General features: G+C 44.9%; 4 protein-coding genes across 4 annotated transcripts; all 4 read left to right on the forward strand.

Moving 5' to 3' along the window:
- Positions 1-42,238: 42,238 nt before the first annotated feature.
- Positions 42,239-42,949, forward strand: LOC139444452 (uncharacterized). The gene has a single exon (XM_071225416.1). The coding sequence runs from the start codon at positions 42,239-42,241 to the stop codon at positions 42,947-42,949; it is 711 nt and encodes a 236-aa protein (XP_071081517.1).
- A 4,865-nt stretch (positions 42,950-47,814) lies between these two features.
- On the forward strand, positions 47,815-49,288 carry LOC139444453 (variant surface antigen F-like). The gene is made up of 3 exons (XM_071225417.1): positions 47,815-47,914; positions 48,657-48,812; positions 49,167-49,288. Exons 1-3 carry the CDS (start codon positions 47,815-47,817, stop codon positions 49,286-49,288), a joined length of 378 nt encoding a protein of 125 aa, XP_071081518.1.
- A 4,640-nt stretch (positions 49,289-53,928) lies between these two features.
- On the forward strand, positions 53,929-55,530 carry LOC139444454 (S-antigen protein-like). The gene has a single exon (XM_071225418.1). It carries the CDS (start codon positions 53,929-53,931, stop codon positions 55,528-55,530), a length of 1,602 nt encoding a protein of 533 aa, XP_071081519.1.
- Positions 55,531-55,691: 161 nt separating this feature from the next.
- LOC139444455 (circumsporozoite protein-like) lies at positions 55,692-117,126 on the forward strand. The gene is made up of 3 exons (XM_071225419.1): positions 55,692-55,980; positions 114,624-114,899; positions 116,792-117,126. Exons 1-3 carry the CDS (start codon positions 55,692-55,694, stop codon positions 117,124-117,126), a joined length of 900 nt encoding a protein of 299 aa, XP_071081520.1.
- Positions 117,127-144,179: the final 27,053 nt, after the last annotated feature.

Raw genomic sequence — 144,179 nt, forward strand, 5'->3', positions numbered from 1 at the left:
CCCTAGTCTATGAGATGTTACGGCCTCGGTCGTTGTTGACAGTCGGTCTGTCCTGTCATAACGTTAAGAAGTGTAGTCAGATGTACACACAGCGATAAGACAATACAAGGTAACAATTCAAACATATCGGCCAAATCCAACTATCTTAATTTGTGGAAAGAAAGCCGCAGAGGTCTACAATCACAGATATGGCTACTGATCCCGCTTGGCCGGGCTGAGTGCCTTCGCAAAAATTGTTTTGAAATTTATATCTTCAAAGTTGCCAAAACTTATAAAATGCCTTAGCTACGTCACAGCTAGACACTGATTTTCAGTACAATAGACTGTACTTTTGATGATAAGAGCAATTATCCCTGTAGTTTATCCAGATTCCTGATGGTTAATTCTGACTTGATCGCTGAATGACAAGGGCAACGCCATATTTGTTTATAAACACTGAAAGTAGTCCCTACTTGACCTTTCTGAAACTGTTCTCCAGGTTCTGTCCCCATATGCTTATTATGCAGGACCATTTGATTTGTCAAGTGCTTGTTATGCAGGACCATTTGATTTGTCAAGTGTTCGTTATGCAGGACCATTTGATTTGTCAAGTGTTCGTTATGCAGGACCATTTGATTTGTCAAGTGTTGGTTATGCAGGACCATTTGATTTGTCAAGTGTTCGTTATGCAGGACCATTTGATTTGTCAAGTGTTCGTTATGCAGGACCATTTGATTTGTCAAGTGTTCGTTATGCAGGACCATTTGATTTGTCAAGTGCTTGTTATGCAGGACCATTTGATTTGTCAAGTGTTCGTTATGCAGGACCATTTGATTTGTCAAGTGTTCGTTATGCAGGACTATTTGATTTGTCAAGTGTTGGTTATGCAGGACCATTTGATTTGTCAAGTGTTCGTTATGCAGGACCATTTGATTTGTCAAGTGTTCGTTATGCAGGACTATTTGATTTGTCAAGTGTTCGTTATGCAGGACCATTTGATTTGTCAAGTGTTCGTTATGCAGGACCATTTGATTTGTCAAGTGTTCGTTATGCAGGACCATTTGATTTGTCAAGTGTTCGTTATGCAGGACCATTTGATTTGTCAAGTGTTTACAGGGTGTCTTCAGGGTGTTTTGTGTTGTCTCTGGTTAAAGCCCCCCTCTTGAGATGGGTCAAGTGGTCAAATAGACTGTCTGTACTGACCAGATACATTAATCATGGGCAGATTTAGATTACAGGGTGTCTTCAGGGTGTTTTGTGTTCTCTCTGGTTAAAGCCCCCCTCTTGATATGGGTCAAGTGGTCAAATAGACTATGAATACTGACCAGATACGTCATAGCATGGGCAGATTCAGATTACAGGGTGTCTTCAAGGTGTTTTGTGCTTTTTCTTGTTAAAGCCCCCCTCTTTATATGGGTCAAGTTGTCAAATTGACTGCGTATACTGACCAGATACATCAGGGCATTGGCATATTAAGATTACAGGGTGTCTTCAGGGTGTTTTGTATTGTCTCTGGTTAAAGCCCCCCTCTTGAGATGGGTCAAGTGGTCAAATAGACTGTGTTTTCTGACCAGATACATCGGGGCATGGGCAGATTTAGATTACAGGGTGTCTTTAGGGTGTTTTGTATTGTGTCTGGTTAAAGCCCCCCTCTTGAGATGGGTCAAGTGGTCAAATAGACTGTGTTTTCTGACCAGATACATCGGGGCATGGGCAGATTTAGATTACAGGGTGTCTTTAGGGTGTTTTGTATTGTGTCTGGTTAAAGCCCCCCTCTTGAAATGGGTCAAGTGGTCAAATTGACTGTGAATACTGACCAGATACGTCATAGCATGGGCAGATTTAGATTACAGGGTGTCTTCAGGGTGTTTTGTGTTGTTTCTGGTTAAAGCCCCACTCTTGAAATGGGTCAAGTTGTCAAATTGACTGTGTATACTGACCAGATACCTCATAGCATGGGCAGATTTAGATTACAGGGTGTCTTCAGGGTGTTTTTGTTGTTTCTGGTTAAAGCCCCCATCTTGAGATGGGTCAAGTGGTCAAATAGACTGTGTATACTGACCAGATACATCGTGGCATGGGCAGATTGAGATTACAGGGTGTCTTCAGGGTGTTTTGTATTGTCTTTGGTTAAAGCCCCCCTCTTGAGATGGGCCAAGTGGTCAAACTGACTGTGTATACTGACCAGATACATCGGGGCATTGGCAGATTAAGATTACAGGGTGTCTTCAGGGTGTTTTGTATTGTCTTTGGTTAAAGCCCCCCTCTTGAGATGGGTCAAGTGGTCAAACTGACTGTGTATACTGACCAGATACATCGAGGCATTGGCAGATTGAGATTACAGGGTGTCTTCAGGGTGTTTTGTATTGTCTTTGGTTAAAGCCCCCCCTCTTGAGATGGGTCAAGTGGTCAAACTGACTGTGTATACTGACAAGATACATCGGGGCATGGACAGATTTAGATTACAGGGTGTCTTCAGGGTGTCTTCAGGGTGTTTTGTAATGTCTCTGGTTAAAGCCCCCCTCTGGAAATGGGTCAAGTGGTCAAAAAGACTGTGTATACTGACCAGATACCTCATAGCATGGGCAGATTTAGATAACAGGGTGTCTTCAGGGTGTTTTGTATTGTCTCTGGTTAAAGCCCCACTCTTGAGATGGGTCAAGTTGTCAAATAGATTGTGTTTTCTGACCAGATACCTCATAGCATCGGCAGATTAAGATTACAGGGTGTCTTCAGTGTGTTTTGTATTGTCTCTGGTAAAAGCCCCCCTCTTGAGATGGGTCAACCGGTCAAATAGACTGTCTCTACTGACCAGATGCCTCATAGCATTGGCAGATTTAGATTACTTGGTGTCTTCAGGGTGTTTTGTATTGTTTCTGGTTAAAGCCCCCAACTTGAGATGAGTCAAGTGGTCAAATAGTCTGTCTGTACTGACGAGATACCTCATAGCATTGGCAGATTTAGATTACAGGGTGTCTTCAGGGTGTTTTGTATTGTTTCTGGTTAAAGCCCCCAACTTGAGATGAGTCAAGTGGTCAAATAGTCTGTCTGTACTGACGAGATACCTCATAGCATTGGCAGATTTAGATTACAGGGTATCTTCAGGGTGTTTTGTATTGTCTCTGGTTAAAGCCCCCCTCTTGAGATGGGTCAAGTGGTCAAATAGACTTTGAATACTGACCAGATACATCATAGCATGGGCAGATTTAGATTACAGGGTGTCTTCAGGATGTTTTGTATTGTCTCTGGTAAAAGCCCCCCTCTTGAGATGGGTCAAGTGGTCAAATAGACTGTGTATACTGACCAGATACATTGTGGCATGGTCAGATTTAGATTACAGGGTGTCTTCAGGGTGTTTTGTATTGTTTGTGGTTAAAGCCCCCCTCTTGAGATGGGTCAAGTGGTCAAATAGATTGTGTTTTCTAACCAGATACCTCATAGCATGGGCAGATTTAGATTACAGGGTGTCTTCAGGGTGTTTTGTATTGTCTCTGGTAAAAGCCCCCCTCTTGAGATGGGTCAAGTTGTCAAATTGACTTTCTATACTGACCAGATACATCTGGGCATGGTCAGATTTAGATTACAGGGTGTCTTCAGGGTGTTTTGTATTGTTTCTGGTTAAAGCCTTCCTTTGAGATAGGTCAAGTGGTGAAAAAGATTGTGTTTTCTGACCAGATGCATCTGGGCATGGGCAGATTTAGATTACAGGGTGTCTTCAGGGTGTTTTGTGTTGTTTCTGGTTAAAGCCCCCAACTTGAGATGAGTCAAGTGGTCAAATAGACTGTCTGTACTGACAAGACACCTCATAGCATGGGCAGATTTAGATTACAGGGTGTCTTCAAGGTGTTTTGTGTTGTTTCTGGTTAAAGCCCCCAACTTGAGATGAGTCAAGTGGTCAAATAGATTGTGTTTTCTGACCAGATACTTCATAGCATTGGCAGATTTAGATTACAGGGTGTCTTCAGGGTGTTTTGTGTTGTTTCTGGTTAAAGCCCCCCTCTTGATATGGGTCTAGTGGTCAAAAAGACTGTGTTTTCTGACCAGTTACTCATAGCATGGGCATATTTAGATAACAGGGTGTCTTCAGGGTGTTTTGTATTGTCTCTGGTTAACGCCCCCCTCTTGAGATGATTCAAGTGGCAAAATAGACTGTGTATACTGACCAGATACATCGGGGCATGGGCAGATTTAGATTACAGGGTGTCTTCAGGGTGTTTAGTGTATCTTCTGGTTAAAGCCCCCCTCTTGAGATGGGTCAAGTGGTCAAATAGACTGTGTATACTCACCAGATACATTTGGGCATGGTCAGATTGAGATTACAGGGTCTCTTCAGGGTGTTTTGTGTTGTCTCTGGTTAACGCCCCCTTCTTGAGATGAGTCAAGTGGTCAAATAGATTGTGTTTTCTGACCAGATACGTCGGGGCATGGTCAGATTTAGATAACAGGGTGTCTTCAGGGTGTTTTGTGTTGTTTTTGGTTAAAGCCCCCCTCTTGAGATGGGTCAAGTGGTTAAGTAGACTGTGTATACTGACCAGATACATCATAGTTTAGGCAGATTTAGATTACAGGATGTCTTCAGGGTGTTTTGTGTTGTCTCTGGTTAAAGCCCCCTTCTTGAGATGAGTCAAGTGGTCAAATTGACTGTATTATATACTGACCAGATACATCGGGGCATGGTCAGATTTAGATTACACGGTGTCTTCAGGGTGTTTTGTATTGTTTCTGGTTAAAGCCCCCCTCTTGAGATGGGTCAACTGGTCAAATAGATTGTGTTTTCTGACCAGATACCTCATAGCATGGGCAGATTGAGATTACAGGGTGTCGTCAGGGTGTTTTGTGTTGTTTTTGGTTAAAGCCCCCCCTCTTGAGATGGGTCAAGTGGTCAAGTAGACTGTGTATACTGACCAGATACATTGGGGCATGGTCAGATTTAGATTACAGGGTGTCTTCAGGGTGTTTTGTATTGTTTCTTGTTAAAGTGAGATGAGTCAAGTGGTCAAATAGATTGTGTTTTCTGACCAAATAGCTCATAGCATGGGCAGATTGAGATTACAGGGTGTCTTCAGGGTGTTTTGTGTTGTTTCTGGTTAAAGCCCCCCTCTTGAGATTGGTCCAGTTGTCAAATTGACTGTGTATACTGACCAGATACATCACAGTTTAGGCAGATTTAGATTACAGGGTGTCTTCAGGGTGTTTTTGTTGTTTCTGGTTAAAGCCCTCCTCTTGAGCTGAGTCAAGTGGTCAAATTGACTGTTTATACTGACCAGATACATCGGGGCAATGTCAGATTGAGATTACAGGGTGTCTTCAGGGTGTTTTGTATTGTTTGTGTTTAAAGTCCCTCTCTTGAGATGGGTCAAGTGGTCAAATAGACTGTCTGTACTGACAAGACATCTCATAGCATGGGCAGATTTAGATTACTTGGCGTCTTCATGGTGTTTTGTATTGTCTCTGGTTAAAGCCCCCCTCTTGAGATGTGTCAAGTGGTCAAATAACCTGTCTGTACTGACAAGACACCTCATAGCATGGCCAGGTTTAGATTACAGGGTGTTTTGTGTTGTCTCTGGTTAAAGCCCCTTCTTGAGATGAGTCAAGTGGTCAAATAGACTGTGAATACTGACCAGATACATCGGGGCATGGGCAGATTTAGATTACAGGGTATCTTCAGGGTGTTTTGTATTGTTTCTGGTTAAAGCCCCCCTCTTGAGATTGGTCAAGTGGTCAAATAGATTGTGTTTTCTGACCAGATACCTCATAGCATGGGCAGATTTAGATTACAGGGTGTCTTCAGGGTGTTTTGTATTGTCTCTGGTTAAAGCCCCCCTCTTGATATCGTTCAAGTTGTCAAATTGACTGTGTATACCGACCAAATACATCGGAGCATGGGCAGATTTAGATTACAGGGTGTCTTCAGGGTGTTTTGTATTGTTTCTGGTTAAAGCCCCCCTCTTGAGATTGTTCAAGTGGTCAAATAGACTGTGAATACTGACCAGATACATCATAGCATGGGCAGATTGAGAATACAGGGTGTTTTGTATTGTCTCTGGTTAAAACCCCTGTAATGTACAAGCCTTTTGTATATTTCAGTCAGTAGACAGTGAGATGAATCATATTGTATATGTTGTATGTGACACAGCATACTACTGTAAAGATACACGTTATTGCTACATGAATTAACGTATATCACCACTGATCTTACTGACTGTTTGTTTAATGTGCAAAAACAAAATGTGAACATATTCTAAATCACTTGTTTCGATTTGGCAACGTGATAGTTTGTGTGACATCACCTATATTTGTGAGTCTGTTCCACGACTACTTCTTGTAGCATAATGGCTGAAATCTGCCTTGTATGGCTACAATATTGCATCTAGTCCATCTAAGTGCTTTGTATATTATTACATAGCCGTGACACGAAGTAAAATAACTTCTGTCACTGGTGGAATACAATTTCCCCACGTTCCACCGACCGTATCCTCGTGCGAGAGACTACTTCCGGTATGATGTCACTTTGTTGACAGTTTTATCAGTTGTAAAAAATATCTCAGGCGAGAGAGAGAAAGCCGGTTTCGATCCGAGAGATGAGAGTTGTCATTCACGCATTTTATATTTCTTGTATATTTTCTTAACTGAATGAAATACTGAAAAGAATAATTATATTCTTGTAATGTAATAAATGTTATTGTGTATTTCTTAATTGTGAAATTGTTCTTGATAAGTTAAATAATTGAAACTGTGTGGTTGGTGTTATTGGGAGTGATCCACGATTCGCTACCAAAAGCTGTACCCCAATACCCACCCCCTGGACTGTTACAGTTTTATGGTGGCAGCGCTGGGAACCGTTACACACCATGTTACACCATCGTATACACCATGTTACACCATCATATTTCACTACCCAAAGCTGTACCCAAATACCCACCCCCCTGAACTGTTACACACCATGTTACACCATGGTACACACCATGTTACACCATCGTAATTCGCTACCCAAAGCTGTACCCTAATACCCACCCCCTGAACCGTTACACACCATGTTACACCATGGTACACACCATGTTACACCATCGTATTTCACTACCCAAAGCTGTACCCCAATACCCACCCCCTGAACCGTTACACACCATGTTACACCATCGTATACACCATGTTACACCATCGTATACACCATGTTACACCATCGTATTTAGCTACCCAAAGCTGTACCCCAATACCCACCCCCTGAACCGTTACACACCATGTTACACCATCGTATACACCATGTTACACCATTGTATTTCGCTACCCAAACCTGTACCCAATACCCACCCCCTGAACCGTTACACACCATGTTACACCATTGTATACACCATGTGACACCATGTTACACCATCGTATTTTGCTACCCAAAGCTGTACCCCAATACCCACCCCCTGAACCGTTACAGTCTTATGGTGGCAGCGCTGGGTCAGTGAATACTTGCCATCCAGGTCACACAGTGAAGTCCTCTTCTGGTATTGGGAATGATCCAGGATTGGTTACCCAAAGCTCCACCCCAATACCTACCCCCTGAACCGTTACAGTTTTATGGTGGCAGCGCTGGGATCCGTTGTGGATCTCATATATAAATAAAGTAAGAATAATATTTCACAAATATTCCAAATTGATAAGATTCAATGATTAATTTGTTACAAAAAAAAACAAAAAAAATGATAAAATGGAAAATAATTCATCTATCAAGTCCCTGTCAAGGACAGTGGATCATGTTAATGGTCCGCCTGGAAACTTACGCTCCCACAATGTGTCCAATAGTTCGGAGCTCAGTTCTGGTGAAAACACTAGTACTCGGTTTCCAGGTGTGGACTTTGGTCAACCATCCAGACATGAACTGTTTGAGCAACTCAGTGCTGGAAGTCCAGCAAATTCACCTGCTGTTAGTTCAGTAGGTAGAGTTCAAAATGATCTGCAGGTAACGAGACGACCAGAATATTCTGACCCTAAGGTCAGTGAATACTTGCCATCCAGGTCACACAGTGAAGATTGTTTGCCAAATGTTCCTAGTGTGTACCCTGTGAATCAGTTTTCACAGATTAGTCATGATTACCCATACACTGGTCAGACCGGGTACCCAGTACTTGCTCCACCACCAATAGTGAGTTCAGACCAAAATCTAATTGGTCTCGTGTCACAATTGTCTAATAGTGTGTCTAATAGTGGGTCTTGCACAAAGGATTGACACTCTGGACAGATACCCCCCAAGGGGAGATCATTCAGTTGGAAGAATATCTCTCCAATTGCCTAAATTTAATGGCCAAGAAGATTATCGTGCTTTCGAAGCACAGTTCAAGAATCTGGCTGCCCAGTCCTGCTGGGATAATACCCAGGCAGCCCAAATGTTGGGATGTGCTCTGGAGGGTGTAGCCCAGCGGTTTTATGCAGGCCTTCCTGAGCAGGAGCGACTGGATTACCAGTGGCTTTCACACACTCTGCGCAGGCGGTATGGAACCAGTCTTCCAGATGTTAAACGTGAAGAGTTGATGAGGCGAAGCCGTAAGTCTGGTGAGAAAATTGCCGACTTACGTGATGACCTGTGGCCTCTTGCTCAAGGTGCATACCCTGATCTTCCTTATGAACTTCAGGAGAGGTTGGCCTTGGACGCATTGAAGAGGGCTGTGGATCAAGACTTGAGACCCCGGTTCATGGACCGAGGTGTACGTACCTTACAGGAGGCGGTGATCTTCCTTATGAACTTCAGGAGAGGTTGGCCTTGGACGCATTGAAGAGGGCTGTGGATCAAGACTTGAGACCCTGGTTCATGGACCGAGGTGTACGTACCTTACAGGAGGTGGTACTTCCTTATGAACTTCAGGAGAGGTTGGCCCTGGACGCATTGAAGAGGGCTGTGGATCAAGGCTTGAGACCCTGGTTCATGGACCGAGGTGTACGTACCTTACAGGAGGCGGTACTTCCTTATGAACTTCAGGAGAGGTTGGCCTTGGACGCATTGAAGAGGGCTGTGGATCAAGACTTGAGACCCCGGTTCATGGACCGAGGTGTACGTACCTTACAGGAGGCGGTACTTCCTCATGAACTTATGAGGTTGGCCCTGGACGCATTGAAGAGGTCTGTGGATCAAGGCTTGAGACCCCGGTTCATGGACCGAGGTGTACGTACCTTACAGGAGGCGGTACTTCCTTATGAACTTCAGGAGAGGTTGGCCCTGGACGCATTGAAGAGGGCTGTGGATCAAGGCTTGAGACCCTGGTTCATGGACCGAGGTGTACGTACCTTACAGGAGGCGGTACTTCCTTATGAACTTCAGGAGAGGTTGGCCTTGGACGCATTGAAGAGGGCTGTGGATCAAGGCTTGAGACCCCGGTTCATGGACTGAGGTGTACGTACCTTACAGGAGGCGGTACTTCCTTATGAACTTCAGGAGAGGTTGGCCTTGGACGCATTGAAGAGGGCTGTGGATCAAGACTTGAGACCCTGGTTCATGGACCGAGGTGTACGTACCTTACAGGAGGCGGTACTTCCTTATGAACTTCAGGAGAGGTTGGCCCTGGACGCATTGAGAGGGCTGTGGATCAAGGCTTGAGACTCCGGTTCATGGACCGAGGTGTACGTACCTTACAGGAGGCGGTACTTCCTTATGAACTTCAGGAGAGGTTGGCTCTGGATGCATTGACGAGGGCTGTGGATCAAGACTTGAGACCCCGGTTCATGGACCGAGGTGTACATACCTTACAGGAGGCAGTGGATGTAGCTGAGCTGTACGAGTCAGTTGTAGGCAAACCTGGTCAACAGAGGTCGGTGCGGGCACTGAGTCCTTACCCTTCACAAGGAAGGAGAGTTCATTTTGACTCAGAGTTGGAGGAGAAATCTGTCAACCAGAGACTTACTACTCTGACCAGTCAGCTGGCTGATCTTCAAAAGACAGTAGAGAAGCTTGCATCAATGCAGGTACAGCCATCTCCCTCACGAAGTCGGATTGCTAGAGGAAGAGCTGTTGAGAACAATAAGAGCAACACATTTCAGAAGAATTCCAAGACAAATAGTTGTCAGGGAAATGGTACCCCACCGACCCGGACTTAGGTTGGGCTTCGGTGGAGAGTTCTGAAATAGAAACCACATATCCTAAGGAAGTGAGAGCTAATAAAGCAAGTGGTCAGATGAAGGGAGAGATGTGTCTGGTTTCTGGTCAAGGGGAGATAACCCCTGATTCCTCCCTTAATCCATCTGACCAAAAGGTGAAGGCAAATTTCCAGGCTTGTTTTAAAGTAGGAGATAAGGGCCAATTAGTGAATGTCAAGATTGGCAACATTTACTTCACTTTGCTTGTTGACACAGGTAGTCAGGTGACCTTACTTTCCCCAGCTGCAAACAAGCGCTTGCCGTCTTCAGTAGCTGTCAACTCAATTGACATGGATCTGGAGGCTGTTAATGGGAGCTTATTCCAAGCACATGGAATATTCAAAGAACCTGTTCACATCAGTGATGACATGAACCCCACTATGTAGGAATTCCTGGTTGCAGAGGTTGATAATTCCCATGATTGTGATGGCATTCTGGGTATAGATGTACTGGATAGACTGGAGGGTCTGATCGACATCCCTGGGTCAAGGATCCGGTTGATGGGCAGGTGGTTACCAACTGTGAGAGCTGAAACCACTGTCATCGTTGCAGATGATGTCTCTTTGCCGCCCCAGTCTGGATCTTTTATCCAAGTGAGCTTGCCTCAACTTCATCGGGAACGGTCCTCGATCCTGATAGAACCCTGCAGGGAGATTATATTCACACATGGTATAATCATGGGCAATTCAGTAGTCACAAATAGTAATAAGGCAGCTACAGTTAAGGTTATCAATGTTCCTGATACCAAATACACTTTAGCTAAAGGAAGAATTATTGGTCAGTGTCAGTGTGTCAATGTATTACCAGATAGGCAAATAAAGAAAGTATCACGAGTTAGTGTTAAAAAGTCTAAGGTGCCTGATCATTTTACAGATTTATTTGATCGCAGTAAAACAAACCTCAGCTCCGAGCAGCAGGATGAGCTGAGAGATCTCCTGTACTCATACAGAGATACATTCGCAAAAGATGAGATGATCTTGGTCGAACTAACCTTGTTAAACACCGCATCAATACTGGTGATGCGAGACCTATTAAACAGGCTCCACGTCGTCAGATGCTGGCGAAGCAAGAGGCGGAGGAGAAAGAAGTGGCTCGAATGTTAGAGCAAGGTGTAATCAGTCCCTCGAATAGTCCTTGGGCTTCCCCGACAGTTCTTGTGCAATGCACATTGTTGTGATTTTAGGCTTGTAAATGAGGTTTCTCGGAAAGATTCCTACCCCCAACCTTGCATTGCAGACTGTATTGACAGTCTGGGTGGTGCCAAAATGTTCTGCACAATGGATTTGCAAGCAGGATACTGGCAGGTAGAAATGGATCCTCGTGATCGAGAGAAAACAGCCTTTGTCACACGTAATGGACTGTTTGAGTGGAATGTCATGCCCTTCGGCCTATGTAACGCCCCAAGTGTGTTCGAGAGACGTGGAAATGGTGCTTAGAGGTCTCCAGTGGAATGACTGTCTGTTTCCTGGATGACATCATTGTCTTCGGAACTACATTGGAAGAATCAATGTTCTGGCTTCAATCAGTTTTGGATCGTCTGACCTCAGCTGGCCTGAAATTAAAGCCCCAAAAATGTCACCTTTTTAAAGATAGAGTCGATTTCTTAGGCCATGTTATTTCGCCTGATGGTGTTCACACCCAGCCAGAGAAAATAGAGGCAGTGAGATGTTGGTCTTCCCCAAAGTCCCGAAAGGAGATACTACAGTTTGTGGGTCTAGCAAACTACTACCGTAAATTCATAAAAGATTTCTCTAAAATTGCCAGGCCACTGACCAAACTTACCAATCCATTGGTTGATTTTCTTTGGACTGAGGAAACTGATCGAGCTTTCATCAGCCTGAAGGAACACTTACCTCAGCACCAGTTCTCGGATTTCCAAGGCGTGAAGGCGAGATAACTGTTGACACAGATGCATCCGGTGAAGGTATAGGTGCAGTCCTGTCACAAAATCAAGATGGCAGAGGAGTCGTTCTTGGCTACTACAGCCAAAGTCTCACACCGGCAGAAAAGAATTACTGTGTCACCCGTCGAGAATTGCTGGCAGTAATAACTGCATGTCGCCATTGGCATCCATATGTCTTTGGTAGGCCTGTCACTATCAGAACTGACAACTCTGCAGTGGTCTGGGCAAAAAGAATTAAGAGGCCTGTCAACCAGATGGCTCGCTGGCTACAAGAGCTAAGCAACTATCATTTGACCAAGGTAAACCGGCCAGGCCGAGAGCATTGGAATGCTGACGCACTAAGTCGCAGACCTCAGGCACCCTGTCCCCAATGTAAAAGGGAGAGTGGACCTTGCAGCAGAGGGTTGGTAGAGTCGAATCCTAGTTGTTATGGCATCACCAGATCACAAACTGCCAAACAGGATAAAGATACCTCCTGTTCCAGCTTAAACCAATTGGGTAGTGTTGAGGAAAATTCCTTCAGTCCTGAGGAGATTCACGACCTACAGCTTCAAGATCCCGATATCAGCCTAATATACAAGGCTAGAGATCAAAATACCCGACCTGAATGGGAAACTGTTTCAGGATATTCTGAGGCATGCAAAGCGCTGTGGGGTTAGTTTCTTCGACTGTCAATAAGGCAGGGTGTCTTACGCAGAAGATGGGAGGGTCAGGATGGTAAAGATTGGCATTGGCAGATAGTTGTACCATCCATCAAGCGGCGAATTATCCTCAAAGCGTGTCATGACTCACCTTTAGGAGGCCATCTTGGGGTTTCCAAGACTTTTGCCAGGCTTAAACAGTCTTACTTCTGGATTGGTATGAAAACTGATGTGCGTCGGCACTGCATTAGTTGTGACAAGTGTGTTGCCAGGAAGAGTCCTAGGAAACAGAAAGCACCCATGATAGAGTATACAACAGGCTCACCCATGGAGAGACTCACCACCGACACCCTGGGCCCTTTGGACATACTTGTTGTCACTGATTTGTTCACTAAGCGGACCGAGGCCTTTGCGATTTCAAATATCGAGGCAAAAACAGTGGCAAAGAAGATTGACGAGGAGTGGGTCTGTCACTATGGTACCCCAGCTCTTATACATAGTGATCAAGGTAGACAGTATGAAGCTAACCTGTTCCAGGAACTATGTAAATAACTGGGAGTTGTTGAAACTAGGACAACTTCTCTCTGACCACAGGCCAATGGCCAGGTCGAGCGGTTTAACCGAACATTAGCAGCCATGCTTAGCATTTATTCTGAAGGGCGACCAAGGTCCTTGGACAAACATCTCCCCTTTGTAATGGCTGTTTATAGAAGCTCAAAGCATGAGTCGACAGGTTACACACCAAACAGGTTGGTGCTCGGTAGGCAAGTGCGAAGGCCTTACCACCTGGTCACAGGAAATCCTAACGAGAATCCTAACGAGAATCCTGTGACAAGAGATGACCTTGTCGACGAGGTCAAACAACATTTTGAACATGCTTTTGAGTCTGCTCGGAGAAATCTCAGACATTCTTCCGAAGTGTGTAAGAAACGATATGACCTGGGTAGCAAGGAATCACGACTTAAAGTCAGACAGCCAGTATGGTTGTTAAACCCCCACAAAGGCTCAAAACTGAGTTACAAATTCATTTCGAAGTGTTGTAAAGGTTGGGTTGTCACTAAGCAAATTGATGACATCACATGGAGTATTCAAAATGGTCCAAATGGATCCTCCAGGGTTGTTCATGTTGACCGGTTGTTACCGTACGAGGGTAAGGACCCACCAACATGGTGGACTCTTGAGTATAAAGATTGAGTGAATACCTCCCAGTCAGCCATCCTGAAACATTCAGAGATGAGAATTAGTTTGTGTAAAAAAATTAAAAAAACAAAACCAAATAAAACAATTCAAATGCAGTTACAATAGCCTATGTCAAGTTGTAAACATTGATGAGATATGGTATGTTCTCTTAATTGGTTCTTATTGATTTATTTATCCTGGATGCTATTTAAAATTTGGGCATGTTGGACGCTTTCCGGTAGATATTCCAGAGAATGACCATTTAGAGCGCATGAGACTTAATGTCTTATTTTACCTAATGGTAGATGTTGGATCAACCGTTAGTATTAACGAGACTTATATGACATGTTATTGTTGTAATAACATAGGAAACGGATATCTCTGATTTACACCTATGCCAATTATATCGAAATGTAAACATTCATTATTAACTCAACAAATTCAAACTTATAAATTTTCCCAGGGCTACCAATGTTCCAGACGAGGATATCCTTGACCTTGGTGATGAGGGTATGAGCTTTGATCAAGATGCTCCGTCTCAGTCGCCAACATCCCTGGAAGTTGTTACTTTCAGGAGTGGAATGGAGTGCCCGGCATGCCCTGACAAGGAGATCTTTGTAAATGTACAGGCTCCGTCTCAGTCGCCAACATCCCTGGAAGTTGTTACTTTCAGGAGTGGAATGGAGTGCCCGGCATGCCCTGACAAGGAGATCTTTGTAAATGTACAGGCTCCGTCTCAGTCGCCAACATCCCTGGAAGTTGTTACTTTCAGATGTGGAATGGAGTGCCCGGCATGCCCTGACAAGGAGATCTTTGTAAATGTACAGGCTCCGTCTCAGTCGCCAACACCCCTGGAAGTTGTTACTTTCAGATGTGGAATGGAGTGCCCGGCATGCCCTGACAAGGAGATCTTTGTAAATGTACAGGCTCCGTCTCAGTCGCCAACATCCCTGGAAGTTGTTACTTTCAGGAGTGGAATGGAGTGCCCGGCATGCCCTGACAAGGAGATCTTTGTAAATGTACAGGCTCCGTCTCAGTCGCCAACATCCCTGGAAGTTGTTACTTTCAGATGTGGAATGGAGTGCCCGGCATGCCCTGACAAGGAGATCTTTGTAAATGTACAGGCTCCGTCTCAGTCGCCAACATCCCTGGAAGTTGTTACTTTCAGGAGTGGAATGGAGTGCCCGGCATGCCCTGACAAGGAGATCTTTGTAAATGTACAGGCTCCGTCTCAGTCGCCAACATCCCTGGAAGTTGTTACTTTCAGGAGTGGAATGGAGTGCCCGGCATGCCCTGACAAGGAGATCTTTGTAAATGTACAGGCTCCGTCTCAGTCGCCAACATCCCTGGAAGTTGTTACTTTCAGGAGTGGAATGGAGTGCCCGGCATGCCATGACAAGGAGATCTTTGTAAATGTACAGGCTTTTGCAGGCACTGGTTGATGCGCCATACTCAGCACCTGACTACATTCTTCTGCCCCGTAAGGGAGTGCCGATCAGTTTATAACAGGTTTACTGACCTGACCTGACCCGTCACTATGGGGTGGTGCACGCCGGACGTAAAGGGAATCCGGCCAACCCCATGCAGGTCTGCAGAAGAGCTAAGACGAAGGTGATGGTGAATCAATGCTTTGTCGACCCAGGCAATCTTGTCTTTCCAACTAACTCAGCAAAGAAGAGCACAACGAAGATTGTAACTGGGAAGAAGACACGACCACCTGCAGCCGTGAAACCTGGAGACTATATACCCAAAGCTGAGCAGAAGTTCAGCACTGGAGAGGCAGTTCCGGCCACAGAGCCGAGATCCGACCAGATGGCGGACCAGTCCACGCAGTGGGAGGTGGCCTATGACAGGGCCCAACTGGATATTCAGATACTCAGGCAGGAAGTGGAGCATCTGCAACGACGTCTGACCAAAGCAAGGCCCTCATGGCCTACTGCAGCTGACATCCCGTGGTCACGACCAGGTCTGGCCATCTTCATCAATTCTGGCAGGGAGGCCCTGTCAGTTCTTCACATGGCCGAAGACCAGAGGTTCATGGAACAGCTGAACCTGCGACATCAAGCTGATGCGTACATCCTGAGCATGCAGAAGTGAGACAGTGTATCTGTTGAACTCTGGGATTGTCTCTCAGACTGTGATATTGGACTTGTAAAATGTTTAATTCTGCTGTATTTTAATTCATGGATGTTCTTGTGGAAATGTAGGTGAATAAGGCAGTATACTGGTATGTAACAGGTATATACTAAGATTTATGTTTCACTATGTCCAGTAGGAAAGGTATTAGACCAATATTCTGTGATATTATATTGTTGTGGAATATCATTTGTATTGACATATATCCACTATCATTAGATTGTTGTTTAACTCGCAGTTGAGTTACATTTTAAAACTGGGAATATTGTAATGTACAAGCCTTTTGTATATTTCAGTCAGTAGACAGTGAGATGAATCATATTGTATATGTTGTATGTGATACAGCATACTACTGTAAAGATACACGTTATTGCTACATGAATTAACGTATATCACCACTGATCTTACTGACTGTTTGTTTAATGTGCAAAAACAAAATGTGAACACGTTCGAAATCACCTGTTTCGATTTGGCAACGTGATAGTTCGTGTGACGTCACCTATATTTGTGAGTCAGTTCCACGAAACTACTTCTTGTAGCATAATGGCTGAAATCTGCCTTGTATGGCTACAATATTGCATCTAGTCCATCTAAATGCTTTGTATATTATTACATAGCCGTGACACGAAGTAAAATAACTTCTGTCACTCGTGGAATACAATTTCCCCACGTTCCACCGACTGTATCCTCATGCGAGAGACTACTTCCGGTATGATGTCACTTTGTTGACAGTTTTTATCAGTTGTAAAAAATATCTCAGGCGAGAGAGAGAAAGCCGGTTCGATCCGAGAGATGAGAGTTGTCATTCACGCATTTCTTGTATATTTTCTTAACCTAATGAAATACTGAAAAGAATAATTATATTCTTGTAATGTAATAAATGTTATTGTGTATTTCTTAATTGTGAAATTGTTAAATAATTGAAACTGTGTTGTTGGTGGTATTGGGAGTGATCCACAATTCGCTACCAAAAGCTGTACCCCAATACCCACCCCCTGAACCGTTACACACCATGTTACACCATCGTACACACCATGTCACACCATCGTATTTCGCTACCCAAAGCTGTACTCCAATACCCACCCCCTGAACCGTTACACACTATGTTACACCATCGTACACACCATGTTACACCATCGTATTTCGCTACCCAAACCTGTACCCCAATACCCTGCCCCTGAACCGTTACACACCATGTTACACCATCGTATTTCGCTACCCAAACCTGTACCCCAATACCCTGCCCCTGAACCGTTACACACCATGTTACACCATCGTATTTCGCTACCCAAAGCTGTACCCCAATACCCTGCCCCTGAACCGTTCCACACCATTTTACACCATCGTACACACCATGTTACACCATCGTATACACCATGTTACACCATCATATTTCGCTACCCAAAGCTTTACCCCAATACCCACCCCCTGAACCGTTACACACCATGTTACACCATTGTATACACCATGTTACACCATCGTATTTCGCTAACCAAAGCTGTACCCCAATACCCACCCCCTGAACCGTTACACACCGTGTTACACCATCGTACACACCATGTTACACCATCGTATACACCATGTTACACCATCATATTTCGCTACCCAAAGCTTTACCCCAATACCCACCCCCTGAACCGTTACACACCATGTTACACCATTGTATACACCATGTTACACCATCGTATTTCGCTACCCAAAGCTTTACCCCAATACCCACCCCCTGAACCGTTACACACCGTGTTACACCATTGTATACAACATGTTACACCATCGTATTTCGCTAACCAAAGCTGTACCCCAATACCCACCCCCTGAACCGTTACACACCATGTTACACCATCGTACACACCATGTTACACCATCGTATTTCGCTACCCAAACCTGTACCCCAATACCCACCCCCTGAACCGTTACACACCATGTTACACCATCGTACACACCATGTTACACCATCGTATACACCATGTTACACCATCATATTTCGCTACCCAAAGCTGTACCCCAATACCCACCCCCTGAACCGTTGAAGCCCCCCTCTTGAGATGGGTTAAGTGGTCAAATAGACTGTGTATACTGACCAGATAGATCGGGGCATGGGCAGATTTAGATTACAGGGTGTCTTCAGTGTGTTTTGTATTGATTCTGGTTAAAGCCCCCCTCTTGAGAGGGTTCAAGTGGTCAAATAGACTGTGTATACTGACCAGATACATCGGGGCATGGGCAGATTTAGATTACAGGGTGTCTTCAGGGTGTATTGTATTGTCTCTGGTTAAAGCCCCCCTCTTGGGATGGGTCAAGTGGTCAAATAGACTGTGTTTTCTGACCAGATACATCATAGCATGGGCAGATTTAGATTACAGGGTGTCTTCAGGGTGTTTTGTATTGTCTCTGGTTCAAGCCCCTCTCTTGAGATGGGTCAAGTGGTCAAATAGACTGTGTATACTGACCAGATACATCGGGGCATGGGCAGATTTAGATTACAGGATTTCTTCAAGGTGTTTTGTATTGTCTCTGGTTAAAGCCCCCCCCCCCCCCCCCCCCCCTCTTGATATGGGTCAAGTGGTCAAATAGACTGTGTATACTGACCAGATTCATCGGGGAATGGGCAGATTTAGATTACAGGGTGACTTCAGGGTGTTTTGTATTGTCTCTGGTTAAAGCCCCCCTCTTGAGATGGGTCAAGTGGTCAAATAGACTGTGAATACTGACCAGATACATCGGGGCATGGGCAGATTTAGATTACAGGATTTCTTCAAGGTGTTTTGTATTGTCTCTGGTTAAAGCCCCCCCCCCCCTCTTGATATGGGTCAAGTGGTCAAAGAGACTGTGTATACTGACCAGATTCATCGGAAAATGGGCGGATTTAGATTACAGGGTGTCTTCAGGGTGTTTTGTGTTGTTTCTGGTGAAAACCCCCCTCTTGAGATGGGTCAAGTGGTCAAATTGACTGTGTATACTGACCAGATAGATCGGGGCATGGGCAGATTTGATTACAGGGTGTCTTCAGTGTGTTTTTTGTTGTTTCTGGTTAAAGCCCCCAGTTTGAGATGGGTCAAGTGGTCAAATTGACTGTGTATACTGACCAGATTCATTGGGGAATGGGCAGATTTAGATTACAGGGTGTCTTCAGGGTGTTTTGTATTCTCTCTGGTTAAAGCCCCCCTCTTGAGATGGGTTAAGTGGTCAAATAGACTGTGTATGCTGACCAGATACATCGGGAAATGGGCGGATTTAGATTACAGGGTGTCTTCAGGGTGTTTTGTGTTGTTTATGGTGAAAACCCCCCTCTTGAGATGGGTCAAGTGGTCAAAGAGACTGTATACTGACCAGATTCATCGGGAAATGGGCGGATTTAGATTACAGGGTGTCTTCAGGGTGTTTTATGTTGTTTCTGGTGAAAACCCCCCTCTTGAGATGGGTTAAGTGGTCAAATAGACTGTGTATACTGACCAGATAGATCGGGGCATGGGCAGATTTAGATTACAGGGTGTCTTCAGTGTGTTTTGTATTGATTCTGGTTAAAGCCCCCCTCTTGAGAGGGGTCAAGTGGTCAAATAGACTGTGTATACTGACCAGATACATCGGGGCATGGGCAGATTTAGATTACAGGGTGTCTTCAGGGTGTATTGTATTGTCTCTGGTTAAAGCCCCCCTCTTGGGATGGGTCAAGTGGTCAAATAGACTGTGTTTTCTGACCAGATACATCATAGCATAAGCAGATTTAGATTACAGGGTTTCTTCAAGGTGTCTTGTATTGTTTCTTGTTAAAGCCCCCCTCTTGAGATGGGTCAAGTGGTCAAATAGACTGTGTATACTGACCAGATACATCGGGGCATGGTCAGATTTAGATTACAGGGTGTCTTCAGGGTGTTTTGTATTGTCTCTGGTTAAAGCCCCCCTCTTGAGATGGGTCAAGTGGTCAAACTGACTGTGTATACTGACCAGATACATCATAGCATGGGCAGATTTAGATTACAGGGTATCTTCAGGGTGTTTTGTATTGTCTCTGGTTAAAGCCCCCCTCTTGAGATGGGTCAAGTGGTCAAATTGACTGTGTATACTGACCAGATATATCGGGGCATGGGCAGATTTGATTACAGGGTGTCTTCAGTGTGTTTTTTGTTGTTTCTGGTTAAAGCCCCCAGTTTGAGATGGGTCAAGTGGTCAAATTGACTGTGTATACTGACCAGATTCATCGGGGAATGGGCAGATTTAGATTACAGGGTGACTTCAGGGTGTTTTGTATTGTCTCTGGTTAAAGCCCCCCTCTTGAGATGGGTTAAGTGGTCAAATAGACTGTGTATGCTGACCAGATACATCGGGAAATGGGCGGATTTAGATTACAGGGTGTCTTCAGGGTGTTTTGTGTTGTTTATGGTGAAAACCCCCCTCTTGAGATGGGTCAAGTGGTCAAAGAGACTGTATACTGACCAGATTCATCGGGAAATGGGCGAATTTAGATTACAGGGTGTCTTCAGGGTGTTTTATGTTGTTTCTGGTGAAAACCCCCCTCTTGAGATGGGTTAAGTGGTCAAATAGACTGTGTATACTGACCAGATAGATCGGGGCATGGGCAGATTTAGATTACAGGGTGTCTTCAGTGTGTTTTGTATTGATTCTGGTTAAAGCCCCCCTCTTGAGAGGGGTCAAGGGGTCAAATAGACTGTGTATACTGACCAGATACATCGGGGCATGGGCAGATTTAGATTACAGGGTGTCTTCAGGGTGTATTGTATTGTCTCTGGTTAAAGCCCCCCTCTTGGGATGGGTCAAGTGGTTAAATAGACTGTGTTTTCTGACCAGATACATCATAGCATAAGCAGATTTAGATTACAGGATTTCTTCAGGGTGTTTTGTATTGTCTCTGGTTAAAGCCCCTCCTTTTGATATGGGTCAAGTGGTCAAATAGACTGTGTATACTGACCAGATACATCGGGGCATCGTCAGATTTAGATGACAGGGTTTCTTCAAGGTGTTTTGTATTGTTTCTTGTTAAAGCCCCCCTCTTGAGATCGGTCAAGTGGTCAAATAGATTGTGTTTTCTGACCAGATACATCGGGGCATGGGCAGATTTAGATTACAGGGTGTCTTCAGGGTGTTTTGTATTGTTTCTGGTTAAAGCCCCCCTCTTGAGATTGGTGCAGTGGTCAAATAGACTGTCTGTACTGACCAGATACCTCATAGCATGGGCAGATTTAGATTACAGGGTGTCTTCAAGGTGTTTTGTATTGTCTTTGGTTAAAGCCCCCCTCTTGAGATGGGTCAAGTGGTCAAATAGATTGTGTATACTGACCAGATACATCGGGGCATGGCCAGATTTAGATTACAGGGTGTCTTCAGGGTGTTTTGTATTTTCTTCTGGTTAAAGCCCCCCTTTTGAGACGGGTCAAGTGGTCAAATAGACTGTGTATACTGACCAGATACATCATAGCATGGTCAGATTTAGATTACAGGGTGTCTTCAGGGTGTTTTGTATTGTCTCTGGTTAAAGCCCCCCTCTTGAGATGGGTCAAGTGGTCAAATAGACTGTGTATACTGACCAGATAGCTCATAGCATGGGCAGATTTAGATTACAGGATTTCTTCAAGGTGTTTTTTATTGTCTCTGGTTAAAGCCCCCCCTCTTGATATGGGTCAAGAGGTCAAATAGACTGTGTATACTGACCAGATACATAGGGGCATGGTCAGATTTAGATTACAGGGTGTCTTCAGGGTGTTTTGTATTGTTTCTTGTTAAAGCCCCCCTCTTGATATGGGTCAAGTGGTCAAATAGACTGTGAATACTGACCAGATACCTCATAGCATGGGGAGATTTAGATGACAGGGTTTCTTCAAGGTGTTTTATATTGTTTCTGGTTAAAGCCCCCCTCTTGAGATGGGTCAAGTGGTCAAATAGACTGTGAATACTGACCAGATACCTCATAGCATGGGGAGATTTAGATGACAGGGTTTCTTCAAGGTGTTTTATATTGTTTCTGGTTAAAGCCCCCCTCTTGATATGGGTCAAGTGGTCAAATAGACTGTGAATACTGACCAGATACCTCATAGCATGGGGAGATTTAGATGATAGGGTTTCTTCAAGGTGTTTTATATTGTTTCTGGTTAAAGCCCCCCTCTTGATATGGGTCAAGTGGTCAAAGAGACTGTGTATACTGACCAGATTCATCGGGAAATGGGCGAATTTAGATTACAGGGTGTTTTGTGTTGTTTCTGGTGAAAACCCCCCTCTTGAGATGGGTCAAGTTGTCAAATAGACTGTGTATACTGACCAGATACATCGGGGCATGGTCAGATTTGATTACAGGGTGTCTTCAGTGTGTTTTTTGTTGTTTCTGGTTAAAGCCCCCAGTCTGAGATGGGTCAAGTGGTCAAATTGACTGTGTATACTGACCAGATTCATTGGGGAATGGGCAGATTTAGATTACAGGGTGTCTTCAAGGTGTTTTGTATTGTCTCTGGTTAAAGCCCCCCACTTGAGATGGGTCAAGTGGTCAAATAGACTGTGTTTTCTGACCAGATACATCATAGCATGGGCAGATTTAGATTACAGGGTGTCTTCAAGGTGTTTTGTATTGTCTCTGGTTAAAGCCCCCCTCTTTAGATTGGTCCAGTGGTCAAATTGACTGTGTATACTGACCAGATACGTCATAGCATGGGCAGATTTAGATTACAGGGTGTCTTCAGGGTGTTTTGTATTGTCTCTGGTTAAAGCCCCCCTCTTGAGATGGGTCAAGTGGTCAAATAGACTGTGTATACTGATCAGATACATCGGGGCATGGTCAGATTTAGATGACAGTGTTTCTTCAAGGTGTTTTGTATTGTTTCTTGTTAAAGGCCCCCTCTTGTGATGGGTCAAGTGGTCAAATAGACTGTGTATACTGACCAGATACATCGGGGCATGGTCAGATTTAGATTACAGGGTATCTTCAGGGTGTTTTGTATTGTCTCTGGTTAAAGCCCCCCTCTTGAGATGGGTCAAGTGGTCAAATTGACTGTGTATACTGACCAGATTCATCGGGAAATCGGCGGATTTAGATTACAGGGTGTTTTGTGTTGTTTATGGTGAAAACCCCCCTCTTGAGATGGGTCAAGTGGTCAAAGAGACTGTATACTGACCAGATTCATCGGGAAATGGGCGGATTTAGATTACAGGGTGTCTTCAGGGTGTTTTATGTTGTTTCTGGTGAAAACCCCCCTCTTGAGATGGGTTAAGTGGTCAAATAGACTGTGTATACTGACCAGATAGATCGGGGCATGGGCAGATTTAGATTACAGGGTGTCTTCAGTGTGTTTTGTATTGATTCTGGTTAAAGCCCCCCTCTTGAGAGGGGTCAAGTGGTCAAATAGACTGTGTATACTGACCAGATACATCGGGGCATGGGCAGATTTAGATTACAGGGTGTCTTCAGGGTGTATTGTATTGTCTCTGGTTAAAGCCCCCCTCTTGGGATGGGTCAAGTGGTCAAATAGACTGTGTTTTCTGACCAGATACATCATAGCATAAGCAGATTTAGATTACAGGGTTTCTTCAAGGTGTCTTGTATTGTTTCTTGTTAAAGCCCCCCTCTTGAGATGGGTCAAGTGGTCAAATAGACTGTGTATACTGACCAGATACATCGGGGCATGGTCAGATTTAGATTACAGGGTGTCTTCAGGGTGTTTTGTATTGTCTCTGGTTAAAGCCCCCCTCTTGAGAGGGGTCAAGTGGTCAAACTGACTGTGTATACTGACCAGATACATCATAGCATGGGCAGATTTAGATTACAGGGTATCTTCAGGGTGTTTTGTATTGTCTCTGGTTAAAGCCCCCCTCTTGAGATGGGTCAAGTGGTCAAATTGACTGTGTATACTGACCAGATATATCGGGGCATGGGCAGATTTGATTACAGGGTGTCTTCAGTGTGTTTTTTGTTGTTTCTGGTTAAAGCCCCCAGTTTGAGATGGGTCAAGTGGTCAAATTGACTGTGTATACTGACCAGATTCATCGGGGAATGGGCAGATTTAGATTACAGGGTGACTTCAGGGTGTTTTGTATTGTCTCTGGTTAAAGCCCCCCTCTTGAGATGGGTTAAGTGGTCAAATAGACTGTGTATGCTGACCAGATACATCGGGAAATGGGCGGATTTAGATTACAGGGTGTCTTCAGGGTGTTTTGTGTTGTTTATGGTGAAAACCCCCCTCTTGAGATGGGTCAAGTGGTCAAAGAGACTGTATACTGACCAGATTCATCGGGAAATGGGCGGATTTAGATTACAGGGTGTCTTCAGGGTGTTTTATGTTGTTTCTGGTGAAAACCCCCCTCTTGAGATGGGTTAAGTGGTCAAATAGACTGTGTATACTGACCAGATAGATCGGGGCATGGGCAGATTTAGATTACAGGGTGTCTTCAGTGTGTTTTGTATTGATTCTGGTTAAAGCCCCCCTCTTGAGAGGGGTCAAGTGGTCAAATAGACTGTGTATACTGACCAGATACATCGGGGCATGGGCAGATTTAGATTACAGGGTGTCTTCAGGGTGTATTGTATTGTCTCTGGTTAAAGCCCCCCTCTTGGGATGGGTCAAGTGGTCAAATAGACTGTGTTTTCTGACCAGATACCTCATAGCATGGGCAGATTTAGATTACAGGATTTCTTCAGGGTGTTTTGTATTGTCTCTGGTTAAAGCCCCTCCTTTTGATATGGGTCAAGTGGTCAAATAGACTGTGTATACTGACCAGATACATCGGGGCATGGTCAGATTTAGATGACAGGGTTTCTTCAAGGTGTTTTGTATTGTTTCTTGTTAAAGCCCCCCTCTTGAGATCGGTCAAGTGGTCAAATAGATTGTGTTTTCTGACCAGATACATCGGGGCATGGGCAGATTTAGATTACAGGGTGTCTTCAGGGTGTTTTGTATTGTTTCTGGTTAAAGCCCCCCTCTTGAGATTGGTGCAGTGGTCAAATAGACTGTCTGTACTGACCAGATACCTCATAGCATGGGCAGATTTAGATTACAGGATTTCTTCAGGGTGTTTTGTATTGTCTCTGGTTAAAGCCCCTCCTTTTGATATGGGTCAAGTGGTCAAATAGACTGTGTATACTGACCAGATACATCGGGGCATGGGCAGATTTAGATTACAGGGTGTCTTCAGTGTGTTTTGTATTGTCTTTGGTTAAAGCCCCCCTCTTGAGATGGGTCAAGTGGTCAAATAGATTGTGTATACTGACCAGATACATCGGGGCATGGCCAGATTTAGATTACAGGGTGTCTTCAGGGTGTTTTGTATTTTCTTCTGGTTAAAGCCCCCCTTTTGAGACGGGTCAAGTGGTCAAATAGACTGTGTATACTGACCAGATACATCATAGCATGGTCAGATTTAGATTACAGGGTGTCTTCAGGGTGTTTTGTATTGTCTCTGGTTAAAGCCCCCCTCTTGAGATGGGTCAAGTGGTCAAATAGACTGTGTATACTGACCAGATAGCTCATAGCATGGGCAGATTTAGATTACAGGATTTCTTCAAGGTGTTTTTTATTGTCTCTGGTTAAAGCCCCCCCTCTTGATATGGGTCAAGAGGTCAAATAGACTGTGTATACTGACCAGATACATAGGGGCATGGTCAGATTTAGATTACAGGGTGTCTTCAGGGTGTTTTGTATTGTTTCTTGTTAAAGCCCCCCTCTTGATATGGGTCAAGTGGTCAAATAGACTGTGAATACTGACCAGATACCTCATAGCATGGGGAGATTTAGATGACAGGGTTTCTTCAAGGTGTTTTATATTGTTTCTGGTTAAAGCCCCCCTCTTGAGATGGGTCAAGTGGTCAAATAGACTGTGAATACTGACCAGATACCTCATAGCATGGGGAGATTTAGATGACAGGGTTTCTTCAAGGTGTTTTATATTGTTTCTGGTTAAAGCCCCCCTCTTGATATGGGTCAAGTGGTCAAATAGACTGTGAATACTGACCAGATACCTCATAGCATGGGGAGATTTAGATGACAGGGTTTCTTCAAGGTGTTTTATATTGTTTCTGGTTAAAGCCCCCCTCTTGATATGGGTCAAGTGGTCAAATAGACTGTGAATACTGACCAGATACCTCATAGCATGGGGAGATTTAGATGATAGGGTTTCTTCAAGGTGTTTTATATTGTTTCTGGTTAAAGCCCCCCTCTTGATATGGGTCAAGTGGTCAAAGAGACTGTGTATACTGACCAGATTCATCGGGAAATGGGCGAATTTAGATTACAGGGTGTTTTGTGTTGTTTCTGGTGAAAACCCCCCTCTTAAGATGGGTCAAGTTGTCAAATAGACTGTGTATACTGACCAGATACATCGGGGCATGGTCAGATTTGATTACAGGGTGTCTTTAGTGTGTTTTTTGTTGTTTCTGGTTAAAGCCCCCAGTCTGAGATGGGTCAAGTGGTCAAATTGACTGTGTATACTGACCAGATTCATTGGGGAATGGGCAGATTTAGATTATAGGGTGTCTTCAAGGTGTTTTGTATTGTCTCTGGTTAAAGCCCCCCACTTGAGATTGTTCAAGTGGTCAAATAGATTGTGTATACTGACCAGATACATCGGGGCATGGTCAGATTTAGATTACAGGGTGTCTTCAGGGTGTTTTGTATTTTCTTCTGGTTAAAGCCCCCCTTTTGAGACGGGTCAAGTGGTCAAATAGACTGTGTATACTGACCAGATACATCATAGCATGGTCAGATTTAGATTACAGGGTGTCTTCAGGGTGTTTTGTATTGTTTCTGGTTAAAGCCCCCCTCTTGAGATGGGTCAAGTGGTCAAATAGACTGTGTTTTCTGACCAGATACATCATAGCATGGGCAGATTTAGATTACAGGGTGTCTTCAAGGTGTTTTGTATTGTCTCTGGTTAAAGCCCCCCTCTTTAGATTGGTCCAGTGGTCAAATTGACTGTGTATACTGACCAGATACGTCATAGCATGGGCAGATTTAGATTACAGGGTGTCTTCAGGGTGTTTTGTATTGTCTCTGGTTAAAGCCCCCCTCTTGAGATGGGTCAAGTGGTCAAATAGACTGTGTATACTGATCAGATACATCGGGGCATGGTCAGATTTAGATGACAGTGTTTCTTCAAGGTGTTTTGTATTGTCTCTGGTTAAAGCCCCCCTCTTGAGATGGGTCAAGTGGTCAAATTGACTGTGTATACTGACCAGATTCATCGGGAAATCGGCAGATTTAGATTACAGGGTGTTTTGTGTTGTTTATGGTGAAAACCCCCCTCTTGAGATGGGTCAAGTGGTCAAACTGACTGTGTATACTGACCAGATACCTCACAGCATGGGCAGATTTAGATTACAAGGTGTCTTCAGGGTGTTTTGTATTGTTTCTGGTTAAAGCCCCCCTCTTGAGATGGGTCAAGTGGTCAAATAGACTGTGTATACTGACCAGATACATCGGGAAATGGGCGGATTTAGATTACAGGGTGTCTTTAGGGTGTTTTGTATTGTTTCTGGTTAAAACCCCCCTCTTGAGATGGGTCAAGTGGTCAAATAGATTGTGTTTTCTGACCAGATACATAGGGGCATTGGCAGATTTAGATTACAGGGTGTCTTCAGGTTGTTTTGTATTGTCTCTGGTTAAAGCCCCCCTCTTGAGATGAGTCAAGTGGTCAAATAGATTGAGTATACTGACCAGATACATCGGGGCATGGTCTGATTTAGATTACAGGGTGTCTTTAGGGTGTTTTGTATTGTGTCTGGTTAAAGCCCCCCTCTTGAGATGGGTCAAGTGGTCAAATAGACTGTGTATACTGACCAGATACATCATAGCATGGGCAGATTTAGATTACAGGGTGTCTTCAGGGTGTTTTGTATTGTCTCTGGTTAAAGCCGCCCTCTTAAGATGGGTCAAGTGGTCAAATAGACTGTGTATACTGACCAGATACATCGGGGCATGGGCAGATTTGATTACAGGGTGTCTTTAGTGTGTTTTTTGTTGTTTCTGGTTAAAGCCCCCTGTTTGAGATGGGTCTAGTAATCAAATTGACTGTGTATACTGACCAGATTCATCGGGGAATGGGCAGATTTAGATTACAGGGTGTCTTCAGGGTGTTTTGTATTGTCTCTGGTTAAAGCCCCCCTCTTGAGATGGGTCAAGTGGTCAAATAGACTGTGTATACTGACCAGATACATCGGGGCATGGTCAGATTTAGATTACAGGGTGTCTTCAGGGTGTTTTGTGTTGTTTCTGGTTAAAGCCCCCCTCTTTAGATTGGTCCAGTGGTCAAAGTGACTGTGTATACTGACCAGATACCTCATAGCATGGGCAGATTTAGATTACAGGGTGTCTTCAGGGTGTTTTGTATTGTCTCTGGTTAAAGCCCCCCTCTTGAGATGGGTCAAGTGGTCAAATAAAATGCGTATACTGACCAGGTACATCGGGCATGGTCAGATTTAGATTACAGGGTGTCTTCAAGGTGTTTTGTATTGTCTCTGGTTAAAGCCCCCCTCTTGAGATGCGTCAAGTGGTCAAATAGACTGTGAATACTGACCAGATAGCTCATAGCATGGGCAGATTTAGATTACAGGATTTCTTCAAGGTGTTTTGTATTGTCTCTGGTTAAAGCCCCCCCTCTTGATATGGGTCAAGTGGTCAAATAGACTGTGTATACTGACCAGATACATCAGGGCATGGGCAGATTTAGATTACAGGGTATCTTCAGGGTGTTTTGTATTGTCTCTGGTTAAAGCCCCCCTCTTGATATGGGTCAAGTGGTCAAAGAGACTGTGTATACTGACCAGATTCATCGGGAAATGGGTGGATTTAGATTACAGGGTGTCTTCAGGGTGTTTTGTATTGTTTCTGTTTAAAGCCCCCCTCTTGAGATGGGTCAAGTGGTCAAATAGACTGTGTATACTGACCAGATACCTCATAGCATGGGCAGATTAAGATTACAGGGTGTCTTCGGGGTATTTTGTATTGTCTCTGGTAAAAGCCCTCCTCTTGAGATGGGTCAAGTGGTCAAATAGACTGTGAATACTGACCAGATACCTCATAGCATGGGCAGATTTAGATTACAGGATTTCTTCAAGGTGTTTTGTATTGTCTCTGGTTAAAGCCCCCCCTCTTGATATGGGTCAAGTGGTCAAATAGACTGTGTATACTGACCAGATACATCAGGGCATGGTCAGATTTAGATGATAGGGTTTCTTCAAGGTGTTTTGTATTGTTTCTTGTTAAAGCCCCCCTCTTGAGATGGGTCAAGTTGTCAAATAGACTGTGTATACTGACCAGATACATCGGGGCATGGTCAGATTTAGATTACAGGGTGTCTTCAGGTGTTTTGTATTGTCTCTGGTTAAAGCCCCCCTCTTGAGATGGGTCAAGTTGTCAAATAGACTATGTATACTGACCAGATACCTCATAGCATGGTCAGATTTAGATTACAGGGTGTCTTCAGGGTGTTTTGTATTGTTTGTGGTTAAAGCCCTCCTCTTGAGATGAGTCAAGTGGTCAAATAGACTGTGTATACTGACCAGATACATCGGGGCATGGGCAGATTTAGATTACAGGGTGTCTTCAGGGTGTTTTGTGTTATCTCTGGTTAAAGCCCTCCTCTTGAGATGGGTCAAGTGGTCAAATAGACTGTGTATACTGACCAGATACATCGGGGCAGGGGTAGATTTAGATTTCAGGGTATCTTCAGGGTGTTTTATATTGTGTCTGGTTAAACTGCATTTGATAGTCTTGGAATTTGTGTGCACTTTAAGGATGCCTGCATGGTGTGGACAATTCAGGTTGCAGGTTCTCAAATCAAAGTTAAAGACCTTTGGCCCCAGATCGTAAAGAGTTGCTGTCGCTTCTTTGTGGAACTCACTCACTCTCACACTGAAACCAACACTTCACTCCCCGAAGTCTGGGTGTAAAACACACATCTTCCAGGACAATACCCATTGAGACTGCAGATCTGGTTGATAAGCACTTTCAGAGTAAACTGTAATTGATAGTCTTGCAATTTGTGTGCACTTTGTGCATGCACGCCTGTTGTGGACAAATAGTGCAACATACATGGCCTACTTATTATTATTTTTGACAAAGCTCACCTAAAACTAAGCCAAGTTTGGAACAAGAACAAACCATTATTAAAGAAATATATCTATTAAATCAGTTTGTTTTGAATACGTAATTATCAATAAAACATAATACGGAACGTAACCCTTTGGGACAACTATCACACACGGATCTATTTATATATAGAACATTGTATTCTAACATAACATTTAACTCTATTATCTGCAGAATTGCCTGACTAATGGCCACTAATGGGTTTTGCAATACAGTTACCCCAGTATGTTAATTAACAATTGCATTTCTGATTGCAACAAAGTCTGAAAATGTTTCAGGTTAACAGCTGCAGAAATTTTCAATAAACAAGTGTCTCACTCAAGCAGTGAGTGAGTGAGTGAGTGAGTGAGTGAGTTTGGTTTTAAGCCGCTTTTCCACTCCAGCAAAAGTTCACACACAATAAACACAATATGATACAAGGCATAAACTGCAGACCAGCTGAGACACTTAGATACAATACAATGACACATACATGCATACAATACCCACATGCATACAATACAATGACACCTACATGCATACAATACCCACGTACATACAATACAATGACATCTACATACATACAATACCAACATACATACAATACAATGACACCTACATACATACAATACAATGACACCTACATACATACAATACCCACATACATACAATACAATGACACCTACATGTATACAATACCCACATACATACAATACAATGACACCTACATACATACAATACAATGACACCTACATGTATACAATACCCACATGCATACAATACAATGACACCTACATGTATACAATACCCACATACATACAATACAATGACACCTACATACATACAATACAATGACACCTACATACATACAATACCCACATACATACAATACAATGACACCTACATGTATACAATACCCACATGCATACAATACAATGACACCTACATGCATACAATACCCACGTACATACAATACAATGACATCTACATACATACAATACCAACATACATACAATACAATGACACCTACATACATACAATACAATGACACCTACATACATACAATACCCACATACATACAATACAATGACACCTACATGCATACAATACCCACGTACATACAATACAATGACACCTACATGCATACAATACCCACATACATACAATACAATGACACCTACATACATACAATACCCACGTACATACAATACAATGACACCTACATACATACAATACCCACATACATACAATACAATGACACCTACATACATACAATACCCACGTACATACAATACAATGACACCTACATGCATACAATTTCCACATACATACAATACAATGACACCTACATGCATACAATACCCACGTACATACAATACAATGACACCTACATACATACAATACCCACGTACATACAATACAATGACACCTACATACATACAATACCCACGTACATACAATACAATGACACCTACATGCATACAATACCCACATACATACAATACAATGACACCTACATGTATACAATACCCACGTACATACAATACAATGACACCTACATGCATACAATACCCACGTACATACAATACAATGACACCTACATGCATACAATACCCACATACATACAATACAATGACACCTACATACATACAATACCCACGTACATACAATACAATGACACCTACATACATACAATACCCACATACATACAATACAATGACACCTACATACATACAATACCAACATACGTACAATACAATGACACCTACATGTATACAATACCCACGTACATACAATACAATGACACCTACATGCATACAATACCCACGTACATACAATACAATGACACCTACATGCATACAATACCCACGTACATACAATACAATGACACCTACATGCATACAATACCCACGTACATACAATACAATGACACCTACATACATACAATACCCACATACATACAATACAATGACACCTACATGTATACAATACCCACGTACATACAATACAATGACACCTACATGCATACAATACCCACGTACATACAATACAATGACACCTACATGCATACAATACCCACATACATACAATACAATGACACCTACATACATACAATACCCACGTACATACAATACAATGACACCTACATACATACAATACCCACGTACATACAATACAATGACACCTACATACATACAATACCCACATACATACAATACAATGACACCTACATACATACAATACCAACATACGTACAATACAATGACACCTACATGTATACAATACCCACGTACATACAATACAATGACACCTACATGCATACAATACCCACGTACATACAATACAATGACACCTACATGCATACAATACCCACATACATACAATACAATGACACCTACATACATACAATACCCACGTACATACAATACAATGACACCTACATGCATACAATACCCACATACATACAATACAATGACACCTACATGTATACAATACCCACGTACATACAATACAATGACACCTACATGCATACAATACCCACGTACATACAATACAATGACACCTACATGCATACAATACCCACATACATACAATACAATGACACCTACATACATACAATACCCACGTACATACAATACAATGACACCTACATACATACAATACCCACATACATACAATACAATGACACCTACATACATACAATACCCACGTACATACAATACAATGACACCTACATGTATACAATACCCACGTACATACAATACAATGACACCTACATACATACAATACCCACGTACATACAATACAATGACACCTACATGTATACAATACCCACATACATACAATACAATGACACCTACATGCATACAATACCAACATACATACAATACAATGACACCTACATACATACAATACCCACATACATACAATACAATGACACCTACATACATACAATACCCACGTACATACAATACAATGACACCTACATACATACAATACCCACGTACATACAATACAATGACACCTACATACATACAATACCCACATACATACAATACAATGACACCTACATGTATTCAATACCCACGTACATACAATACAATGACACCTACATGCATACAATACCCACATACATACAATACAATGACACCTACATGCATACAATACCCACGTACATACAATACAATGACACCTACATGCATACAATACCCACATACATACAATACAATGACACCTACATGTATACAATACCCACGTACATACAATACAATGACACCTACATGCATACAATACCCACGTACATACAATACAATGACACCTACATGCATACAATACCCACGTACATACAATACAATGACACCTACATGCATACAATACCCACATACATACAATACAATGACACCTACATACATACAATACCAACATACATACAATACAATGACACCTACATACATACAATACCCACGTACATACAATACAATGACACCTACATACATACAATACCCACGTACATACAATACAATGACACCTACATGCATACAATACCCACATACATACAATACAATGACACATACATAGATACAATACCCACGTACATACAATACAATGACACCTACATGCATACAATACCCACATACATACAATACAATGACACCTACATACATACAATACCCACATACATACAATACAATGACACCTACATGCATACAATACCCACATACATACAATACAATGACACCTACATACATACAATACCCACATACATACAATACAATGACACCTACATACATACAATACCCACGTACATACAATACAATGACACCTACATGCATACAATACCCACATACATACAATACAATGACACCTACATACATACAATACCAACATACATACAATACAATGACACCTACATACATACAATACCCACGTACATACAATACAATGACACCTACATACATACAATACCCATGTACATACAATACAATGACACCTACATACATACAATACCCATGTACATACAATACAATGACACCTACATACATACAATACCCACATACATACAATACAATGACACCTACATGCATACAATACCCACGTACATACAATACAATGACACCTACATACATACAATACCCATGTACATACAATACAATGACACCTACATACATACAATACCCACATACATACAATACAATGACACCTACATACATACAATACCCACGTACATACAATACAATGACACCTACATACATACAATACCCACATACATACAATACAATGACACCTACATACATACAATACCCATGTACATACAATACAATGACACCTACATACATACAATACCCACATACATACAATACAATGACACCTACATACATACAATACCCACGTACATACAATACAATGACACCTACATACATACAATACCAACATACATACAATACAATGACACCTACATACATACAATACCCACATACATACAATACAATGACACCTACATACATACAATACCAACATACATACAATACAATGACACCTACATGTATACAATACCCACGTACAATACAATACGACACCTACATGCATACAATACCCACGTACATACAATACAATGACACCTACATACATAGAATACCCACATACATACAATACAATGACACCTACATGTATACAATACCCACGTACAATACAATACGACACCTACATGCATACAATACCCACGTACATACAATACAATGACACCTACATACATACAATACCCACGTACAATACAATACGACACCTACATGCATACAATACCCACGTACATACAATACAATGACACCTACATGCATACAATACCCATGTATAATACAATGACACCTACATGCATACAATACCCACGTATAATACAATGACACCTACATACATACAAACCCATGTACATACAATACAATGACACCTACATGCATACAATACCCACGTGCATACAATACAATGACACCTACATACATACAAACCCATGTACATACAATACAATGACACATACATACATACAATACCCACGTGCATACAATACAATGACACCTACATACATACAATACCCACATACATACAATACAATGACACCTACATACATACAATACCCACATACATACAATACAATGACACCTACATGCATACAATACCCACATACATACAATACAATGACACCTACATGCATACAATACCCACGTACATACAATACAATGACACCTACATACATACAATACCCATGTACAATACAATACGACACCTACATGCATACAATACCCACGTACATACAATACAATGACACCTACATACATACAATACCCACGTACAATACAATACGACACCTACATACATACAATACCCACATACATACAATACAATGACACCTACATACATACAATACAATGACACCTACAAACATACAATACCCACATACATACAATACAATGACACCTACATACATACAATACCCACATACATACAATACAATGACACCTACATGTATACAATACCCATGTACATACAATACAATGACACATACATACATACAATACCAACATACATACAATACAATGACACCTACATGCATACAATACCCACATACATACAATACAATGACACCTACATGCATACAATACCCACATACATACAATACAATGACACCTACATGCATACAATACCCACGTACATACAATACAATGACACCTACATACATACAATACCCACATACATACAATACAATGACACCTACATACATACAATACCCACATACATACAATACAATGACACCTACATACATACAATACCCACGTACATACAATACAATGACACCTACATGTATACAATACCCATGTACATACAATACAATGACACATACATACATACAATACCAACATACATACAATACAATGACACCTACATGCATACAATACCCACATACATACAATACAATGACACCTACATGCATACAATACCCACATACATACAATACAATGACACCTACATGCATACAATACCCACGTACATACAATACAATGACACCTACATGCATACAATACCCACATACATACAATACAATGACACCTACATGCATACAATACCCACGTACATACAATACAATGACACCTACATACATACAATACCCACATACATACAATACAATGACACCTACATGTATACAATACCCACATACATACAATACAATGACACCTACATGTATACAATACCCATGTACATACAATACAATGACACATACATACATACAATACCAACATACATACAATACAATGACACCTACATGCATACAATACCCACATACATACAATACAATGACACCTACATACATACAATACCCACGTACATACAATACAATGACACCTACATGCATACAATACCCACATACATACAATACAATGACACCTACATACATACAATACCCACATACATACAATACAATGACACCTACATGCATACAATACCCACATACATACAATACAATGACACCTACATGTATACAATACCCACATACATACAATACAATGACACCTACATGTATACAATACCCATGTACATACAATACAATGACACATACATACATACAATACCAACATACATACAATACAATGACACCTACATGCATACAATACCCACATACATACAATACAATGACACCTACATACATACAATACCCACGTACATACAATACAATGACACCTACATGCATACAATACCCACATACATACAATACAATGACACCTACATACATACAATACCCACATACATACAATACAATGACACCTACATACATACAATACCCACATACATACAATACAATGACACCTACATACATACAATACCCACGTACATACAATACAATGACACCTACATACATACAATACCAACATACATACAATACAATGACACCTACATACATACAATACCCACATACATACAATACAATGACACCTACATGCATACAATACCCACGTACATACAATACAATGACACCTACATACATACAATACCCACATACAATACAATACAATGACACCTACATACATACAATACCCACGTACATACAATACAATGACACCTACATGCATACAATACCCATGTACATACAATACAATGACACCTACATGTATACAATACCCACATACAATACAAACACACCTACATGTATACAATACCCATGTACATACAATTAAGAAATGATTTTAACTTTGTGTGGGTTCATCGGAGTATGAACCTTGCTAGAGTGAGGGCCAAATTGTATGAATGTCGGAGCTTGCGGAGTTCCCCCAAAAGAGAGGTGACATGTATGCTCAACTTGCTTTACAGGAACATCTGTTGTAGTTTGTTTTCAAGCAGCATATTCAAATAATATCATCATTGGGAGAGTGAGTGAGGATTGTATTAGCAATATACCATCAATATCAGTCAGGGGACACCAGAAATGGGCTTCACACATTGTACCCATGTGGGGAATCGAACTGAATCTTTGCCATGACAAGCAAACACTTTAACCACTAGGCTATCCAACTTCCGGGTGAATGGTACTACTTCAAACATACTGTACATCATTCGTAACATACTGTACACCATTGGGAACATACTGTACATCATTCGTAACATACTGTACACCATTGGGAACATACTGTACATCATTGGGAACATACTGTACATCATTGGGAACATACTGTACACCATTGGGAACATACTGTACATCATTAGGGACATACTGTACATCATTAGGGACATACTGTACATCATTGGGAACATACTGTACACCATTGGGAACATACTGTACATCATTGGGAACATACTGTACATCATTAGGAACATACTGTACATCATCGGGGACATACTGTACATCATTGGGGACATACTGTACATCATTGGGAACATACTGTACATCATTGGGGACATACTGTACATCATTGGGAACATACTGTACATCATTGGGAACATACTGTACATCATTGGGAACATACTGTACATCATTGGGAACATACTGTACACCATTGGGAACATACTGTACATCATTGGGAACATACTGTACATCATTGGGGACATACTGTACATCATTGGGGACATACTGTACATCATTGGGAACATACTGTACATCATTGGGAACACACTGTACATCATTGGGAACAATGTACACCATTGGGGACATACTGTACATCATTGGGAACATACTGTACATCATTGGGAACATACTGTACATCATTGGGAACATGCTGTACACCATTGGGAACATACTGTACATCATTGGGAACAATGTACACCATTGGGGACATACTGTACATCATCAGGAACATACTGTACATCATTGGGGACATACTGTACATCATTGGGGACATACTGTACATCATTGGGAACATACTGTACATCATTGTGAACATACTGTACATCATTGGGGACATACTGTACATCATTGGGAACATGCTGTACATCATTGGGAACATACTGTACATCATTGGGAACATACTGTACATCATTTGGGACATACTGTACATCATTGGGAACATACTGTTCATCATTGGGAACATACTGTACATCATTGGGAACATACTGTACATCATTGGGGACATGCTGTACATCATTGGGAACATACTGTACATCATTGGGGACATACTGTACATCATTGGGGACACACTGTACATCATTGGGAACATGCTGTACATCATCGGGAACACACTGTACATCATTGGGGACACACTGTACATCATTGGGGACATACTGTACATCATTGGGGACATACTGTACATCATTGGGGACATGCTGTACATCATTGGGAACATACTGTACATCATTGGGGACATACTGTACATCATTGGGGACACACTGTACATCATTGGGAACATACTGTACATCATTGGGGACATACTGTACATCATTGGGGACATACTGTACATCATTGGGGACACACTGTACATCATTCGGAACACACTGTACATCATCGGGGACACACTGTACATCATGTGGGACATACTGTACATCATTGGGAACATGCTGTACATTATGGAGGACATGCTGTACACCATTGGGGACATACTGTACATCATTGGGGACATACTGTACATCATTGGGGACATGCTGTACATCATTGGGGACACACTGTACATCATTGGGAACATACTGTACATCTGAAAAACAAAGTCCCATGCCTCTTGCTACATCAATAAACAAGGGTCATCAGAAGATGACAACCCCCCCCCCTCCCCCTCCAATTGGAAAGAACAATTTATCTGACAGTTACTTATCAATGATGAGAGAATTACTGCCTGTACATATACATGAGTAGTTATTGAGCTATCAAAACAAGACCATGGAATCGGGATTCGGAACTTAGTATTTCTATGTCAAATACACTTAAATATCAACAGAGTCAAAATCAAACTTGTTGCCCTGGAAACCGAAAAAAAATAAGTTCTAAACATCCCTAAGTAGCAAAAGGCATCGTTTGACAACCTGGTGTTTGTGTGTGTAAAGTGTCATGAAAGAGTACCTAATAGTTTGAGGGATATGGTACAGACAAACACACCACTAGGAAAGGAGTCAGTCAAATTTGTTGCCATGGAAACAGGATTTTGTTTTTGTTGAAATTCCTTAATAGTGAAAGGCACAACTTCAGCCCTTGATTAATACATGAACCATGTTTGGATGAAAAATGTTGAATAGTTTTTTACTTCTGCTCCCAAACGACACCTACCAGTGTTTCAGCTAAGTCAACTTGTTTACATGGACAATGATGGAAACAGGGAAAAAAAACAAATTTTGAAAAATTCCTAAAAAACAAAAGCCACTACTTCAGCCCTTGGTTAATACATGTACCTGGTTTGGATGGAAAGTCTTTAACAGTTTTCAAGTTGTGCTCTGTAAACATCACCTACCCCTCCCTTTTAAGACAAATAAAAATGTCAAAAATCTACAAATACAATGTTTTCTTTTCTTTAAATGTGAAATAGAACATGTAACACCCTTCCTTTGCTCTAGCAATTTCTTTGCCTTTTTCCTCATGTATTAGACTCCCTCAATATTCCAAAAGGTCGTCTTCGCAAATGTCTTTTTGTGAAAACACCAAAGCCAAAGTGTGAAAATGCAACATACATTTTATCTGAACAGATAGTTGTAGTGTTAGAAAGTGAAAGGGGTTTGCAAGTTTAAACAGTTCATAATCAGGGCTTGATTTAACATGATATAGGTTACACACAAACAAATGTTTTCCCATAGACTTCTTATGTAATGTTATATAATTTTTTTTTAATAACTAAGCATTCACCAGCCATTTAATAAATACACATGTCTGCACAGTTTGGCCTCAAAGCTGCACTAAAAACAAAAAGAATTGACTAGCTTAGCCAGCTCCTTTTCCAAATACAGGAAGCCTAACACACTACCCCCAGTTCTGCACCAAATGTGACTTGCTTGAAAATATCTGTGGTCACATTCAGCATAAGTGATCATGTTAAAAAAGACAGCACTAAATATAGAAAAACATTGTCAGTTTTAATTACTTGATGGAAGTACATTACAAAAAACATTAAATTGTACACAAACTTCCAATCACAGCTGCCAGATAATTCAAAAAGGCTGTCCATGAAATCTGTTTGTTAAACAACTGATTTTGATTTGTTGTTGTACGACCTGCAGACAAATTAGAAAACATTGGGGTTGAGGCTGCATAGATCATATTGCCCAAAAATAGTTTTTTAACTGAAGAAAATAAACAAATCTTTAAACTTCAAAACCAGTAACAATACATATTTAAAATTAAGTAGTGGTCTGTTGTTTGCCTTCCTTTGCTGACATCATCAGAACATAGCAGAGTCTGCTACATTCATGGAATATGGTTTTGACACTCATGACATGATGCAATTGATATTGTTTGAGATTGTTTGAACTTACACCATCCATTGTTTATATAATTAAACACTCAAATTACTGTCAGCATTTGGTTAATCATCTATGGAGGGGCTATCACAAATGTTTGTGATTTCATTTATTCCAAAAATCAAAAGTATAATCACCTATGATATAGGCTGGTGACATAAGTACACATGGAAAGGAATCAGAAAAAAATCTCCAAGTTGGACAGAGAGCAGGGCAACAATTGTCAAGGGACACATTTAGCAGCTTTAAAGTCATCATATATGTAAGGCTTGATAATGAAAATAGGAAGTAAAGGGGTGATTGTTCCTAGCGATCTCAAACACTGACCAGTGAAGCCAAGAAATGGAAATGGCCCCTAAAGTAGAAGAAAGCTCTTTGAAACCACAACATGGAAGGAAATTACTCTTAACTCTATAGATTTATTTAGTTAAGACTTGAAAATACTCCCAGGAGAAAAAAAATACTTCCTGTTAAATGTTTCAAGGTGGCTAAACTTGCTAATTACAGTTATTGGCCAGTTTAAAGAAATCAAAGTAAAAAATCAATATAATTTAGAAAATGTACAGCTTATCCTGACAAAAAAGTAATTATTTTTATTCACAATTAACAGTGTCATGCAATACCAGCTTTAAAAAGTGTTTCTCTCCTATAATTTATGAGTTTATGGGGGATGGAAAGATACAATGCATTTTACTAAACAGGGGAGACAATTTAGTAATGTCACTAACTATCAATTTTTTACTTATCCTGCATTACACCTTAATGCATATTACTGCTTGTTCTTGACAGAAAAAGAGCTGTGTGAGGGTCTTGCTTGAAGAAGTTGTTCCAACTAGCTGAGAGACCAACCCTGTCACGCAGCTCCCACGTGACCAAGGGAAGTGACGTCACGGATCCTCACATTACTCTTGTCACTTAATGAGAGAAGACCTGTGTTTTTTTGCTGTAACATAAACTGATTCAAACCCTCACGTGTTTGCTATCTGAGTTAATGTTGTTTTGTCTTTGTGTTGTGCCTATGGTTTGTATCTAGAACATTCTATGTTTCATAAACATTTGCATAACGTTATTAGACGCTTACTGGCGTTTTCTCAAAAGAAAACATAAGGCCAGGTGTCTTGTTGCTCTAAGTAGCCATCTTGAATATTTCGCCTTCTCGATTGGCTATCTCGGATGACCACCCCCTGACCTCAACTGCTACCTTGATGTCGGACCCCATGGTTGTAGTCTCTACCCAGAGCACTTCGACAACCACGACAGGGTCTATCTTTACGGCGGTAACCACCGTGACGCCCGGCGTGGCGCTCACATACCAAATGGCGCCTATACTATCCTACAGCACAGACGCTCGGTCTCCCACAGGCGCCCCCATCTTCGGCACAGACGCTCGGTCTCCAACAGGCGCCCCTGTTTACGGCACAGATGCTCGGTCTCCCACAGGCGCCCCCATCTTCGGCACAGATGCTTGGTCTCCCACAGGGGCCCCTGCCTACGGCTCTGACGCTTGGTCTCCCACAGGCGCCCCCATCTTCGGCACAGGTGCTTGGTCTCCCACAGGCACCCCTGTTTACGGCGCTGATGCTTGGTCTCCCACAGGCGCCCCCATCTTCGGCACAGACGCTTGGTCTCCCACAGGCGCCTACGGTGGTGACGCTTGGTCTCCCACAGGCGCCTACGGAGGTGACGCTTGGTCTCCCACAGGTGCCTACGGCACTGATGCTTGGTCTCCCACAGGTGCCCCCATCTTCGGCACAGACGCTTGGTTTTCCACAGACGCCCCCATCTTCGGCGCTGACGCTTGGTCTCCCACAGGCGCCCCCATCTTCGGCACAGACGCTTGGTCTCCCACAGGCGCCCCCGCCTACGGCACTGACGCCCATGATAGACGCCTCACCCCTCCAGTACATTCAGTACCGTCGATGCCAGCGCCTTTACAGACGCCTCTACAAGCGCCTCCCATAGCGCCTCTGAAGACGCCTCTACTAGTGCCTATACAGATAGCGCCTATCCTTAAACAGCGCTGGTAAAGACGCCAGCGCCTCATCGGACGCCTATACAGATGCCAGTTCCTCATCGGACGCCTATACAGACGCCAGTGCCTCGTCGAACGCCTATACAGACGCCTTTACAAAAGCAACGTCTACAGCGTCCATAAAGGCGTCTATGCTGGCGTCTTTGGATGTGCCTGTCCTTGTGTCTCTCCCAAATACGCCTCTACATACGCACACCCGGGACAACCGCGCAGACAGACAATTAGCCATTCCACGATGTCCTTGAGGCTACCTGCTCTCATTCTAAAGGCTTATGTAATCGTCAGCTCCCCAAGACCAACTAACTACGGACACCAGAGCGTGAGCAGGGCACTTGATTGGCGTCCCTACAACGGCGCTACAACACGGACACTTGATGGGCATCAATACAACGTCGCTCCAACACGGACACTTGATTGGCGTCAATACAACGGCGCTCCAACACGGACACTTGATGGGCGTCCCTACAACGGCGCTACAACACGGACACTTGATGGGCGTCAATACAACGGCGATCCAACACGGACACTTGATGGGCGTCAATACAACGGCGCTACAACATGGACACTTGATGGGCGTCAATACAATGGCGCTCCAATAAGGACACTTGATGGGCGTCCCTACAATGGCGCTCCAACAAGGACACTTGATGGGCGTCCCTACAACGGTGCTCCAACACGGACACTTGATTGGCGTCCCTACAACGGCGCTCCAACACGGACACTTGATGGGCGTTAATACAACGGTGCTCCAACACGGACACTTGATGGGCGTCAATACAACGACCCTCCAACACGGACACTTGATTGGCGTCCCTACAACGGCGCTCCAACAAGGACACTTGATGGGCGTCAATACAACGGCACTCCAACACGGACACTTGATTGGCGTCAATACAACGTCGCTCCAACACGGACACTTGATGGGCGTTAATACAACGGCGCTCCAACACGGACACTTGATGGGCGTCCCTACAACAGCACTCCAATACGGACACTTGATGGGTGTCAATACAACGGCGCTCCAACACGGACACTTGATGGGCGTCCCTACAACGGCGCTCCAACACGGACACTTGATGGGCGTCCCTACAACGTCGCTCCAACACGGACACTTGATGGGCGTCCCTACAACGGCGCTCCAACACTGACACTTGATGGGCGTCCCTACAACGGCGCTCCAACACGGACACTTGATGGGCGTCAATACAACGGCACTCCAACACGGACACTTGATTGGCGTCAATACAACGGCGCTCCAACACGGACACTTGATGGGCGTTAATACAACGGCGCTCCAACACGGACACTTGATGGGCGTCAATACAACGGCACTCCAACACGGACACTTGATTGGCGTCAATACAACGTCGCTCCAACACGGACACTTGATGGGCGTTAATACAACGGCGCTCCAACACGGACACTTGATGGGCGTCAATACAACGGCGCTCCAACACGGACACTTGATTGGCGTCAATACACTGGCGCTCCAACACTTCCCAAGGTCCTGGAAGCGCCTAACCTCGTGGTGACGGTTCTGTGGATATCTCCCACCAATTCTCCTCGTCTATCAACATTAGTTGATTGTTTCTTCAGTGAAAGCGAATGAACTCTCAAAGATGTCCCTACCCATGGCGTCTGGTAGATATTATCTGCACCACAGTTGACGATCACAACCCCATGACCGATTCGGTATTCAACAGAATCCTCATATGCTTCCGGGTACCCAACTGGGTCATCGTTCCCAACACCGGACCAGTTGTCACTCTTATCATTGGGATCAACTTGCCCTCACACCGGCAACGTCACAGTTCCTATTCAGAACTCGTACACACCACTGGTCTGTCAACAACAGGGTTCACAGGGGATTGGCCGTGTGTGGAGCTTGAACTAGTCCACTCAGCCTACAGGGTCCCAGTTTACTGCGCAGGACGACATACATGTCACGTGTCAAGAACTACGACCATTAACATCGTTGACTGTAATCAGGTCAACCGACCTTATGGGATCCGTGCAGTGTATTTGTACAGATTGGCTTGCATGATCGCTTATGCGTAACACATCAACCACTCGACCAGAAGCCTGTCGCTGTACATCAAGGACTCAATCCCGAGTCTCAGCCTTCACCCGAGACGAGACAGCTCTCAAGACGCTGGCTAGGGTGTCACAACCAGCCTTCGCTGTGGCGTCCCATGCTGGCGCATACCAGCCGCGACGCAACACCCTCCAGCCCCAGTGGCGCGGCACCACCTCAACCCCTCGGGGTAGAGGAAAAAGCAGGGCATCAGACTTCCAGTGAATAGCCAGACACGCACGACTGGGACTTCCACCCCCTGCAGTGATGGGGCACACACCTGAAGGGACAGGTTGCCTCGGGGCTGTGGTCCGCCGATCAGCGCCTATGGCACATCAACAACCTTGAACTGGAAGCGCTTATCTTAGCCATCGCTCACTGGAAGCAGGCCCTCAGACATGCCCGGCTCTCCATCACTGTCATATGGTGCCTTCGGAACCAAGGAACGACTCACTCGACTTCGCTCCTTCAACTTCGTCCTGGCAGTTCCGGAAGATCGACGCATGACGTAAATCCAGGAACTACAGGCTCTGCTCCGATCATTCAGGCTGGAAAACCAAAAGGCAAAATCTCGTACACCAGCTTGGGGCTTGAACGTCATTCTTACCTCGCTGAGAGACACACCTTTCGAGCCACTCGAAAAATCGTCATTCTACAACCTGACAAAAAGACGGTCGTGACACGGGTCCGCTTTGAGCAGGGAGCACACAGAGCCGTGCATCTGGGCCTGTGCTGGGACTTCATTGCAAAGAATCAGCACCCATGCACGCACAGCTTTGGTTCGTTAGTAGTGGCCCAGCAGGTCACCACTACTACACGTCTTTGACCACGCCTCCAAGTCCAGAGCCGGCCTTTCGACCTCCCCTGGCGTGAGCCCTGGACTAGAAGGTTCATGCCTCATTTGCATACTGCTCAGTACTCCAGTCTCGACCTAACGGAGAGTTATTGTCAGGCTGCGCTGTACCAGGACACAACGCATACCTGACTCTTCCCTTCCATGTAATGGTCATCCAGGCCGACCACAGCCGAAGACGGGCTGGGGGAAACGGAGTTTCCTATACAGGAAGTGGTCACACGATGCCGACCACACAGCCAAGGACAGGCTAAGGGAATGGGAGGTTCCCACACATGGAGTGGTCACCCGATGCCGACCACACAGCCAAGGATTGGCTAAGGGAATGGGAGGTTCCCACACATGGAGTGGTCACCCGATGCCAACCACACAGCCAAGGATTGGCTAAGGGAATGGGAGGTTCCCACACATGGAGTGGTCACCCGATGCCGACCACACAGCCAAGGATTGGCTAGGGAACAGAGTCTGGAAATAACAGATGAAAGTCCACATTTGAAGGTATGCCCACCTCCGGTTCTGTCTGATAAAAATGCATTAAGGAGTAATGCAGGATGAGTAAAAAATCTAGTAAATCCTAAATATTACTGCCTCTAAAGGGACACGCCCATCCCAGACCTACCTCCCCACGATGCCTTCCGATGTTCCGGACCTCAGAGTAATGTGAGGATCCGTGACATCACTTCCCTTGGTCACGTGGGAGCTGCGTGACAGGGTTCCTCTCTCAGCTAGTTGGAACAACTTCTTCAAGCAAAGATCTTCACACAGCTCTTTTCTCTGTCAAGAACAAGCAGTAATGTTCATTAAGGAGTAATGCAGGATAAGTATACAAATATAAAAATATATCTAGGATTTTACTAGGATTCTTTACAGATGATTTCAGAACCATAATGTTACATACCAGAAGAGCCAGTGGGTATTATTTTCATCTAAGCAGGTTCTGGGGCTGGTGTATAGCCCTTGCTTCATGTTTGTAAACTGAAAAACTTCACAGTGAGGCATTAAGGGAGCCCTGTCAGACATTTCTAATGCATGAGGTAGTCTTGTGATGGAACTTGATAGTGAGCAACAGAGGTTGGACTGGGGTTCTTTAATGTACTTAATGTGCCTGCATGTCCAAGTTCCACAACTTCTGTAAGGTGATAGAGCGCAGCGAGGCAAAACAAGGCTTGTCGATCATACACCTGCCAACACCGGACTTCAGATCGGCTTCTCTAAATTCCAAATTGGATGTGAAAACTTCTATTTCTTCTGCATGAGTGCACATTTACCTCCCCAGTCAACATCAGGCATGCTAAAAGCTGAAAACAGTGTTGAGATAATATTAAAATCGATCCATTTTGGATATAACAGCCAGAAGACAGTTCTTGAGGGAAAAAAAATATTATTTGAAAGGCAGATACCCCCAGCCCAGGGTGACAGTTACACCCAGATGGCAGATACCCCCAGCCCAGGGTGACAGTTACATCCAGATGGAAGGTCCCCCCTCCCCAGGTGACAGTTACACCCAGATGGCAGATACCCCCTCCCCAGGTGACAGTTACACCCAGATGGCAGATACCCCCTCCCCAGGTGACAGTTACACCCAGATGGCAGATACCCCCAGCCCAGGGTGACAGTTACATCCAGATGGAAGGTCCCCCCTCCCCAGGTGACAGTTACACCCAGATGGCAGGTCCCCCCTCCCCAGATGACAGTTACACCCAGATGGCAGATACCCCCTCCCCAGGTGACAGTTACATCCAGATGGCAGGTCCCCCATCCCAGGGTGACAGTTACACCCAGGTGACAGTTACACCCAGATGGCAGGTCCCCCCTCCCCAGATGACAGTTACACCCAGATGGCAGATACCCCCTCCCCAGGTGACAGTTACATCCAGATGGCAGGTCCCCCATCCCAGGGTGACAGTTACACCCAGGTGACAGTTACACCCAGATGGAAGGTACCCCCTCCCCAGGTGACAGTTACACCCAGATGGAAGGTACCCCCTCCCCAGGTGACAGTTACACCCAGATGGCAGATACCCCCTCCCCAGGTGACAGTTACATCCAGATGGCAGATACCCCCTCCCCAGGTGACAGTTACACCCAGATGGCAGATACCCCCTCCCCAGGTGACAGTTACATCCAGATGGCAGGTCCCCCCTCCCCAGGTGACAGTTACATCCAGATGGCAGGTCCCCCCTCCCCAGGTGACAGTTACAGCCAGATGGCAGATACCCCCTCCCCAGGTGACAGTTACACCCAGATGGCAGATACCCCCAGCCCAGGGTGACAGTTACATCCAGATGGAAGGTCCCCCCTCCCCAGGTGACAGTTACACCCAGATGGCAGGTCCCCCCTCCCCAGATGACAGTTACACCCAGATGGCAGGTCCCCCCTCCCCAGGTGACAGTTACACCCAGATGGCAGATACCCCCTCCCCAGGTGACAGTTACATCCAGATGGCAGATCCCCCCTCCCCAGGTGACAGTTACAGCCAGATGGCAGATACCCCCGCCCCAGGTGACAGTTACATCCAGATGGCAGATCCCCCCTCCCCAGGTGACAGTTACATCCAGATGGCAGATCCCCCCTCCCCAGGTGACAGTTACATCCAGATGGAAGGTCCCCCCTCCCCAGGTAACAGTTACACCCAGATGGCAGATACCCCCTCCCCAGGTGACAGTTACACCCAGATGGCAGATACCCCCTCCCCAGGTGACAGTTACATCCAGATGGAAGGTCCCCCCTCCCCAGGTGACAGTTACACCCAGATGGCAGATACCCCCTCCCCAGGTGACAGTTACATCCAGATGGCAGATACCCTCTCCCCAGGTGACAGTTACACCCAGATGGCAGGTCCCCCGTCCCCAGGTGACAGTTACATCCAGATGGCAGGTCCCCCCTACCCAGGTAACAGTTACACCCAGATGGCAGATACCCCCTCCCCAGGTAACAGTTACACCCAGATGGCAGGTCCCCCCTCCCCAGGTGACAGTTACATCCAGATGGCAGATACCCCCTCCCCAGGTGACAGTTACATCCAGATGGCAGATACCCCCTCCCCAGGTGACAGTTACACCCAGATGGCAGATACCCCCTCCCCCAGGTGACAGTTACATCCAGATGGCAGGTCCCCCCTCCCCAGGTGACAGTTACAGCCAGATGGCAGATACCCTCTCCCCCAGGTGACAGTTACATCCAGATGGCAGGTCCCCCCTCTCCAGGTGACAGTTACATCCAGATGGCAGATACCCCCTCCCCAGGTGACAGTTACACCCAGATGGCAGATACCCTCTCCCCCAGGTAACAGTTACATCCAGATGGCAGGTCCCCCCTCTCCAGGTGACAGTTACATCCAGATGGCAGATACCCCCTCCCCAGGTGACAGTTACATCCAGATGGCAGATACCCCCTACCCCAGGTGACAGTTACATCCAGATGGCAGGTCCCCCCTCCCCAGGTGACAGTTACACCCAGATCGCAGATACCCCCTACCCCAGGTGACAGTTACACCAAGATGGAAGGTCCCCCCTCCCAGGTGACAGTTACACCAAGATGGAAGGTCCCCCCTCCCCAGGTGACAGTTACACCCAGATGGAAGGTCCCCCCTCCCCAGGTGACAGTTACACCAAGATGGAAGGTCCCCCCTCCCCAGGTGACAGTTACATCCAGATGGCAGATACCCCCTCCCCAGGTGACAGTTACACCCAGATGGCAGATACCCCCTCCCCAGGTGACAGTTACACCCAGATGGCAGATACCCCCTCCCCAGGTGACAGTTACATCCAGATGGCAGATACCCCCTCCCCAGGTAACAGTTACACCCAGATGGCAGATACCCCCTCCCCAGGTGACAGTTACATCCAGATGGAAGGTCCCCCCTCCCCAGGTGACAGTTACACCCAGATGGCAGATACCCCCTCCCCAGGTAACAGTTACACCCAGATCGCAGATACCCCCTCCCCACGTGACAGTTACATCCAGATGGCAGATACCCCCTCCCCAGGTGACAGTTACATCCAGATGGAAGGTGCTAAGATCGCTTTGTGGAATGGGTCCCAGGACACTAGCCTAACCCCCACCATTTTCATCATTATATCTTATTTCCATGGAAACTGCAAAGAAAAGGTAAAAACTTCAGGAAGTTGAAAAATAGCAAAAGGCACAAGTACTCAACCTGTTTGATAAGTGTATAAAGTTTCATGTAGCTAGGGTGTACGGTTTGGGAGATATACTCCAAACAAGAACCTTACCACAAAACTCTACTTTTTATTTATTTTTCCCATGGAAAGTGACAAGAAGAAAACAGCCCCACTTTGTGGCGGGGATAAAAGTAGTGCCACAGCACTGTATCTTGCTCACCTGTCTTAAATATATAATTCAGTTTGCCCCGATTATGTTTCTAGGTTTGTCAGCACCATACCCGTGCTCATGGGTTTCACCGAAGTGGTAAACGTCTGAGACCTGCATCACTTCGGGCTTTCCTCCCACATTAAGCTGTCATGCCGCGATATACGTGGAATACTGTTAAAAGAGGCGTTAAACCCAACTCACTCACTCACTCACACTAAATATATAATGGCTATATATTGCTGATTTTGATGGCATTACCAAGATCAAAAATTCAAATGATGGTCTTTCAACACAAAACAATCACAGTTGGATATATGTTGCTTTTCACTTCAAGCTTAGCAGATTAGCAGATATTGAACATAATTATCTGCCAAAATAGCAGTGTTATCCCCCAAATAGACTCTTCAATATGGTAGCTATGGCAACCACTTTAAATTACCCAACTGAAACCAAAACAAAAACAATAAAAGCGAAGATTAAATGTTTTTGCATGGTCTCAGTTGCATGGATGCATAAATTTAGCAAATTGTAATCAAACTGCCATAAAGATGATTTTAAGAGCATGTCTAACGTGCAAAGGTCAAATGTAGGTCAAAATTCAAAATACAGCAAAAACCGTCTGAAACATGGTGCTTTTCAGTACAAACTCTCCAGGTACCAAGAGTCATCAAAGGATGACAAATTCCCTGACCCACACAAATTCAAAAGAACAAATCATCTGACTCAACTTTAAGTCCATCTTGATGAGAAAATTTCTATCTAATATGTCTCTCCATATACAAGAGTAGATTTTGAGCTATCACAACAATACCATGGAATTGGGACTCAAAACTTGGTATTTCCTGTCAGGTACACAACCCTAAGAACAGTCAAAATATCACTTGTTGCCATGGAAACAGAAAATACATAAACTCTAAATATCCTCAAAGAATAGAATGAATAGAATGGAATTAGGATTTGAAACTTTGTTCATATTGGTGTGTACCCAACATAGAAAGAGAGTAAAAATATCAAGCTTGTAATCATGGAAACAGAAAAAATAGAAATTCAAAAAATCCCAAGATAGCAAAAGGCACAGTGGACAATCTGAGTGTTCAGTTTCAAGAAAACACCTATTAGTCATAGTATGGTTTTACGCCGCTTTTAGCAATATTGCAGCAATATCACAGCAGGGGACACCAGAGTGAGTATGGTTTTACGCCGCTTTTAGCAATATTGCAGCAATATCACGGCGTGGGACACCAGAGTGAGTATAGTTTTACGTCGCTTTTAGCAATATTGCAGCAATATCACGGCGGGGGACACCAGAAATGGGCTTCACACATTGTACCCATGAGGGAAATCGAACCCACTTCTTCGGCGTGACGAGCGAACGCTTTAACCACTAGGCTACCCCACCGCCCAGTACCTATTAGTTATAAAATATGGTCCAAACAAACACTCAACTATGAGTCAAAGTTAAAACTTATTGCCATGGAAACAGAAAAAATATATATTCTAAAGACCCCTTAGGAGTGAGAGGCACTAGTTAACAACCTGGTTTTTGTCATGAAAGAATACCTATTAGTTATAAAGTCTGGACAAACACACCACTATGAACAGAGTGAAAGTCAAACTTGTTGCCATGGAAACAGCAAAAAAACTTTTTTCAAATTCAAAATTAGCAAAAGACACCGCTTCAACCCCTGCCCTAATAAATTATATATGCACCAGCTTGGATGAAAAATGTTGAATAGTTTTCAAAATCTGCTCTGGAAATGACACCTTCCTCCGTTCCAACTGGTCAAACTTGTTTCCATGGAAAGAGGTGAAAGGCAAAGTTTGAAACTTCCTAAATAGCAAAAGGCACCATTTCAGCCCTTGGTAAATACATGTACCAGGTGTGGATGAAAAGTCTTTCACAGTTTTCAAGTAGTGCTCGGAACACAAAATCCACCACCCCCTTTTGAGACTAAGTCCAAAAATGTTTCCATGGAAATCGAGAAATATGAAAATGACAAAACTCTGCAAATAGCAACAGGCACCACCTCAGGATCTGTTGATATATCTGCCAAATCTTGTAGAAATATAATGGACGATTTTTGAGTTTTGAAATGAAATGATTACGGACGGACGGACGGACGGACAGAAACTGACATACCTGTAGCCGACCCCCCCCCAGCATTAATGGCTGACATTTGTTCCACACTGGCGTGGAACAATAACATTCCCTATTTCTAGTGTACAAGCTGTGAGTAGATCACAGTTGTCTTTTCTTATTCCGGTGGTGACCTTGCCCTTCGATTGTTTGAAGCTATCACGGACATCACTGAGTTTGTTTATTTTCACGTCTTCAGTAAAGGGTGGTACAGTAAACATGAATGTCTTTGGCCAACACTCTGATTCCCCTCTTCCAAAGTGGTACGGACATGATATAAATTCAGCTGATAGATCAAGGAAACCGAACAATTTTGATTGCACAGACGGGCCCTGGCAGTAGGTCCAATATTCAAATAGCTTCTGACTTTTCAAATTTTCTTATAGGTGTCCTGCGTATTAACAACATGGCATTTGAATTACCATAAGTTGAAGAAATTGTTCCAAAATGATCTTCAGTGTTGGTGCATTTTTACGAAAACTCATGAACTTTTTATCGTATCTGACCTCACTTTCGCTCGGTCAGATACCATAGAAAGTCCACTCATTTTGTAAAAATGGTATCAAATGAGAATGAGTGTAGTATTCTCTATTTCTGAAAACCTGAGTGATTTGACACGGCTTAATCAATTAACTCCATGTTCGTGTGGCTTTTATGACAATATCTTAACAATTGTCAATCATTACATAAAGAACTTATAAAAATGGCAATCATTTAGGCGGGGTTTTATGACAATATCCTAACAATTGTCAATCATTACATAAAGAATTTTTAGGGTTTTATCCTCAAAATAGCTTAATTATCTGTCAAGTAAAACAGTGGCCATTTTACATTTGATGATATTTCTCAGTTATTTGGGAGTTCATGTCAAGATAGAACCTTAATCCATAATGGGTGAGAAACATTAATAAAACTTTATACACACTGACAAATTAAAGAAGAAGAATAAAGTAAATGATTTCTATGTAACTTGAATTTATAATGATACAGTTCTCCAACTACAAGTAAAGGTTAGGCACCAGACACTTGGGTAGAAGGATGGATTTCATCTCAGATGCCATCTATAGGTTGTCAGACTGCTGTTGAGCTTAACCTCTTTGGTCATGCTGTCATGGTGCTGAGGGTCATGGGTTCAAATCACAGATCAGTGCCAGAAAAGGGTTGTGGCTACTTATTGGAGCCCAACATGGGCCTGGGTCTTTTAAATACTTGATCTATATGGCTCAGTTCCTCTAAGGCAAGGGATGTACCTTTACGGGCCAAGGGAGTAGGGGCGACGAATAGGTCTTCAGCAACACATGCTTGTTGAAAGAGGCGACCAACGGGATCAGGTAATCAGGCTCGCTGACTTGGTTGATGCATGTCATAGTATCCCAATTGCGTGGATTGATGCTCATGATGTCAATCACTGGATTGTCTGATCCAGACTCGATTATTTACAGACTGCCGTCATATAGCTGGAATATTGCTGAGTTCGGCATTAAACAACAAACAAACAAATCATAGCAGATGTCTTTTGTCTAGGTTAGCCTAGCCTGCCTCAGGAGCAGAGGGTCACATGGAACAGAGGGTCACATGGGGCAGAGGGTCACATGGAGCAGAGGGTCACATGCGGCAGAGGGTCACATGGAGCAGAGGGTCACATGGAACAGAGGGTCACATGGAGCAGATGGGCACATGGAGCAGAGGGTCACATGGGGCAGAGGGTCGCATGGAACAGAGGGTCACATGGAGCAGATGGGCACATGGAACAGAGGGTCACATGGGGCAGAGGGTCGCATGGAGCAGAGGGGCAGAGGGTCACATGGAGCAGAGGGTCACATGGGGCAGAGGGTCACATGGGGCAGAGGGTCACATGGAGCAGATGGGCACATGGAGCAGAGGGTCACATGGAGCAGAGGGTCACATGGGGCAGAGGGTCACATGGAGCAGAGGGTCACATGGGGCAGAGGGTCACATGGGGCAGAGGGTCACATGGAGCAGAGGGTCACATGGGGCAGAGGGTCGCATGGAGCAGAGGGTCACATGGAGCAGAAGGGCACATGGAGCAGAGGGTCACATGGGGCAGAGGGTCACATGGGGCAGAGGGGCAGAGGGGCACATGGGGCAGAGGGGCACATGGGGCAGAGGGTCACATGGGGCAGAGGGTCACATGGGGCAGAGGGTCACATGGAGCAGAGGGTCGCATGGAGCAGAGGGTCACATGGAGCAGAGGGTCACATGGAGCAGAAGGGCACATGGAGCAGAGGGTCACATGGAGCAGAAGGGCACATGAGCAGAAGGGCACATGGAGCAGAGGGTCACATGGGGCAGAGGGTCACATGGGGCAGAGGGTCACATGGGGCAGAGGGTCACATGGGGCAGAGGGTCACATGGGGCAGAGGGTCGCATGGAGCAGAGGGTCACATGGAGCAGAAGGGCACATGGAGCAGAAGGGCACATGGAGCAGAGGGTCACATGGGGCAGAGGGTCACATGGGGCAGAGGGGCAGAGGGTCACATGGGGCAGAGGGGCACATGGGGCAGAGGGTCACATGGGGCAGAGGGTCACATGGGGCAGAGGGTCACATGGAGCAGAGGGTCGCATGGAGCAGAGGGTCACATGGAGCAGAGGGTCACATGGAGCAGAAGGGCACATGGAGCAGAGGGTCACATGGGGCAGAGGGTCACATGGGGCAGAGGGGCAGAGGGTCACATGGGGCAGAGGGTCACGAGGGGCAGAGGGTCACATGGGGCAGAGGGGCAGAGGGTCACATGGGGCAGAGGGTCACATGGAGCAGAGGGTCGCATGGAGCAGAGGGTCACATGGGACAGAGGGTCACATGGTGCAGAGGGGCAGAGGGTCACATGGAGCAGAGGATCACATGGAGCAGAGGTTCACATGGGGCAGAGGGTCACATGGTGCAGAGGGGCAGAGGGTCACATGGAGCAGAGGATCACATGGAGCAGAGGGTCACATGGAGCAGAGGGTCACATGGGGCAGAGGGTCACATGGTGCAGAGGGGCAGAGGGTCGCATGGAGCAGAGGGTCGCATTGAGCAGAGGGTCACATGGAACACAGGGTCACATGGGGCAGAGGGTCGCATTTAGCAGAGGGTCACATGGGGCAGAGGGTCGCATGGAGCAGAGGGTCAAATGGGGTAGAGGGTCGCATGGAGCAGAGGGTCACATGGGGTAGAGGGTCACATGGAGCAGAGGGTCACATGGGGCAGAGGGTCGCATGGAGCAGAGGGTCACATGGAGCAGAGGGTCACATGGAACAGAGGGTCACATGGGGCAGAGGGTCACATGGAGCAGAGGGTCACATGGAACAGAGGGTCACATGGGGCAGAGGGTCACATGGAGCAGAGGGTCACATGGGGCAGAGGGTCACATGGGGCAGATGGGCACATGGAACAGAGGGTCACATGGAACAGAGGGTCACATGGAGCAGAAGGGCACATGGAGCAGAGGGTCACATGGGGCAGAGGGGCACATGGGGCAGAGGGGCAGAGGGCACATGGAGCAGAGGGTCACATGGAGCAGAGGGGCAGAGGGGCACATGGGGCAGAGGGGCACATGGGGCAGAGGGGCACATGGGGCAGAGGGGCACATGGGGCAGAGGGTCACATGGAGCAGAGGGTCACAGGTTTGAATCTAAGATCCGAAACAGAAAATGACTGCTACAATAAGCCAATTAACCTACCTTTTTTTGCCAAGGGTAAGCTGAAGTTCCAGCCCCGTCACAACTCATCACCAATTCTAATTGTTCGCAAAGCGATAAAGAATATTCTGGCGACGTTGTCAATGCTGATGTCATTTGGAACACAATTCAGATATTGATGACAATCTTCCAAGACTGCCATCTTTGTTTGGTAGCATTGACACTACAAATAACAACAGAATTCTGGGTGATAAATATCTTTAAAATATTGAGAGGAGTCACTTGAGAAAAGGTAAATAATACAGATAATTATTATATGGAATATTTTTAGTTAAAAGTTGATATTGTCTAGAATCATTTTTAAATGTATGCTAAAGAATTTTTGAGACCCTAAATATTTTTGTTTACATTTTTTAAGATTTTGCAAACATGAAACTACTTTTTAAGTCGCAATTACAATGGGTGGTGATCTGTCCCTGTGTGTTAGGGTAACTCAATGGCTGATGCAATGTTAAATTTTAACTCACTCACTCACTGTTTTTTCGGAAGGGAGAATTTACGTTTTAAGGTTTTACATTTGTAATGAAATAATTTAGTTTTCCGGTAGACAACTACACACAATGTATAATAAAATGGATATTCCACATGTCTCGTGAAAAACATGTTTCTCTCATCGAGTGACTTGGGGAAATGAGATGTTTCTCGTTTTCACCCTGTCACATGAACTATCCCCTATGTACTAGGGGCGGTCGGGTAGCCTAGTGGTTAAAGCGTTCACTCGTCACGCCGAAGACCCGGGTTTGATTCCCAACATGGGTACAATGAGTGAAGCCCATTTCTGGTGTCCCCCGCCGTGATATTGCTGGGATATTGCTAAAAACGGCGTAAAACCAAACTCACTCACTCACTCACTCTATGTACTAGTCCTGTCCAGTGCAATCTCACTGGATACCACACTTAGACACGTTATGCCAAACGCACCATATGAAAGCAGTTGCATCGCAGAATGGAATCCAGGATTATCAGGCAAAAAAGTAGAGACACTAATCAATGGATAGTACATATAAATATGGGCTTACTACACAACTTAAGTATGCTGCTAGGTCTAAAGGGAAATCTTACTTAATGAGCAATTTTACTCTATATTTTTAAGGGGGGACGGGTGGCCCAGTCGTCTAAGGCGCCGTGATTCGCTGTGCAGAGTTGCGTCCCTTTGGCACGCCAGAAACCTATGATTGTGGGTTCGAATCCCAGTTCGCCCCGATTATGTTTCTAGGTTTGTCAGCACCGTACCCGTGCTCGTGGGATTCACCGAAGTGGTAAATGTCTGAGACCTGCATCACTTCGGGCTTTCCTCCCACATTAAGCTGACTGGGGTACTGTTAAAAGCGGTGTTAAACCTAACTCACTCACTCACTTTATTTTTAATGTAAAAACTGTACCTGTAGGTTCATCAACAACCTTAACATCAAACAGCTCCTTGGTTATGAACTGATTTTCCTTCTGAATTGGGAGTCTTTCTTTCAGCCTTGTCTATTTCCTACTGCTAGAAGACCTGAAACAAACATTTCATGGGCTCAGAGATGTCAGTCACTTTCATGAACAGTACAAAGAGGAAAAATCTGTTCATCTCATTTTCTGTTGTATTACGCCTGTACCAATTTTAATTATACATTAACCTTTCTTCTTACCTGCAAACTAATTACTATCTAGATATGTATTTTTAAAGCTGAAAAAAATGTCCAAAGATTCAAGTGACTCACCCTGTCTTTACACCATGAAGCAGCTTTGACTTGCCCATTGCTGTCAGTTTCTCCTCCAAACTGCACAACACCTGTAAACAGAGGTGAGGTGAAATGGGGTTTAACGTCGCGTCCAAGATTATTGCAGTTATATAGCGACGTGCATGCACGTGCGTGTGTGTGGCTGCTTGTACTAGTCCGGACTGATGCCGATTTATAGTGCTAGCTCACTGAGATACCATGCTGCAGTTTAACATGAATACCCCACTCAGACACAGTATACTGACTCCGAGCCGATCAGTCCTTGTTTTAGCCCCTTAATGCCGAGCCCCAGACAGGGCAACGACAAGTACCATCTTTTAACGTCTTTTGGTATGACGCGGTCGAGGATCGAACCCCGCGCTCCGGGCGGACGCTCTACCATTAGACTATGGAGGCGGTCCTTGTAAACAGAAATAGTGTCATTACAATCAAGTGCACATTGATCAAGGTTTCATAGTTAACTAGTTTATTATCCCCCGGGAGGCAGGAGAGTTAACTGACTATAAAAGTCAAGTTTCCACCCGTGTTAAACTAGGCTGATATTATGGAGTTACATTTTGGCTGGACTAACGAGTCTATGCATAGTCCAATCAAAATCGTGCTCTGAAATCTAAATCCGGTTCGTAAACTGTTGTGCAGATTTCGGTCGATTGCAGGATTTACAAAGCACCTCACTGACTCGTCAGCAGATATTTTCCAAATCTTTTCATGTTTTTAATCAAGGTGCTCACGTGATTTGATGCATTTCGTGATGTAAGACCCATTTTATCACAATATAGACCTTGATTATCGATCAGATCGTCCTGATCGGGTGCCGCCATTTTGTGTGAAGCAAACGCAAGTGACACCAGAGAAGGAAGTTGATTGGTCCATAGGAGAGGCATAGAAGGAACATAACTGGTAATAGCCACTGGTGGCGCTATGATCGAGCCCAGTAATTCCAGCCTAGTTCGGCAAGGGTGGAAACTGGATATCAAAAGTCAGTTCACTCTCTTCCCTCAGGAAGATGCTAGTTTGTATACCAAGGTATACTCACTTAGGATAAACCAAACAAAATATCAAAATATACTTTATTTTTATGAATTTTAAATTTCAGAAAAGAAGTGGTTTATTTTAATGCAGCAACTATGTCGGTGATATATTTAGGTTTGGCTTCATCATGTCCATAGTCCATGATAGTGATAATCTTGTCATAAAGTATTAAAGAGTCCAGGAGAGGATAACTGGCTATCAGCATTAATAATGCATGAACAAATATCCTGGCACATTTTTCCAGACTGGATCAACTTTGAGATAGTATTCTGTAACTTTACCCCATTCTTACAGACCTTGCATGAACTTTGACCGACCAATGGAATGACTGACAACATGGACAAGAAGTCGACATTAGTCAATCAGAAGGTAGCTTTCTTGTGCTTTACGGCACTAATTTCAAATTGGCGACCACACTTCGAAAACATATTTTGATGAATTCTTGATTAAAAATTCAAAAAATGAACAAAAGAACATTCTGGAATGGCTTATAGATGGTCTAGATTGTATGAATTCAGTCATTAAGTCCCTAACTATCTTTCGGAATACCCTGTGTTAAAGTTTTCAAGGTTGTATGATAAGAAATCATATTCCGACTGTCACTTTCATGATCTGGTGACGCTCTGATTGGTCGGATGAAAGGTCTTTCTGACCTGACCCCTAATGGGATGTCCTCAGATCTTTGCTTAGCTGTAGTGAGAACTAAGATCTTATTTAATGAGATTGTAGTACTTAGTAGTTCCAAGTTGGAAATACCCTCTCCATGTTTACCACTCTGGTGAAACCCACGAGCCAGGTATGGTGCTGACAAACTTAGAAACATAATCGAGGCAAACCGGGATTCAAACCCCAATCATAGGTTTCTGGCGTGCCCAAGGGACGCAACTCTGAAGAGCAAATCGTGGGGCCTTAGACGACTGGGCCACCCGTGCCCCATATTTACAACAGAAAAATCACTGATTCTGTATTGACCGAAACAGTCTGACAGAGACGCCAACCCTAACCATGTTTATTGTTGTTTGTTTGTTGTTTAACGCCGCACTCAGCAATATTCCAGCTATATGACGGCAGTCTATAAATAATCAAGTCTGGACCTGACAATCCACTGATTGACATCATGAGCATCAATCAGTGCAATTGGGATCAATGACATGCATCAACCAAGTCAGCGAGCCTGACCACCTGATCCCATTAGTCGCCTTTTACGACAAGCATAGATGCCTTTTACGGCACGCATGGGTTGCTCCAACCCTAACTGGTGGTCAGGCTCGTACACATGCATTGACGCAACTAATGTAGCTGTGCTATTTTAAAAACAGGTCCATAAAGCTCAAAACACCCAGAAAAATTACTCCGTTTACGTTTGTATGTTTAAATAGGACTAAACCTCGAAATTGAATATCAATTCAAACATAGGAAAAAATTGACATCAACAGAAGTTCTAAAATGACATGCGACAATCTCGGTGACATTCATCTGAACCACATTTCAAACAAACACGCTGTACTTTGAACAATTACAGATTACAAATCACTTACGTAAGTATTTGATTCAAGCTGTCGTGGGCAACCCTCCTGATGTTTTGGTGCCAAAACAAAATGGCACCTGAAACACGTGGTCAAAGCTTCACACATGTTTAAAATTCATGATGTGACAATATTAACTGTATCGCAGAAAGACAATGTGGTGTTTCGAGTTCCTGAGAAATACTGATGTACATGCAGTTAGCTCCCTGCAGAATGCTTCACGTGATCGATACATTAACAATTTGCTCTCCGTGATATTTTAGACATAGATCTATATATGATTCGTGAAATATCAAAAATCTTCATTTGGGGAGGATAAGCATAATAGCCTAATTTCAGACTCAAAAGCGTATTGGTTGGCATCTCTGCTGCATAAAATCATTGTTACTTGCAAGTTCCTACATAAATTGTGTTTCTGTAAAAGGTTGACTGATGTAAATTCAGGGGCCAAATCATGCTTGCATTTGAATATTTCACAAAACCTGTCTGGTGTGTGTGTATCCCCACTAACACATAGCCTCCTGCCAAATATCAGCAGAGCTTCAGAAGAAACGACCGACCAAAGGGAGTTATGGCCATAAAGTACTGTCGGACAGGAAAATAAAATGAAATTTGGCTCTCACAAAACCTCAGTTGAAAAACCACTAAATTGACAAATGTTTATCGTCATAGAAAAAACACTTTTGTTCCAAGTAGGATTCTTACGAAAACATGTTTGCTTGTAAACATAAGCAAAACTCAGGGTTTGTAAGGAAATATGAAACAGATTATGACAGTTACCTGTGGCCAGGTGAAGGCTCGTGACGGTGAAGGCTCGTGAGGGTGAAGGCTCGTGAGGGCTCCCCTCAGCAGCAGTCAGCACAGGTGTGACAATGTACACACGTGCTTTGCAATAAACTTTGAGTCTGAAATTAGGCTCTTATTGTGTTCAGGTGTATTTTATAAGAGAACTTTGAAAAAGTAAAATCGTTATCTGTTTTCTCACAATTTATTATTATTTTGAGGACATTCATCCCTTTGCGGTATTCCCGCTGTATGGACATGGATAATGCCACCCATGCACCACCTGTAGATGAGGACATTCATCCCTTTGCGGTATTCCCACTCTATGGACATGGATAATGCCACCCATGCACCGCCTGTAGATGAGGACATTCATCACTTAGAGGGATCCCCACTCTATGGACATGGATAATGCCACCCATGCACCACCTGTAGATGAGGACATTCATCACTTAGAGGGATCCCCACTCTATGGACATGGATAATGCCACCCATGCACCACCTGTAGATGAGGCCATTCATCACTTAGAGGGATCCCCACTCTATGGACATGGATAATGCCACCCATGCACCACCTGTAGATGACGCCATTCATCACTTAGAGGGATCCCCACTCTATGGACATGGATAATGCCACCCATGCACCACCTGTAGATGAGGACATTCATCACTTAGAGGGATCCCCACTCTATGGACATGGATAATGCCACCCATGCACCACCTGTAGATGAGGACATTCATCACTTAGAGGGATCCCCACTCTATGGACATGGATAATGCCACCCATGCACCACCTGTAGATGAGGCCATTCATCACTTAGAGGGATCCCCACTCTATAGACATGGATAATGCCACCCATGTACCACCTGTAGATGAGGCCATTCATCTCTTAGAGGGATCCCCACTCTATGGACATGGATAATGCCACCCATGCACCACCTGTAGATGAGGACATTCATCACTTAGAGGGATCCCCACTCTATGGACATGGATAATGCCACCCATGCACCACCTGTAGATGAGGCCATTCATCACTTAGAGGGATCCCCACTCTATAGACATGGATAATGCCACCCATGCACCACCTGTAGATGAGGCCATTCATCACTTAGAGGGATCCCCACTCTATGGACATGGATAATGCCACCCATGCACCACCTGTAGATGAGGCCATTCATCACTTAGCGGGATCCCCACTCTATGGACATGGATAATGCCACCCATGCACCGCCTGTAGATGAGGACATTCATCTCTTAGAGGGATCCCCACTCTATGGACATGGATAATGCCACCCATGCACCACCTGTAGATGAGGCCATTCATCACTTAGAGGGATCCCCTCTCTATGGACATGGATAATGCCACCCATGCACCACCTGTAGATGAGGCCATTCATCACTTAGAGGGATCCCCACTCTATGGACATGGATAATGCCACCCATGCACCACCTGTAGATGAGGACATTCATCACTTAGAGGGATCCCCACTCTATGGACATGGATAATGCCACCCATGCACCACCTGTAGATGAGGCCATTCATCACTTAGAGGGATCCCCACTCTATGGACATGGATAATGCCACCCATGCACCACCTGTAGATGAGGCCATTCATCACTTAGAGGGATCCCCACTCTATGGACATGGATAATGCCACCCATGCACCACCTGTAGATGAGGCCATTCATCACTTAGAGGGATCCCCACTCTATAGACATGGATAATGCCACCCATGCACCACCTGTAGATGAGGACATTCATCACTTAGAGGGATCCCCACTCTATGGACATGGATAATGCCACCCATGCACCACCTGTAGATGAGGACATTCATCACTTAGAGGGATCCCCACTCTATGGACATGGATAATGCCACCCATGCACCACCTGTAGATGAGGACATTCATCACTTAGAGGGATCCCCACTCTATGGACATGGATAATGCCACCCATGCACCACCTGTAGATGAGGACATTCATCACTTAGAGGGATCCCCACTCTATGGACATGGATAATGCCACCCATGCACCACCTGTAGATGAGGACATTCATCACTTAGAGGGATCCCCACTCTATGGACATGGATAATGCCACCCATGCACCACCTGTAGATGAGGACATTCATCTCTTAGAGGGATCCCCACTCTATGGACATGGATAATGCCACCCATGCACCACCTGTAGATGAGGCCATTCATCACTTAGAGGGATCCCCACTCTATGGACATGGATAATGCCACCCATGCACGCCTGTAGATGAGGCCATTCATCACTTAGAGGGATCCCCACTCTATGGACATGGATAATGCCACCCATGCACCACCTGTAGATGAGGCCATTCATCACTTAGAGGGATCCCCACTCTATGGACATGGATAATGCCACCCATGCACGCCTGTAGATGAGGCCATTCATCACTTAGAGGGATCCCCACTCTATGGACATGGATAATGCCACCCATGCACCACCTGTAGATGAGGCCATTCATCACTTAGAGGGATCCCCACTCTATAGACATGGATAATGCCACCCATGCACCACCTGTAGATGAGGCCATTCATCACTTAGAGGGATCCCCACTCTATGGACATGGATAATGCCACCCATGCACCACCTGTAGATGAGGACATTCATCACTTAGAGGGATCCCCACTCTATGGACATGGATAATGCCACCCATGCACCACCTGTAGATGAGGCCATTCATCACTTAGAGGGATCCCCACTCTATGGACATGGATAATGCCACCCATGCACCACCTGTAGATGAGGCCATTCATCACTTAGAGGGATCCCCACTCTATGGGCATGGATAATGCCACCCATGCACCACCTATAGATGAGGCCATTCATCACTTAGAGGGATCCCCACTCTATGGACATGGATAATGCCACCCATGCACCACCTGTAGATGAGGCCATTCATCTCTTAGAGAGATCCCCACTCTATAGACATGGATAATGCCACCCATGCACCACCTGTAGATGAGGCCATTCATCACTTAGAGGGATCCCCACTCTATGGACATGGATAATGCCACCCATGCACCACCTGTAGATGAGGCCATTCATCACTTAGAGGGATCCCCACTCTATGGACATGGATAATGCCACCCATGCACCACCTGTAGATGAGGCCATTCATCACTTAGAGGGATCCCCACTCTATGGACATGGATAATGCCACCCATGCACCACCTGTAGATGAGGCCATTCATCACTTAGAGGGATCCCCACTCTATGGACATGGATAATGCCACCCATGCACCACCTGTAGATGAGGCCATTCATCACTTAGAGAGATCCCCACTCTATAGACATGGATAATGCCACCCATGCACCACCTGTAGATGAGGACATTCATCTCTTAGAGGGATCCCCACTCTATGGACATGGATAATGCCACCCATGCACCACCTGTAGATGAGGACATTCATCTCTTAGAGGGATCCCCACTCTATGGACATGGATAATGCCACCCATGCACCACCTGTAGATGAGGACATTCATCTCTTAGAGGGATCCCCACTCTATGGACATGGATAATGCCACCCATGCACCACCTGTAGATGAGGACATTCATCACTTAGCGGGATCCCCACTCTATGGACATGGATAATGCCACCCATGCACCACCTGTAGATGAGGCCATTCATCTCTTAGAGGGATCCCCACTCTATGGACATGGATAATGCCACCCATGCACCACCTGTAGATGAGGCCATTCATCACTTAGAGGGATCCCCACTCTATGGACATGGATAATGCCACCCATGCACCACCTGTAGATGAGGACATTCATCACTTAGAGGGATCCCCACTCTATAGACATGGATAATGCCACCCATGCACCACCTGTAGATGAGGCCATTCATCACTTAGAGGGATCCCCACTCTATAGACATGGATAATGCCACCCATGCACCACCTGTAGATGAGGCCATTCATCACTTAGAGGGATCCCCACTCTATGGACATGGATAATGCCACCCATGCACCACCTGTAGATGAGGCCATTCATCACTTAGAGGGATCCCCACTCTATAGACATGGATAATGCCACCCATGCACCACCTGTAGATGAGGCCATTCATCACTTAGAGGGATCCCCACTCTATGGACATGGATAATGCCACCCATGCACCACCTGTAGATGAGGCCATTCATCACTTAGAGGGATCCCCACTCTATAGACATGGATAATGCCACCCATGCACCACCTGTAGATGAGGCCATTCATCACTTAGAGGGATCCCCACTCTATAGACATGGATAATGCCACCCATGCACCACCTGTAGATGACGCCATTCATCTCTTAGAGGGATCCCCACTCTATGGACATGGATAATGCCACCCATGCACCACCTGTAGATAAGGCCATTCATCACTTAGAGGGATCCCCACTCTATAGACATGGATAATGCCACCCATGCACCACCTGTAGATGAGGACATTCATCACTTAGAGGGATCCCCACTCTATAGACATGGATAATGCCACCCATGCACCACCTGTAGATGAGGACATTCATCACTTAGAGGGATCCCCACTCTATAGACATGGATAATGCCACCCATGCACCACCTGTAGATGAGGACATTCATCACTTAGAGGGATCCCCACTCTATGGACATGGATAATGCCACCCATGCACCACCTGTAGATGAGGCCATTCATCACTTAGAGGGATCCCCACTCTATGGACATGGATAATGCCACCCATGCACCACCTGTAGATGAGGCCATTCATCTCTTAGAGGGATCCCCACTCTATAGACATGGATAATGCCACCCATGCACCACCTGTAGATGAGGCCATTCATCACTTAGAGGGATCCCCACTCTATGGACATGGATAATGCCACCCATGCACCACCTGTAGATGAGGCCATTCATCACTTAGAGGGATCCCCACTCTATAGACATGGATAATGCCACCCATGCACCACCTGTAGATGAGGCCATTCATCTCTTAGAGGGATCCCCACTCTATAGACATGGATAATGCCACCCATGCACCGCCTGTAGATGAGGACATTCATCACTTAGAGGGATCCCCACTCTATGGACATGGATAATGCCACCCATGCACCACCTGTAGATGAGGCCATTCATCACTTAGAGGGATCCCCACTCTATAGACATGGATAATGCCACCCATGCACCACCTGTAGATGAGGCCATTCATCTCTTAGAGGGATCCCCACTCTATGGACATGGATAATGCCACCCATGTACCACCTGTAGATGAGGCCATTCATCTCTTAGAGGGATCCCCACTCTATGGACATGGATAATGCCACCCATGCACCACCTGTAGATGAGGACATTCATCACTTAGAGGGATCCCCACTCTATGGACATGGATAATGCCACCCATGCACCACCTGTAGATGAGGCCATTCATCTCTTAGAGGGATCCCCACTCTATAGACATGGATAATGCCACCCATGCACCGCCTGTAGATGAGGACATTCATCTCTTAGAGGGATCCCCACTCTATGGACATGGATAATGCCACCCATGCACCACCTGTAGATGAGGACATTCATCACTTAGAGGGATCCCCACTCTATGGACATGGATAATGCCACCCATGCACCACCTGTAGATGAGGACATTCATCTCTTAGAGGGATCCCCACTCTATGGACATGGATAATGCCACCCATGCACCACCTGTAGATGAGGACATTCATCACTTAGCGGGATCCCCACTCTATAGACATGGATAATGCCACCCATGCACCACCTGTAGATGAGGACATTCATCACTTAGCGGGATCCCCACTCTATAGACATGGATAATGCCACCCATGCACCACCTGTAGATGAGGACATTCATCTCTTAGAGGGATCCCCACTCTATGGACATGGATAATGCCACCCATGCACCACCTGTAGATGAGGACATTCATCACTTAGAGGGATCCCCACTCTATGGACATGGATAATGCCACCCATGCACCACCTGTAGATGAGGACATTCATCACTTAGCGGGATCCCCAGTCTATAGACATGGATAATGCCACCCATGCACCACCTGTAGATGAGGACATTCATCACTTAGAGGGATCCCCACTCTATGGACATGGATAATGCCACCCATGCACCACCTGTAGATGAGGACATTCATCACTTAGAGGGATCCCCACTCTATGGACATGGATAATGCCACCCATGCACCACCTGTAGATGAGGCCATTCATCACTTAGAGGGATCCCCACTCTATGGACATGGATAATGCCACCCATGCACCACCTGTAGATGAGGCCATTCATCTCTTAGAGGGATCCCCACTCTATGGACATGGATAATGCCACCCATGCACCACCTGTAGATGAGGCCATTCATCTCTTAGAGGGATCCCCACTCTATGGACATGGATAATGCCACCCATGCACCACCTGTAGATGAGGACATTCATCACTTAGCGGGATCCCCACTCTATGGACATGGATAATGCCACCCATGCACCACCTGTAGATGAGGCCATTCATCACTTAGAGGGATCCCCACTCTATGGACATGGATAATGCCACCCATGCACCACCTGTAGATGAGGCCATTCATCACTTAGAGGGATCCCCACTCTATAGACATGGATAATGCCACCCATGCACCACCTGTAGATGAGGACATTCATCACTTAGAGGGATCCCCACTCTATGGACATGGATAATGCCACCCATGCACCGCCTGTAAATGAGGACATTCATCACTTAGAGGGATCCCCACTCTATGGACATGGATAATGCCACCCATGCACCACCTGTAGATGAGGCCATTCATCACTTAGAGGGATCCCCACTCTATGGACATGGATAATGCCACCCATGCACCACCTGTAGATGAGGACATTCATCACTTAGAGGGATCCCCACTCTATGGACATGGATAATGCCACCCATGCACCACCTGTAGATGAGGCCATTCATCACTTAGAGAGATCCCCACTCTATAGACATGGATAATGCCACCCATGCACCACCTGTAGATGAGGCCATTCATCACTTAGAGGGATCCCCACTCTATAGACATGGATAATGCCACCCATGCACCACCTGTAGATGAGGCCATTCATCACTTAGAGAGATCCCCACTCTATAGACATGGATAATGCCACCCATGCACCACCTGTAGATGAGGCCATTCATCACTTAGAGTGATCCCCACTCTATAGACATGGATAATGCCACCCATGCACCACCTGTAGATGAGGCCATTCATCACTTAGAGGGATCCCCACTCTATGGACATGGATAATGCCACCCATGCACCACCTGTAGATGAGGCCATTCATCACTTAGAGAGATCCCCACTCTATAGACATGGATAATGCCACCCATGCACCACCTGTAGATGAGGCCATTCATCACTTAGAGGGATCCCCACTCTATAGACATGGATAATGCCACCCATGCACCACCTGTAGATGAGGCCATTCATCACTTAGAGAGATCCCCACTCTATAGACATGGATAATGCCACCCATGCACCACCTGTAGATGAGGCCATTCATCACTTAGAGGGATCCCCACTCTATAGACATGGATAATGCCACCCATGCACCACCTGTAGATGAGGCCATTCATCACTTAGAGGGATCCCCACTCTATGGACATGGATAATGCCACCCATGCACCACCTGTAGATGAGGCCATTCATCACTTAGAGGGATCCCCACTCTATGGACATGGATAATGCCACCCATGCACCACCTGTAGATAAGGCCATTCATCTCTTAGAGGGATCCCCACTCTATGGACATGGATAATGCCACCCATGCACCGCCTGTAGATGAGGCCATTCATCTCTTAGAGGGATCCCCACTCTATGGACATGGATAATGCCACCCATGCACCACCTGTAGATGAGGCCATTCATCACTTAGAGAGATCCCCACTCTATAGACATGGATAATGCCACCCATGCACCACCTGTAGATGAGGACATTCATCTCTTAGAGGGATCCCCACTCTATGGACATGGATAATGCCACCCATGCACCACCTGTAGATGAGGCCATTCATCTCTTAGAGGGATCCCCACTCTATGGACATGGATAATGCCACCCATGCACCACCTGTAGATGAGGACATTCATCACTTAGAGGGATCCCCACTCTATGGACATGGATAATGCCACCCATGCACCACCTGTAGATGAGGACATTCATCTCTTAGAGGGATCCCCACTCTATGGACATGGATAATGCCACCCATGCACCACCTGTAGATGAGGCCATTCATCTCTTAGAGGGATCCCCACTCTATGGACATGGATAATGCCACCCATGCACCACCTGTAGATGAGGCCATTCATCACTTAGAGGGATCCCCACTCTATGGACATGAATAATGCCACCCATGCACCACCTGTAGATGAGGCCATTCATCACTTAGAGGGATCCCCACTCTATGGACATGAATAATGCCACCCATGCACCACCTGTAGATGAGGCCATTCATCTCTTAGAGGGATCCCCACTCTATGGACATGGATAATGCCACCCATGCACCACCTGTAGATGAGGCCATTCATCACTTAGAGGGATCCCCACTCTATGGACATGAATAATGCCACCCATGCACCACCTGTAGATAAGGCCATTCATCTCTTAGAGGGATCCCCACTCTATGGACATGGATAATGCCACCCATGCACCACCTGTAGATGAGGACATTCATCTCTTAGAGGGATCCCCACTCTATGGACATGGATAATGCCACCCATGCACCACCTGTAGATGAGGACATTCATCACTTAGAGGGATCCCCTCTCTATGGACATGGATAATGCCACCCATGCACCACCTGTAGATGAGGACATTCATCTCTTAGAGGGATCCCCACTCTATGGACATGGATAATGCCACCCATGCACCACCTGTAGATGAGGACATTCATCACTTAGAGGGATCCCCACTCTATGGACATGGATAATGCCACCCATGCACCACCTGTAGATGAGGACATTCATCACTTAGAGGGATCCCCACTCTATGGACATGGATAATGCCACCCATGCACCACCTGTAGATGAGGACATTCATCACTTAGAGGGATCCCCACTCTATGGACATGGATAATGCCACCCATGCACCACCTGTAGATGAGGCCATTCATCACTTAGAGGGATCCCCACTCTATAGACATGGATAATGCCACCCATGCACCACCTGTAGATGAGGACATTCATCACTTAGAGGGATCCCCACTCTATGGACATGGATAATGCCACCCATGCACCGCCTGTAGATGAGGACATTCATCACTTAGAGGGATCCCCACTCTATGGACATGGATAATGCCACCCATGCACCACCTGTAGATGAGGCCATTCATCACTTAGAGGGATCCCCACTCTATGGACATGGATAATGCCACCCATGCACCACCTGTAGATGAGGACATTCATCTCTTAGAGGGATCCCCACTCTATAGACATGGATAATGCCACCCATGCACCGCCTGTAGATGAGGACATTCATCTCTTAGAGGGATCCCCACTCTATGGACATGGATAATGCCACCCATGCACGCCTGTAGATGAGGCCATTCATCACTTAGAGGGATCCCCACTCTATGGACATGGATAATGCCACCCATGCACCACCTGTAGATGAGGACATTCATCACTTAGAGGGATCCCCACTCTATAGACATGAATAATGCCACCCATGCACCACCTGTAGATGAGGACATTCATCACTTAGAGGGATCCCCACTCTATGGACATGGGTAATGCCACCCATGCACCACCTGTAGATGAGGACATTCATCACTTAGAGGGATCCCCACTCTATGGACATGGATAATGCCACCCATGCACCACCTGTAGATGAGGCCATTCATCACTTAGAGGGATCCCCACTCTATGGACATGGATAATGCCACCCATGCACCACCTGTAGATGACGCCATTCATCACTTAGAGGGATCCCCACTCTATGGACATGGATAATGCCACCCATGCACCACCTGTAGATGAGGACATTCATCACTTAGAGGGATCCCCACTCTATAGACATGGATAATGCCACCCATGCACCACCTGTAGATGAGGCCATTCATCACTTAGAGGGATCCCCACTCTATGGACATGGATAATGCCACCCATGCACCACCTGTAGATGAGGACATTCATCACTTAGAGGGATCCCCACTCTATGGACATGGATAATGCCACCCATGCACCACCTGTAGATGAGGCCATTCATCACTTAGAGGGATCCCCACTCTATGGACATGGATAATGCCACCCATGCACCACCTGTAGATGAGGACATTCATCACTTAGAGAGATCCCCACTCTATAGACATGGATAATGCCACCCATGCACCACCTGTAGATGAGGCCATTCATCACTTAGAGGGATCCCCACTCTATGGACATGGATAATGCCACCCATGCACCGCCTGTAGATGAGGCCATTCATCACTTAGAGGGATCCCCACTCTATGGACATGGATAATGCCACCCATGCACCGCCTGTAGATGAGGACATTCATCACTTAGAGGGATCCCCACTCTATGGACATGGATAATGCCACCCATGCACCACCTGTAGATGAGGCCATTCATCACTTAGAGGGATCCCCACTCTATGGACATGGATAATGCCACCCATGCACCACCTATAGATGAGGCCATTCATCACTTAGAGGGATCCCCACTCTATAGACATGGATAATGCCACCCATGCACGCCTGTAGATGAGGCCATTCATCTCTTAGAGGGATCCCCACTCTATAGACATGGATAATGCCACCCATGCACCGCCTGTAGATAAGGCCATTCATCTCTTAGAGGGATCCCCACTCTATGGACATGGATAATGCCACCCATGCACCACCTGTAGATGAGGCCATTCATCACTTAGAGGGATCCCCACTCTATGGACATGGATAATGCCACCCATACACCACCTGTAGATGAGGACATTCATCACTTAGCGGGATCCCCACTCTATGGACATGGATAATGCCACCCATGCACCACCTGTAGATGAGGCCATTCATCACTTAGAGGGATCCCCACTCTATGGACATGGATAATGCCACCCATGCACCGCCTGTAGATGAGGCCATTCATCACTTAGAGGGATCCCCACTCTATGGACATGGATAATGCCACCCATGCACCGCCTGTAGATGAGGCCATTCATCACTTAGAGGGATCCCCACTCTATGGACATGGATAATGCCACCCATGCACCGCCTGTAGATGAGGACATTCATCACTTAGAGGGATCCCCACTCTATGGACATGGATAATGCCACCCATGCACCACCTGTAGATGAGGACATTCATCTCTTAGAGGGATCCCCACTCTATAGACATGGATAATGCCACCCATGCACCACCTGTAGATGACGCCATTCATCACTTAGAGGGATCCCCACTCTATAGACATGGATAATGCCACCCATGCACCACCTGTAGATGACGCCATTCATCACTTAGAGGGATCCCCACTCTATGGACATGGATAATGCCACCCATGCACGCCTGTAGATGAGGCCATTCATCTCTTAGAGGGATCCCCACTCTATGGACATGGATAATGCCACCCATGCACCACCTGTAGATGAGGCCATTCATCACTTAGAGGGATCCCCACTCTATGGACATGGATAATGCCACCCATGCACCGCCTGTAGATGAGGACATTCATCACTTAGCGGGATCCCCACTCTATGGACATGGATAATGCCACCCATGCACCACCTGTAGATGAGGACATTCATCACTTAGAGGGATCCCCACTCTATGGACATGGATAATGCCACCCATGCACCGCCTGTAGATGAGGACATTCATCACTTAGAGGGATCCCCACTCTATGGACATGGATAATGCCACCCATGCACCACCTGTAGATGAGGACATTCATCACTTAGAGGGATCCCCACTCTATGGACATGGATAATGCCACCCATGCACCGCCTGTAGATGAGGACATTCATCACTTAGAGGGATCCCCACTCTATGGACATGGATAATGCCACCCATGCACCACCTGTAGATGAGGACATTCATCACTTAGAGGGATCCCCACTCTATGGACATGGATAATGCCACCCATGCACCACCTGTAGATGAGGACATTCATCACTTAGAGGGATCCCCACTCTATGGACATGGATAATGCCACCCATGCACCACCTGTAGATGAGGACATTCATCACTTAGCGGGATCCCCACTCTATGGACATGGATAATGCCACCCATGCACCACCTGTAGATGAGGACATTCATCACTTAGAGGGATCCCCACTCTATGGACATGGATAATGCCACCCATGCACCACCTGTAGATGAGGACATTCATCACTTAGAGGGATCCCCACTCTATAGACATGGATAATGCCACCCATGCACCACCTGTAGATGAGGACATTCATCACTTAGAGGGATCCCCACTCTATGGACATGGATAATGCCACCCATGCACCACCTGTAGATGAGGACATTCATCACTTAGAGGGATCCCCACTCTATAGACATGGATAATGCCACCCATGCACCACCTGTAGATGAGGACATTCATCACTTAGAGGGATCCCCACTCTATGGACATGGATAATGTCACCCATGCACCACCTGTAGATGAGGACATTCATCACTTAGAGGGATCCCCACTCTATGGACATGGATAATGCCACCCATGCACCACCTGTAGATGAGGCCATTCATCTCTTAGAGGGATCCCCACTCTATAGACATGGATAATGCCACCCATGCACCACCTGTAGATGAGGCCATTCATCTCTTAGAGGGATCCCCACTCTATGGACATGGGTAATGCCACCCATGCACCACCTGTAGATGAGGACATTCATCACTTAGCGGGATCCCCACTCTATGGACATGGGTAATGCCACCCATGCACCACCTGTAGATGAGGCCATTCATCTCTTAGAGGGATCCCCACTCTATGGACATGGGTAATGCCACCCATGCACCACCTGTAGATGAGGACATTCATCACTTAGAGGGATCCCCACTCTATGGACATGGATAATGCCACCCATGCACCACCTGTAGATGAGGCCATTCATCTCTTAGAGGGATCCCCACTCTATAGACATGGATAATGCCACCCATGCACGCCTGTAGATGAGGCCATTCATCTCTTAGAGGGATCCCCACTCTATGGACATGGGTAATGCCACCCATGCACCACCTGTAGATGAGGACATTCATCACTTAGCGGGATCCCCACTCTATGGACATGGATAATGCCACCCATGCACCACCTGTAGATGAGGCCATTCATCACTTAGAGGGATCCCCACTCTATGGACATGGATAATGCCACCCATGCACCACCTGTAGATGAGGCCATTCATCTCTTAGAGAGATCCCCACTCTATGGACATGGATAATGCCACCCATGCACCACCTGTAGATGAGGCCATTCATCACTTAGAGGGATCCCCACTCTATAGACATGGATAATGCCACCCATGCACCACCTATAGATGAGGCCATTCATCACTTAGAGGGATCCCCACTCTATGGACATGGATAATGCCACCCATGCACCACCTGTAGATGAGGCCATTCATCACTTAGAGGGATCCCCACTCTATGGACATGGATAATGCCACCCATGCACCACCTGTAGATGAGGACATTCATCACTTAGAGGGATCCCCACTCTATAGACATGGATAATGCCACCCATGCACCACCTGTAGATGAGGCCATTCATCACTTAGAGGGATCCCCACTCTATGGACATGGATAATGCCACCCATGCACCGCCTGTAGATGAGGCCATTCATCACTTAGAGGGATCCCCACTCTATGGACATGGATAATGCCACCCATGCACCGCCTGTAGATGAGGACATTCATCTCTTAGAGGGATCCCCACTCTATGGACATGGATAATGCCACCCATGCACCACCTGTAGATGAGGCCATTCATCTCTTAGAGGGATCCCCACTCTATGGACATGGATAATGCCACCCATGCACCACCTGTAGATGAGGCCATTCATCACTTAGAGGGATCCCCACTCTATGGACATGGATAATGCCACCCATGCACCACCTGTAGATGAGGACATTCATCTCTTAGAGGGATCCCCACTCTATGGACATGGATAATGCCACCCATGCACCACCTGTAGATGAGGACATTCATCTCTTAGAGGGATCCCCACTCTATGGACATGGATAATGCCACCCATGCACCACCTGTAGATGAGGACATTCATCTCTTAGAGGGATCCCCACTCTATGGACATGGATAATGCCACCCATGCACCACCTGTAGATGAGGACATTCATCACTTAGCGGGATCCCCACTCTATAGACATGGATAATGCCACCCATGCACCACCTGTAGATGAGGACATTCATCACTTAGAGGGATCCCCACTCTATAGACATGGATAATGCCACCCATGCACCACCTGTAGATGAGGCCATTCATCGCTTAGCGGGATCCCCACTCTATGGACATGGATAATGCCACCCATGCACCGCCTGTAGATGAGGCCATTCATCACTTAGAGGGATCCCCACTCTATGGACATGGATAATGCCACCCATGCACCACCTGTAGATGAGGACATTCATCACTTAGAGGGATCCCCACTCTATGGACATGGATAATGCCACCCATGCACCACCTGTAGATGAGGCCATTCATCACTTAGAGGGATCCCCACTCTATGGACATGGATAATGCCACCCATGCACCACCTGTAGATGAGGCCATTCATCTCTTAGAGGGATCCCCACTCTATAGACATGGATAATGCCACCCATGCACCACCTGTAGATGAGGCCATTCATCACTTAGAGGGATCCCCACTCTATAGACATGGATAATGCCACCCATGCACCACCTGTAGATGAGGCCATTTATCTCTTAGAGGGATCCCCACTCTATGGACATGGATAATGCCACCCATGCACCGCCTGTAGATGAGGCCATTCATCACTTAGCGGGATCCCCACTCTATGGACATGGATAATGCCACCCATGCACCACCTGTAGATGAGGCCATTCATCACTTAGAGGGATCCCCACTCTATGGACATGGATAATGCCACCCATGCACCACCTGTAGATGAGGCCATTCATCACTTAGAGGGACCCCCACTCTATAGACATGGATAATGCCACCCATGCACCACCTGTAGATGAGGCCATTCATCACTTAGAGGGATCCCCACTCTATGGACATGGATAATGCCACCCATGCACCGCCTGTAGATGAGGACATTCATCACTTAGAGGGATCCCCACTCTATGGACATGGATAATGCCACCCATGCACCACCTGTAGATGAGGACATTCATCACTTAGAGGGATCCCCACTCTATGGACATGGATAATGCCACCCATGCACCACCTGTAGATGAGGCCATTCATCTCTTAGAGGGATCCCCACTCTATGGACATGGATAATGCCACCCATGCACCACCTGTAGATGAGGCCATTCATCTCTTAGAGGGATCCCCACTCTATGGACATGGGTAATGCCACCCATGCACCACCTGTAGATGAGGCCATTCATCACTTAGAGGGATCCCCACTCTATGGACATGGATAATGCCACCCATGCACCACCTGTAGATGAGGACATTCATCACTTAGAGGGATCCCCACTCTATGGACATGGATAATGCCACCCATGCACCACCTGTAGATGAGGCCATTCATCACTTAGAGGGATCCCCACTCTATAGACATGGATAATGCCACCCATGCACCACCTGTAGATGAGGCCATTCATCACTTAGAGGGATCCCCACTCTATAGACATGGATAATGCCACCCATGCACCACCTGTAGATGAGGACATTCATCTCTTAGAGGGATCCCCACTCTATGGACATGGATAATGCCACCCATGCACCACCTGTAGATGAGGCCATTCATCTCTTAGAGGGATCCCCACTCTATGGACATGGGTAATGCCACCCATGCACCACCTGTAGATGAGGCCATTCATCACTTAGAGGGATCCCCACTCTATGGACATGGATAATGCCACCCATGCACCACCTGTAGATGAGGCCATTCATCACTTAGAGGGATCCCCACTCTATGGACATGGATAATGCCACCCATGCACCACCTGTAGATGAGGACATTCATCACTTAGAGGGATCCCCACTCTATGGACATGGATAATGCCACCCATGCACCACCTGTAGATGAGGCCATTCATCACTTAGAGGGATCCCCACTCTATGGACATGGATAATGCCACCCATGCACCACCTGTAGATGAGGACATTCATCACTTAGAGGGATCCCCACTCTATAGACATGGGTAATGCCACCCATGCACCACCTGTAGATGAGGACATTCATCACTTAGCGGGATCCCCACTCTATGGACATGGATAATGCCACCCATGCACCACCTGTAGATGAGGACATTCATCACTTAGAGGGATCCCCCCTCTATAGACATGGATAATGCCACCCATGCACCACCTGTAGATGAGGCCATTCATCTCTTAGAGGGATCCCCCCTCTATAGACATGGATAATGCCACCCATGCACCACCTGTAGATGAGGCCATTCATCTCTTAGAGGGATCCCCACTCTATGGACATGGATAATGCCACCCATGCACCGCCTGTAGATGAGGACATTCATCACTTAGAGGGATCCCCGCTCTATGGATATGGATAATGCCACCCATGCACCACCTGTAGATGAGGACATTCATCACTTAGAGGGATCCCCACTCTATAGACATGGATAATGCCACCCATGCACCGCCTGTAGATGAGGACATTCATCTCTTAGAGGGATCCCCACTCTATAGACATGGATAATGCCACCCATGCACCACCTGTAGATGAGGCCATTCATCTCTTAGAGGGATCCCCACTCTATGGACATGGATAATGCCACCCATGCACCGCCTGTAGATGAGGACATTCATCACTTAGAGGGATCCCCGCTCTATGGATATGGATAATGCCACCCATGCACCACCTGTAGATGAGGACATTCATCACTTAGAGGGATCCCCACTCTATAGACATGGATAATGCCACCCATGCACCGCCTGTAGATGAGGACATTCATCTCTTAGAGGGATCCCCACTCTATGGACATGGATAATGCCACCCATGCACCACCTGTAGATGAGGCCATTCATCTCTTAGCGGGATCCCCACTCTATGGACATGGATAATGCCACCCATGCACCACCTGTAGATGAGGCCATTCATCACTTAGAGGGATCCCCACTCTATGGACATGGATAATGCCACCCATGCACCACCTGTAGATGAGGCCATTCATCTCTTAGCGGGATCCCCACTCTATAGACATGGATAATGCCACCCATGCACCACCTGTAGATGAGGCCATTCATCACTTAGAGGGATCCCCACTCTATGGACATGGATAATGCCACCCATGCACCACCTGTAGATGAGGCCATTCATCACTTAGAGGGATCCCCACTCTATGGACATGGATAATGCCACCCATGCACCACCTGTAGATGAGGACATTCATCTCTTAGAGGGATCCCCACTCTATGGACATGGATAATGCCACCCATGCACCACCTGTAGATGAGGACATTCATCACTTAGAGGGATCCCCACTCTATGGACATGGATAATGCCACCCATGCACCACCTGTAGATGAGGACATTCATCACTTAGAGGGATCCCCCCTCTATAGACATGGATAATGCCACCCATGCACCACCTGTAGATGAGGCCATTCATCTCTTAGAGGGATCCCCACTCTATGGACATGGATAATGCCACCCATGCACCACCTGTAGATGAGGCCATTCATCTCTTAGAGGGATCCCCACTCTATAGACATGGATAATGCCACCCATGCACCACCTGTAGATGAGGACATTCATCACTTAGAGGGATCCCCACTCTATGGACATGGATAATGCCACCCATGCACCACCTGTAGATGAGGCCATTCATCACTTAGAGGGATCCCCACTCTATGGACATGGATAATGCCACCCATGCACCACCTGTAGATGAGGACATTCATCACTTAGAGGGATCCCCCCTCTATAGACATGGATAATGCCACCCATGCACCACCTGTAGATGAGGCCATTCATCTCTTAGAGGGATCCCCACTCTATGGACATGGATAATGCCACCCATGCACCACCTGTAGATGAGGCCATTCATCTCTTAGAGGGATCCCCACTCTATAGACATGGATAATGCCACCCATGCACCACCTGTAGATGAGGACATTCATCACTTAGAGGGATCCCCACTCTATGGACATGGATAATGCCACCCATGCACCACCTGTAGATGAGGCCATTCATCACTTAGAGGGATCCCCACTCTATGGACATGGATAATGCCACCCATGCACCACCTGTAGATGAGGACATTCATCACTTAGAGGGATCCCCACTCTATAGACATGGATAATGCCACCCATGCACCACCTGTAGATGAGGCCATTCATCTCTTAGAGGGATCCCCACTCTATAGACATGAATAATGCCACCCATGCACCACCTGTAGATGAGGACATTCATCTCTTAGAGGGATCCCCACTCTATGGACATGGATAATGCCACCCATGCACCACCTGTAGATGAGGCCATTCATCTCTTAGCGGGATCCCCCCTCTATAGACATGGATAATGCCACCCATGCACCACCTGTAGATGAGGACATTCATCTCTTAGCGGGATCCCCCCTCTATAGACATGGATAATGCCACCCATGCACCACCTGTAGATGAGGCCATTCATCACTTAGAGGGATCCCCACTCTATGGACATGGATAATGCCACCCATGCACCACCTGTAGATGAGGACATTCATCTCTTAGCGGGATCCCCCCTCTATAGACATGGATAATGCCACCCATGCACCACCTGTAGATGAGGCCATTCATCACTTAGAGGGATCCCCACTCTATGGACATGGATAATGCCACCCATGCACCACCTGTAGATGAGGACATTCATCACTTAGAGGGATCCCCACTCTATAGACATGGATAATGCCACCCATGCACCACCTGTAGATGAGGCCATTCATCACTTAGAGGGATCCCCACTCTATAGACATGGATAATGCCACCCATGCACCACCTGTAGATGAGGCCATTCATCACTTAGAGGGATCCCCACTCTATAGACATGGATAATGCCACCCATGCACCACCTGTAGATGAGGACATTCATCACTTAGAGGGATCCCCACTCTATAGACATGGATAATGCCACCCATGCACCACCTGTAGATGAGGCCATTCATCACTTAGCGGGATCCCCACTCTATGGACATGGATAATGCCACCCATGCACCACCTGTAGATGAGGACATTCATCACTTAGAGGGATCCCCACTCTATGGACATGGATAATGCCACCCATGCACCACCTGTAGATGAGGACATTCATCTCTTAGAGGGATCCCCACTCTATGGACATGGGTAATGCCACCCATGCACCACCTGTAGATGAGGCCATTCATCACTTAGAGGGATCCCCACTCTATAGACATGGATAATGCCACCCATGCACCACCTGTAGATGAGGACATTCATCTCTTAGAGGGATCCCCACTCTATGGACATGGATAATGCCACCCATGCACCACCTGTAGATGAGGACATTCATCTCTTAGAGGGATCCCCACTCTATGGACATGGATAATGCCACCCATGCACCACCTGTAGATGAGGACATTCATCTCTTAGAGGGATCCCCACTCTATGGACATGGATAATGCCACCCATGCACCACCTGTAGATGAGGACATTCATCTCTTAGAGGGATCCCCACTCTATGGACATGGGTAATGCCACCCATGCACCACCTGTAGATGAGGCCATTCATCACTTAGAGGGATCCCCACTCTATAGACATGGATAATGCCACCCATGCACCACCTGTAGATGAGGACATTCATCACTTAGAGGGATCCCCGCTCTATGGACATGGATAATGCCACCCATGCACCACCTGTAGATGAGGCCATTCATCACTTAGAGGGATCCCCACTCTATAGACATGGATAATGCCACCCATGCACCACCTGTAGATGAGGACATTCATCTCTTAGAGGGATCCCCACTCTATGGACATGGATAATGCCACCCATGCACCGCCTGTAGATGAGGCCATTCATCACTTAGCGGGATCCCCACTCTATGGACATGGATAATGCCACCCATGCACCACCTGTAGATGAGGACATTCATCTCTTAGAGGGATCCCCACTCTATGGACATGGATAATGCCACCCATGCACCACCTGTAGATGAGGCCATTCATCACTTAGAGGGATCCCCACTCTATAGACATGGATAATGCCACCCATGCACCGCCTGTAGATGAGGCCATTCATCACTTAGAGGGATCCCCACTCTATAGACATGGATAATGCCACCCATGCACCACCTGTAGATGAGGCCATTCATCACTTAGAGGGATCCCCACTCTATAGACATGGATAATGCCACCCATGCACCACCTGTAGATGAGGCCATTCATCACTTAGAGGGATCCCCACTCTATAGACATGGATAATGCCACCCATGCACCACCTGTAGATGAGGCCATTCATCTCTTAGAGGGATCCCCACTCTATGGACATGGATAATGCCACCCATGCACCACCTGTAGATGAGGACATTCATCACTTAGAGGGATCCCCACTCTATGGACATGGATAATGCCACCCATGCACCACCTGTAGATGAGGACATTCATCACTTAGAGGGATCCCCACTCTATGGACATGGATAATGCCACCCATGCACCACCTGTAGATGAGGACATTCATCACTTAGAGGGATCCCCACTCTATAGACATGGATAATGCCACCCATGCACCACCTGTAGATGAGGACATTCATCACTTAGAGGGATCCCCACTCTATGGACATGGATAATGCCACCCATGCACCACCTGTAGATGAGGACATTCATCTCTTAGAGGGATCCCCACTCTATAGACATGGATAATGCCACCCATGCACCACCTGTAGATGAGGCCATTCATCTCTTAGAGGGATCCCCACTCTATGGACATGGATAATGCCACCCATGCACCACCTGTAGATGAGGACATTCATCACTTAGAGGGATCCCCACTCTATGGACATGGATAATGCCACCCATGCACCACCTGTAGATGAGGACATTCATCTCTTAGAGGGATCCCCACTCTATGGACATGGATAATGCCACCCATGCACCACCTGTAGATGAGGCCATTCATCACTTAGAGGGATCCCCACTCTATAGACATGGATAATGCCACCCATGCACCACCTGTAGATGAGGACATTCATCTCTTAGAGGGATCCCCACTCTATAGACATGGATAATGCCACCCATGCACCGCCTGTAGATGAGGACATTCATCTCTTAGAGGGATCCCCACTCTATGGACATGGATAATGCCACCCATGCACCACCTGTAGATGAGGACATTCATCACTTAGAGGGATCCCCACTCTATGGACATGGATAATGCCACCCATGCACCACCTGTAGATGAGGACATTCATCACTTAGAGGGATCCCCACTCTATGGACATGGATAATGCCACCCATGCACCACCTGTAGATGAGGACATTCATCACTTAGAGGGATCCCCACTCTATGGACATGGATAATGCCACCCATGCACCACCTGTAGATGAGGCCATTCATCACTTAGAGGGATCCCCACTCTATGGACATGGATAATGCCACCCATGCACCACCTGTAGATGAGGACATTCATCTCTTAGAGGGATCCCCACTCTATAGACATGGGTAATGCCACCCATGCACCACCTGTAGATGAGGACATTCATCTCTTAGAGGGATCCCCCCTCTATAGACATGGATAATGCCACCCATGCACCACCTGTAGATGAGGACATTCATCACTTAGAGGGATCCCCACTCTATGGACATGGATAATGCCACCCATGCACCGCTTGTGGTGGGTGTGAGTGTGGGTGTTTGTATGGGTGTGTGTATGTGTGTGCGTGTGTTTGTGTTTGTGTGTGGGGGTGGGTTTGTGTGCGTGCCTTCGTGCGTGCGTGTGTGTTCATGCGTGAACACACACACATACAACATGGAAATACACTAAATAATCTCCATGTATTGAATGTGGTGATACATCACCTGGATGCTTGTTGTCAAGGTTCGTCTGAATGTTACCCTCTCACAGCAACCTCACTTGGTTGCTGGGAAATGTTGCTCCAATCAGTCTGTGCCCGACACTTGAGTCAACAGGCACTAATTTGGCATCAATGTAATGTTTTTTACGTTTAGTTTTTTCAAACAGACTTTTAATGGCTTAGCTTATAAGAATTGGCTTTCACTTTGTTTAAGTTCATTGGAGTATGAACCTTCAAAGAGTGAGGGCCGAACTGCATGAAAGTTTAAAGCTTGTGACGATGGTCATAATTTTTTATATGGCTACGTTTTACCTAGATCTATACACAATTTGATTCAGTATCTAGTGTGACTTCATGTTCACACTGACAGTCATACAACACCCAGCTGTGTCCTCAAAAAGAGAGGTGATATGAGCACAGGTATGCTCAACCTGCTCTACAGGAACATCTGTTGTAGTTTGTTAACAAATGTATTCACATAATATCATCATTGGATGAGAAAGGTGTGTAACAACCTCAGTCAGTCAGTCAGAAAGTAGTCAGTAGTCAGTCAGTCAGTAAGTCAGTCAGTCAGTCAGTCAGTCAGTCAGTCAGTCAGTAGTCAGTCAGTCAGTCAGTCAGCAGTCAGTCAGAAAGTAGTCAGTAGTCAGTCAGTCAGTAAGTCAGTCAGTCAGTAGTCAGTCAGTCAGTCAGTCAGTCAGTAAGCAGTCAGTCAGTCAGTAGTCAGTCAGTAGTAAGTAGTCAGTCAGTCAGTCAGTCAGTAGTCATCAGTCAGTAGTCAGTCAGTCAGTAAGTCAGTCAGTCAGTAGTCATCAGTCAGTAGTCAGTCAGTCAGTCAGTAAGCAGTCAGTCAGTCAGTCAGTCAGTAGTCATCAGTCAGTCAGTCAGTCAGTCAGTCAGTCAGTCAGTCAGTAGTAAGTAGTCAGTCAGTCAGTCAGTCAGTCAGTCAGTCAGTTACATCAAGTAAGTAAATCATGTCACAATCGGGTGACAGTAGAGATTCCAAAAGTCAATGAACCTGTGGCGGTTACATGTGTCAGTCAGTCAGTTATCATTCATCAATTGGACAATCATTGAAAGCTTATAATAGAGATGTGGCAAATAGATACTAAAATAGGATTCAATGAATTCTGTAGACTGTCACTGTCAGTCTAGACACTGACTGAGTTGACACTACAAAAGTTTGGATGTTCATTTCTTCGTTTTGTTCACTCAGATGGGTCGTATCGAAACTCTCTGACGTTTCTCAATGTATGGTAAAACAGTGAGGTAAAAGATTAAATGGTCTAAATGATCAGAAACAACACTTCTGTATGTAGCCTAGCTAGGGAATTCCCAGGTGCTACCTCAGGAACGTGGCAGTAGTTCGTCAGTGTATAATGTATGAACGTCAAAATGTGGTTATGTGATAACCCCGTCCAATGGAAAATCTGTACATCGTGACTTCACATGAACAAACTGTCCAAGACTGACTGTTACTAGACCTTGGCCTTGGGACCAGTGGCTCAAGTCGCAGACTCTGCATTTAACTTTCATCTCACTTTTAATTTATCCTTTGTGGTAACCAATACTTCCATGGCACTATTTTTGTAAAAACATTTTTAAGATTGTGTACTTATGTAACAGTTTGGGTATTGTAACTTGAACAAGATGTGTCATGTAATTCAGAAATAGAGGCTAAATCTGTGCGAATGGATGGTCTAAAGTGATGTCACATGACGAAGACCTTTAGGCCAGTGGGGCAGGTGGCATTCATGCAGTAGTCACAACAAAGCCCTTGGTTCCAATCCCCACATGGCTTCAACCTCTAAATCTGATTCTCGTTCTCCTTGTTGCTGTTGCTGGGCCGTATCTGGTACAAGTGACATAAGGTCATACTCACTGTCTTGTAAGGTTTTGGTTCTCAGTGTCATTTTTACAGCAATTCTGAAAGCATTGACCTCGATACACAAAACCTGTGACGATTCGGGTTAGAATAGGTTTTGAGCAACGCTTGTTTGCCGTAACAGGCAGCTATGCTTGTCGAAAGAGGTGGCTAACAGGATCAGGTGGTCAGGCTCACTGACTTGGTTCATATATATGTAATCTTACCCCAATTGCGTAGATCAATGCTCAGTCACTAGATTGTCTGGTCCAGACTCTTATGTATATACCCTGAACCTATAAGACACACAAAGTCGCATACCTCAAACCTTATTTTCATTCATAGCAGTAAATGCCCAATTATGAAATATGAGCAGTCATTAAAAAGGCTGATGGTGCAGGGCTGGTATGCTTGGCTGTATACATGCTGTGTCACACACTTCTGCCACAGATCGAGTACATACATCTGTTCGGTTCCTCTTACACTCCTGTAACTTGCACACATTACTAGAGGTTACAAATGGATATGTTCGGAGATTTGGCTCAATACATAGGCTCAAGCCATTGGAATTGTCAGGCATGTACGCTATATACGACAAACATGACAATGCTGAACTGAGGCTACTATTGACTGGATGACACAAATATTCAGGGGACAACAGAAGGAGTGATGCACACATGTTAATGTCTACTGTGTAGTACATGACTTTTGGGTATAAAGCCCAGATGGTGGGGTAGTCGTTCGCTCATCACACCGAAGGCCAGGCTTTTATACCGCTCATGGGAACAATGTGTGAAACTCATTTATTGTGTTCCCAGCTGGAATAGTGCTATAAACTGAATAAAACCATAATTCACTCTCTCACTCACTGTGATACTCTCCTCCATCAGAGAGAGGTGGGTTGCTTGGTTTGAATGGGGCCAATTACGAGTATATTTTGAAGAGACCTTTGCAGGGATCCTTTTGCTGGGATCCTATTGCTGGGATCCTATTGCAGGGATCCTATTACTAGTTGCTATTGCTGGGATCCTATCGCTGGGATCCTATTTCAGGGATTCTATCGCTGGGATCCTATCGCTGGGATCCTATTTCAGGGATCCTATTGCTGGGATCCTATCGCTGGGATCCTATTTCAGGGATCCTATTGCTGTGATATTCCTTCATGTTGGGAGTGACTTTAACCTTTGGGTTTGTACCTGCACATGTTCTTCACTGACATACATGAGATACTCCACCCCCTTTAAATTATTTATCAGCAGGACTGCAGTTTGCTAGGCTCAGAAAAACGTTGCGCTAATTGCCTCCAGCTCTGACTTTCATTCACCGATCTGACATGCCTGCTCAATCCTTATGTTGATTGTGTTAGTAGCTAATGAAGGGTACCTCTCACTCTGACCTAAGTTCTTGGATCCCCTTGGGTTAGGTGTGAGTTTGGCTTAGCTTAGTTATCTCACCACATTTACAAATGTGAGCCAGTGTAATCTGAAGTACATCATACAATTTCTTCAGAATCAGTGGGTGATTTTTCACCAGGGTGGATGGAGGGGGTGATTGTTCACCAGGGTGGGTGGAGGGGTGGGTGGATGGATGGTAGGGTGAATGGGTGATTTTCACCAGGGTGGATGGCAGAGTGATTGTTCACCAGGGTGGGTGAATGGGTAATTTTCCCCAGGGTGGATGGATGGGTGATTGTTCACCAGGGTGGATGGATGGGTGATTGTTCACCAGGGTGTATGGATGGGTGATTTTCACCAGGGTGGATGGATGGGTGATTGTTCACCAGGGTGTATGGATGGGTGATTTTCACCAGGGTGGATGGATGGGTGATTTTCACCAGGGTGGATGGATGGGTGGTTGATTGTTCACCAGAATGGGTGGTTGATTTTTCACCAGGGTGGGTGGTTGATTGTTCACCAGAATGGGTGAGTGATTATTCACCAAGGTTGGTGGGTGGGTGGGTGGATGGGTGGGTGATAGTTCACCAGAATGGCTTGGGAATTGTTCACCAGGGTGGGTGGTGAATTGTTCACCAGGGTGGATGGGGGGAAGGGTGATTTTCACTATTTTATTGTTCACCAGAATGGCTGGGGAATTGTTCACCAGAGTGGGTGGGAGATAGTTCACCAGAATGGCTGGGGAATTGTTCATCAGGGTGGGTGGTTGATTGTTCACCAGAATGGCTGGGCTATTGTTCACCAGGGTGGGTGGGTGGGTGGGAAATAGTTCACCAGAATGGCTGGGGAATTGTTCACCAGGGTGGGTAGGTGGGTGGGTAATAGGTGATAGTTCACAAGGGTGGGCTTTGGGTGTATGGATGATTGTTCCCTAGGGTGGATGGGCAATTGTTCACAGGCCTAGAACCTTGCTTTCATTTGTCACAATACACAGTGTGAGGTAAACAGGGTCTGTGTAGAGAGCCTGGCCACTATTTTCCACAATATGCTGTGTGATGCCTGCATTTAGCATCAGGTCTGGCGCCTGAGTCATGTGTGCGAAAGGGAAACCGTGCATCTCCATGTCTGTCCATCCTTATATTGTTTTAGGAGCAGACCGTGAAAGTTTTCTCTTCCAAACATGGTACCAGCACTAACCAGGGGCTGAAGTTGGGCCTTTTGCTATTGTCAGGGCTGGGGGCATGTGTCATCTTCTGATGACTTTTGTAAAAGAATGATTATGAACAGAACGTGTTGAAGATGAGCAACATTGCCCAGGTGTAAATTGCAAATTTTTGTTTCAAGGTCCTGTCCGATGACCAGTTCCTGTCTACCTGATGCCACGCCACACCACTCCACACCACTCCACTCAACTCAATTCCACGCCAAGCCACGCCACGCCATGCCATGCCAGGTCAAGCAACGCCACGCCACGCCACGCCATGCCCATATGTCTAAATGTGACATATCTCTCCCAGTTTGATCACCACTCAGTCGCCGACAGGTTTTAAGGTTGGGAACCAAAGCAGGTAGGACACCCCTTGAGGTGTCTTAGGGTTAGGGAACAAGGGAAGGGTCAGACATCCCTTGAGGTGTCTTAGGGTTAGGGAACAGGGGAAGGGTCAGACACCCCTTGAGGTGTCTTAGGGTTAGGGAACAGGGGAAGGGTCAGACACCCCTTGAGGTGTCTTAGGGTTAGGGAACAGGGGAAGGGTCAGACACCCCTTGAGGTGTCTTAGGGTTAGGGAACAGGGGAAGGGTCAGACATCCCTTGAGGTGTCTTAGGGTTAGGGAACAAGGGGAAGGGTCAGACACCCCTTGAGGTGTCTTAGGGTTAGGGAACAAGGGAAGGGTCAGACACCCCTTGAGGTGTCTTAGGGTTGGGAACCAAAGCAGGCAGGACACCCCTTGAGGTGTCTTAGGGTTAGGGAACAGGGGAAGGGTCAGACACCCCTTGAGGTGTCTTAGGGTTAGGGAACAGGGGAAGGGTCAGACACTCCTTGAGGTGTCTTAGGGTTAGGGAACAGGGGAAGGGTCAGACACCCCTTGAGGTGTCTTAGGGTTGGGGAACAGGAGAAGGGTCGGACACCCCTTGAGGTGTCTTAGGGTTAGGGAACAAGGGGAAGGGTCAGACACTCCTTGAGGTGTCTTAGGGTTAGGGAACAGGGGAAGGGTCAGACATCCTTTGAGGTGTCTTAGGGTTAGGGAACAAGGGGAAGGGTCAGACATCCTTTGAGGTGTCTTAGGGTTAGGGAACAGGGGAAGGGTCAGACACTCCTTGAGGTGTCTTAGGGTTAGGGAACAAGGGGAAGGGTCAGACATCCTTTGAGGTGTCTTAGGGTTAGGGAACAGGGGAAGGGTCAGACACCCCTTGAGGTGTCTTAGGGTTAGGGAACAGGGGAAGGGTCAGACATCCCTTGAGGTGTCTTAGGGTTAGGGAACAAGGGAAGGGTCAGACATCCTTTTAGGTGTCTTAGGGTTAGGGAACAGGGGAAGGGTCGGACACCCCTTGAGGTGTCTTAGGGTTAGAACCAAGGCAGCAAGGACACCCCTTGAGGTGTCTTAGGGTTGGAACCAAGGCAAATAGGACACAAATAGGACACCCCTTGAGGTGTCTTAGGGTTAGGGAACAGGGGAAGGGTCGGACACCCCTTGAGGTGTCTTAGGGTTTGGAACCAAGGCAGGTAGGACACCCCTTGAGGTGTCTTAGGGTTAGGGAACAAGGGAAGGGTCAAACATCCCTTGAGGTGTCTTAGGGTTAGGGAACAAGGGGAAGGGTCAGACATCCTTTGAGGTGTCTTAGGGTTAGAACCAAGGCAGCAAGGACACCCCTTGAGGTGTCTTAGGGTTGGAACCAAAGCAGGTAGGACACCCCTTGAGGTGTCTTAGGGTTAGGGAACAAGGGAAGGGTCGGACACCCCTTGAGGTGTCTTAGGGTTAGGGAACAGGGGAAGGGTCAGACATCCCTTGAGGTGTCTTAGGGTTAGGGAACAAGGGAAGGGTCAGACATCCTTTGAGGTGTCTTAGGGTTAGGGAACAGGGGAAGGGTCAGACACCCCTTGAGGTGTCTTAGGGTTAGGGAACAAGGGAAGGGTCGGACACCCCTTGAGGTGTCTTAGGGTTAGGGAACAGGGGAAGGGTCAGACACCCCTTGAGGTGTCTTAGGGTTAGGGAACAGGGGAAGGGTCAGACACCCCTTGAGGTGTCTTAGGGTTTGGAACCAAGGCAGGTAGGACACCCCTTGAGGTGTCTTAGGGTTAGGGAACAGGGGAAGGGTCAGACATCCCTTGAGGTGTCTTAGGGTTAGGGAACAAGGGAAGGGTCGGACACCCCTTGAGGTGTCTTAGGGTTAGGGAACAGGGGAAGGGTCAGACATCCCTTGAGGTGTCTTAGGGTTAGGGAACAGGGGAAGGGTCAGACATCCCTTGAGGTGTCTTAGGGTTAGGGAACAGGGGAAGGGTCGGACACCCCTTGAGGTGTCTTAGGGTTTGGAACCAAGGCAGGTAGGACACCCCTTGAGGTGTCTTAGGGTTAGGGAACAAGGGAAGGGTCAGACATCCCTTGAGGTGTCTTAGGGTTAGGGAACAAGGGAAGGGTCGGACACCCCTTGAGGTGTCTTAGGGTTAGGGAACAGGGGAAGGGTCAGACATCCCTTGAGGTGTCTTAGGGTTAGGGAACAGGGGAAGGGTCAGACATCCCTTGAGGTGTCTTAGGGTTAGGGAACAGGGGAAGGGTCGGACACCCCTTGAGGTGTCTTAGGGTTTGGAACCAAGGCAGGTAGGACACCCCTTGAGGTGTCTTAGGGTTAGGGAACAAGGGAAGGGTCAGACATCCCTTGAGGTGTCTTAGGGTTAGGGAACAAGGGGAAGGGTCAGACATCCTTTGAGGTGTCTTAGGGTTAGAACCAAGGCAGCAAGGACACCCCTTGAGGTGTCTTAGGGTTGGAACCAAAGCAGGTAGGACACCCCTTGAGGTGTCTTAGGGTTAGGGAACAGGGGAAGGGTCAGACACCCCTTGAGGTGTCTTAGGGTTAGGGAACAAGGGAAGGGTCAGACATCCTTTGAGGTGTCTTAGGGTTAGGGAACAGGGGAAGGGTCAGACACCCCTTGAGGTGTCTTAGGGTTGGAACCAAGGCAGGTAGGACACCCCTTGAGGTGTCTTAGGGTTAGGGAACAGGGGAAGGGTCAGACATCCCTTGAGGTGTCTTAGGGTTAGGGAACAAGGGAAGGGTCAGACATCCTTTGAGGTGTCTTAGGGTTAGGGAACAGGGGAAGGGTCAGACACCCCTTGAGGTGTCTTAGGGTTGGAACCAAGGCAGGTAGGACACCCCTTGAGGTGTCTTAGGGTTAGGGAACAGGGGAAGGGTCAGACACCCCTTGAGGTGTCTTAGGGCTAGGAACCAAGGCAGGTAGGACACCCCTTGAGGTGTCTTAGGGTTAGGGAACAGGGGAAGGGTCAGACACCCCTTGAGGTGTCTTAGGGTTGGAACCAAGGCAGGTAGGACACCCCTTGAGGTGTCTTAGGGTTAGGGAACAGGGGAAGGGTCAGACATCCCTTGAGGTGTCTTAGGGTTAGGGAACAAGGGAAGGGTCAGACATCCTTTGAGGTGTCTTAGGGTTAGGGAACAGGGGAAGGGTCAGACACCCCTTGAGGTGTCTTAGGGTTGGAACCAAGGCAGGTAGGACACCCCTTGAGGTGTCTTAGGGTTAGGGAACAGGGGAAGGGTCAGACACCCCTTGAGGTGTCTTAGGGCTAGGAACCAAGGCAGGTAGGACACCCCTTGAGGTGTCTTAGGGTTAGGGAACAAGGGGAAGGGTCAGACATCCTTTGAGGTGTCTTAGGGTTAGAACCAAGGCAGCAAGGACACCCCTTGAGGTGTCTTAGGGTTGGAACCAAGGCAAATAGGACACCCCTTGAGGGTTAGGGTTAGGGTTAGCTGGGTTATATGTTTGATGTCTGCCTCACCTCACGAGCATCACACATGTGGATTCCCCTTGTGACCCAGGCACTCAGTCATTGTGAAGGACTTCTCTGGGTTTACTGCAGTTTTGAACACAATTTATTTATGAACTATTTATACTCCTAGTTCCACTGTGGGCTACTGAGACAAAACAGAATCTGTTTCTGAATACAAAAAAGGAGCTTGTCAAATTGTGAATCATGTTTGTTGTTTATTCTATTTATGACTACCTGCACACCGGAAGGAATGTTGTTGCCAGTATCTTTTAATCCCTTTTATACACTGGGTCCGGAGTGGGCTGTTAGTGAGTGAGTGAGTGAGTGAGTGAGTCAATCTTTTACTCCCTTGTAGACACTGTATCCGGAGTGGGCTGTTAGTGAGTGAGTGAGTGAGTGAGTGAGTCAATCTTTTACTCCCTTGTAGACACTGTATCCGGAGTGGGGTGTTAGTGAGTGAGTGAGTGAGTGAGTCAATCTTTTACTCCCTTGTAGACACTGTATCCGGAGTGGGGTGTTAGTGAGTGAGTGAGTGAGTGAGTGAGTGGGTGAGTCAATGAGTCAATCTTTTACTCCCTTGTAGACACTGTATCCGGAGTGGGGTGTTAGTGAGTGAGTGAGTGAGTGAGTGAGTGAGTGGGTGAGTCAATCTTTTACTCCCTTGTAGACACTGTATCCGGAGTGGGCTGTCAGTGAGTGAGTGAGTGAGTGAGTCAATGAGTCAATCTTTTACTCCCTTGTAGACACTGTATCCGGAGTGGGGTGTTAGTGAGTGAGTGAGTGAGTGAGTCAATCTTTTACTCCCTTGTAGACACTGTATCCGGAGTGGGCTGTTAGTGAGTGAGTGAGTGAGTGAGTCAATCTTTTACTCCCTTGTAGACACTGTATCCGGAGTGGGCTGTTAGTGAGTGAGTGAGTGAGTGAGTCAATGAGTCAATCTTTTACTCCCTTGTAGACACTGTATCCGGAGTGGGGTGTTAGTGAGTGAGTGAGTGAGTGAGTCAATGAGTCAATCTTTTACTCCCTTGTAGACACTGTATCCGGAGTGGGGTGTTAGTGAGTGAGTGAGTGAGTGAGTGAGTGAGTGGGTGAGTCAATCTTTTACTCCCTTGTAGACACTGTATCCGGAGTGGGCTGTCAGTGAGTGAGTGAGTGAGTGAGTCAATGAGTCAATCTTTTACTCGCTTGTAGACACTGTATCCGGAGTGGGCTGTCAGTGAGTGAGTGAGTGAGTGAGTCAATGAGTCAATCTTTTACTCGCTTGTAGACACTGTATCCGGAGTGGGGTGTTAGTGAGTGAGTGAGTGAGTGAGTCAATGAGTCAATCTTTTACTCCCTTGTAGACACTGTATCCGGAGTGGGGTGTTAGTGAGTGAGTGAGTGAGTGAGTCAATGAGTCAATCTTTTACTCCCTTGTAGACACTGTATCCGGAGTGGGGTGTTAGTGAGTGAGTGAGTGAGTGAGTCAATGAGTCAATCTTTTACTCCCTTGTAGACACTGTATCCGGAGTGGGGTGTTAGTGAGTGAGTGAGTGAGTGAGTGAGTGAGTGGGTGAGTCAATCTTTTACTCCCTTGTAGACACTGTATCCGGAGTGGGCTGTCAGTGAGTGAGTGAGTGAGTGAGTCAATGAGTCAATCTTTTACTCGCTTGTAGACACTGTATCCGGAGTGGGGTGTTAGTGAGTGAGTGAGTGAGTGAGTCAATCTTTTACTCCCTTGTAGACACTGTATCCGGAGTGGGCTGTCAGTGAGTGAGTGAGTGAGTCAATCTTTTACTCCCTTGTAGACACTGTATCCGGAGTGGGCTGTTAGTGAGTGAGTGAGTGAGTCAATCTTTTACTCCCTTGTAGACACTGTATCCAGAGTGGGCTGTTAGTGAGTGAGTGAGTGAGTCAATCTTTTACTCCCTTGTAGACACTGGATCCGGAGTGGGCTGTTAGTGAGTGAGTGAGTGAGTGAGTCAATGAGTCAATCTTTTACTCCCTTGTAGACACTGGATCCAGAGTGGGCTGTTAGTGAGTGAGTGAGTGAGTCAATCTTTTACTCCCTTGTAGACACTGGATCCGGAGTGGGGTGTTAGTGAGTGAGTGAGTGAGTGAGTGAGTGAGTCAATCATTTACTCCCTTGTAGACACTGTATCCAGAGTGGGCTGTTAGTGAGTGAGTGAGTCAATGAGTCAATCTTTTACTCCCTTGTAGACACTGGATCCGGAGTGGGCTGTTAGTGAGTGAGTGAGTGAGTGAGTGAGTCAATCTTTTACTCCCTTGTAGACACTGTATCCGGAGTGGGCTGTTAGTGAGTGAGTGAGTGAGTGAGTGAGTCTATCTTTTACTCCCTTGTAGACACTGTATCCGGAGTGGGCTGTTAGTGAGTGAGTGAGTGAGTGAGTCAATCTTTTACTCCCTTGTAGACACTGTATCCGGAGTGGGCTGTTAGTGAGTGAGTGAGTGAGTCAATCTTTTACTCCCTTGTAGACACTGTATCCGGAGTGGGCTGTTAGTGAGTGAGTGAGTGAGTCAATCTTTTACTCCCTTGTAGACACTGTATCCAGAGTGGGCTGTTAGTGAGTGAGTGAGTGAGTCAATCTTTTACTCCCTTGTAGACACTGGATCCGGAGTGGGGTGTTAGTGAGTGAGTGAGTGAGTGAGTGAGTCAATCATTTACTCCCTTGTAGACACTGTATCCAGAGTGGGCTGTTAGTGAGTGAGTGAGTCAATGAGTCAATCTTTTACTCCCTTGTAGACACTGGATCCGGAGTGGGCTGTTAGTGAGTGAGTGAGTGAGTGAGTGAGTCAATCTTTTACTCCCTTGTAGACACTGTATCCGGAGTGGGCTGTTAGTGAGTGAGTGAGTGAGTGAGTGAGTCAATCATTTACTCCCTTGTAGACACTGTATCCAGAGTGGGCTGTTAGTGAGTGAGTGAGTCAATGAGTCAATCTTTTACTCCCTTGTAGACACTGGATCCGGAGTGGGCTGTTAGTGAGTGAGTGAGTGAGTGAGTGAGTCAATCTTTTACTCCCTTGTAGACACTGTATCCAGAGTGGGCTGTTAGTGAGTGAGTGAGTGAGTCAATCTTTTACTCCCTTGTAGACACTGGATCCGGAGTGGGGTGTTAGTGAGTGAGTGAGTGAGTGAGTCAATCTTTTACTCCCTTGTAGACACTGGATCCGGAGTGGGGTGTTAGTGAGTGAGTGAGTGAGTGAGTGAGTCAATCATTTACTCCCTTGTAGACACTGTATCCAGAGTGGGCTGTTAGTGAGTGAGTGAGTGAGTCAATCTTTTACTCCCTTGTAGACACTGTATCCAGAGTGGGCTGTCAGTGAGTGAGTCAATGAGTCAATCTTTTACTCCCTTGTAGACACTGGATCCGGAGTGGGCTGTTAGTGAGTGAGTGAGTGAGTGAGTGAGTGAGTGAGTCAATCTTTTACTCCCTTGTAGACACTGTATCCGGAGTGGGCTGTTAGTGAGTGAGTGAGTGAGTCAATCTTTAACTCCCTTGTAGACACTGTATCCAGAGTGGGCTGTTAGTGAGTGAGTGAGTGAGTCAATCTTTTACTCCCTTGTAGACACTGGATCCGGAGTGGGGTGTTAGTGAGTGAGTGAGTGAGTGAGTCAATCTTTTACTCCCTTGTAGACACTGTATCCGGAGTGGGCTGTCAGTGAGTGAGTGAGTGAGTGAGTCAATGAGTCAATCTTTTACTCGCTTGTAGACACTGTATCCGGAGTGGGGTGTTAGTGAGTGAGTGAGTGAGTGAGTCAATCTTTTACTCCCTTGTAGACACTGTATCCGGAGTGGGCTGTCAGTGAGTGAGTGAGTGAGTCAATCTTTTACTCCCTTGTAGACACTGTATCCGGAGTGGGCTGTTAGTGAGTGAGTGAGTGAGTCAATCTTTTACTCCCTTGTAGACACTGTATCCAGAGTGGGCTGTTAGTGAGTGAGTGAGTGAGTCAATCTTTTACTCCCTTGTAGACACTGGATCCGGAGTGGGCTGTTAGTGAGTGAGTGAGTGAGTGAGTCAATGAGTCAATCTTTTACTCCCTTGTAGACACTGGATCCAGAGTGGGCTGTTAGTGAGTGAGTGAGTGAGTCAATCTTTTACTCCCTTGTAGACACTGGATCCGGAGTGGGGTGTTAGTGAGTGAGTGAGTGAGTGAGTGAGTGAGTCAATCATTTACTCCCTTGTAGACACTGTATCCAGAGTGGGCTGTTAGTGAGTGAGTGAGTCAATGAGTCAATCTTTTACTCCCTTGTAGACACTGGATCCGGAGTGGGCTGTTAGTGAGTGAGTGAGTGAGTGAGTGAGTCAATCTTTTACTCCCTTGTAGACACTGTATCCGGAGTGGGCTGTTAGTGAGTGAGTGAGTGAGTGAGTGAGTCTATCTTTTACTCCCTTGTAGACACTGTATCCGGAGTGGGCTGTTAGTGAGTGAGTGAGTGAGTGAGTCAATCTTTTACTCCCTTGTAGACACTGTATCCGGAGTGGGCTGTTAGTGAGTGAGTGAGTGAGTCAATCTTTTACTCCCTTGTAGACACTGTATCCGGAGTGGGCTGTTAGTGAGTGAGTGAGTGAGTCAATCTTTTACTCCCTTGTAGACACTGTATCCAGAGTGGGCTGTTAGTGAGTGAGTGAGTGAGTCAATCTTTTACTCCCTTGTAGACACTGGATCCGGAGTGGGGTGTTAGTGAGTGAGTGAGTGAGTGAGTGAGTCAATCATTTACTCCCTTGTAGACACTGTATCCAGAGTGGGCTGTTAGTGAGTGAGTGAGTCAATGAGTCAATCTTTTACTCCCTTGTAGACACTGGATCCGGAGTGGGCTGTTAGTGAGTGAGTGAGTGAGTGAGTGAGTCAATCTTTTACTCCCTTGTAGACACTGTATCCGGAGTGGGCTGTTAGTGAGTGAGTGAGTGAGTGAGTGAGTCAATCATTTACTCCCTTGTAGACACTGTATCCAGAGTGGGCTGTTAGTGAGTGAGTGAGTCAATGAGTCAATCTTTTACTCCCTTGTAGACACTGGATCCGGAGTGGGCTGTTAGTGAGTGAGTGAGTGAGTGAGTGAGTCAATCTTTTACTCCCTTGTAGACACTGTATCCAGAGTGGGCTGTTAGTGAGTGAGTGAGTGAGTCAATCTTTTACTCCCTTGTAGACACTGGATCCGGAGTGGGGTGTTAGTGAGTGAGTGAGTGAGTGAGTCAATCTTTTACTCCCTTGTAGACACTGGATCCGGAGTGGGGTGTTAGTGAGTGAGTGAGTGAGTGAGTGAGTCAATCATTTACTCCCTTGTAGACACTGTATCCAGAGTGGGCTGTTAGTGAGTGAGTGAGTGAGTCAATCTTTTACTCCCTTGTAGACACTGTATCCAGAGTGGGCTGTCAGTGAGTGAGTCAATGAGTCAATCTTTTACTCCCTTGTAGACACTGGATCCGGAGTGGGCTGTTAGTGAGTGAGTGAGTGAGTGAGTGAGTGAGTGAGTCAATCTTTTACTCCCTTGTAGACACTGTATCCGGAGTGGGCTGTTAGTGAGTGAGTGAGTGAGTCAATCTTTAACTCCCTTGTAGACACTGTATCCAGAGTGGGCTGTTAGTGAGTGAGTGAGTGAGTCAATCTTTTACTCCCTTGTAGACACTGGATCCGGAGTGGGGTGTTAGTGAGTGAGTGAGTGAGTGAGTCAATCTTTTACTCCCTTGTAGACACTGTATCCGGAGTGGGGTGTTAGTGAGTGAGTGAGTGAGTGAGTCAATCTTTTACTCCCTTGTAGACACTGTATCCAGAGTGGGTTGTTAGTGAGTGAGTGAGTGAGTCAATCTTTTACTCCCTTGTAGACACTGGATCCGGAGTGGGGTGTTAGTGAGTGAGTGAGTGAGTGAGTCAATCTTTTACTCCCTTGTAGACACTGTATCCGGAGTGGGGTGTTAGTGAGTGAGTGAGTGAGTGAGTCAATCTTTTACTCCCTTGTAGACACTGTATCCGGAGTGGGGTGTTAGTGAGTGAGTGAGTGAGTCAATCTTTTACTCCCTTGTAGACACTGTATCCGGAGTGGGTTGTTAGTGAGTGAGTGAGTGAGTCAATCTTTTACTCCCTTGTAGACACTGGATCCGGAGTGGGGTGTTAGTGAGTGAGTGAGTGAGTCAATCTTTTACTCCCTTGTAGACACTGTATCCAGAGTGGGCTGTTAGTGAGTGAGTGAGTCAATGAGTCAATCTTTTACTCCCTTGTAGACACTGTATCCGGAGTGGGGTGTTAGTGAGTGAGTGAGTGAGTGAGTCAATCTTTTACTCCCTTGTAGACACTGTATCCGGAGTGGGGTGTTAGTGAGTGAGTGAGTGAGTGAGTCAATCTTTTACTCCCTTGTAGACACTGGATCCGGAGTGGGCTGTTAGTGAGTGAGTGAGTGAGTGAGTGAGTCAATCTTTTACTCCCTTGTAGACACTGTATCCGGAGTGGGGTGTTAGTGAGTGAGTGAGTGAGTGAGTGAGTCAATCATTTACTCCCTTGTAGACACTGTATCCGGAGTGGGCTGTTAGTGAGTGAGTGAGTGAGTCAATCTTTTACTCCCTTGTAGACACTGGATCCGGAGTGGGCTGTTAGTGAGTGAGTGAGTGAGTCAATGAGTCAATCTTTTACTCCCTTGTAGACACTGTATCCGGAGTGGGGTGTTAGTGAGTGAGTGAGTGAGTGAGTCAATCTTTTACTCCCTTGTAGACACTGTATCCGGAGTGGGCTGTTAGTGAGTGAGTGAGTGAGTCAATCTTTTACTCCCTTGTAGACACTGTATCCGGAGTGGGCTGTTAGTGAGTGAGTGAGTGAGTCAATCTTTTACTCCCTTGTAGACACTGGATCCGGAGTGGGGTGTTAGTGAGTGAGTGAGTGAGTGAGTGAGTCAATCATTTACTCCCTTGTAGACACTGTATCGGGAGTGGGCTGTTAGTGAGTGAGTGAGTCAATGAGTCAATCTTTTACTCCCTTGTAGACACTGTATCGGGAGTGGGCTGTTAGTGAGTGAGTGAGTGAGTGAGTCAATCTTTTACTCCCTTGTAGACACTGTATCGGGAGTGGGGTGTTAGTGAGTGAGTGAGTCAATCTTTTACTCCCTTGTAGACACTGTATCCGGAGTGGGCTGTTAGTGAGTGAATGAGTGAGTGAGTCAATCTTTTACTCCCTTGTAGACACTGTATCCGGAGTGGGCTGTTAGTGAGTGAGTGAGTGAGTCAATCGTTTACTCCCTTGTAGACACTGTATCCGGAGTGGGCTGTTAGTGAGTGAGTGAGTGAGTCTATCTTTTACTCCCTTGTAGACACTGTATCCGGAGTGGGCTGTTAGTGAGTGAGTGAGTGAGTCTATCTTTTACTCCCTTGTAGACACTGTATCCGGAGTGGGCTGTTAGTGAGTGAGTGAGTGAGTCAATCTTTTACTCCCTTGTAGACACTGTATCCGGAGTGGGCTGTTAGTGAGTGAGTGAGTGAGTCAATCTTTTACTCCCTTGTAGACACTGTATACGGAGTGGGAGTGAGTGAGTGAGTGAGTCAATCAGAGAGTCAATCTTTTACTCCCTTGTATACACTGTATCCGGAGTTGGCTGTCCGTTATTGAGTGAGTGAGTGAGTGAGTCAATCAGAGAGTCAATCTTTGTTCATAAGGTGGACTCGTTGAGTTTTTTAGTGAGAAAGTGAGTGTTTTGAATCGCACAGTAAATCAATCAATCAATCAATCAATCATCTTTAGTTGGCATTGTAGAGTCTGTAGTGTGAATGATAACACCGGTAGACTTGTGGCTGAAACCAAATATATATGTGTCTGGCCTGACATTGAAACATGTTGTCATAATGTCAGGGTCTGGAGTCAGGAGGCCTGGGTTGGAGCCTTCACCAGTAGACTTGTGGCTGAAACCAAATATATATGTGTCTGGCCTGACATTGAAACATGTTGTCATAATGTCACAGTCTGGAGTCAGGAGGCCTGGGTTGGAGCCTTCACCAGTAGACTTGTGGCTGAAACCAAATAAATATGTGTCTGGCCTGACATTGAAACATGTTGTCATAATGTCACAGTCTGGAGTCAGGAGGCCTGGGTTGGAGCCTTCACCAGTAGGCTTGTGGCTGAAACCAAATAAATATGTGTCTGGCCTGACATTGAAAGATGTTGTCATAATGTCACAGTCTGGAGTCAGGAGGCCTGGGTTGGAGCCTTCACCAGTAGACTTGTGGCTGAAACCAAATAAATATGTGTCTGGCCTGACATTGAAAGATGTTGTCATAATGTCACAGTCTGGAGTCAGGAGGCCTGGGTTGGAGCCTTCACCAGTAGACTTGTGGCTGAAACCAAATAAATATGTGTCTGGCCTGACATTGAAAGATGTTGTCATAATGTCACAGTCTGGAGTCAGGAGGCCTGGGTTGGAGCCTTCACCAGTAGACTTGTGGCTGAAACCAAATAAATATGTGTCTGGCCTGACATTGAAAGATGTTGTCATAATGTCACAGTCTGGAGTCAGGAGGCCTGGGTTGGAGCCTTCACCGGTAGACTTGTGGCTGAAACCAAATAAATATGTGTCTGGCCTGACATTGAAAGATGTTGTCATAATGTCAGGGTCTGGAGTCAGGAGGCCTGGGTTGGAGCCTTCACCAGTAGACTTGTGGCTGAAACCAAATATATATGTGTCTGGCCTGACATTGAAACATGTTGTCATAATGTCACAGTCTGGAGTCAGGAGGCCTGGGTTGGAGCCTTCACCAGTAGACTTGTGGCTGAAACCAAATAAATATGTGTCTGGCCTGACATTGAAACATGTTGTCATAATGTCACAGTCTGGAGTCAGGAGGCCTGGGTTGGAGCCTTCACCAGTAGGCTTGTGGCTGAAACCAAATAAATATGTGTCTGGCCTGACATTGAAAGATGTTGTCATAATGTCACAGTCTGGAGTCAGGAGGCCTGGGTTGGAGCCTTCACCAGTAGACTTGTGGCTGAAACCAAATAAATATGTGTCTGGCCTGACATTGAAAGATGTTGTCATAATGTCACAGTCTGGAGTCAGGAGGCCTGGGTTGGAGCCTTCACCAGTAGACTTGTGGCTGAAACCAAATAAATATGTGTCTGGCCTGACATTGAAAGATGTTGTCATAATGTCACAGTCTGGAGTCAGGAGGCCTGGGTTGGAGCCTTCACCAGTAGACTTGTGGCTGAAACCAAATAAATATGTGTCTGGCCTGACATTGAAAGATGTTGTCATAATGTCACAGTCTGGAGTCAGGAGGCCTGGGTTGGAGCCTTCACCGGTAGACTTGTGGCTGAAACCAAATAAATATGTGTCTGGCCTGACATTGAAAGATGTTGTCATAATGTCAGGGTCTGGAGTCAGGAGGCCTGGGTTGGAGCCTTCACCAGTAGACTTGTGGCTGAAACCAAATATATATGTGTCTGGCCTGACATTGAAACATGTTGTCATAATGTCACAGTCTGGAGTCAGGAGGCCTGGGTTGGAGCCTTCACCGGTAGACTTGTGGCTGAAACCAAATAAATATGTGTCTGGCCTGACATTGAAAGATGTTGTCATAATGTCAGGGTCTGGAGTCAGGAGGCCTGGGTTGGAGCCTTCACCAGTAGACTTGTGGCTGAAACCAAATATATATGTGTCTGGCCTGACATTGAAACATGTTGTCATAATGTCACAGTCTGGAGTCAGGAGGCCTGGCTTGGAGCCTTCACCAGTAGACTTGTGGCTGAAACCAAATATATACATGTGTCTGGCTTGACATTGAAAGATGTTGTCATAATGTCACAGTCTGGAGTCAGGAGGCCTGGCTTGGAGCCTTCACCAGTAGACTTCTGGCTGAAACCAAATATATACATGTGTCTGGCCTGACATTGAAAGATGTTGTCATAATGTCACAGTCTGGAGTCAGGAGGCCTGGGTTGGAGCCTTCACCAGTAGACTTGTGGCTGAAACCAAATATATATGTGTCTGGCCTGACATTGAAAGATGTTGTCATAATGTCACAGTCTGGGGTCAGGAGGCCTGGGTTGGAGCCTTCACCAGTAGACTTGTGGCTGAAACCAAATAAATATGTGTCTGGCCTGACATTGAAAGATGTTGTCATAATGTCAGGGTCTGGAGTCAGGAGGCCTGGGTTGGAGCCTTCACCAGTAGACTTGTGGCTGAAACCAGATATATATGTGTCTGGCCTGACATTGAAACATGTTGTCATAATGTCACAGTCTGGAGTCAGGAGGCCTGGGTTGGAGCCTTCACCGGTAGACTTGTGGCTGAAACCAAATAAATATGTGTCTGGCCTGACATTGAAACATGTTGTCATAATGTCAGGGTCTGGAGTCAGGAGGCCTGGGTTGGAGCCTTCACCAGTAGACTTGTGGCTGAAACCAAATATATATGTGTCTGGCCTGACATTGAAAGATGTTGAAATAATGTCAGAGTCTGGAGTCAGGAGGCCTGGGTTGGAGCCTTCACCAGTAGACTTGTGGCTGAAACCAAATATATATGTGTCTGGCCTGACATTGAAACATGTTGTCATAATGTCACAGTCTGGAGTCAGGAGGCCTGGGTTGGAGCCTTCACCGGTAGACTTGTGGCTGAAACCAAATATATATGTGTCTGGCCTGACATTGAAACATGTTGTCATAATGTCACAGTCTGGGGTCAGGAGGCCTGGGTCGGAGCCTTCACCAGTAGACTTGTGGCTGAAACCAAATAAATATGTGTCTGGCCTGACATTGAAAGATGTTGTCATAATGTCACAGTCTGGAGTCAGGAGGCCTGGGTTGGAGCCTTCACCAGTAGACTTGTGGCTGAAACCAAATAAATATGTGTCTGGCCTGACATTGAAAGATGTTGTCATAATGTCACAGTCTGGAGTCAGGAGGCCTGGGTTGGAGCCTTCACCAGTAGACATGTGGCTGAAACCAAATATATACATGTGTCTGACCTGACATTGAAAGATGTTGTCATAATGTCACAGTCTGGAGTCAGGAGGCCTGGGTTGGAGCCTTCACCAGTAGACTTGTGGCTAAAACCAAATATATACATGTGTCTGACCTGACATTGAAACATGTTGTCATAATGTCACAGTCTGGAGTCAGGAGGCCTGGGTTGGAGCCTTCACCAGTAGACTTGTGGCTGAAACCAAATAAATATGTGTCTGGCCTGACATTGAAAGATGTTGTCATAATGTCACAGTCTGGAGTCAGGATGCCTGGGTTGGAGCCTTCACCAGTTGACTTGTGGCTGAAACCAAATAAATATGTGTCTGGCCTGACATTGAAAGATGTTGTCATAATGTCACAGTCTGGAGTCAGGATGCCTGGGTTGGAGCCTTCACCAGTAGACTTGTGGCTGAAACCAAATAAATATGTGTCTGGCCTGACATTGAAAGATGTTGTCATAATGTCACAGTCTGGAGTCAGGAGGCCTGGGTTGGAGCCTTCACCAGTAGACTTGTGGCAGAAACCAAATAAATATGTGTCTGGCCTGACATTGAAACATGTTGTCATAATGTCACAGGCTGGAGTCAGGAGGCCTGGGTTGGAGCCTTCACCAGTAGACTTGTGGCAGAAACCAAATAAATATGTGTCTGGCCTGACATTGAAACATGTTGTCATAATGTCAGGGTCTGGAGTCAGGAGGCCTGGGTTGGAGCCTTCACCAGTAGACTTGTGGCAGAAACCAAATAAATATGTGTCTGGCCTGACATTGAAACATGTTGTCATAATGTCACAGGCTGGAGTCAGGAGGCCTGGGTTGGAGCCTTCACCGGTAGACTTGTGGCTGAAACCAAATAAATATGTGTCTGGCCTGACATTGAAAGATGTTGTCATAATGTCAGGGTCTGGAGTCAGGAGGCCTGGGTTGGAGCCTTCACCAGTAGACTTGTGGCAGAAACCAAATAAATATGTGTCTGGCCTGACATTGAAAGATGTTGTCATAATGTCACAGTCTGGAGTCAGGAGGCCTGGGTTGGAGCCTTCACCAGTAGACTTGTGGCAGAAACCAAATAAATATGTGTCTGGCCTGACATTGAAAGATGTTGTCATAATGTCATAGGCTGGTGTCAGGAGGCCTGGGTTGGAGCCTTCACCAGTAGACTTGTGGCAGAAACCAAATAAATATGTGTCTGGCCTGACATTGAAACATGTTGTCATAATGTCACAGGCTGGGGTCAGGAGACCTGGGTTGGAGCCTTCACCAGTAGACTTGTGGCTGAAACCAAATAAATATGTGTCTGGCCTGACATTGAAACATGTTGTCATAATGTCCCACTCTGGAGTCAGGAGGCCTGGGTTGGAGCCTTCACCAGTAGACTTGTGGCTGAAACCAAATAAATACAAGTGTCTGACCTGACATTGAAACATGTTGTCATAATGTCACAGTCTGGAGTCAGGAGGCCTGGGTTGGAGCCTTCACCAGTAGACTTGTGGCTGAAACCAAATATATACATGTGTCTGACCTGACATTGAAACATGTTGTCATAATGTCACAGTCTGGAGTCAGGAGGCCTGGGTTGGAGCCTTCACCAGTAGACTTGTGGCTGAAACCAAATATATACATGTGTCTGACCTGACATTGAAACATGCTTTTGAAATATATTGGTAAAACAAACAACCTTAAACACAAGTATTTGTTTTGCGCAACAGGGACACAGGTAGTGGATACTATTATTTACAGGCTGTGGTGATATCCCTCACTCACTCACAGCCATCATCCACCCATCCCGTCAAGCACCCACCCACATTTCATACATGTATGTAGTCTAGATCTAGTCCTGATGCTAAGATCATCGTAACTCCCCTTACTTTAACAAAGGCTTACAATAGTCGTAGCGCTAAGATCGCTTTGTGCAAGTGGACCAGTCTGCCTGCGCGCGACTGACTGACCGACTGACATTGTACATTTCACATGTATGTAGTCTAGATCTAGTCCTGATGCTAAGATCATCGTAACTCCCCTTACTTTAACATAGGCTTACAATAGTCGTAGCGCTAAGATCGCTTTGTGCAAGTGGACCAGTCTGCCTGCGCGCGACTGACTGACCGACTGACATTGTACATTTCACATGTATGTAGTCTAGATCTAGTCCTGATGCTAAGATCATCGTAACTCCCCTTACTTTAACATAGGCTTACAATAGTCGTAGCGCTAAGATCGCTTTGTGCAAGTGGACCAGTCTGCCTGCGCGCGACTGACTGACCGACTGACATTGTACATTTCACATGTATGTAGTCTAGATCTAGTCCTGATGCTAAGATCATCGTAACTCCCCTTACTTTAACAAAGGCTTACAATAGTCGTAGCGCTAAGATCGCTTTGTGCAAGTGGACCAGTCTGCCTGCGCGCGACTGACCGACTGACATTGTACATTTCACATGTATGTAGTCTACATCTAGTCCTGATGCTAAGATCATCGGAACTCCCCTTACTTTAACAAAGGCTTACAATAGTCGTAGCGCTAAGATCGCTTTGTGCAAGTGGACCAGTCTGCCTGCGCGCGACTGACTGACTGACTGACATTGTACATTTCACATGTATGTAGTCTAGATCTAGTCCTGATGCTAAGATCATCGTAACTCCCCTTACTTTAACAAAGGCTTACAATAGTCGTAGCGCTAAGATCGCTTTGTGCAAGTGGACCAGTCTGCCTGCGCGCGACTGACCGACTGACATTGTACATTTCACATGTATGTAGTCTACATCTAGTCTGATGCTAAGATCATCGGAACTCCCCTTACTTTAACAAAGGCTTACAATAGTCGTAGCGCTAAGATCGCTTTGTGCAAGTGGACCAGTCTGCCTGCGCGCGACTGACTGACTGACTGACTGACATTGTACATTTCACATGTATGTAGTCTAGATCTAGTCCTGATGCTAAGATCATCGTAACTCCCCTTACTTTAACAAAGGCTTACAATAGTCGTAGCGCTAAGATCGCTTTGTGCAAGTGGACCAGTCTGCCTGCGCGCGACTGACCGACTGACATTGTACATTTCACATGTATGTAGTCTACATCTAGTCCTGATGCTAAGATCATCGGAACTCCCCTTACTTTAACAAAGGCTTACAATAGTCGTAGCGCTAAGATCGCTTTGTGCAAGTGGACCAGTCTGCCTGCGCACGACTGACTGACTGACTGACATTGTACATTTCACATGTATGTAGTCTAGATCTAGTCCTGATGCTAAGATCATCGTAACTCCCCTTACTTTAACAAAGGCTTACAATAGTCGTAGCGCTAAGATCGCTTTGTGCAAGTGGACCAGTCTGCCTGCGCGCGACTGACCGACTGACATTGTACATTTCACATGTATGTAGTCTACATCTAGTCTGATGCTAAGATCATCGGAACTCCCCTTACTTTAACAAAGGCTTACAATAGTCGTAGCGCTAAGATCGCTTTGTGCAAGTGGACCAGTCTGCCTGCGCGCGACTGACTGACTGACTGACATTGTACATTTCACATGTATGTAGTCTAGATCTAGTCCTGATGCTAAGATCATCGTAACTCCCCTTACTTTAACATAGGCTTACAATAGTCGTAGCGCTAAGATCGCTTTGTGCAAGTGGACCAGTCTGCCTGCGCGCGACTGACCGACTGACATTGTACATTTCACAGGTATGTAGTCTACATCTAGTCCTGATGCTAAGATCATCGGAACTCCCCTTACTTTAACAAAGGCTTACAATAGTCGTAGCGCTAAGATCGCTTTGTGCAAGTGGACCAGTCTGCCTGCGCGCGACTGACTGACCGACTGACATTGTACATTTCACATGTATGTAGTCTAGATCTAGTCCTGATGCTAAGATCATCGTAACTCCCCTTACTTTAACATAGGCTTACAATAGTCGTAGCGCTAAGATCGCTTTGTGCAAGTGGACCAGTCTGCCTGCGCGCGACTGACCGACTGACTGACATTGTACATTTCACATGTATGTAGTCTAGATCTAGTCCTGATGCTAAGATCATCGTAACTCCCCTTACTTTAACAAAGGCTTACAATAGTCGTAGCGCTAAGATCGCTTTGTGCAAGTGGACCAGTCTGCCTGCGCGCGCCTGACCGACTGACATTGTACATTTCACATGTATGTAGTCTACATCTAGTCCTGATGCTAAGATCATCGGAACTCCCCTTACTTTAACAAAGGCTTACAATAGTCGTAGCGCTAAGATCGCTTTGTGCAAGTGGACCAGTCTGCATGCGCACGACTGACTGACTGACTGACATTGTACATTTCACATGTATGTAGTCTAGATCTAGTCCTGATGCTAAGATCATCGTAACTCCCCTTACTTTAACAAAGGCTTACAATAGTCGTAGCGCTAAGATCGCTTTGTGCAAGTGGACCAGTCTGCATGCGCACGACTGACTGACTGACTGACATTGTACATTTCACAGGTATGTAGTCTAGATCTAGTCCTGATGCTAAGATCATCGTAACTCCCCTTACTTTAACAAAGGCTTACAATAGTTGTAGCGCTAAGATCGCTTTGTGCAAGTGGACCAGTCTGCCTGCGCACGACTGACCGACTGACATTGTACATTTCATACATGTATGTAGTCTAGATCTAGTCCTGATGCTAAGATCATCGTAACTCCCCTTACTTTAACATAGGCTTACAATAGTTGTAGCGCTAAGATCGCTTTGTGCAAGTGGACCAGTCTGCCTGCGCGCGACTGACCGACTGACATTGTACATTTCACATGTATGTAGTCTAGATCTAGTCCTGATGCTAAGATCATCGTAACTCCCCTTACTTTAACAAAGGCTTACAATAGTCGTAGCGCTAAGATCGCTTTGTGCAAGTGGACCAGTCTGCCTGCGCGCGACTGACCGACTGACATTGTACATTTCATACATGTATGTAGTCTAGATCTAGTCCTGATGCTAAGATCATCGTAACTCCCCTTACTTTAACAAAGGCTTACAATAGTCGTAGCGCGAAGATCGCTTTGTGCAAGTGGACCAGTCTGCCTGCGCGCGACTGACTGACTGACTGACCGACTGACATTGTACATTTCACATGTATGTAGTCTAGATCTAGTCCTGATGCTAAGATCATCGTAACTCCCCTTACTTTAACATAGGCTTACAATAGTCGTAGCGCTAAGATCGCTTTGTGCAAGTGGACCAGTCTGCCTGCGCGCGACTGACTGACTGACTGACTGACTGACATTGTACATTTCACAGGTATGTAGTCTATATCTAGTCCTGATGCTAAGATCATCGTAACTCCCCTTACTTTAACAAAGGCTTACAATAGTCGTAGCGCTAAGACCGCTTTGTGCAAGTGGACCAGTCTGCCTGCGCGCGCGCGACTGACTGACTGACTGACCGACTGACATTGTACATTTCACATGTATGTAGTCTAGATCTAGTCCTGATGCTAAGATCATCGTAACTCCCCTTACTTTAACATAGGCTTACAATAGTCGTAGCGCTAAGATCGCTTTGTGCAAGTGGACCAGTCTGCCTGCGCGCGACTGACTGACTGACCGACTGACATTGTACATTTCACATGTATGTAGTCTATATCTAGTCCTGATGCTAAGATCATCGTAACTCCCCTTACTTTAACAAAGGCTTACAATAGTTGTAGCGCTAAGATCGCTTTGTGCAAGTGGACCAGTCTGCCTGCGCACGACTGACTGACTGACTGACTGACTGACATTGTACATTTCACAGGTATGTAGTCTAGATCTAGTCCTGATGCTAAGATCATCGTAACTCCCATACTTTAACATAGGCTTACAATAGTCGTAGCGCTAAGATCGTTTTGTGCAAGTGGACCAGTCTGCATGCGCGCGACTGACTGACTGACATTGTACATTTCACATGTATGTAGTCTATATCTAGTCCTGATACTAAGATCATCGTAACTCCCCTTACTTTAACATAGGCTTACAATAGTTGTAGCGCTAAGATCGCTTTGTGCAAGTGGACCAGTCTGCCTGCGCGCGACTGACCGACTGACATTGTACATTTCACAGGTATGTAGTCTAGATCTAGTCCTGATGCTAAGATCATCGTAACTCCCCTTACTTTAACAAAGGCTTACAATAGTTGTAGCGCTAAGATCGCTTTGTGCAAGTGGACCAGTCTGCCTGCGCGCGACTGACCGACTGACATTGTACATTTCACATGTATGTAGTCTAGTCCTGTGTTTATGATATGTTGAAGTTAAGTTGTTCGTAGTGGTTAAAGTCAAACGCAATCACCCAAAGAGGGCACAAACAGTGTTACTGGCAATAAGCCAAATGATTTAATTCTGATTCAGAAATAAAAGCATTAGGCCCACTACATCTACATGTTGAAATTATTTGTTGATGACTAACCCGTAAGACCAATGTGGACAGGTGTGTTAACATTCGTTCCCTGGCTGTCGGAATTGAATCTGGTAGAAGTTTGACAATTTCTCCTTACATTCACGTCTTCGTAGTAAACATAACACATGTATCCAGGCTGCACGTAGACTACGACTAGTCAACACACAGAGTCGGCTTCATTGATGAAGACAGTGTTGAATAGCGCACAGGGCCATGTAACAGTTACAAAAAGATTAAAAAGTCGCAGAAAGACCATGTGTATTGCGTTTTTTTGCGACTTTTTTCTTTTTTATTGTTATAATTAGTTACATGGTCCTGTCAATAGGGTCACAAATGTTCCTGTGTTTTATCCTGGGGTGCTTCGCTTGACAGTGATAATTAAACGTAACGTATGTTCCGCTTACTGACAATTATTTGTTTAAAAATGTACTCTGGACAATTAATTGTCCTGTACACTGAAATTATTTAAAACACAGACGTTAAATAAATACCAAAAAACAAGTCTATGACGATGTGCTTTGTACCTCATAAATCTTCTAAATTGGGGGAGAGAATTTAAAACCGTACATGCTGACTACCTACATGATATTTTTGTATTCCCGTCACTGTCATCTCGCCTCTGGGTCTAGCTTCGGACCAGTATGGCGGTGGTCACGTGACTTTATTCATAGTTTATCAACGTAAATAATACAGCTCTTTTTCTTTCTGTGACTCCTTTATAAAAGGCATTTCACCAACGTATTAAACATGTCAGTTAGGAATTAAACTGTGGCATTTCTTCAATTCCATATCTAGTCACACACACTGACGCATTGCACAGGGAAGGTCATCTAAAGTTGACCAGTTTTCAGGCGGAGTTCAACTGCACTGTGTACACATAAAGCGTCACTGTCAGCCGTCTGACGGCCAAGGCCACCGAGTTCAAGTACAGAGGGTATGACGTCATCATCGCCAGTTCTGACGTCACAGGTTTCAAGTCGTCTGTGGGTCGTCCGGCCAGTGTCAAGAAATGTAAGGTTCTTCCTAAGCGAGGCAGGACTTGGTCAACATTATTCTCGTCCTTCATAATGACTTCAGTAAAGATCTGTTAGATGTTGAATTTTCATGTATCCCCTCTCATGTTGGATTACTTGGAAATGAGAAAGCTGATAAAGTGGAAAAAGCTGCATTAGAATTAGATAAATCAGAACAGGATTAAACAATTTTACCTTCTCCTGCAGATTTAGGCACCGTCAGTATGACCCATGCTGACACAAAATGGCAGCAGAGATGGGCATCATCCTTAAAAGGACGTCATCTCTTTGTCATCGATCCCTTTATCACTAAATTACACATATGTAGAAATAATCGGAGAGAGGAGGTTCTCTAACCAGACTTCGTCTTGGGCATTGTGATCTTGGAGCTTATCTAAATGTTATTAATAAAGACATTTCTGCACATTGTACAGTGTGTAATCAGCTTGACAATGTAGCTATCTTTTTATTGCATTGCCAAAAGTAAGTTAATATCAGCGTAAGACAATGGTGGAGTCTCTAACAGTTCTCAATATTGACCTCTCATTGTCTGGTATTTGATGTTCTAGGAATATTGTTCACCATGAGGTTCAGAATGTCATTCCCGCTTATGATAAAGCGTGTGGCAGTTTTGATACTTTATAACTACTACTACTACTACTACTACTACTACTACTACTACTACTACTACTACTACTACTACTACTACTACTACTACTACTACTACTACTACTAATAATAATAATAATAATAGTAATAATATATGCATTGTATTGTGCAGCATTCGCTGTGCATAAGTGCTCTGTGCGCTAGGTACTATAGGTATATCGGTACTTAGAAATCTTTATTATGGACAAGGTGTAAATGGGCCTATAGCTAGTTGCCCGAACACCTATCAAACTTTTTAATGATCAAATCAAATCAAAAAATCTTTATAGTAAGCTTGGTTCCGTCTCTCAACGCCTCAATTATCGTGCATTGGAGAAAGGAAACAAGTTCAAAGAGCCAAACTGGTTTAACTCAATTATTATGTGCGCTGTCTATAGACGGATCTAAGTTTAGTGGCTGAGGGCGGAAAGACGAAATCGTGCTCAAAAGTGTCAGCCGGGATTAAGTATGAGCTTTATTGGACAATGACAGTCAATTCTCGCTAAGTAGAAACCTTCTTAGTGGAAGAACCTCTTACGTATATACTTTCCTTTGGTCCCCAGGGTTATGTTACCTGTTAAATTGTATTTCATTCATATAAGTAGAACAGCTATATCAGTGTGGCTGTAAACGCATTAATCACTGAATCGTCACTACTCAATTGAGTAATTATCAGACACTTGCAACCTACACTAATTGCCCTGTTAATCCCTAAACCACAATGACTTGCCACTGAGTTCATCCGCTAATACATAAGGTTTTGTTAGCGTAACAAGAAAATAAACACCAAAGTTGCGTTCGGGACAGTGTCTTAAAGGACGTGAGGTAGGAATGTGGCACGGAAGTCGTAGTGGGTTCACTGGATATTTCCTGGTTCCTTCATTTTCTGCTGTATGTGAACTGTTCATTCATTCATTCATTCATTCATTCATTCATATTTATTTGTTATATTTACCCGGTCTCTTCACGTTTCACACACACCCCGTTTGAACATAATAAATACAGATCTACTAGCAGCTTATCCTATGCACAGCTTTCATACAAAATATTTTTTTAATTTCTTGTGAAGTAATCCTCGGTATATGTTTATAAATTCCAAATCTTTCCAAAGAAGAAGCTTCTTTTCCCCCTGAAAAATATGCCCCCGAGCGTCATCATCGTTATCCTTAAACAAATTACAATTGTTTTTCACGAAAAATGTCATACTCCTTTAGTGTTTGTGTTACTTTTTGTATCTGGGTTTGTTTAATGACGTTTATCTTTTCGGGTTAGTTTTGTCCTATTTAGATTCTATACCAACACAAATATAACCGCCAATGTTTTTTTTTGTTTTTTTTCATTGAACAAATGTTCAAACAAGGTGAACGCCGACTAACAACATGTAGGTCAGACACTGGCTTGTGTCCCATTCCAAAATTCCCCAACGTGTTTTCCAAACATCGCCAGCACACTGTAACATTCCACAGAGTTAACTCTACAGCAAGTGACAGCAACTCACTCCCCAAACCCTTCCCCAACACCAGTGGTCACGAATGGACAAGCCACCATTTCAATATTCGCGCCTATTCGAATGCCACGATCATATTTCCTTCCGCGAGCCATCACAACTGTTTAAATAGGACCAGGACAAACACGAAAATATTATCAGGAGTCCGGGTGGCGCAGTGGGTAGCGTGTAGAACATTCAATGCTAGGGTTCTGAGTTCGATCCTCCGCTTTACACTTTTGGGGAATTGTTCATACATACAGAGCTAAATCAATTTTATTTTTCACCTTGTCATTACGAAAGATATCATTAGGCCTAGATTTCAGCAATCAATATCATTCTTTTTGTTTGCTACACCTCGTCGAGATCAGGTTTGAAGTCACAGTATCCGACCTGGTTTCTGTCAACAGCTACTTTTCCTATATTTTAATGCCGCTTCTGTCAGGTATCCCATATTTACCTGCCTGCTGTTTGTACTTTCCTGTATACAAAGCTGAAGTGATATTTGACACAATCAGCAACCCCACCCCACCCCACCCCACCCCTCCTCCACTCTTGCGACAAGCATAGGCTGGGACCGTGCATGCACATTATATCGCCCAGCCCAGCCCAGTCCAGCCAATTCCCGCCCATATAACAGTACAGTTTTAAATGTGGCTGCATGTTCAATTCCTTTAGCGAACCTCCCTTATTATTTAGGCATGACTAGGACAATTACATGCAATGAAACACAGATGAGTGTGGCGCAGTAGTAAACGAGTCGCCCTCTAAATGTAAAGAACCTGAGTTCGATTCTGTGTGTATACCTAAATTTTTTTTAGAATTATTTCTAAGTGTATGAATATACATGCACAGCTGAATTTGTATTCTGCTGTGTCGTTGAATAAGAAATGAGTATAGACTTCATGGAACACAGAGGCAATGACATGTATTTGAGCAGCGCAGCGCAGCACAGCACAGCACAGCACAGCACAGCTGCATATGTGTGCCCACCACCAACCCAACCCAAATTTATGTTCCGGGCCCTTCCACTTTGAGAAACGCTCAGGTACTACGCTCCATAATGCGAACGTTGCAACACACGCAGTAAACATTTTCCCGACGCCACAATCGAGCCATAATCATGTGTTCATATTCCCACGCATAACCACAATCGAGCCATAATCATGTGTTCATATTCCCACGCATAACCACAATCGAGCCATAATCATGTGTACATATTCCCACGCATAACCACAATCGAGCCATAATCATGTGTACATATTCCCACGCATAACCACAATCTAGCCTGTCCGATTCTATTCGCGAACCTCCCAAAATGTTTAGATATGACGAGGAAAATTACATGATGTTGTTAGATGATGTTAAATGATGGGTCGGTGAGTGAGTGAGTGAGTGAGTGAGTGGCTGGCTGGCTGGGTGGGTGGGTGGGTGAGTGAGTGAGTGAGTGAGTGAGTGAGAGTGAAAACCAGAAATATCAAATTGCTTACTTTTATCAGTAAGTATTGAATACTTCGGCTTGGAAGATGCATGGTGACATTCTATTTCTCCTCCAAAATGATTCTTCCAACATTTTTAGTTTGTGAACAGTGAGTGAGTGAGTGAGTGAGTGAGTGAGTATGCTTCAGTTCTGCTACAACATGAACGGCTATCTTAGGGCTAGTTTTATCATATGTAGGCCAATACCTACACACATATTTACGTGGAACAAATATTCCAACAAGGTGAACCCCGACAACAACGTGGCCGGTCGTCAAGCACTGGCTTGTGTCCTTATCCAAAATCACCTAACGAGTTTTCCGAGCATCCCCTAACACTCCACACAGTGAACGCTGTATCAATTTAAGCGACAGCAACAGCAACTTAATTACTCCCCAAACCTTTTCCCATCACCAGTGGTCACGATCGAATGGTTATGCCACAAGTTGGATATTCGCCCCCATTCAAATGCTAGACTTGATTCCGCGAATCCTTCAAAACTCTGTAGGTAAGACTAGGACAAACAACGACTGTTAGTATGCAGTGTGGTGCAGTTGGTTGCGATGTGGGCTAACAATGCAGAGGTCACGCGTGCTATCCTAGCTTGGGCTCTTTTTGAGAATTGTGCAAACAGACATACATAGCTAAATCGTTATTTTCACTTTGTCATTAATTAAGACACGGTCAGAGTATATTGAAACGTACGCAATAAATATCATTTGTTTGCTACACCTCGTCGGGATGAGTCACAGCATGAAACTGGGTTTTTGTGAACGGCTCTGTTTCCTATGTTTTTCTCCAGGTATTCCCTATGTATTAATTAACCTGGCCCACTGAAGCTGGCTAGCAGTTATAACGGTTTGTGTCCATGATAGATAGTTGAAGTGATATGAGACAACCTCGAGCCTGTCCACCCATCTATAGCACATGCTGGTAGGGACCATGATATACCCCGTGGGTGCATGGTTTCCCTGAACGGCTACTGTTAGAATATTTCTCTGCCGCTTCAGACAGTACTGTCATGCTAACCAGCGGTTTTCACAACACAGCCCCAGCCCAGCCCAGCCCAGCCCAGCCCAGCCCAGCCCAGCCCAGCCCCAGCCCAGCCCAGCCCAGCCCAGCCCAGCCCAGCCCAGCCCCAGCCCCAGCCCCAGTCCCCAGCCCCAGCCCCAGCCCCAGTCCCCAGCCCCAGCCCCAGCCCCAGCCCAGCCCCAGCCCCAGCCCAGCCCCAGCCCAGCCCCAGCCCCAGCCCCAGCCCCAGTCCCAGTCCCCAGCCCCAGCCCCAGTCCCAGTCCCCAGCCCCAGCCCCAGCCCCAGCCCCAGCCCCAGTCCCAGTCCCCAGCCCCAGCCCCAGCCCCAGCCCCAGCCAGAGAAACGCTCCAACAGCGTCGCAAAATCACCCAAGTTTTTTTTCTTCAAAACCTCAGCTGGTACAATAGCATAACAGAATAACATATAACTTTTGTATGCGCACTGACTTCCATGATGACTTTTGATTTATTGTTAACAATGGTTACATACAATGTACGCTCAATTTTTTAAATCCGCCCCTGCAGAGTGTGAACTGTGCACCAACAGATCGCGGCAAACATTCTCCCCACACTGGTGCTCACCGAATGAGCAACCGAGCAGGATCTTGTACATACAGCCACAACATGAAATCTTGCTTGTCTCATTATATCCGCTGACATCCCGAAATGTGTAGGTATGACTAGGAAAATTACAACCCATTTCAGTAGATGCCTTGGTAGCGCAGTCGGTAGCGCGTCGCGCTCGTAACCAAATACACTATGTTCGAATCCATGCTACCAATATTTTTGTAGTTATTCTTTGTATATGCATGCATGCATACCTGAATGGACATTATACCGTCTCGTCAAACAGATTATGTAGCAAACAATCCTAGCTGCACCTCATTACCATCAGACTTAAAGCCACAGTATCACAGCTTCAGTCAGTCAGTCAGTCAGTCAGACGTTTAGACAATCAACACACTTGGCGCAAGTAATAAATTAGAATCGCCCCAGCGGCGCCGCACCCTAAGCTCCATCAGCAAGCTTCAATTCCCGCTCTGAAAAGATGCTTTATTGTCATCCTTAAAATCCTGTAGGAAAAAATCACTGTCTTGCAAAACAGAATTTACAATGTAAATATATTTCACTTTATCTTTGTATGTTTATTTTAATCGTGTTTAGTATTGTCTTTTGACATGTGTATCGTGAAGATTGGGAATCGTACTTCTCGGCCCCTCCCACCAGCTCTGGGAATTCTAGCCATGGGGCTGTGTCCTATTACAAAGTCAACAGAGATTTTAAAACATCGCCCGGCATTGTATATTCCAACTCAAAGCCACAACAGTATTAAATGTGGCATGTCCGATTCCTTCTGCGAGCCCGTCCATAATGTTGAGCTATAATTAGGAAAATTAGACACATTATTCTCCAAGTGTTTGTGGCACAGTCGTCAACGAGTCGTGTTTCTATTACTGCGATCATGTGTTCGAATCCATGAATGCTATTAACCTTTTTCACAATTATTTCCTTGTATAAATACACATGCATAGCTGAAAAACTCCGTCTGTGTGAAACGCTTCTACTCTCCATTGTACCATTCCATCGTACGAAGGTTGCAGCAACAGACGGCAGTTAACATGTTTCCCGACACCAGTGGTCACCAACGGCCACAATCCAACCATAATTTGTACATATTCCCGCGCATAACACAACCTGGCATGTCCGAGTCTTTTCGCGAACCTCCCAAAGGTATGACTAGGGCAATTACGCACAGCTTGTAAGGAGGTGTTTGTAGCGCAGTCGGCAGCGTCTTACGTTTTATAAACCATAATTGTGAGTTCGATTCAGCTCAATGAAATGTTATTTTATTGATCTTTTGTAGAATTATACGTGCATTGCTGACTTACCCCCAACCTCAACCCCAACCCAAACATCAACCCAAACATCAACCCAAACCCAAACCCAAACCCAAACCCAAGCCCCAACCCCAATATCAACCCCAACCCAAACATCAACCCAAACCCAAGCCCCAACCCCAACCTCAACATCAACCCAAACATCAACCCAAACCCAAACCCAATCCCAAGCCCCAACCCCAATATCAACCCCAACCCAAACATCAACCCAAACCCAAGCCCCAACCCCAACCTCAACCCCAACCTAAACCCCATCCTAAACCCCATCCCCAACCCCAGACCCAGCCACAACCCCAACCTCAACCCAACCTCAACCCCAACCTCAACCCCAACCCCAACCTCAACTCTAACCGAAATCCCAAGCCCAACCTCAACCCTAACCGAAATCCCAAGCCCAACCTCAACCCAACCTCAACCCCAAACTAAACCCCAACCTAAACCCCAACCTAAACCCCAACCCCAACCTAAACCCCAACCTCAACCCCAACCTAAACCCCATCCTAAACCCCATCCCCAGCCACAACCCCAACCTCAACCCCAACCTCAACCCCAACCTCAACCCCAACCCCAACCTCAACTCTAACCGAAATCCCAAGCCCAACCTCAACCCTAACCGAAATCCCAAGCCCAACCTCAACCCAACCTCAACCCAACCTCAACTCCAACCCCAACCCCAACCCCAACCCCAACCCCAATATTATTTTGGTGGAAAAAAACAACATCATTGAAACATAGATTTCGTGGTTCATGCTGACAGCCTGAAATGTTTATATATGAGAGAGATATTTTTCCAGAATTTAATTGCCCATAATTTAGGGTGCATATAACGCACATGTGCGTATTATACGCGAATAAATAAGTCCTGTGTACAATGATCAATCGGAAGGGGTGCTAATTGTTATTGTTCTAGCCAATATATTAGCAAATATCGCCGTGGGCGCTTATTACGTCGAATACGGTATGTCAGAACTTTTAAAACCTAATAACCTCTTGGGAGGTTTCACTTTTTCCTTTTATAACCTCAAAGTTCCGTCATCGGCAATGGCGGGCGCTCTAAACTCCGTCACAATGGCGGGCGCTCTAAACTCCGTCATCGGCAATAGCGACCGCTCAGCAGCAATGGAGGCCGCTCTAATTAAGTTCCGTCGGCGGCAATGGCGGCCGCTCTAAGCTCCGTCATCGGCAATAGCGGCCGTTCAAAGTTCCGTCATCGGCAAAAGCGGCCGCTCTAAGCTCCGTCATCGGCAATAGCGGCCGCTCAAAGTTCCGTCATCGGCAATAGCGGCCGCTCAAAGTTCCGTCGGCAATGGCGGCAAAGTTCCGTCGGCGGCAATAGCGGCCGCTCTAATTTAAGCTCCGTCATCGGCAAAAGCGGCCGCACTAAGCTCCGTAATCGGCAATAGCGGCCGCACTAAGCTCCGTCATCGGCAATAGCGGCCGCACTAAGCTCCGTCATCGGCAATAGCGGCCGCACTAAGCTCCGTCATCGGCAATAGCGATCGCTGAAATTTGCTTCATCGGCATTAGCGGCCGCTCAAAGTTCCGTCATCGGCAATAGCGGCCGCTCAAAGTTCCGTCATCGGCAATAGCGGCCGCTCAAAGCTCCGTCATCGGCAATAGCGGCCGCTCAAAGCTCCGTCATCGGCAATTGCGGCCGCTCTAAGCTCCGTCATCGGCACCGTTCAAAGTTCTGTCAACAGCAAGAGCGACCGCTCAAAGCTCTGCGGCCGTCCTAAGAGATACATTAACTACAGCTGTTTTACCATTATCGTGTGGCGTACTGCCAGAATTACTGTACCCACAGAATGTTTACCTACCATACACAGTTAGAAGGGCGTGTGGCAAGCCATCCAACAATGTAAACATGGACAGATTTGACACATGTGACACAAGAACAGGCGACGAAGTGCAATGAAAATATTCGGTCAATTGTCTTACAGCTGAAACTAACGCGGCCTTCAACCTGTATGTATGTCGATCAGAAGGTTGTAACTTGTCCTCCATTCGTTGTCCAGAAACATATAGACCACAATACAATATTGTACTTCGTACTGCCCTGTAACCTGAGCTGCATTATAACGTGTTTCATCGGAAGTAGAACCTCATTTCATAAATTGCCACACGTTGCTACCGGGAAGCGCCTGAAGACTTATGTGAAGTAAAAATAACAATTAATGTTTGCACCTAAAAAAAGAGGACATAGTTATAAAAGAAAATCCCCATGGGGATACGAACGCTGAACCTCGTAATTATGAAGCAACATGTGCTACCTCTCTGCTACCGCTAAGTGCATGCACAATTGCGTATTTAGAGACTATTTATGTCGTACGTCCTTGTTTTTTTTAATGGTTATTTCATCTTCATTTCAGAATTTTTCAGCCGTCTTTTATCTATATATAGTGTGGTCCGTGGAAAACCAAATTACCATTCTGTACAAGGTGTATCGGCCATTGCACCTACACCGTTCTTAAAACGTTCTCGGCTGACAAAGTACCGTTAAAACACACGAGGTTTGGTTGATGCACCCAGTATTATATGCATGGGAGCAGTAGTTATTGGGCTCAGCCCATCGCAGCTGGTTGAAAATCATGTAGAACACGCAGTCTACATTAAAAACATGCATTTACATTAACATGTAAACAGTTAAAATTGTCCAAATATTTCGGTCCGGTGAGAAAAGTTGTTACTTTTCAATGATAGCCTGCTAAATTCTTCCCAATATCATCGATGGCGAAATGGGCGAATGGGAGGCGTGCTCGGCATGTAAGTTTTGGTGTTTGGCGTTCAATCCCACTGGGAGCGTTTTGCTTTTTTCAAAATATTATTAAAAACAGACCATCGTTGTGGTTACATCCCCCGAAGCAATGTTTGAACATTCAGAGTCGCATATATCCACTTTCAGAACGTAGTCATAAGCTCATCTTATAGCGCGTGTGTGTGTGTGTGTGTGTGTGTGTGTGTGTGTGTGTGTGTGTGTTTGTTGTGTCGGCGCGGGGGGGTCGGCGCGGGGGGCGCGCGGGGGTGGGGGGGGGGGTGGGGGGGGGGGGGGGGGGGGGAGAGACTTTAATACAGAACGCAATACCCTACAATGGATCGATGAAGGTTCAGTGCACGTGGTACCAGGTATGCCATGTACAACATTGTCCCACACTATCCCGAGCAAAACGGCCATTCAGCCTCCCCAGCCTGTACAGTAGAAGCTGTATCTGCACCTCATCCATTATCACAACGTAGACAACTTCACAACAACGAGCGTCAATGTTGCATTGTCTGTAGACGGACATCTTGTTTCTGAAATCAACTTATCTTACAATAATATCTGTGTTTGTGGTTCCGGCATATTTTTGCATTTTTACAAAAGAAATACCATATTAGGCCACGTATGGTATTCAGTTTTAGTAAACCTTCACTGGTGGGTAACGGTGGGAATTTCCATCCACTCTAGTGTCCTCTTATACAGTTTCTGTTCAACGGTACCTGTATTGTAAACAATGTCGTATTTCCAAATCCTAGGGGAAAGGAATGAAAATTTGTCAAATATTGGGCAGAACCCCCAGACATTCACAGGTGAACTCTTATTCACTCTCAACTGAAAAGCTCTCCTTGTTTTCTTACGGCCAATGACCCTAAACAACTTTATATCGCCACCCATCTTGTTATTCAGAACATATACACCGCAATACAATATTGTACTTGGTATCGCCATTAATACTGAGCTCCGTTTTAACAACGTGTTTCATAGGAAGCAGAAGCTCCTTCCATAAATTGTAATACGTTCCTGTCAGCCCGAAGACTTATTTGAAGTAGCAATAACTGTTATTTTTGTACCCCAACAAATAAAAGTCTTCTGTCGGTAAACATGGGATTCGAACACATGACTCTGAAGTTGCATTCCAACACCGGTACCCCTGTACTAGCGGTATTTATATGAAATGTTCGTGTATTTTGAGACTATTTATGTATTTATATTTTTGTCTGGGTTTTTTTAATGGTAATTTCATGTTCGTTTCAGTAACTTGTAGTCGCCGTTTTTTTCTATAGTGCGGTGCATGGAAAACCAAATTAGATTATCAGTCTGTACTTGGTGTATCGGCCAACACACATACCGTTAAAACACCCGGTGTTGGGTTGGTGCGCACATTCAGTATCGTATTATATTTGTAGACGTGGGAGTAGTACAATCTGTGCAGCCTATCGCCATCATTGAGAAATTGCGTCTTTTACATGTTAGCCTGCATCAAAACACACATTCACACTCATATTGAGATGGTTTAATTATCTCCACAAATTAACATAATTAAGTCGTAATATTTACTTCACATTTGTTCTTTTACATGGTAGACAAATCAGCTCTCCCCCTTTTCCCTCCCCACCCTAGAAGTCTATATAATTCATCGTGCAGCTTATGTCATACAGAAAGTTAGAACACAACAACAACAACAACAACAACAACAACAACAACAACAACAGCAACCATGTCTATTTCCTATTTTTGGTTTATTGAGCCAAGGCGTGTGCTTTCCAATATTAACCTGCAAAATTCTTCATGATTTGTTGAGTGCAAAGTGGGCCAGTGGGTAGAGTGCTCAGTCAAGTTATCATGTGAGGAGTGATGATTGTGGGTTCGATCCAGCTTGTGGCATTTTGCAAAAGTTTGTTATTTACCCAATTTTATAACAAGCAGATTATCACCGAAGCGTTGCATGACAATTAAAGCAGCTATTTTGCCCCAAGTAGAACATGTTTCGGCAGATAATTTTAGTCTTGCATTGGCAGAAATTTACCTCAACATGGTATTAAGTTTTTGCATGGCAGCAGGGACCATTTTATGGACATCGCATGATTGCCTGTGAATCACACATTTCCATATCTGTGATAGTTATGAAATCATCCGTTCGTTCTAAACTTGCATCAAATGCAAGTGAAACGCAATTATGAATTTATACTTATAAAAGTGTACTTAGAAATGGTAGAGTATATATATATATAACATACAATATCCTATAGAATAATTTTCATATCAAACGCATTCTTTTTTGCTCTTCTGTTTTCGAGTCTGTAAATAGTAACTGTGTTTGTGGTTTAGGCTTCTCGGGCGTATTTTCAAAACTAGAAATATTATGCACCATATGGCATTCACTTTTAGGCCTCGGGAGAAAACCTGGTGAATCATGGAGTGTTTCTGTCCTATAGTACCTGTGTGGTAAAATGCCGCATTTCCAAATCCCGGGGCAAAGGAATGCAGAATTATTGGAAATTGAGAAGAAACCCTCGACATTCAACAATTCACTCTCGTCCACTCTCAGCTGGAAAGTGTTCCTTGTTTTCTCAAGGCCATTGACCCCAGAAACGCTTCACAATATTGACCCCCGGAAGTAGTCGTATCGCCACCCATTCCACGGTCGACTCCGCTTTCCTGGACCCCCATGGCCATGCAAGAACGACATAGCGGGGAAACCATGGCCCGTGTTCCTCCTCCACAGGGACCATCGGTACCATCCATCACTCCAGACGTCAACACCCAACCCCGAAGGGCACCGAGTCTGTCTCCCCACGTATTTCCATAAGGCACTCTGCCACCCCCGTCCACAAACTCGCATCCATCCGCTTGGCAACCGCTTCCCGAACAACATAAAAGCGACCAATCCCATTCGTCTGCATCCCTGAGTAGTAAAAACCTTGCGCCCATCTTGTCATTCAACCGACTTCTCGCTTATCCGCCTCCTCTTTCAGCCATAATCAAGGCTTCCTTTCCAAACACCATATATTTAGAAATAGCTTCAGTTCATCTTTCTTTCATTGCAGTCCATTATTTTTTTTTTTTTTTTTTTTTTTTTTTTTTTACATTTTCGTATTTTTGTTTACATTTAAAAAAAAAAAATTCCCGTGTTTCTCCTTGTCGTTTATTTTCTGCGCGTGTGTTGTGCATTTCTTTCTTGTTTTTCAGGGCTATTTGGTGATTTGGGGGTTCAATGCAACTCTTTGGAAAAAGTCATCAATTTTAACCCTTCTTAACTCTTTTATGCTCTTTATTTCTTTACGGTGTCAGTAAATCTATCTTCACATATATTCTTTATTTTTGTACAACAAAGTTAGGCATGAATTAACCAGTATGTCAAATATCTATTCTATTCTTCCACTCCTTTCCACTTGCTTCCACTTTTCACACCAACCCACCACGTGCGTGTTCCACCACACAGACCATCTTCTTCTGAAGCCGACTTGGTGTCGCGGCAGGTTCGCTACCTATAGTCCGTTTCATATCTCGGCAGTTTCGAATCGTGCTATAATCGTTACATGACCATGTTGTGAGCAAACTTTATACGTAACAGTAATTTGTAACAGAATACATTCCACTATATTAAACGAGCCAAGCAAAAACTCTTTCACGGGACACATATCCAATAATTTGATAGTAATAGCATCTTGTTAATTAAGCATTTCCTCAATGGACGGGTTGCCAAGTTCGGCACAGTCATTATAAATTCTGACCTCCAAAGACTTTAACACAATTTCCCACTCCCCAGCAAAACAAACAAACAAACGAGCAAACAAACAAAATCAAACAACATCATCAACAACCACAACAACAACAACATAACTCCCCTTGTGAGTGCTGGGTAATGCTATATATACAGTTATGTTTTGTATTGCTTTAACTTCTGTTTGAACGGGTTTATTTGTTAAATCTACCATGTGTCCCTTATTCTTCTTTGAATACATGTTTCAAGTCTCTGAAATAAATATATCCAATATATCCAATACAGCCCATGCAAGTCTATAATGTTTGGCAAGTCTACATTACTGCAGTATCAGATTATGAAGACAGTCGCTTGGTCCCTCTTTAATTTTATTTTATACGAAACTGCCGAGATACCAATCTAACGGGATACGAAACAACATGTAACCGAACCTACTACTAGACTTGCACATCTCGTGAAGGAAATTAGTATTGTCTTCCTACGCTTATGCTATTCCTTATAATTCCTACACTATGTACACAATAACAACAGCTTGTCGCCACAAAAGACTGGCATTCTTCGAGTACTGTCCGCTTATCTAGACTTGCCTATTATAAATATACAATAGCGACGCTTCCATGCTTTTTTTATTCAATAAAGCCTTGGAGAAAGGCTAACCAAATTCTGAGACGCAGTTTAGGAGCCATTTGGCACCGCTCGCCCATTTCCGTAACCCGGAAGCAAGCAGCAAGCACCAATCACAAGCGATGTCACAAACGCGAAAGGCCACGTGAAGCGCCATCCGCTGGCCATGGCGGCTCACGTAGACACCACGCCCTATGCAGCCTGATCGCTCGCTCGCTCGGTCTTGTCGCATGGCCGTCACTAGTCAGGACGATTATGCACATGCATCTGAAGGTAAGTGCATTCGTAATTTTCGCTCTATATCTTTCTTTCTCGCACACGACCGTCATTCTGTCCAACGAGGTCGCAGCATGTTCAAAACATTGTCCTGCCTTCGCCATTTGGCAACCCTTTTTCCATCACGGACAATGTCATCCGTTTTTGCCGCTCTCAGGTGCACATGTCAAGTGTTTTCGTGGCGAGGAAGGAAGGGAGCAGGCAGCCTAGCTTGCATGCATGATAAATGCGTACATTCGCCCATGGATCACCCCCGTTCGCACTGTAAACAAATCAACATTTTCAGCTACCGTATTACATCCAAAAAATGATACTGTGCTTTATTGTTGTCTAGTAAGCTCCATTCATTGATCAAGTTGTTTGTCTTTATTCCATTGCTGCTGCACAGGCCTGCTGACCCGACGTCGCACAACCCTGGGCCTCTCCCCTCCCCCTGGCTCCCCCCCCCAAGGAATAAGTTCATTGTGTCCTCAATTATTCTCTATGACATCTGCTCTGTTTTCTAAACACATAACCTAAAAGTCAATAGTATTGTTGTTGTCAAACACCAACCAGCTTTTGTCACTTTTCATTGTAACCATGGTAACAGATATCAAAATATTAAGTCACAATTTATTTATTTACACCTTTATATCCAAATTTCCATAGGAAATTCACTTTTATATTTTGTTTCCATGGTATCGGAACATTAATATTTGTAGAGTAATTGTGGTTTGTCTTTGTTTTGTTTGGCTGGGAATTGGTTGATCTCATTGTGTTGGACCTTGTTGCAGACCCTGACCAAGATTGCTGTGCGGCCACCGATGCAACCTCTCCACCCATGCAACCTCTCCACCGATGCAGCCTCTCCACCTATGCAACCTCTCCACACATCCTCCTGACACAACATCCTCACAGCCCCTCAATATGTTCTTGGAGATGGAAGATTGTGTACGGTAGGTGATTTTATACCAATGGTAGCTGCTGTATTCGCCGTATTAGCACCCCGCTCCAACATGATAATGAGGTACTTTTTTGTTTGTTTATTTTACAGCAATGTATAACTATTATCGAACATGGTTTGGTGTCAACAATGTTGCAACCAAGTTTCTTCTCCATCACTTTTTCTCTGACAACAAATTTGACTTGTGCCTGGTTTTAGTAGGCGCCACCTTTGTCAATTTTCCATCCTCGCGGGGCGTTTATTATGGCGAATATGGTGCTAACATTTTTCCTCTGGAATGAAAGTATGTTTACATTCTTTGTTTACATTTTCTTGCAATATATCACACGGCAATATATCACACAAAGGAATCCAGCAAATCTCTTCATTTTCAGGAAACATCCATATCTGGCAAGGCATTACACACTTGCTTTGAAGCTCTTGTATATTTTTACTTCAATGAAGAGTCTTATGAGAGACTAGCCCAATTGTACCTTCAATGTAGAGTCTTATGAGAGACTAGCCCTGTTGTACCTTCAATGCACAGTCTTCTGAGAGACTAGCCCAATTGTACCTTCAATGCACAGTCTTCTGAGAGACTAGCCCAATTGTACCTTCAATGCACAGTCTTCTGAGAGACTAGCCCAATTGTACCTTCAATGCACAGTCTTCTGAGAGACTAGCCCAATTGTACCTTCAATGCACAGTCTTCTGAGAGACTAGCTCAATTGTACCTATCAAAGTATCAATGTATGAGTGGGGGTGTGTATATGTAAACTGTTTCAGTAGTACATGTCCTGTACCATGTATGCTCATGGTAAAAGTACTATATCAACCCATTGCTGTTGGGGTTTGTGCAAGTCTAGGGTTGTCAGTTGCTGTATGCACTGGTCATAATACTGTACCACTTGCCATATACCCATGTGTATATATCTATATCCACCCATTGCACTTGGGGTTAATAGTGTGTATACATGGCTGGCAATACTGTTTGCGTCACTTGGGGTTAATAGTGTGTATACATGGATGGCAATACTGTTTGTGTCACTTGGGGTTAATAGTGTGTATACATGGCTGGCAATACTGTTTGTGTCACTTGGGGTTAACAGTGTGTATACATGGCTGGCAATACTGTTTGTGTCACTTGGGGTTAATAGTGTGTATACATGGCTGGCAATACTGTTTGTGTCACTTGGGGTTAACAGTGTGTATACATGGCTGGAAATACTGTTTGTGTCATGTTACATACTGTCTGACTCACACTTGACTCACACAGAGTGAGTCCTGTAATTTCTATACCCTGGGATATGTTGAAGAACTTTTGACCTCATGTCAAACACAAGATATTTTGTAGTGAATGCCTGATTTTGTTTTTTTTCAAGGCTGTGCGTATGTTGACCCTGCATTAGTGTAGCAGATCCGAAAGCATAGTCAGAATATACATGATATATTGTACATGCACCTTGTGTATGCCGATATGTATACATTTGAACTGTTGCACCAGTAGTCGTAAATCTGCCAGGATATATCGTACGTGCACCTTGTGTATATCGATATGTATGCATGTGAACTGTTGCACCAGTAGTCGTAAATCTGCCAGCATATATCATACAAGCCACTCGGCTCATCAATTTCTTATATTGTGGCCGGAGGCATGGCACTTTCTGTTTTATGATGACACTGCATATTGCATATATCAAAGATTAATTTACATTTGGTTTGGTCACCATGTACGTGACGCTGTACAGTGTTGAAGCACTGGAATATGGGCTACTTTTAAGAATGTCTTGATCTACTCATTTCTATGTATGGTATGTCTGATGTTGTGACAAGTGTTAAAGCTTACAGGGGCTACCTTATCTTCTCCAACATGCGGAATATTACTTTAGTAAGTTTCCATACATAAGGATTGCACGTTTCCCTCAGTGATTACCCGGGTGTGTCTACTTTCAAGTGGAGATAACTCTGAGTAATAACTTATCAGGTTTTGAGTCATTATTAACATGGGGTCCCAGGCTGGTGACATGTGGCACGCTTCACTTGATTCCCAAGAATTTTATTGATGTCACATCATTGCACATACTCAAAAGGTTTAAGACTATCATTTATGATATTTCATTGTTAATCAACCAATGACTCTGAACATTAAGTCTGCTTTTGTGTGGTAACCATATTTGTGTCCCATTCACAGTTTGTTTGCCTAGAATATCTGTCTCACAGTATCCATGTCCTAAAGCTTGTCATCGACAGTAGAATGTTGACTTGACTTGACTTGACTGCATAGTTAAGTAGCAGAGCTCTTGCTTTGAGTTGGGTTTCATAATGCTTTGAACAGTATTTCAGCTACATTCTGGCATGTCAGCTCGGGAAGATAGTCTGTGATACATGATCAGTGATTTTGCATGAGTACCGTTAACTTTATTTCATAATATGTCACCAACGTCTTGTATGATCTCAGAATGTGTTTGCTACTGCGTACATAACACAGCTTTCAGTAACTTGTAAATACTTTATTTAACTTTGCCAAGTGTTTCCAGGTCATTGGCCTCTAGTGAATGTCTGATGGCATGTCCTCTACACAAAACAACACTTATCAGTTGAATCTGGCCTTTCTCAGTGTTATCTCTTTGAGAAACATTCAGACCCTAGTTGTAGGAGTGCATTGTTTCACCCATAGTATGATACTAGTTGTACCCGTTTAATTGTCATAATATGTTAGGTTCAGACAATTCGGCTTAGGTAGTAATATTCACTGCTTTCATATAAGTGTATCCACTTTTAAGCCATGTGTCTCAGTTGAACATTTGTGATAAGGTCATCAACCATGACCATTTATCCCTCGTCCTCGGTTCGTGAAAAAAGAAAACGTTCAATGGATCAAACAGTTGCAATGCATATGATCAGATTGCCTTTTCCAAATAGTCGATCATTTACCTTTGTGCTCATTTCTCTTGTCAGTGTAGAATTCTTGTTCACATTGCTAATACCTTTATCTTTCTAAACTGTGTGTGCACCATCTCATCTTTTTAAAGACTGCCCTTGGTTTAACACAGTTACATTGTATGGACCTACCTTATCTTGACTGCTTTTGTTTACGTTGCTAGATTTTACTTACTTAGTTAATTGTTTATTGGCTGGTCAGCTGTGTCTGAATCTGGTCAGCCAGGTCTAGAATTTCTATAGCGCTGGCCAGGGGTCCGGAAAATTTAAAAACCCAATCGGACATTTACATTTATGCCACGTACTCAAACAGCGTGTTTTAGTACGACTTTTTACACACAAATTACAAGTTGTTACGTATTCGTAATATGATGAATTATGAATTGTTTCAATTTAAATTGTTTAATTCACCGGACAATTAATAACAAATAATATCGTTTTAGATATATATGGAAAACATACGTTTGTTTCTGTTATAATAACGATCTGTCAACGTTGTGAACGGTCTAATTAATATTCATGAGTCTGCTCAAGTGTACGCGTTGTAACATTTGCATCGAGACTATTATCCCATATTTGGTTATCACGTGACCTCACGGGAAAAGTGTTTTTTTTAAACTAAAGAATATTTAAAAACAAGACATATAATATAATCATAAATCCTAAACTATCGTTGAAAGCAGTAGTTATTTGAATACTTTTTCATCTGTACTTAATTATTGACCATAAAAAAATTTGATATCGATCGTCCGAGAAAGCAAAATGGCGGTCAATCAAGATTCAATATACGACTAGCTTCTGAAAACAATAAAATCTGCAAATCCTCGTTGTATGTCAACCAAGTGAAAGTCGTTAGCCACGACTTACAAAATGATCATTCAGACTTTGAGGGTTTGGCATATCCGCTCGACTGATCTGCATCGGTCGACTGGCTGTTGTCACGCTTTCGCTTCTTGACTGAGGTTACGTATCGTAGCATTGTGAGGATAATGAGGTACATCGATGATGCAAGGTATTTATGTACAGTTGTAAACACATTTTACTCAAATTAACAAGATGTTCTCAGTAATTAATCCTCGATTAATCAGTGTCAACTCATCTTATTGCCTATTACAGTGATTGACCGATTGGACTATCATTCTAGGTACGATGTATTTACAGCAATCAAAACAAACAAAGCTTGTCAGTGTAGATAATCTTCATTGTGTTACAACTGCAGACAGAAATTGCTCAGTCCTAACTGTTGATCATGTCCGGTCAAAATTTAAGAATGTCCGGACAGAAAAATTTAAATGTCCGGTAAGCAATATTTTAGACCGGACATTTGAGATTCCCAATCGGACATGTCCGTCGCATATGACGGTTTCCGGACCCCTGGCGCTAGCTGATTAGCATCTGCCAGCTCGTTTGACTGGTTTCGACAGCTTGCATCTCCATGCGTTACGTATTATGATAGGCGTCTTGTAAACTATGTAGTGTTTACTGGCTTGGGAATGTGAAACTTAAAGTAGAAGAATATATTTGATTTTGATAAAACTTGAAGAAAAATATCATGATTTTCGCACTGTTATAGTATGTTGGTTGGTTGGTTTGTTGCTTAACTCAGCACTCAGCAATATTCCAGCTATATGACGGCGGTCTGTAAATAATCGAGTGTGGACCAGACAATCCAGTGATTAATATCATGAGCATCGATCCACGCAATTGGGATCGATGACATGCATCAACCAAGTCAGCGACCCTGACCACCTGATCCCGGAAGTCGTCTCTTACGACAAGCATCCAAAATCATGTAAATCTTTTAAAATACCATGTTTCCATGCAGTGTCAAATGCCTCCTCTAAATCGACAAGGCCCGCGAAGATCCGGGATAGAATAGGTCTTCATAAAAGATGTAAATTTATCCTGATCTCATTGGGCTAATAACCAACGTCATTGACAGTGTCATTAGGATTGTGTGGCAAAATGGATTCTCTTCAATTGTTCCCAGGGATTACAGCCCTAATCCGGATAGTGGAGGTTTCTATCCATGTCAGTCAATGCGTTGTAATGCAACCAGTGTATTTTCAGAGGTGGAATTTGTCCTGCTTCGTTATCGTAAGTGTCAAGGCATATTGTGTGAATCAACATGATGACATATAATGTTTCAGTGAGTTAGTTTGAGTGAGGTAAGATTTATAGTCACATCGGCAGTATTTAAGCCATATCTTGACTAACTAAAATTATCCATAATATATATATTTAAAAGATAAAAGCCTGAAACCAGCAACTGAAGGAAGATCACTTAACTGGGAAACACGGGGACGTACAGTACTTTTGGTACCTACATGATCCCTGACCCGTGAAGATTCCGGGGTAGAATAGGTCTTCAGCAACCCATGCTTGCCGTAAAAGGCGACTATGCTTGTCGTAAAATGCGACTAACGGGATCGGGTGGTCAGGCTCGCTGACTTGGTTGATACATATCATCGATCCCAATTGCGTGGATTGATGCTCATGATATTAATCACTGGATTGTCTGGTTCAGACTCGATTATTTACAGACCGCCGTCATATAGCTGGAATATTGCTGAGTGCGGCGTTAAACAACAAACCAACTAACAAACATGATCCCTAGCAGGATTTACATCATCCCTGTTGGTGATTAGAGACAGATTTAGGCGAATAAAAAGAACACATATTCTGCAATTAAAAAGATCCTTGAGAGATGATGTCTGAAATATCTATCCCTTGTGATGGCAAAATCAATACAGCCAAGCAGGACATGTTTGACTGTGTTTCTCTCCTCACAAGGTATACAAAATGCAGGATCCTCACCTTTCAATAAATATTCACGTGTATATCTGCTATGGTGAGTGAGGTAGTATTTAAGCCATACCGTGACGAGAAGTGATATACATTAATGATACATATATTTAGACGAAATATATAGCTGCCACAGATTCGATTTAAAACTAGTTGAAAATATTAAAAAGCAGTAAGTATCAATGAACAACACAATATAAAAATGGGCTAGAGATCGTCAGTCACTGAAGGGTGATCACCATACCAGGGACCATGAGGACTTACACCACCCGTCAGTAGCTGGCGATAGTTTACCAGTTAAGCCTAAAATTATAATACTACGTTTAAAAGTCTGGCATGCATAAAAATACTTCCAATGATGTGGAACTTACATACCCTTTGAGGGGTACAATAATTTTACGCTACTTCAATCCCCACCCCCCTTTTAATCCTTAAAAAAAGGTCCTTAACTGTTTTACACTATAATATTTATACCTTGTGATGGAAAAATCAATACAGTCACGCAGAACATGCAATCATCACAAGGGATACGAAACGGAGGATCCTCACCTTTCAACAGATATTCATGGGTATATCTGTTGTGGTCAATACATTGTCACATAATTACCTCTTCAAATCTGGACTGACAGCCCGGGTATATCAGATAATTGGTTCAATTTCATGTAATTTATTTATACCCACTTGGGTGTCCCACTTCTTTTGCATCAGATCTCGATGTAGCATCTGATGAGAGGTTCAGTATCAGTGTATGGGATACAAAGTGGCGTCACAGATTTGTTGAGGGCTGCTTTTGCGGCAGCATCGGTCATTGTGTTCCCAGTGATTCCAACATGGCTGGGTAACCAACAGAAAACGATGTCGCATTGGCCAGTAGAAAGATCATTTAATAATACAACAATTTAAAAGTGGTTGCGTGGAAGACATGTGTTTAATAGCCTGGATGCAAAAAGATAATCTGAAAAAATTATGATCTGTTTATGTAGAGATTGTCTGTTGATGTATTGAAGTGCTGTTAAGATAGCATTTGCTTCTGCTGTAAAAATAGAACAGTTATCTGGTCATCTGGATGAGATAGTCCTGGATCCAATGACAGTGGCGCTGGCAAAAGCGTCACCATCCTCGGATCCCTGTGTCAATATTGATTTGTAAGTATCATATATGCTTCGTAATTCATTATATTGTTGTTGATACATTAGTTGATTTGTGTCGTATTTCTTTAGTTTAGTTAATGAAAGGTCCGCCTCTGGCTTCACCAACTGCCATGGTGGAGAAGTGAAAAGCTGAGTGGGGGCAATATTTCCAAGAATTATTTGCGCAGCAGAAATATGTGATTATATTCTTATTCCATGTGGTGGAATAAGAGATAATTTGGTTGGTAGAGATTTTTCTTATAGAGGATTAAAAACACGGTCATCAGCTGGATTGGATTTCAAAGAACGTAATTTAGTTATATATTGCAAAGATAATTTAAAGCGGCGTCGTTGAAGGGACAGCTCATCAGCCTCCACATACAGACTTGGTATCGACGTAGTTCGAAAGAGAAAGCCTCAATTGGTGGTGAATAGGATCTAGAATTTTTAAATTGCCTTCACAAGCTCCACCATAAATGATGGAGCCATAATCTAGTATGGAGCGGATTAGTGCTCTGTATAGTTGAAGGCGGGTTTTCTGATCTCCTCCCCTCTTAGAGTTTGACAAAAACTTTCAGTAAGTCCTTGCCCTTCAGACATATATTCTTCAATATTTCATGGGGGGGGGGGGGGGGGGGGGAGCAGCTATTAGTATTACCCAGCATCTCACCACGTGGAGGTTGCTCTTCAGCTCTTCATGAGTGCCTAATGTTTCAGTAATTTCGGTAGGAACTAGTCATTGACATCATGAACATCGATCCATAATTCGGGTTACGATGAATGACAACCGAGTAAACGAGCCAGACCACGTGATCTATTTAGTCGATCAACCATTTAGCGTTTCTTGCTGGGGAACGATATTCCTCAGAGGAATCACCACGTGTTCGAACCATATTTCAGTTATAGTACGGTGTGTAAGCTTAATGTGGGACGAAAACCCGAAACCAAACGAGGCAGGTCTTTGACGTTAACCAATGTCCCAAATCCCACGACCAGGTTTGGCGCTGACAAACCTAGCAACATCGTCAGGACGAACCGGTATTCGTACCACGATCATAGTTTTCTGGTACACATAAGGGACGCAACTCTGCACAACAACTGGCCCACTGCAAAACTATTAGTTAGTAATTTCAAACATGTAATATGTTAAACCTTATATGGGTTTGTTCATTCTCATGAGCATGTGAGCTTTTTTCTCAGTGTTCATAACTGTTTTAAAATGTCCTGAGACTGATGTTTATTAAATATCCTTTCCGACTTTTTCTTAACATTTCTAGCCTGTTGGTAATGATGAGGAGCCTGTTGAGGATAGATTTCGTAGCAGTATCAATTCCTACTTCCGAAAAAGTTTTAATTGGACCAGTATCATCAATATAAAAATCCGAATTGATGTCAGCATTACGTAAAGAAATGAAAGTAACCAAATCAGATTTCTTAAATTTCCGTTTAGTAGGAGGTGTATCTGCCAAGATTAGTTGGAAAATGATCACTGACACATAAATCCTTATGTACCGACCAAGAAGACTCGTCCAACATAGAAGGATTTAATATAGATGCATCTATTGAAGAATACATTACTGTTGTTGGATGTATATATGTATTACTACCATCATTAAATAAACATAGATGGTGTTTCATTAGGTGAGGTGAGGTGAGGTGAGGTGAGGTGAGGTGAGGTGAGGTGAAATTGGGTTTAACGTGGCGTCCACGATTATTGCACTTATATAGCGACGTGCATGTACGTGTGTGTGTTGGTGTGGCTGCTTGTACTAGTCCGGACTGATGCCGATTTATAGTGCTAGCTCACTGAGATACCATGCCGCACTTTGACATGAATACCCCACTCAGGCACAGTATACTGACTCCGAACCGACCAGTCCTTGTTTTAGCCCCTTAATGCCGAGCGCCAGACAGGGTAAGGTGTTTCATTAAATAAACAAAGATGGTGTTTCTGAAGCAAGTTCTCTGGCACTTTGTCAACCTGCGTAGTTGAGCCCCATACTGGATTGTGGCCAATTAAGTCCCCCACAAGCAGGACATTCTTGGAGAGCTGGTTAATAAGATTATCAGGAGTATTGACATGAAGATTTGAAGAAGGAGGTATGTATAATGTACAGAAAGTAATGTCAACATGACGTTATATGTACTGGGACTGCTTAAAGGTACGAAGTTAACGAAATACGACTGGGTAGTGTAACATTGATTTTTTTGGATTGGATTGGATTGTTGTTTCACGCCGCACTCGGCGGTCTGCAAATAATCGAGTCTGGACCTGACAATCCAGTGATTGACATCATGAACATCGATCCAAGCAAATGCGATACAATGACATGCATCAACCAAGTCAGCGAGCCTGACTACCCGATCCCGTTAGTCGCCTCTTTCGAGAAGCATAGTCGCCTTTTACGACAAGCATGGGTTGCTGAAGACCTATTCTAACCCTGATTTTCACGGGTCTTGTGTGTACACAAAGATTGATGAAACATCTTTTGCTCACATTTATTTGTTTGGACAATTTACTGAAACTTATATTCGCAGCAGTCAGTTCTGATATTCCCTGTTCATTTCGCATTTGGCCTTTGCTGAGCAGAACATAGTTGATGTCATTAAATTCATGGCTTGTGTTTTCCTAGTACGTTCAATCAAAATATGCAGATCGTAGTTATATTAACATTTACATCCTTCAACTCACCAGTCCAAGTATTCATTTCGGAATCAAGTTGAGAATCGGATTCTGGTAGTTGCCGTTTTGGTATTTGGGGATTCTGTTTACCAGTGGTTGTATTCATTGCGGTATTGCAAACCTGTTCCTTACCCGCCTCTGAATGCCAACAAGGGTCATGTCATATGTTAGTGGCATTCCAGCAAACTAACACCAAAGGGTTACAGGAATGTTATACTCCAACAGATCCATAGGATCAAACAGACTGATGTCCATGAGCCCCAATATTTAGAGTATATTCTCTAGGCAAGTGTCTTAAAGAACTTCATGAACAGAAAACTACTGGAAAGTAAGTTGAACGAGTCCAAATATATCAAAAAATTCATGCAGAGGGCTTGACATGACCAACCGAGAACCGGGCCCATTCTACCACCCGTCTAGGTGAAGTCAGGGTCAAAGTGGTGTGTTGGGCAAAGGAACTGCGTTCCTGGAACCAGTGCCCTCAACTACCAGACTCCGTTCCTCCTCCGACACAGTGGTGAACCCACGACAAACGAGTTGCCCAAATCGGTTGGCACTTACGACCAGCAATGGGATGCTGGGGACACCTTTTACCTGAGTAAGTGAGTGAGTTGGGTTTACACCGCTGTTAACAGTATTCCAGTTATATCGCGGCGTGTCAGCTTAATGTGGGAGGAAAGCCCGAAGTGATGCAGGTCTCAGACGTTTACCACTTCGGTGAAACCCACGAGCACGGGCGAACCGGGATTCGAACCCACAATCATAGGTTTCTGGCGTGCCCAAGGGGCGCATCTCTGCACAGCGAATCGAGGCGCCGTAGACGACTGGGCCACCCGTGCCCCCTTTTTACCTGAGCCGTGAGTTCGGGGAAGAATAGGTCTTCATCAACCCATGCTTGCCATAAAAGGGCGAATAATGGAATCGGATGGTCAGGCTCGTTGACTTCATTTGATGCATGTCATCGTATCCCAATTGCGTGGATCGATGCTCATGATGTCAGTCACTGGATTGTCTGGTCCAGACGCGATCTTTTTCAGTGCGACATTAAACAACAAACTAACAAACCTTCTACCGCGGGTCCCCAAGGGGGGCAAAAAGTAAAGCCTAGCAACAACAGCTAACAACATTCTATGATGTTCGATTTACCACCTGTAGCTATCATCAGACATGACTTAATACACCCACTGCCCTACTATTGTAACGGGAGGTAGGTGAAATCAGGTTTAACGTCACGTATAATATCATTGGACGATCTAAGAACAATCTTAAACTATTGGTTAGATTGTAAACTTTGAATATTCAATCTTGATTATCTATCGGAACTTTTTTCTATTGGGTGTAACAAGCAAAATAACGGTGATGATCCGATTATCGGATCACTGAACACCAGGTGTCTCACGAAAATGGCAATCATGTACCGTTAGTACCAGCCACTCGCACATTTTGCATAAAGAAAGTAAGTGCTTGTATGTTGCCTGATGTTATCCATCAAAACTAAGCCGGGGTTAAAATTGTCTTAAAAGGGGACACTATAATAATTTCATTTCACGATCCACCATGCATCATTAAAGAAGCGAATTCAGAACCACAAATGACCTTGGAACCACAAATGACCTTGGAACAACACATCTACAAATGACAATGAAGTGACAGGAATCAACGAGCCACACGTGCGAACCTTATAAACTCAGCACACCTCTATAGATTATACGTACTTATTTCCAATGAGTCATGCAGGCCATTGATATATGTGCAATGTACAGGTTGAGGGGGCAGGCTCACAGGCGTTACTTGTTTCAGGGAACTACATGTTGTGAACAGTTATTCGTAGTGCTGCAATTGGCGTCCTTGGACATGTCAGAAACATGATCGTGGTTTCCAATCCTGATTCGCCCCGATTTTGCTTCTGGGTCGTCAGCCCCATACCCCTGCTCCTCGTTTCACCGAAGTGATAAACATCTAGGATTGCATCACTTCGGACTGTCATCCAACATGAAGCTGAAACCCTTGATATACCTTAAATGTTGTTCAAAGCGGCGTTAAGCTAAACGCACCCACTCACTCATCCTACTCGCATGTATCTGAGGATGCCATGCGAAGTCCTTGACAGGGAAATGTTTTATGATTGATACTTCGGAACACGGGTCGCGGGTAACCTGATCGTTAATTATCATATTATAAGGATTGGCTAAGTCGCAGTCGCCTCCGCCTGGATACCGTGCCTCATTACATGATGTTGAAGGCTGAGAGTGATGATACCAGATGGATCATTAGCATCTTCTTGCTGTGTAAATAACGGGATCTTTATCTTGGTTCTGAAAGTGGCCACCTCAAGAATTCAGTAAGTGAGGAAATGAGAAGGCCGTGCGTGTGCGTGTGCGTGTGCGTGTGCGTGTGCGTGTTGTTTAACACCACACTCTGTAATATTCCCGTTAGGGCGGCATCTGTAAACAGTTCAGTCAGGACCAGACAATTAATTGACTGATATAATCAGCATCGATCTTCGCCTGATGAAAACAAGGCATTCCACAGTTTTCTTAAACGAGCTAAGGATGTGGGACATAATCGCAATGCCAGCGTTGATTTTGTTGACGGTTCTGTACTGCTGTACGGTACAGAAATGAGTGTCAACCAAGCGAAGTGCCATGTCAACTTGGCCCAGGCTCAGTTCTTCAAGGAGAGGCTATCTGAACCGACCACTGCATCAAGTTTATGTGCAGTGTGTTGAGAGGATCGGTAACCCTGCAGAGTCCTTCGCTTGGATGAGGTCGGCTGGCCTGAAAAGTGAAACAGAGGACTTTCTGTTTGCTGCTCAGGACCAGTCACTTCCCAGTCGAAACCGTCAATGTGTGATATTGCCTCAAAATGTAAATATGAAATGTAGATTATGCAATGAATTTGATGAGACTGCCCAACACATTGTCAGAGAGAAGTCCCATTCGCTGTCTGGGCTGCGTGTAGAGGAGGCAAGGGCCCTGAGCGGTCTGGATTTTCCGCATGTAAGCGTAAGCATGTCCTGCCCTGTCCTCAATGATTCCACAAAATTCGAGAATGTGTGAACATGGACTAGAGTGCCGTTGACGTTAACGGTGAGGTTAAATAGTATAATGCGCATTGATCATGCCCCCAAAATTCATGTCGGGAGTTTACTAATGTAAGTGCAGTTAGTTACCCTGAGATGTGAATTCTTTTCGGGGCACGACAGGATTCAATAGTAATTGGTAAGAATCTCAGATTCGCCTAGGTTATGATATTTGATTTCTTAGCACCAACCCACACCACCAACCCGAGGGTATCACCCAAGTGGTATATGCCCAAGTCAGGTGCCAGTTTGAGCATCCTTTCTTCACCAAGCTGATACACCATTATACTATGCAAAAAATATCCACTGTAGGTAATATAAAAAAAGGCACATTCTATTTGTTTTTATCAGCGTTTAATGAGGATATAGAAGTATGGGGGTAACGTTAATGTCAGCTTCCGTTTCCTGTATGACGGAAATTCTCTGAGAACCCAAAGCAACAAAACAATTATGAACAAATCTTGATTTGTTGTCCTTAACTGTACTACGAACTCTTGCCACAAATGTCAATTTTCCTGATCACTATTAACTTGGTTGTTATGTACATTTTAACAAATGGGGAGCTAACAGATAATTGGCGTGATAGGTGATAAGCAATGGACTGATTGGTAATAGGCAGTGGGCAAACGGGTGACCGGGGATAATTAATCCTGATAGGTCAGAGAATGGAAATGACAATGGACAAATGGAGGCCAGCATGATCATTAGCACCGACAAAGATCAAAGCAATGAATCCCAAGCACGAGAGGCAGATAGGTTCCCTGTCACGGTTCATGGCTGGCTTGTGTCTCCTGGTGTCTGATGTTCATTGAGTCTGGGGTTGAGTGAGTGAGTGAGCTTGTTTTTACGCCGCTTTATTCCAGCAATATCATGGCGGGGGACACCAGAAATGGGCTTCACACATTTTACCCTTGTCGGGAATCGAACCCGGGTCTCCGGCGTGACGAGCGAACGCTTTAACCACAAGGCTATCTGGGGTTAAGGGGTCTGAGGGTTTATCCAATGTTTTGGAAAAGATGACTTTCAAAGACTTAATCCGAAACATGTTCAGATCTAAACATGTCTAAGCATTACATTTTCACATTCTAAACTTAAGCAACTGGAATATCGTTTAAACAACGCTGAACCAGCCAACCCCTCACTCGCGTACTTAAAAGACAGTTATGCTTGAATTATCCACACTTATTTTGAACCAGCGTCAAGCGATTTGATAGGCGAAGAATAACCACTGATAGTTTAAATGCATGAAATATCTGATGATCATTGTTAGCGCCAGTGACGTACATTAATCTTTCACGTTTCAACAGATTCGGTGGTTTATAAAGGTGTCCAAGAAAGGTGTCCATGAAATCTTGTCCAAATGTGAATTGTTCCTATAATTGTATCACCTGACACAGTCAAGTAAAGTAGATATTTAACAAGAGTTTGTCACTAACACGGCTATATCCCCCGCCCTTGTTGCAGAATTTATGACATAATTAAATCTAAACAAACCCTAACCTTTTTTAAGGAACTTGTCTTGGAAATTGTAAAAAAAGAAGAGTTTGGAACCTAATTTTAGTCCATCTTGTTGCCATGTTTTTTTTTCTAAAATTTCTAAATAGCAAAAGGCACCAGTTCAGCATGCACCTGTCAAACCTGCAAAGTTTCATGAAAAAATATTGAACGGTTTATGAGTTATGCTCCGGAAACGAACCCCTACCATAACAGAACCTGAGTCCATCCTGTTGCCATGGACACCTTGAAAATAAAAATTTCTAAAATTTATAAATAACAAAAGGCACCAGTTCAGCATGTACTTGACAGACCTGCAAAGTTTCATGAAAAATGAAAAACGTATTGAACGGTTTCTGAGTTATGCTCCGGAAACGAAACGTGACGGACGGACGGGGCCCGTTTCTATATCCCCCGCCAACTTTGTTGGGCGGGGGATAATAACTCGTAAAGAAGATATTGAATAACTTGAAAAAATGACATTTATATACTCCGAAGGCTTCCTTCTCACATTGCACACTTGATAACTAATGATTGGAGTAGAGTGAGTGAATATGGTTTTACACCGTTTTTGGCAATATCCCACATGTACTCATGTGGCGAATCGAACCTGGTCCTGGTGACGAGCGAACGCTTTAACCACTAGGCTACCCCACCACCCAGGCTCATTTGGGAAAACAGGGCACGAACATGACCTTCGTCTCCTGAGTCAAAATAAATTAACTGGAATGTTCCTGTGCTTTTTCAGGTGAACGCTTGACTGGCATGTTCATGTGTTTGTGACAGGTTCGACCAGTTGGGTAAGTTACGCTCACCTTTTCGCAAACTCCTGATGTCATCTTTTTTATAATATAGGTCTGTTTGTTAAACCTCACTCACTCACTCACTCAAAGTAACTGATAAGTGCTAGACGTGAATACATTGTAATACAAGAAAGTTGGGATACGTCAGACTCAATCCCTTGACTTGCAAGAAACGACTTCATCAACATCGATGGGAATGAGATGAAACCAGTTACATATTCATAAACAAAAGGCCACCGAAGACAACTCCAATATCCACGAAAACCCATCTTTATTCTGTTATAATTATTTGAAGTATCAAACGCATGCGGTTCACCCCGGACTTTGTGACCTCCACAGAACCAAAGCGTCCAGATCAAACACAATACAAATCCAAGATCCATTACGTTATAACAGTGCCATGTTAATTATCCATAAATCTGATTTTCCCTACTCTGTCCATGAGCTTCATAAGGGCCTTGATGACAGACAATTGTTAGAGAAGGAAATAATCCAGCTGAAGTTTTTAAGTCATATCTGATCTCGGCTTTGATTTTATGGATTAAATGCTTGCAAGCCGTTTGATAGTTACCTTTACTAGATCCACTTGGAACACAGCATCTTGAGATCAATGTTGATATTATGCCATCAATAATTATACATTCAGTACGCTAAATTCAACAATGGAAAGGTCGTTTCGAAACATTTCAAACAGTGTTTTACGAGTACTGCTCTCACATCAACGATTTTGTAACAGGAGCTATAGTAATCATGGCCTTATTACTTGGATGATAATTACACGATCTCCTCCATGTAAAATAACCATTTGATTTTGTTTACAAAGTGAAATACTAATATTGAAATACAGATACTGAAATGGACTATCTAATGGTATGTATTTTAACTGTTATTTAACCCACCTTTCACTGGCTATCTTTGCACTCGCTATGAATCAGCCTTTGCCATCATCTGGCGGAACTCACAGTGTTATACGCTTGTCAAGAGGTATAACATTTATCAATATCATTGTCAAATATTGTTTATATGGAGTTTCGGAATTTATGAAAATTAGCTAATGTCCTTTGATATCAATCATTTTGCCTTAATTTTCCGATGTTGGGCGATGGGGATGTTTAGGTATGCACATAAACGTTACACCCAGTATATGTGCTGGCACGTTGATTGCGGAGAGTAGGAGGATGGGTGACCGAGTTGGGCACGTTGAGTTCGTCACACTGAAACACATGTTACGTCACACGTGGTCTCCCCTGCGGTAAGTACCTTGTTCAAAATAAGGCAGCAGCCTATAGCTAGATAAATTGAATATGTTTTATGTATATTCACGAAGAGTGAGTGAGTTTGGTTTAAACGCCGCTTTTGACAGTACTCCAGTTATATCATGGCGTGTCAGCTTAATGTGGGAGGAAAGCCCGAAGTGTTGCAGGTGTCCGACGTTTACAACTTCGGCAAAACCCACGAGCACGGGTATGGTGCTGACAAACCTAGAAACATAATCGGGGCGAACCGGGATTCGAACCCACATTCATAGGTTTCTGGCGTGCCCAAGGGACGCAACTGTGCACAGCGAATCGAGGCGCCTTAGACAACTGGGCCATCCGGGACCCCATATCCACGAAGAGATGGTAAGACGACTTTATAGCTGGTTCAAAATCCGGCTAGGGGGCATCACTTTGGGCTTTCCTCCCACATTAAGCTGACACGCCATGATACAATTGGAATAATGTTAAAAGCGGCGTTAAACCCAACTCACTCACTCACTCACTTAAAACCCGGCTAGCCCTGATAATGTTTCTAGTTTGCTAGCACCACACCCGTGCGCGTGGGTTTCACCAAAGTGGTAATTGTCCAAGACCTGCATCACGTTCCTCCGTGCTATAGTTGAAATGCTTTCCGAAGCGGCGTTAAAGTCAACTGTCTCACTCACTCACTCACTCACATACTCACATATAAAACGTGTTCCTCTACATGTACATATGCATCATACAATTTTGTAACACAAAGAAACTGATGTGTGATGTAACCACAAACTGGTATCGCAAAGCACTTCTGTCATATTTTTTGGGTTTGGTTTGTTGTTTAACGCCGCACTAAGCAATATTCCAGCTATATGACGGCGGTCTGTAAATGATCGAGTCTGGACCAGACAATCCAGTGATTGACAACATGAGCATCGATCCACGCAATTAGAACCGATGACATGCATCAACAAAGTCACTGAGCCTGACCACCCGATCCCGTTAGTCGCCTTTTGCGACAAGCATAGTCGCCTTTTACGGCAAGCATGGGTTGCTGAAGACCTATTCTACCTCGGATCTTCACGTCATCTTCTGTCATAAATAGAATGATGTTACATACATATGCAATATTGAGGAAAAGAATTTCATCGATCCTAGGATCATGTTGACCTGAGCTATCTGATGGAGGTCTTCCAAGTGTAAAGGATGTAAAATGACATCTACGTAATCGACAAAATACGAGTGAAACACCGACGATTCTTAAACACATTAATGCTTGTACCGTCGAAGGCGATTGAATTAGCAAGACAATTGCAAATGGTCGACCTCGTGAGATATGTTAGCCCACGCCACACAGATTATTTCTAGTAATTTTTGTGGTTGATCATTATCGCCGGTGGTAAGAGTTTGACGTGTAATTCCTGCTTGGCACCGTGCGGGCTGGGAACGGAATATCCCAAAGGTCCAAAGTGTGCTGGTAGAGGATGATATCTTGAGGTTCTGACAGCCCGAACTATATTTCGTATCGTTGTAAAATAGTTCCATCTGTTAAGTTCTAGCCAACTAATTTTAATTGCCTTGTCTTCTTGTCAGACAATGGCTAAATAATACTGATGTTACAGAAGGGTTAACTGATGCAGTGATACAGGCACAGTTTGCTTGCTTCAATCATAATAAACTAGTCGCACTTGAATTACACACTGAGCCTGACACATCCATGCTATTAGAAACTGTCATTTGTAGCATTTGGGGATGATTTTCCCATCTTTCCTAGGGATTACAGACACAGATATGACGGTGACAGGATCAAAACGATAGGTGATGGTTTAAAATTGTATCAATGCCTTATCAAAGTGGGTTTATGAAACATTGTTCCACGCGCAGATGACCATGTACTTCAACATGGAGCGGTCTTCTAACACCACCACAGTTCACTGTGCAGGTATGCAACCTTTGGCGTGCAAGGATACTGACATCTTGTGTTCGAATCTCAGATTCACGGTGATTATCATGCCTGGGTTGCCAGCACCATCCCCGTGGTGACCGTCATCACTGCATCACTGTCTGACACCGGTGGTTGGTTGGTTTGTTGTTTAACGCCGCACTCAGCAATATTCCAGCTATATGACGGCGGTCTGAAAATAATCGAGTCTGGACCAGACAATCCAGTGATTGATATGAGCATCGATTCACGCAATTGGGATTGATGGCATGCATCAACCAAGTCAGCGAGCCTGACCACCCGATCCCGTTAGTCGCCTTTTACGACAAGCATAGTCACCTTTTACGGCAAGCATGCAATTCAGTTATACCCCCTTAGAGTGTACGAGGTCAACGCTGGTTTTAGCGCTTTGTCGGAAATATCACAGGGAGTGATACATCACATGGACACTAGATGTGGGGTCACACATTATACCTATGCCAGGAATCCAGCCTGGACCTCGGGGTGGCCACTAATTACCTGGCTACCCCACTGGACATAACGAAAATGGCACAAGGCATTGCGACGACATTGGTGCACAATTTTCATTAAAAAAATATACAATATCTACTGTTCTTGGTACCTATTGAAGTATCCAGCAAATATACTCCAGTGTATTATCGATCATTTTTTTTTTCATCCTTTGCACTTGTGTTTTCATTGCACGATTGTATAAAATAACTAGTTTAATGCAACATGTTCATTACTTGTGTCTTATCTACAAGTTCCATATAAGGACCCCTAGACACTTCCTGGTTCCAAGGACCGCCTCCGTGGTCTAGTGGTAGAGCGTCCGCCCGCAGAGCCCCGGCCGCGTCATACCAAAATACATTAAAAGATGGCACTTGCTGTTATCCTGTCTGGCGCTCGGCATTAATGGGTTTAAGCAAGGACTAGTCGGCTCGGAGTCAGTGTACTGTGTCTGAGTGGGGTATTCATGTCAAACTGCGGCATGGTATCTCAGTGAGCTAGCACTATAAATCGGCATCAGTCTAGTACAAGCAGCCACACAAACACACACACGTGCATGCACGTCGCTATATAAGTGCAATAATCTTGGACGCGACGTTACCTAACCTCACCTCCTGGTTCCAAGCAATATACGATGGTCGTATGAAGCGTGTGGATCGTTGTTTACATCGATTACTTACAGGATGTGGTCATATAGTAATAGAATATTACATTCGGCGTTAAACAACCAACGCAAATGTATGACTTTTCTACTCCTTGTCGGGGTGCAGTTGTATAAAATGCCGTAATTTGAGTTGAGTCCTTTGGGCACCCCAGAGACCCGTGATCGTGGGTTCGGGTCCAAGTCCGCCCC

Source organism: Haliotis cracherodii, unplaced genomic scaffold, assembly GCF_022045235.1.
Source record: "Haliotis cracherodii isolate W230 unplaced genomic scaffold, xgHalCrac1.p SCAF_50, whole genome shotgun sequence".
Taxonomy (NCBI): Eukaryota; Metazoa; Mollusca; class Gastropoda; order Lepetellida; family Haliotidae; genus Haliotis; species Haliotis cracherodii.

Coding starts and splice junctions, on each gene's coding strand:
- LOC139444453 (XM_071225417.1), top strand. CDS start 47,815: ATGGAAGGTACCCCCTCCCCAGGTGACAGTTACACCCAGATGGAAGGT. Junction 47,915..48,656: donor GGCAGATACCCCCTCCCCAG/GTGACAGTTACA, acceptor CCCCCTCCCCAG/GTGACAGTTACATCCAGATG. Junction 48,813..49,166: donor GGCAGATACCCCCTCCCCAG/GTAACAGTTACA, acceptor CCTCTCCCCCAG/GTAACAGTTACATCCAGATG.
- LOC139444455 (XM_071225419.1), top strand. CDS start 55,692: ATGGAGCAGAGGGTCACATGGGGCAGAGGGTCACATGGGGCAGATGGG. Junction 55,981..114,623: donor CATGGAGCAGAGGGTCACAG/GTTTGAATCTAA, acceptor CCCCAGCCCCAG/TCCCCAGCCCCAGCCCCAGC. Junction 114,900..116,791: donor TTTCTTCAAAACCTCAGCTG/GTACAATAGCAT, acceptor CGAAATCCCAAG/CCCAACCTCAACCCAACCTC.
- LOC139444452 (XM_071225416.1), top strand. CDS start 42,239: ATGGCGCCTATACTATCCTACAGCACAGACGCTCGGTCTCCCACAGGC.
- LOC139444454 (XM_071225418.1), top strand. CDS start 53,929: ATGGGGCAGAGGGTCACATGGAGCAGAGGGTCACATGCGGCAGAGGGT.